We start from the raw sequence: 144,179 nt of genomic DNA, 5'->3' as shown, positions 1-144,179 counted from the left end.
AAAAACTTAAGGACATATCCAGAGAAGTTTAAGAAAGGAATTTGTTACACAAGAGGAAATAAGGCCAAGGAGACATTCTCTCTAAAGGGAAGAAGCAGAATGGCAAGGCAGCTCTGGGTTACGAAAAGCAGCTTCCACCTCCTCTCCAGGAGGTCAAGGTTATCTTTACATCAAGCTCTTAATCATGGCACCTGCTCTGCTCAGCATGCCTGTGTGTGAATGCCTGGGGTATGTGAACCCCTGGGGAACACAGCATGACTTTCCAAGGGGTACTTGGAATTCCATTTTAAGGGACCCACCTACCATTCTAGATCCTCCACTTCGAAAAGAACTCTTTCCTAATTTAATTTGATGGTGAACGCTCCCGTGGTCCAGGTGTCTTTTTGAGACAGAGTCTTACTCTGTCACCCAGGCTGAAGTGCAGTGGTGCAATCTCCACCTCCCAGGTTCAAGTAATTCCCATGCCTCAGATTCCTGAGTAGCTGGGATTACAGACACACACTACCATGCCCAGCTAACTTTTGTATTTTTAGTAGAGATGGAGTTTCATCATATTCAAGGCCAGGGTGATCTTGAACTCCTAGCCCCAGGTGATCTGCCTGTCTCGGCCTCCCAAAGTGCTGGGATTACAGGCGTGAGCTACTGCGCCTGACCCAGGTATCTCCTTTTTAACAGCCCTTTCCCCTCTAGACAAAGATTCAAGATGACTGAGAGGTTACCTTTCTTTCTGTCAGATGATAAAGAAGCACCTCGGAGGCCCCAAACAAAGGGACAATTGGAAATATTGGGTGGCATTGAGAAAGCCAGTGAGTCTCGTGATGAGATAACAAATCCTTTCAGAAATCAAATGGTTTTCAATCTTTTTGCTTGTTTTGGAGACAAGGTCTTGCTCTGTCACCCAGGCTGGAGTGCAGTGGCACAATCATGGCTCACTGCAGCCTCAACCTCCAGGGCTCAAGCGATCCTCCCCGTTCAGCCGCCTGAGTAGCTGGGACTACAGGTGCATGCCACCATGCCCAGCTCAAAAAAAAAAAAAAAAAAAAAAAAGACAGACATAACCAAGTTGCTGGCTAATGTATCAAGTATAATTTTTTATCATTCAAGGAATTTTAAAAATCGAGTCACATTGCTGTAACAAAACTCCGTCCATCCCCACTACTTGTTTATATTAATATAAATGTTCCTTAGCACTTACATGTATAAATATCTTTCTCCCAATGAACATTATTTATCCACAGTTGTATTTTAAAAGCTCTATCTACCTCATTAAGAGACGTATTTCTAGTAAAATTACTTTGGAAATGAAATAATTCTCAAAATTTTTATTATGTTTATGTTGCTTTGCTCAGAGGAAATTAAAATTCACTATATACATTTAGATACACAATTTTAATGCATAGAATATGAAAGGGTGTTTTAAAACACTTTCAGCTATAAAAACATTATATTGTGATAAAAGTCTGCAGGTGAAGTAGAATGACAATGAGTTCAAATGGAAAAGGAATGATATAAATTTCTGTCATATTAGAGAAGCTGGTTTCTATGTATTAAAATGAATCTACCGGGCACAGTGGCTCACACCTGTAATCCCAGCACTTTGGGAGGCTGAGGTGGGGGGATCACGAGGTCAGGAGTTTGAGACCAGCCTGGCCAACATAGTGAAACCCGGTCTCTACTAAAAATACAAAAATTAGCCAGGCATGGTGGCAGGCACCTGTAATCCCAGCTACTTGGGAGGCTGAGGCAGGAGAATCAGTTGAACCTAGGAGGCAGAGGTTTCAGTGAGCCAAGATCACGCCATTGCACTCTAGCCCAGGTGACAGTATGAGACTCCATCTCTAAAAAAATTTTAAAAATAATAAAATGGATCATCATCAGTATCAAACTGTGATAGGGGCCAGGCATGGTGGCTTATGCCTATAATCCCAGCATTTTGGGAGGCTGAGGCAGGAGGATCACTTGAGGCCAGGAGTTGGAGCCCATCCTGGGCAACATAGCAAGACCTTGTCTCTTAAAAAAAAGAAAAAAATGGTGATGGTATGCAGGTCTCAAGGGATTTATGTAAAAGCGTGATATAATGGCTTTATTCTGAAATGTCAATACTGTTTTGTTTTGTTTTAGCCTTTTAGCAGCCTAAAGCCAGGGTTTTTAGTTTCTGTCTCTAGTGATAAGCAGAAAAGAGGGATGAGGAAGGGGCTTTACTGGCCCAACCAGAAACAGAAACTAAGAACCCATGACTGTATTCTCTCTTGGACACTTAAAGGGTAGGTGAACAATAAGATTGGAAGAGCACAGGCCTGAGCCAAGGAGCTCAACACACTAACACAGGGAAGTGGGCTTAAAAGGGTGAGTGTTATGGGAGTTACCCTGCCCCAGGGAGAGTGTAGACACCTGGCCTCACATTAAATCCTCTCCCCGACTTCCCTCATCAGATGACATTCGGTGAAGCAGATGGCTTTTCTTAAAGGGCCATTTCATGCCCTCTCTTGTGCACCTCTTTCCTTCTTTGCAGTGGGTCACCAAGCCTATAGAAGCACTTTCAAAGTCACTGATTCTCAAACTCAGAGACCCACCAGAGTTGGACCCATTGGAAGGTCTGCTTAACAATGCAATTTCCAGGCCTTCCTTAAACCCATGGAATCAGATTCTCTGAAGTCTTTGAAAGAAACTGTCTCAAACATAAGCTGGAGTAGAGCACTGTGGTTGGTGTAAATAGCTGTTGCTTCCTGGAAGAACTTTGCATTCTCAACAAAACAACTGAGCAAATTTTTACGAGACTTTAATGGTTTTAAGATCCCTTTCTAGGAGCCTCATCCAGCTACGTGTGGCCTTGGGAGGAGCCTAATGACCTTTCACCAATTCTAGAAGGGCTCTGATAATCTTTAACCAGACATTCTTTTTTTCTCCCTGGTCTCTAGTCTAGCAGTGATTATCTAAACTAGAACTGTCCAATAGCAACATAATGCAAACCACAGATGCAAGTGATACCCTGGTTCCTCCTGCCTCCTGAACAAATATTCCTGAGAAACCCAACTGCCAAACTGTCCTTGCTTCACTGTGACACTCAATCCAGAGCTGCTCCTGCTTCTCCTTGTTCCTTCCCCAAATCATTCAGCATAAGCTCCACACCCTATAAAAATCTTTCCCCACTCCCTTATAAGGAGATGCCCAGGGATGGTCACAGTATGTGTCTTTCCTTATCACCCTAACTTTTTAAACTGTGGGTATGTTGGCCAGGTGCAGTGGCTTATGCCTGTAGTCCCAGCACTTTGGGAGGCCGAGGCGGGCAGATCACCAGGGGTCAGGAGTTCAAGACTACCCTGGCCAACGTGGTGAAACCATATCCCTACCAAAAATACAAAAATTAGCCAGGCGTGGTGGTGCACACCTGTAGTCCCAGCTACTTGGGAGGCTGAGACAGAAGAATTGCTTGAACCCAGGAAGTAGAGGCTGCAGTGAGACCGAGATCACACCACTGTACTTCAGCCTGGGTGACAGAAAGAGACTCCATCTCAACAAATAAATAAATAAATAAATAAATAAATAAATAAATAAACTATGGGTATGCACCAGTGGGGTTTAATGGGTCTTATCACAACACTGTGAAGTAGAATGATGTTATCCCCATAGTAACGATGAAGACTCTGAGTCAAGTAATGTGTTTAGATCACAACTATACATGGTAGAACCTGGTTATAAAGCCAGGCTACCTAAAAATAGCAGCCATGGCCCAGTCCACCATGCACAGCTGACCACCAACTTGGATGTAAATGTGACATGGACTAGTTAGAAGAGTGATCCAAAAATTGAAGTGTGCACAAGAATCACCTGGAGCAGCTGTTAAAAGGCAGATTTCCAGGAACCCACCCCACTCCCCACCAGCAGTTAAAGCAACTTTTCAGACACACTGATTACAAATACATGTCAAAGTTTTGTTTCAAACTTGCTACAAGGCAGGAGGCTTTCTAAAAGAAGAAGAAATGAACTCAAAGATTTCTCTCTTGGCAGAGACTTTTTTTTGAGAGAGAGAGTCTCACTCTGTCACCCAGGCTGGGGTACAGTGGTGCAATCATGGCTCACTGCAGCCTCGACCTCCTGGGTTCAAGTGGTCCTCCTACCTCAGCCTCCCAAGTCGCTGGGACTATAGGCCTATACCACTACACCCAGCTAATTTTTTATTTTTTGTGGAGATGAGTTCTTGCCATGTTGCCCAGGCTGGTCTCAAACTCGCGGGTTCAAGTAATTCTCCTACCTTGATCTCTCAAACTGCTGGGATTACAGGTATGAGCCACCTTGCCTGGTTTGGGCAGAGACATTTTAAAAAGAAAAAATAAGAATGTTTAAATATTTGCTGGCCAATATGGAACCACAAGCCAGATGTGGCTCTTGAGCACCTGAAGTGTGGCTAGTCTGAATTGAGATATGCTAGAAGTGTAAAATGGGATGTTCCATGTTCATTGAAAAAAATTTCTAGTAGCAACACTTCTCATCGTCCATGATTTTAGAGAACAAGGTTTCTCAGCACTAGGTCATTGATGTTAAATAACAAAAACAGCCAGGCACGGTGGCCCACACCTGTAATCCCAGTGCTTTGGGAGGGTGAGATGGGTAGATTGCTTGAGCCCAGGAGACTGAGACTAGCCTGGGCAATATGATGAAACCCCATCCCTACAAAAAATACAAAAATTAGCCAGGCATGGTGGCATGCACCTGTAGTCTCAGCTACTTGGGAGGCTGAGGTGGGAGGCTCACCTGAGCCTGGGAGATTGAGGCAGCAGTGAGCCACGATTGTGCCACTGCAGTCCAGCCTGGCAACAGGTGAGACCCTGTCTCAAAACGAACAAATAAAAAAAGCATCATAGAGGATCCTGTCCTAAGACTCCCAGCAAACTTCCCAGAGCTAAAGATTCTCTTTTTGGCCGGGCGCAGTGGCTCATGCCTGTAATCCCAGCACTTTGGGAGGCCGAGGCGGGCGGATCAAGAGGTCAGGAGATCGACCTGGCTAACGCGGTGAAACCTAGTCTCTACTAAAAATACAAAAAAATTAGCTGGACGTGGTGGCAGGCACCTGTAGTCCCAGCTACTCGGGAGGCTGAGGCAGGAGAATGGCGTGAACCCGGGAGGCAGAGCTTGCAGATGAGCCAAGATTGCACCACTGCACTCCAGCCTGGGCAACAGAGCGAGACTCCGTCTCAAAAAAAAAAAAAAAAAAAAAAAGATTATCTTTTTGTCACAATCATTGCTTTCTTTATGTAAGAATTCTTTTTTGACTCAGTCAGGGCTTTGATCCTGGACTTTGTTTTGTTTTCTATTGTGAAAGGAAAATATCTTGGGCCCCTGAGACCTGTCTTAGATTTTCTGGGTTCACATGTTGGTAACCACGTAGGGATTCTGAGTGGAGATGCCCCGACCTTTGACAAATCTCCTATCGGTGCTTGGTACCAGCATGAGCTAACTTTATGCCTCAAATCAATAGGACAATTTGCTGAGGTCTGAGAGCACCCCCTCCAGAGAATCTCCGATCTCTCAAAATGTGGTCGCGATCATAAGTTTATTTTGCTGTACAACTCCTCTCTTTTTTTTTTTTTTTTTGGAGTTTTATCAGCTTCCAACACAAGGAAAGCAAGTTTTTCCTGCTTCCTTGATGATGGAAGGCAGGTAACTCCTTTATGGAGTTTGAGCTCACTTCTAACAGGGAAGATGAGTTGTTGGTTTTTTTTCCCTGCTTCTAGGATGGTAGAGAGCAGTCTTCAGCCTGAGACCCATTCCTAGGTAAGTAACCGAATTGGGGTTTGTCTTGGCTAAAGTTAAGATTGACAACCAGCTGGTCTTAATTTCTCCTCATCATTAGAGCACTCAGTGATCATATTGTTGAGGTTTTTTGTTGTTGTTTGTTCCCATCTAAAGTTGTTGTCCTAATTCTAGCTCAGAGATGCATTCTAAAGGGTCTTCTTTATTGCGTTTTCTCCTAAATTTAATCTTAATTCGGTTTGTCTGTGTGCATTTGCATGAGGAACTGAACTGTTGTTTTCATATGTTAATAAGAGAGTGAGTTTTCTCAGCTCCAAAGAGAAAGGGCATTTTGCTCCTTCCAGCTGAAAGGCACTCCTGGGTGACTGGGGGCCTTGTGGGAGTGTCTAGGGGGTTGACCCCCTGCTACGTGCAGCAGCCCTGCGGGGAGATCCCCAGCAAAAATTAATTTTAAAAATGGCTTGTTAGCCGGGTGCAGTGGCTCACGCCTGTAATCCCAACACTCTGGGAGGCCGAGGAGAGTGGGATCATGAGGTCAGGAGATCGAGACCATCCTGGCTAACACGGTGAAACCCCGTCACGACTAAAAATACAAAAAATTAGCTGGGTGTGGTGGCACGCACCTGTAGTACCAGCTACTCGGGAGGCTGAGGCAGGAGAATCACTTGAACCCGGGAAGTGGAGGTTGCAGTGAGCCAAGATCGCGCCACTGCACTCCAGCCTGGGCAACAGAGTGAGACTCCGTCTCAAAAAAAAAAGCCTTGTCCAGGAAACACATATCAGGGCTGATTACACAGCACTCTGAGCCCTCTCTGAGGTCATAGACCTCTCGAGAGAGAAACTGAGACACGTAAAAGGATGGAAACAACTCAGTGGTGACAGACTCTGGAGTCCTGCCGACAAGCAGCACGTGTCAATCTACCACACAAAAACCCTAGACCACAGCTCAGGTGCTCCTTTTAAGAAATAAAAAGAAGCATGAAACAATCCAAAAATGAGGAGAAAATAAGGAGAATGACCCCCTTTTCAGCACTCCGTAGATTTTATGGCACCTCTACTTGCCAAAGTTTATGTAAAATGAAAATAATAAGATCTTTGTGCACATTTACATTAAGGAAAAAGAGCCCTAAGGTTGACCTGCAAACTATAGAGTTCCTAAGTCCTCTTTTTCTCTGTCCTTTTCTGCCTGCTCTAAATCTGCTGTTATTTTTCTATTAAGACAAAACCACTGTTTAGATCCAACAAGTTCTTTTTGCAAGCCAGTAAATTTGTATTATTTATCTCATGGCTAAAAGCTCTGAAATAAAAGCTGCAGGGTGTGTGTGTGTGTGTGTGTGTGTGTGTGTGTGTGTGTGTATTTAAAAGGCCTTTATAATTTCTATAATCCAAATTTTTCTCTCTTCACCTTATAATGTAAATTTTACTATTTGACTTCCCTTAATATGCAAATTTAAGGCTATTTAGCTGACAACTGCCCAGGGTTGTAAAAAAGTTTACCATGAATCTGAAAGTCGAAGATAGAGAACCCTCTCCCTGCCCTGCCCCCCCCCGCCCCCCCAGCCACCGCTCTGTCGCCCAGGCTGGAGTGCAGTGGCACAATCACAGCTCACTGCAACCTCTGCCTCCCAGATTTAAGAAATTCTCTGCCTCAGCCTCCCGAATAGCTGGGATTACAGGCACGTGCCACCACGCCTGCTAATTTTTTTTTTTTATTTTTAGTAGAGATGTGGTGTCACCATGTTGGCCAGGCTGGTCTTGAACTCCTGACCTTGTGATCCACCTGCCTCAGCCTCCCAAAGTGCTGGGACTACAGGTGTGAGCCACCACGCCCAGCCAAAAGCATTTTTATGAATCTGTAAAATGTGCTTCCATTGGCATGCCGAATATGTCTGTGTATTTATGTGTTATATACACAATGTTTTACTACTAAAATAATACGTAAAAGAGCTCTAATTAATTGCCTTAAAAAAATTAAAGTGCTACTAAAAGAGAAAAGACTAGTCAAATGCTTTTTTAAGTTTATGTAACTTAAGTAAAATCTTTAATGAATAAGCTAGCTTTAAAGTATTGGTAAAGTAATATTAGAAATGTCTTAAGAATTGCCAGCATACAGCCTGGGTGTGGTGGCTCACACCTGTAATCTCAGCACTTTGGGAGGCCCAGGCGTGCAGATCACCTGAGGTCAGAATTTCGAGACCAGCCTGGCCAGCATGGTGAAACTCTATCTCTACTAAAAATACAAAAATTAGCTGGGCATGGTGGCAGGTGCCTGTAATTCCAGCTACTCAGGAGGCTGAGATAGGAGAATCACTTGAACCCAGGAGGCAGAGGTTGCAGTGAGCTGAGATTGCACCACTGCACTACAGCCTGGGCAACAAGAACAAAAATCTGTCTCAAAAAGAAGAATTGCCAGCATACGTCTTTGTTTGCATTTATTAATCAAGCAATTTCATACTTATCCCTGCCAAACAATAGAAGGTGTCAAAACTTGGCACAGGGGTTATAGCAAAACTATAAACTGAGCCCAAAACAGAATGGTCTTTGCTTGTGTAATTTTTAATAAATAAGACATTTATATTGCTTTAATGAAAATATCTGCATCTTAAATTTAGTAAGATTACCATAACTTCTGATCTTGCAGCTCTAGGCAATCTAGTCCACAGGCAATGAGGAGGTTTGTTTTGGGAAAGGACTGTTACCATCTTTGTTTCAAAGCTAAACTATAAACTAAGTTCCTCTTAAAGTTAGTTCAGCCTATACCCAGGAATGAACAAGGACAGCTTGGAGGTTAAGAGCAAGATGGAGTCAGTTAGGTCAAATCTTTTTTCACTGTCTCAGTTATAACTTTGCAATGGTGGTTTCATAACTTTAAATCATATCACAGTTTTCATAAATAATCTAAGTAAACAATTAAAATTATTAGGTAAATGTAATGGGATGAATACTTATAGACAAACTGGTCATAATTTATGATACAAAGTTAAGTAACAGAGATTTCATTATTTGGGTATTTTCCAATGAATATATATTGTAGGAAAACATTCTTGCTAAAAAAAAAAAAAAAAAGTGTATCCTTTTTTAAAAAAGGTGAAGTTTTTTCTAATTCAAAGCTAACTTAAAGGTTATGTACGAAACGAGGTAAAAGGAACCGGAAAATAAAGAGATGTAAAGAAAGTTATAAAAATAAAGAGGTATTGGCTGGGCCTGGTGGCTCACACCTGTAATCCCAGCACTTTGGGAAGCTGAGGCAGGCAGATCATGAGGTCAGGAGATCGAGACCATCCTGGCTAACACGATGAAACCCCGTCTCTACTAAAAATACAAAAAATTAGCCGGCCTGGTGGCAGGCACCTGTAGTCCCAGCTACTCGGGGGCTGAGGCAGGAGAATGGCATGAACCCGGGAGGCAGAGTTTGCAGTGAGCCAAGATCACACCACCGCCCTCCAGCCTGGGTGACAGAGCAAGACTCCTTCTCAAAAAATAAATAAATAAAAAATAATAAAAATAAAGAGGTACTTTTTGTGGTAAGAAAGCTTAAAGAGAAATAATTTTACAATAAAGAGGTATTTTTTGTGGTAAGAAAGCTTAAAGCAAAATAATTTTATATGAGAAAGAATCTTGTATAGTAAATTTAATCCTAAAATAAAATGGTTGTTTAAGAAGGAGGGATGTTCAGGACAAACCAGAAAGTCCAAGCATGTCACAAATGGTCGGTGTAAGTCACAATAAGAGGATTTATATTAAAAAGCAAAAACTTTAATATGATCAAGTTGTCATCTTATTATTAAGTTTTGGTTCACTTAGGAAAAAAACCGAGATAAAAAAATTTTTCTTGGCTGGGTGCATGGTTCACACCTATAATCCCAGCACTTTGGAAGGCCAAGGTGGGTGGATCATTTGAGGTCAGGAGTTTTTGACCAGCCTGGCCAACCTGGGAAAACCCCGTCTCTACTAAAAATATAAAAATTAGCGGGGCGTGATGGTGTGCGCCTGTAATCACAGCTACTCGGGAGGCTGAGGCAGGAGAATTGCTTGAACCCAGGAGGCAGAGGTTGCAGTGAGCCAAGATCATGCCACTGCACTCTGGCCTGGGCAATAGAGTGAGATTCCATCTCAAAAACAAACAAACAAACATATTTTCTCAATTAAGGTTATTACATCCATGTGTCTTCCTGTATGTGCTTTTAAAGTCTTTGTGACATTGAGTTACAGGGCTTTGATTCCTGGGTCTAAAAAAGACACCAAGTCCTGCTAAATCTTAAACACTGACAGCAATTAAAGCCTCATCTTTAGGCCCCATAGATGTCAATCAAAGTAAACTGCATTCCTGAGACATACGGCAAGAAATTGAAGTTATTCAACTCCTCAAGGCCCAGGGACTATTGTGGAAGAGGTAGGCACCTAAGATTATAAGTGCCAATTTTGAATGATAAAATAAGTTCAGTTTCTCTATAAATTAATCATTAATGTTAAATGCACACTGATGCAAGACCAGCATATGGGCCTATGTCAGATTAACAAGGTTTTCTTGAAGCATTATCCAACTCTTTAATAAAGGTTATAAAAGGTTTATGGAAGTTATATCTTATGGTCAAGATTAAAATTTTATAGATTGTTTATAAAAGTTTGGTTTCATGCTGGGTTTTTTTGGTTTTGTTTTTTTTGTTTTTTGTTTTTTGTTTTTGACAGAGTCTCGCTCTGTCACTAGGCTGGAGTGCAGTGGCGTGATCTCAGCTCACTGCAACCTCCACCTCCTGAGTTCAAGTGATTCTCCTGCCTCAGCCTCCCGAGCAGCTGGGACTACAGGCATGCACCACCACACCCAGCTAATTTTTGTATTTTTTTTAGTAGTAGAGACCGAGTTTCACCATGTTGGCCAGGATGGTCTCTATCTCTCGACCTTGTGATCCTCCCACCTCGGCCTCCCAAAGTGCTGGGATTACAGGTGTGAGCCACCGTGCCCAGCCCATGCTGTTTTTATTAGGGCTTATTGTTTGGAAAATTTAGTTGTCTGTCTCAAAGAATAAAGGTTTTCTCCTTTTTTTTTTTTAATCCTTGAGTTATCACTTTGGTTAAATGAATGACTTGTTTTACAATGACCTGTGATCCTATTTTGTGATATCAAGTGTTTAAAACCTTTGATATTTGACAAACTTTCCAAAATTGGATTATAAATTATATCTTTTTTTCTGACCTAATTAGTCCTTTAAGATATTTAGGTTCCCTAAAGTCCAAAAAAAACCATAATTTGGCTTATTTGATACAAAAATTATACAGGAAGCATTGTCAAATATGAAATGGTGTTGGGTTTTCTTTGGGCTATATTTGTATAAATACGTTATTGGTATGTGTTCCAAAATTAGGGAAAACTATAATTATGATATAATTTAGTGTACATTATCAGTAATAATCATAATTGTTATGTTAAAATTATAGTGTGCCACAGAAGTAACAAATTTTTTCATCAATTGTGTCTTTGACTACGGTTGCCCTAAGACTTTGTCCATGGACAACTGTTGTCTGTTTTGGTTCTCTTTAGAAGGTGGTCTTATAATCAGCTATAAAACTATAATAGGTGCTCTTGAATGGAGGTTTCTGATAACTTTGGAGATTGTGACATTAGAATAGAGGAAAAACTTTCAGGACTCATGGAGAGCTAAAACATTCATGAGTATCAAGCAGAACAGGAATTAACTGCCTGGACTGAACTAATCTTATTGACTTTTTGCTTAAAATGTTTGCCGATCCTTTGTTTTGTTTTTCAGAGCCTTAAAACTTTTCTTTTGAGCTATTGACAGCTTTTAACAGTTCAGTATAATTCTATGAACAAAATTTGGAGCATATTTGTTTCTCTCTACATAATTTCTCCAGAATTTGGAAACTATTTGTGAGTATTTTTAACTTATGGTAATATGGTTATTTGCATAAATGTAATAACAATCTGTTCTCATTTGTAACAGGACACAACTGGAGAAACTAGTTATTATACCAAGGCTTTGACTGGAATGGTGTGCTTTCCTTTAAGGAATCAAACTTGACTTACACAGTCAATAAAGCCTTTGGGAAAGTGGCCTCATATTTTGTGTACACAGTCCATGTACAGGGTTTCTGACCTGTGGTAAACAAAGTATGTCACTTTCTGACAGGCACAGAAACCCCAGGTTTATCTTGGAATGTCAAGAGGAGTGGAAATTCACTCAACTCATAGGTATTTGATGACACATATCCATGGCTGGGCTTGGCTTTAAAAAGTCTTACCTGAGATTCCTCTTATGGAACAAGTTCCACCAAAGCCAATTTAAAAGTCTGTGTAAAAAATAATTATTCTCGCTGCACTGTACACAAATAATTAGGCCAAGTGTAATAAAGCAAACCAGTTCTACCATGATTTATCTTTAGTAAAAATGGGAAACTGGAGAGAGAAAAATTGTGTTTCAAAACTGTAGTACACCTGTTGTTAGATTCTAGTCTTGCCTAATGTTTTTTCAATTTTTATTATTTTCTACAGTTTGAACCAAATTCTAATTTTTCTTGGCTAAGTCTTCAAAATAATATTTTCAGGTTTTTTCTTTCTTTTTTTTTTTCCATTTTGCCTAATTTGGAGTCACTGAAAACTCAGCTGTGCTTTCTTAAAGCCCTGTGAACTGAAGCTAAACAACTTAAACCTCAGAAGAAAATAACAGCAACCTATTTACATACATAAGCCACTTTCATACCTGCCTACTAATGTATGAACTTCAGAGTAATGTGGCCTATTTCAATTTTCCCAGGATTGTTCTTTTGTTTGTTATTGTTTTTCTCCCTTCCTCCCCGCATTTTCTCTTTATAGGACATGAGGCTTCACAACCTGCTAAAAATGAGATTTTTGAGGCCTACCCGTCTAGGAATAAACTGTCCTTGCCATGAGAGATCAGATGAAACCTGAGACCAGAGACTCATTTTCTTCTAAAATGCTTTCTCCAAAAGATTTTTAAAAAGAAAAGGGGGGAAATGTGAAAGGAAAATATCTTGGCCCCCTCAAGCTGGGAACCACTCAGGGCAAACCTGTCGCCCATTCTATTCAAAGTCATCCCTCTGCTCACAGAGATAGACGCATATTCTGATTGCCTCCTTTGGAAAGACTGATCAGAAACTCTAAAGAATCTCCCATAGATCTGTGACCTGGAAACCTGGGGGTGCGAGGGATGGGGTGGGGCGGGGGTTGCTTTGAGTTGTCCCCGCCTTTCTGGACGGAACTAATGTACTACTTACATATATTGATTGATGTCTCATGTCTCCGTAAAATGTATAAAAACATGCCTGTGCCCTGACCACCTTGGACACATGTCATCAGGACTTCCTGAGGCTGTGTCACGGGCACGTCCTCAACCTTGGCAAAATAAATTTTCTAAATTAACTGAGACTCGTGCAGATTTTCTAGGTTCACTCCATGTACAAGCTGCTTAAAGTCTCCTTGGGGAATGGAACCTTGTTTTATGAGGACCCAAGCACTCATTTCAACCCCACTGCACTAGATTAGGGCCATTTGCCTAAAGTGCCACTCTCTTGTGTGTGCCCATGCACAAAGGACTCCCTAGGTTCTGTTGGGTGTTTTGTTTTGCCTGTGCAATGCCCACACCTGTAACCCCATCTCCACCCTCTTTGACACCTGAGGAAACAAAGCCATTTCCAGTGCCCTCTCTCAAACCTGTCTGACAAAGACGGGTTTTTCATCAGACAGGTTCTTCCTCAGACAAGTTCTTCCAGCTCAGGACCTTAGGTAGAGCACCCAGTTGCACTTCTTGCTTTCATATGCAATGACACTGAGATTCATAAAATAAACCTTTATTTATTTTGAATGTTTAAGTTGCTTTCATTTTTCTATATGCACCGCATAGGAAAAAAAAGTAGACTATCCAGATAAACAAGAAGAATCCAAGCTATCACAGAAGCCCAGCCCACATAACATCACTGCTAACTTTTTGGCGTCCATCCAAGCCTTCTTCCTATGCTAATATTTTATCAGAATCAAAATTAGGATCATCCAGTTGACGGCGTTATAACTTTTTTTTTAATTTAGCAAGAATAGCCAGGTGCGGTGGCTCACACCTGTAATCCCAGCACTTTGGGAGGCCAAGGTGGGCAGATCACGAGGTCAGGAGATCGAGACCATCCTGGCTAATGTGGTGAAACCCCTTCTCTCCTAAAAATTAAAAAAAAAAATCAGCTGGGTGTGGTGGCACACACCTGTAGTCCTAGCTACTCGGGAGGGCGAGACAGGAGAATCGCTTGAACCTGGGAGGCGGAGGTTGCCGTGAGCCAAGATCACACCACTGCACTCCAGCTTGGGCAACAGAGCGAGACTTGGTCTCAAAAAAAAAATTTATTAAGAATATCCAGCAGACACCTTAGTCAAATATATTTTGACACCATGACTTTCAGTGGCACCTAGCATTTATGAATTCAGTTTGCAGTGTTACTGAAGCCCCAGTCGCTTTCTGTCACAGTGCTGTTTTCTTCAACACCAGAAACATAATGCTGAGTGGGTGAATGGTGGGTGGCAGAGTGTTTTGAAGCAGGTGACAAACAGCTGTGCATCTCTCTGCCAGGACAAGAGACTGCCTCACCCTGTCCCTCTAAACAGGACACATTTTCTTTTTTAAAAAATAAGCCGCCAGAGGCTCACACCTATAATCCCAGCACTCTGGGAGGCCAAGGCGGGCGGATCATGAAGTCAGGAGATCGAGACCATCCTGGCTAACACGGTGAAACCCCATATCTACTAAAAATACAACAAATTAGCCAGGCATTGTGGCAGGCTCCTGTAGTCCCAGCTACTCAGGAGGCTGAGGCAGGAGAATGGTGTGAACCCAGGAGGCGGAGCTTGCAGTGAGCCAAGATAGCGCCACTGCACTCCAGCCTGGGTGACAGAGCGAGACTCCATATCAAAAATAAATCAATCAATCAAAAATAAATACAATTCTAAAAATTTAAAAAATAAGCCACCAGAACAAGCCACAGATACTAAGTGCTCAGCAGTAGTCCATCAGACACATTTACCTTGTGGTAATCTGCTGTTCCAAATGTCTAAAAGTGCATTTTAACATGACTGAAATCACACTACAATAACTATTAATATTTTATAAACTGTCTTTTTCCATAAACCAAGAAGATCTTTCCCTGGCAGTAAACATAACTTCAAAGGCTCATTTTTTAAAAATGGCACAAAATTAATAGAATATTGATAACTGTTGAAGCAGAGCAATGGGTACATGAAGGCTCATTGAACTATTCTCTGTTGTGCCTGTTTGAAATTTCCCATAATAATTTCTTTTTTTTTTTTTTTGAGACAGAGTCGCACTCTGTCGCCCAGGCTGGAGTGCAGTGGCGTGATCTCAGCTCACTGCAAGCTCCACCTCCTGGGTTCACACCATTCTCCTGCCTCAGCCTCCCGAGTAGCTGGGACTACAGGTGCCGGCCACCACAGCTGGCTAACTTTTTGTATTTTTTAGTAGAGACGGGGTTTCACCTTGTTAGCCAGGATGGTCTTGATCTCCTGACCTCGTGATCCGCCCGACTTGGCCTCCCAAAGTGCTGGGATTAGAGGTGTGAGCCACCGCGCCCACCATAATTTTTTAATAGGATATAGTTTGCTTTTACATTGCATCTTTTGTTTTCTGAGACCACACCCCAGGGTCAGGGAGATTAAGGAATCCTCAAATTTAGTAGTTGAGTGGCAGTATTCTCCCCCAAGCTGTCACTTGGAGGAGAAAACCAATCACAAGGTATGGAGCTGGCGTTTCTCACTCTAGAAAAACTATTGTACAATCAGCAGGGCAGGGCGAAGAGAGGATGCAGAGGTGGAGCTAGTTATTCTGCGTAGCTGCCCAGGTCTCTTCCTGGCAGGAACCACAGTTGCTCACTTTCTTCTGCCTCCTGAGCCAGCCCAGGGTTCAAATGCCATGACCTGTCATTAGCACCTGGGCCCTCTGGAAGGAGCTACCCTCTGCACACACTGGAGGCAGACCATGGGTGACCCAAGGATGCTTGGGAATGGGGATCAGGTGGAAAAGACGTTCCCAGGGAACACTTTTCACCTCCTGCTACCTAAGGCACTCTTTGCCTCCAGTGACTCTGTGGTTGCAAAGCTAACCCAGACATGCTGAGTGAGGGAGGGGTGTTTGCAAAGAAGACTGGGCTGAGGGGTGGGTCTGGATGTGAATTAAGCAAACATGCACCCTGTTCTAGGCACAGGGGTCTTTCTGGCTGTGATTCTGCTGAACTGATTTGATATAGGACAGGCTGACAAAGGTGAAGGAAAAGAGGATTGATAATTTACATAGAGAACTAAACCTCTGGCGATATAGGTTTTTTTTCTCTCTCTCTCTCTCTTCCCTGCCACCCCCCTCCCCTGCCCATCACTTGCTTGCTTGCACAGTATTCAAAAATCAAAATGACAAACTTATTATATTGGATTTAAAACCAGAGTTAATACCTGCTAACTGTTAAAAATTGGGAGCTCCTTTCACCTAAGACACTGTATTTTGGGCTTGTTTAAAAGCATCTGGAGATCTGCCTTCCAACCTGCTGGCTGTAGGGGCCGACCAGGACATCACCCCTGCTTCCTCCCTGTCCACCCCTTCATCCCTCAGGCCTGGCCCTGGGAATCTGAGCTCAGGGCCATTGGTTATAGACCCACAGAATGTCAGTGGATCATTTAGCTCAAAGATTTCCAAACTGGGGGTTTCAACCCATTGGTGGCTCTTGAAATCACTTTAGTGGGTTTCAACCCGTACTTTATTTTTAATGACTTGCCTTGTCTCAGATGAGACTTTGGACTGTGGACTTTGAGTTAATGCTGAAATGAGTTAGGACTTTGGGGGACTATTGGGAAGGCATGATTGGTTTTGAAATGTGAGGACATGAGATTTGGCAGGGGCCAGGGGTGGAATGATATGGTTTGGCTCTGTGTCCCCACCCAAATCTCATGTTGAATTGTACTCCCATAATTCCCAAGTGTTATGGGAGGAATGTGGTGGGAGATAATTGAATCATGGGGGCAGTTCCCCCATACTGTTCTCATGGTAATGAATAAGTCTCACGAGGTCTGATGGTTGTATCAGGAGTTTCCGCTTTTACATCTTCCTCACTCTCTCTTTGCCTGCTGCCATCCATGTAAGATGAGACTTGCTCCTCCTTGCCTTCCACCATGATTGTGAGGCTTCCCCAGCCATGTGGAACTGTAAGTCAATTAAACCTCTTTCTTTTGTAAATTGCCTAGTCTCTGGTATGTCTTTATCAGCAGTGTGGAAACAGACTAATACAGAATGAAACAAATAATAAAATGGCCAGAAAAGGCCAGGCACAATGGCTTATACCCGTAATTCCAGCACTTTGGGAGGCCAAGGTGGGCAGATCACTTGAGGCCAGTAGTTTGAGACCAGTCTGGGCAACATGAGATCCCTTGTCTCTATAAAAAATAGAAAAAAATTAACCAGGCATGGTGGTGGCACTTGTAGTCCCACCTACTCAGGAGGCTGAGGTGGAAGGATCACTTGAGACCAGGAGGTCGAAACTGCAGTGAGGTATAATTGTTCAACTGCATTCCAGCCTGGGCAACAGAGCAAGACTCTGTCTCAAAAGAAAAAAAAAGGCCAGAAAATAAATAGGCAGTGAAGTTTTTCTTGTATTAAACTTTGTGTAAACAACCATCCAAGGCTGGGCGCAGTAATCCTAGCACTTTGGGAAGCCAAGGCTGGCAGATCGCCTGAGGTCAGGAGTTTGAGACCAGCCTGGCCAACATGGTGAAACTCTGTCTCTACTAAAAATACAAAATTAGCCAGGCATGGTGGCACATGTCTGTAATCCCAGCTACTTGGGAGGCTGAGGCGGGAGAATTGCTTGAATCTAGGAAGTGGAGGTTGCAGTGAGCCAAGATCATGCCATTGCACTCCAGCCTGGGCGACAAGAGCAAAACTCCATCTAAAGAGAAAAAACAATCATCCAAGCAAAATTCAAAATAAAACATAAAATAAATATTACAATACGGAAATAAATAATGAGTTAAATATTTGTTAATTACATTAATTTTTTTGTTTTGTTTTGTTTTTTTACAAAAGAAGAGAAAACAGCCAGGCCTGGTGGTTCACGCCTGTAATCCCAGCACTTTGAGAGGCTGAGGCAGGAGAACTGCTTGAGCCCAGGAGTTCGAGACCAGCCTTGGCAACATGGTGAGACCCCCATTTCTACAAAAAATACAAAAATTAGCTGGGCATGATGGCATGCGCCTGTAGTCTCAGCTACTCAGGTGGCTGAGACACGAGAATTGCTTGAACCCAGAGGGTGGAGATTGCGGTGAGCCAAGAGCACGCCACTACACTCCAGCCTAAGAGACAGAGCAAGACTCCGTCTCAAATAAATAAATAAATAAGAGATAACTAATAAAAACGAGCCAGTCTGAAGCTTACCTATATTTTATTAAAATTCAACGGTAATGGCAGCAATTGCTTAGAACTTAGCCTGACAATGGAGTTCTTCCAGGGAGAAGTCCTTTATCACTGCCATTGTTCAGAATTGCCAGCACATGGTGTTGCTAAAAGGCAGGGTGACTTTTAGTCAGTTTTGTTATTGTTTGTAAATCCCCTGCAGACAGTGCACCCTCTGATTGTCTACTGACCCACAAGTCATGCAGCTATCAAGGCCTATGGGGATCAGTCCAGGACTTGCAACTTCAAGGCTACTGCCTGCTTTGTCCTAGGTCAGCCATGGGGTTTGACCTAAGTAGACCCCTCTCAGGTCAAAACCTCATGACTAGAAAGAGGCTGGAGTTGACTTTACCCAGGCATCTGCATCTTCTGCTTGTCCACCTTCACACAGAGGTCATTGCTTCCCTTCCTCTCTGGCAGACTCCACACCTTTTCCTTCTTGTATGTTTCTGCTGCGAGGAAGGCTGGTCTGACTCACACCCCAAACCGCTGCCCCTTCCCCTGTGCCCTTGCCCTCTCTCTGCCTCTTTCCCTTTCTGCAGCTCCAGGAGGAACTTCCTACCATCCTTGGATCCCTTTCTTCTCACATGTTCGTAAAACCAGAATAATGAGGTTCATGAGGAGGATGTAAAGGACTACCATGCCCGGCACATAATAGGAACTCAGCAAATGATTGGTTACCACCCAGGGGATAGCCACTGAGTGCCTACTGTATACCAAGCACTTCTTGGTCCTTCATGCTCCCCTGGCCACCTGCTTTGGCCGTCCTCATCCCAGGGTAGAGTGGAGTCAGTTGAGATGCACTGCCCCTTATGGAGGTTTTTCTAGGCAACTAAGGGAGAAAGGGGTTTCCAGGACAGCACTGACAGCCAGCCACTGCCTCTTCTCAGGGGACTGTCAGACCAGCTCCTCAAAGGAATCCACCGGTGTAGTAGAAGAGACTAATAAACAGGCACTCATGTTTCCAGTTTTATGACCTAATGTCAATAAAATCCATAAGCATCTGTTGAGACAATTAATACAGGCAGATTTATTGAGCATCTACTATGTGCAAGTCACACTCTAGAGACCACTTTTTCAGACTGGCCCCTTCAGTTCCTTTCCTAAGAGAAACCTGTTGCCCTCCCCTCTTATCTACCCAGTGCCCACAGGGCATCATGGGCAGATCCAGACTACAGTGAGGTGCTCTGCCTCTCAGACCTGTACGCAGGAAGAGGTCAGAGGCCACCTCTCTCTAACCTTCAGGGAGTGTCACCCCCTGTAAATACCCAGCACACGGTTCTCAACTGGACCTGTATGTATGGATCTCCTAAGAGCTGCATGCCTCCATCCAGCTTTCAACTATGAACATTTCCCAACACCCTGAAGAGCTGAAAGAACAGTACAATAAACACGCTCCACTTAGATTCAGCAATTGTTACCAATTTGGCCCGTTAGCTTTAATGACTGTGTATGTATGTGTGTGTGCACGTGTGTGTTTGGCTAAACAGTTTAACAGTCAGTCACATTATCATGACACTTCACCCCTCAACACTTTAGCATGTGTCTCCCAAATATAAAGACACTCTCCTACATAACCACAACACCATCATCACACGCAAGAAAATTAACAATGATTCTTTAACATCCCATCATATCATATGCATATTCAAATTTCCCCTATTGTCATATTCAAATTTCCCCAAAAAATGCCTTCAAGAATTGCTTTTCCCCCTAATGCAGGAGCCAATTGAGTTGCACACACTACATTTGTTTGTTTGTGTCTCTTTAGGTGCTACCTGTTAGCTGCTTCCTTGGAGAACGAATAGGATGCAAGGGCTTCCAGTCCTGCCCCCATCACGCCCCTTCCCTCTCCACACACCCCAGTACGCTTTCTTATTTGTTTTGGCTGCCGTTAATTTCTAAAATATTAAACAGGGCTGGGCACTGTGGCTTATGCCTATAATCCCAGCACTTTGGGTGCCTGAGGCAGGTGGATCACTTAAGGTCAGGAGTTCAGGACCAGCCTGGGCAACATGGTGAAACCCTGTCTCTACTAAAAATACAAAAATTAGTGGGGCATGGTGGTGCATGCCTGTAATCTCAGCTACTCAGAAGGCTGAGGCACGAGAATCACTTGAGGTGGAGGTTGCAGTGAGCCAAGATCACACCACTGCACTCCAGCCTGGGCAACAAAGTGAGACTCCATCTCAAAAAATGAAATAAAATAAGCCAGGCATGGTGGTTCATGCCTGTAATCTGAGCACTTTAGGAGGTTGAGGTGTGCGATCACCTAAAGTCAGGAGTTCAAGACCAGCCTGGCCAACATGGTTAAACCCCCTCTCTACTAAAAATACAAAAATTAGCCGGGCATGGTGGCAGTCTCCTGTAATCTCAGCTACTCAGGAGGCTGAGGTAGGAGAATCACTTGAACCCAGGAGACGGAGGCTGCAGTGAGCCAAGATCGCACCATTGCACTCCAGCCTGGGAGACAGAGCGAGACTCTGTCTCAAAAAATAAATAAAAATTAAAATAAATAAATAAATGTAAATAAAATAAAATATTAAATGTATTGATATTTAAATGAATGCCAAAATCTCTTTCCAAAAGTAAATAATAAAATCTGGAGATATTCTAAGATTTTGCATTTTTTCTCTAGGTGATCTAGTTCTCAATTAACTTCTGCTACTAAACATCAGTGTGATCTTGGCAAGTCCTTGGTGACATTCAGTAAATACTGGATGGATGGATGGATGGATGGATGGATAGATGGATGGATAGATGGATGGATGGATGGATGGATGGATGGATGGATGGATAGATGGATAGATGGATGATGCATGGACCAAAGCAATTGTCTGTTTCATCACTCTGGATTGATTATCTCTGTAAAAACAAGCAAGTCAGGCTGGACACGGTGGCTCACACCTGTAATCCCAGCACTTTGGGAGGCCAAGGCAGCCAGATCATGAGGTCAGGGGTTCAAGACCAGCCTGGCCAACATGGTGAAACCCTGTTTCTACTAAAAATACAAAAAATTAGCTGGGCGTGGTGGTGGGCGCCAGTAATCCCAGGTACTCAGGAGGCTGAGGCAGAAGAATCGCTTGAAACCAGGAGGCGGAGGTTACAGTGTGCCAAGATCGCACCATGGCACTCCAGCCTGGGCAACAGAGGGAGACTCTGTCTTAAAAAAAAAAAAAAGCAAGTCAGAGGATCCAGTTCAGATCTCACATTCTGCTGTTATAAGGTTCTGGTCTTGGTACACACACACACACACACACACACACACACACACACACACACACACACACGGTATTGGCTATGGACCTCTCATCTTTCATTGAAAATCCCCCATTCCTTCTTTTTCTTACTGGAATCTTGTGTTCTTGTCCGAGTAGTTGGGTAGACTGAACTCCGAACTGTGTGCTTACTGCACCACCTGGTGAAAGAGTTGCAGTATCTTCAGTTTTTATCTCCTCCAGTGAGTGGACGAGGCCACAGATGTCAGAAAGCTCTCCCCGTATTCTGAAACAAGTGCCGTCCTTCACTACCAAATCCCTTTTCAGTGCCTGACCATTTTATGAACCCAAACCTGTTTCTAACCTTCACCAGCATTTTGATTTTAATTTGAAAGAGGACCATGTGCCTGAGCATCAAACCATTCAAATGGAGCAAATAAGAACAGAGCTTGGCGTGAAAACGAAAGAAAGACATGAAAAATCCATTTGGCACATGCTTATGATAGGAGCATAGGGCAAGCAACAACTGACAAACTTCAGGGAGAAATAAGTAAGTCAACAACTGTAGTTTGAAATATTACCAGACTCCTCTATGGTCAAGCAGAGGTGTTAAAAATAGGGGCAATATACTTAATAAGATTGAGCTATTAGCTCTATATAGCACTTTATACCTGGGGATAAAGAATATGCATTCTTTTTGACATATTCTACATTTAAAACAATTTGGTAAGCTATAATGGAAGCCTTTACAAATTCCAAAGGATCCTTATTATTCAGACTATATTATTTGATAATAATGCAATATAATTAGAAATTTATAACAAAAGTCAAATTTTTTAAAATTTCAGGACAGACAGGCCAATGTCTATAAATTTTGGAGGAGGAGAGAAATAATGAATAATTTCAATTTTTTTAAGAAAAAGTTGGGTGATGTAGGGGCAGAAAGGGGATGATTTCTTTTCTCCCCATTATAAAGAATCACAGAAGGCCGGGTGCAGTGGCTCACGCCTGTAATCCCAGCACTTTGGGAGGCTGAGGTGGGTGGATCACCTGAGGATGGGAGTTGGAGACCAGCCTGACCAACATGGAGAAACCCCATCTCTACTAAAAATACAAAATTAGCCGGGCGTGGTGGCACATGCCTGTAATCCCAGCTACTTGGGAGGCTGAGACAGGAGAATCACTTGAACCAGGGAGGCGGAGGTTGCAGTAAGCCGAGATCGTGCCATTGCACTCCAGCCTGGGCAAAGGAGTGAAACTCAGTCTCAAAAAAAAAAAAAAAAAAAGAATCACAGGAGACACTCCTATAATGAAAGACAGATTAACAACAGAAAACACATGCATGGGAGTCTACAAAATATGAAAACTCGAGGATACGGCCAAAGGACTGACACTTAAATACCCTCTTCATTAGGGAGAGGGAAGTGAGGAGTGTAAGAATAAATGATTTTCAGGGGAAATGAATGGACCTGGAAAACAGAAATTAACTTGCAGATATTCTGGTTGGGTATTGGATGTGCACAAGAGGCAGACATCATCTTGTGAAAAAAGCTGGGCGTAGTGGCTGAAGCCTGTAATCCCAGCACTTTGGGAGGTTGAGGCGGGAGGATTGTGTGAGTCCAGGAGTTCGAGAATAGCCTGGGCAACATGGGGAGACACCGTCTTCAAAAAATATCAAAAAATTAGGTACGGTGGCACACTCTTATAAATCCCAGCTATTCAGGAAGCTGAGGCAGGAGGCTCACTTGAGCCTGGGAGGTTCAGGCTGCATGAGCCATGTTTGGCCACTTTACTCTAGCCTGGGTGACAGAGCGAGACCTTGTCTCAAAAAATAAATTAAATAAATAAATGTCTTGGGAAAAAGTTCATCCAGGTGTGGTTACATTCTTCAGTCTTACTTTTCTGAGATAATGAGATTTCAGGGAGAGGACGGAAGGCAATTGTGGTCCTATTTGGGGGTCTGGTTTCTAGGTAGATAAGAGAACTTCATTAAAAAATTTTTTTTTAATTTTATCAACTCCCAAGCACCTGGAAACTTCAGAAAATAGCCTCATTCTGTGCTTTGAGAGAAACAAAGAATTCAGAAACAGGAGTTGGGGGAAGGTCAAAGAGATCATGAGCCTGCTTCTTTAGTCCAGCATGTCAAAGAACCATTGGGATATCAGTTTCTGAGTCCCAACATTGACTTTCAAAAGAACAGAAATACAATCTTACGGATTTCGTCCAATGGAAAAATAGAAATTGTAGAAAATTGATAACATTTTTAATCCAAAAGAAGATAGGAAACAGTAAAAAGAAGAAAATAAAGAGCTCATACAAAATAAGATGGTAGATCCAAACGTATTCATAACTATAAGAAAGATAAACATATTTGTCAGAGGCGTTCAAACCAGAATGACTCCATCTTGAATAGGGGCTGGTAAAATAAGGCTGAGACCTGCTGGGCTGCATCCCCAGATGGCATTCTAAGTCACAGGATGAGACAGGAGGTCACAAGATATAGGTCACAAAGACCACACTGATAAGACAGGATGCAGTAAAGAAGCCAGCTAAACCAGCTACTCAGGAGGCTGAGGCAGGAGAATTGCTTGAACCCGGGAGGCAGAGGTTGCAGTGAGCTGAGATCGGGGCATTGCACTCCAGCCTGGGCAACAAGAGCGAAACTCCATCTCAAAAAAAAAAAAAAAAAAAAAAGAAGCCGGCTAAAACCCACCAAAACCAAGACGATGATGAAGGTGACCTCTGGTCAACCTCATTGCTCATTATACATTAATTATAACGCATTGCCATGTTAAAAGACACTCCCACTAACGCCATGACCATTTACAAATGCCGTGGCAATGTCCAGAAGTCACCCTATATGGTCTAAAAGGAAGAGGAACCCTCAGTTCCAGGAATTCCCACCCCTTTCCTGGAAATCTAATGAATAATCCACCCTTTGTTTGGCATATAATCAAGAAATAACTATAAATATACTCAGTCGAGCAGCCCATGCCACTGCTCTGTCTATACGTTCTTCATAAACTTGCTTTCACTTTACTCTGTGGACTGGCCCTGAATTCTTTCTTGCGGGAGATCCAAGAATCCTCTCTTGGGGTCTGGATTGGGAGCCAATAACATATTTAACTCAGATATTAAAGGACAGAACGTATCAGATCAGATCGCAGTTCTACACTGTCTCAAAAAATAATAATTTTTATTTATAAGGTAGGATATTCTATGGACCTCTGTTTCATGGATCTCTGCCTGTTGCACCATCTCCACCCCTGGTAATTATGACACCTAGCACATGCTTTAAAACCTGCTCGGTTGCCCACCTACAAGATGCTTCAAACCAAGAGAATGGCTCTCAAAGCCCTTCACCATAGAAGCCACAGTCTCCAGGTCTGGATCATTTGACAGCACCTTTCCCCCACACCCTCCCTTCCAACCACACCTGGCTCCCAAACTCCCCAACCTCACGGCCCCACTCACAACTGGGCATCGCCCACCTGTCAGCTCTGCCTAGAAGGCCTCTCCCCCTGGCCCCTCTCTTCTGCCTGGCAACCAAACTACTATTGGTTCAAGACCCAGCTCCAACAGCACTTGCTCTGTAAAGCACTAGCCAACTGCTGTGCACCCGCTTCCCCGCTGCGTGGTCTCCCTGCATCATTCCTGCAGCCCTTCTTTCCTCTCTCCTGCCCTTCCTCCATCCTTCCTTCCTAATTCAATGAAATACAGGGCCTCTGGGCCGGCCCTGCTAGGCACTGAGGAGTCAAGGTTGAAGGGGGACATAGATCGGTGATGACACTATTAGTGCCAGTCGTGAGAACCTCAAGGACAGAGCAGCTCCGTGTGCCCAGCCCTCAGCACCAGCCTGGCACCTTACAGGTGCTCGGGGGACAACTGTTGAGCGAAAAGATTCTGTGGAAGGTATCCTAACCTCTGGTTCCTGTGAATGTGATCTTATGGGGAAATAGGATGTGATCAGGTTAAGATGAATCCTACTGGATTGGGTGGGCTCTAATCCTATAACCCGTGTTTTTATAGGAGGGAGATGTGGGCCTGGACATACAGGAAGACAGAGACTGGAGTGAGGCATCTGTAAGCAAACCCACAACAAGAATTGCGGGCAGCCGCCAAAAGCTAGAAAGAGGCCTGGAAAGACTCTCTCTAGAGCCTGCGGAGGGGGCACGGCCCTGCCCACGCCTTGATTTCAGACTTCTGACCTCCAGAACTGTGAGAGAAGACATCTCTGCTGCCTTAAGCCACCGTTAGTGGTAATTTGTTACGGCAGCTCTAGGAAACAGAATACAGAGTCCAAGCAGGAGTCAGTTTCTCATAGACTCCTAGGTCGCATCCCCTACCCACTGGAGGCCCTGGCTGTCACACCCCCGACTCCCCGCTGACCCCCGCTTTGCATAACCTGGAAGCTAACTCACCCCACGCCGAAGCGTCCCCTCCAGCCGCAGAGGGCCGCCTCCTCATTCGACACTAGATGGCGCCAGCGGGCTGAGCCGGCCCGGCTTCATGGGCTCCTGGTGGGTGGGGTGAGTCGCCCGCGGGCCGAGACCCCAAATCCAAGGTGAAGCTCAGACGTCCAACTTCCAACTTCTTCGAGTTCTTCCCAGGGAAAGTGGCTTTTCTTCCGGTCAGAGGGAGGAAATCGGACCTCTGCCCTGGCCCTGCCCGCCCGGCGCGCCCTTGCGGCCTCAGGTCTGAGCTGCCCGTGGTACTTCCTTCGGCCTCCGCTGCAGACCCCGGGCGCTGCTGAGCCTGCGTGGGGGCGCGCACGCGGACCGCGAGGGTGGCGAGCACCCCGGCCTGCGCAGGCAGAAGGATGTGCCCTCGTGCTGTGGGCTGAGCCGAAGCTGGGGCTTTCCGGGCGTGGGGACAGCTGCGTGCCAAAGGGCATGGCAGCGGGGAAGGAAGACGGAGTGGATCCACTCCTCTTCGTGGACCCTGTATTTTCTTCTTTTTTTTTATTTTAAAATTTTGCATCATTAGTTTTGTTTTGGTTTGTGTTTTGTTTGCTTGTTTTGAGACAGGGTGTCACTCTGGCGCCTAGGCTGGAGTGCAGTGGCGCGGACACTGCTCTCTGCAGCCTCGATCTCCTGGGCTCAGGTGATTCTCCCACCGCAGCCTCCATACTCCATCCCAGGAATGAAAAACTAGGCCTGCAACAGACCTGGCAGAGCCGTGGGCATGGTGCCCCCAAGATCTGGCCATGGAGAAAAATGAGAGGGGTTTAAATTACTGCCTCTCACAGGTGGGCTATACTCTGGTCCTTCAAGTTCCCTTACATCTTCCTGTGGGAGACACACCACTTCCATTTCACCCCAGAAGCAATTTCCTGAAACAGGCTTTGGTCCTCCCCTCTGAACAAGTGCGATGGACCCTGCTCCGCATCCTGGTCACAGTCCACAGACCCATGCGCCTCAGCCCTTTGCACAGGTTCCCTGCATACTCTTTTCCAAATCAAAGCAATTTGTTCATTTCTCTGTCCTTCCCGCCTTTCTTCTCCTTGCTATGCATAGACATAAGTAGCCTTTTTGACTCCTTTGTCTGTTTCTCATTCCTTTCCATACAGTCAGCCACAAAGCTCAAGACCCCTTCACCTGAATGATTTTCCCAAATACATGAGCAATTCTGTCAATTCTTCCTAGCTAAGTCAAGCCCACCTTCTGCTCTCATCATCTGAGGGCTAATGAACATCTTTTACCAGATGCCTACAGTGGTCTTTCCGGTTGGTGTCCACTCCAATCCATTGTCCATTGTTCTTTCCCGATATGTTACACTGAGAGCACACCATTCTTCTCTTCAGTATCCTTCAATGGCTCCCATTTGCCTACGGAATCACATCCGTATCCTTAGTATGGCATTCAAAGTCCTGCCCCACTGGGTGCTTTCTTCCCTTTCTCACTAGTTCCCTCACCAGCCCCCTCCATGCTGGCTGCCTGCCCATTCTCTGGATGTGTTCCTTTTTTTTTTTTTTTTTTTTTTTTTTTTTGAGACAGTGTCTCACTCTGTCACCCAGGCTGGAATGCAGTGGCGCCATCTCAGCTCACTGTAACCTCTGCCTCCCGGGTTCAAGTGATTCTTCTGCCTCAGCCTCCCGAGTAGCTGAAACTACAGGCATGAGCCACCATGCTGGGCTCATTTTTGTATTTTCAGTAGAGATGGGGTTTCATCATGTTGGCTAGGCTGGTCTCAAACTTCTGACCTCAAGTGATCCACCCACCTCAGCCTCCCAAAGTGCTGGGATTACAGGCATGAGCCACCGCACCTGGCCTGGATGTGTTCTTGTTGTGGGAAGAAGCCCTGGTCCAGCTCCCACTTCTGAGACTTAATATGAGTTTGCTAGGGCTGCCTTTACACCTTTACAATCTTCCATAGACTAGGCAGCCTGAACAGTCCATAGACTATTGTTTAAACAACAGAAATTTATGTTCTTACATTCTGGAGGCTGGAAGTCCAATATCAGGATGTCAGCAAGTTTGGTTAATCCCCAGGCCTGTGAGGGCAAAATCTGTTCCAAAACTCTCCTTGGCTTATACAAGGCTGTCTTCTCCCTGTGTCTTCACATCTTCTTCCATTTCCTCTTCTTGTAGGGACACCAGTTATATTGCATTAGGGCCATCATAGTGACCTTATTTTAACTTAATAACTTCTTTAAACACCCTATCTCCAAATATGATCACATTCTGAGGGACTGAGAGTTAGGATTTCAACACTCCAACATATGAACGGGGGGAAGGGGGCACAATTCCGTCCATAATACTGAAAGTCCCAACAAATAATTTTATTTTTCCGGGTTAAGTAAATGAAAATAGCAGGCAATGAGAATTGTTTATTGTTCTTAAGCAAGGCCCTGCAGGGAGCTATGTGACCTGTCCCAGAAGGCAGATTACTAATTTGTAACAAGAGATCAGATAAATTTTTTAAATTTCTTGTTAATTTATTCCTTCTATTCCTTCTGTGTCTAGGTAGCATGCCGTTTTGTTTTGTTTTGTTTTGACACAGGATCTCTCTCACCCAGACTGAAGTGCAGTGGCGTAAACACAGATCACTGCAGCCTCAACCTCCTGGGCTCAAGCAACTCTTCCACCTCAGCCTCCCAAGTAGCTGGGACCACAGGTGTGCACCACCATGCCCAGCTAATTTTTTAAATTTTTGGTAGAGATGAGGGTCTCACCATGTTGCCCAGGCTGGTCTTGAATTCCTGGGTTCAAGAGATCCTCCTGCCTCAGCCTCCCATGGTGTTGGGATTACAGGCATGAGCCACTGTACCCAGCGCGTTTCACTTTTTAATATATAATTTTAGTTTAATTAATTTATTATACAGGTAATATATACACTTGCTTCAAAATTCTGAAGCACAAAAGGGCATAGAAGATTCTTCCTCCCATGTCACTCTCCCAAGCACCAGAACCTCTCTCCAGAGTCACCCAGAGTTCTCAATGTCTGGGGCATATTTACAGAGATCCTCTGTGCATATAAAAGCAAGAACATTGACACTGTTTATCTCTTTTTGTACACAAATGATTGCATTTCTATACTTGGCCTATTCTATACTTGGCCTGTTTCTTCCATTCCTCCATACTTGGCCTTTTTCATACAATGTATTCTGTAAATTGGTGCCAGGCTGTATTATTATTATTTCTTTTTCTGTATGCATTTTATGTTTGGATATATCATATGTATTTAACCAGCCCATGTTGGTGATTATTTAGGTTATTTTCAAATCTTTGCTTTATTAAACCATTGCATTGAGTAACTTATACACATATGAGCAAAGATATCTCTAGGAAAAATTCCTGTAAGTAGAATGCTATGGTTTGAATGTATGTGTCCCTCCAAAATTTATATGTTGGAACTTAAACCCCAAGGGGACGGTATTAAAAGGTAAGGCCTTTGGAAGGTGATTAGGTCATGAGGGTTCCACCCTGGAGAATGGGATTCATGCCCTTATGAAAGTGCTGGAGGGCACTAGCCAGGCCTCTTTGGGCCCTTCCATCTCTTCTCCCATGTGAGGATGTAGGAATCATCCCTTTTGCCCTTCCACCATGATAGGATGCAGCCAGAAAGTGCCATCTTGGAAGCAGAGAGCAGCCCTCACCAGACACCAAATCTGCAGGTTCCCTGCCGTTTGACTTCCCAGCCTCCAGCCTTCCCAGCTCACTGCAACCTCCACCTCTCAGGTTCAAGTGATAACTTTCTATTGTTTATAAATTACTTAGTCTAAGGTATTGGGTTATAGCAACAGGAACAAACTAAGTTATACAATTTCCAGGGTGAAAGAATTTCATATCATTTCAAAGAGTGCATTATCTACATAATGTTGTTTAGAAACAATCATAAATTTACAGATAATTTCCTGAAGCATTTGAGAGTACTTTTCCCAATCCCCTCCCAATACTTTAATGTGTGTTTCCCACTGGTAAGGATAGTCTACATAACCACAACTGTCAAATCAAGAAGTTAACACTGAGACATTACTACCATTGAATCCTCAGACCCTATTTGAGTTTTGCCCCACTAACATCTTTCATGGCAAAAGGACCCAGTTCAGAATCATATGTTAATTTCTTTTTATTCATGTCTTTTAGTCTTCTTCAGTCTGCAACAGTTCCTCAGATTTTCCCTTGATTTTCATGACCTTGACATTTTCAAGATTACAGGCCAGTTATTTTGTGAAATATCACTCACTTTGGGTCTGTCTCATTTTCTTTTCCATTAGTATAGGCTGCATTCTGTAGGAATATCATGGAAGTGATGCTGTGTTCACTTGGTGCCTCCTGTCAGGTGGTACACGATTTTGATTTGTCCCGCTGATGAAAGCAATGTCTGCTGGGCATCTCCAGTGTAAAATTTATCTCTATAGATTCATGGTTTTCTGTTTTATTCAATGGATTATAATCCATTATAATCATTATTTATTCTGATGCTCAAAATGTCCCTGATGTGGCCAGTAGAAGCCCCTTCTGTGGGAGTCTTTCGGGCATGTCCCTATCATTCTTTGAGCACTTTCTCACTTCCTGATACAATATGTTCCAGGCTCATCTCGCAGTCTTCCTGCCTCAGCTCTGGAATCAGCCATTTCTCCAAGGAGCCTGGGTCCTTTTCACGGACAATATTAATTAATTAATTAATTAATTTACTTATTTATTTTTTGAGATGGAGCCTCTGTCGCCCAGGTTGGAGTGCAGTGGCACTGTCTCAGCTCACTGCAACCTCCATCTCCTAGGTTCAAGTGATTATCTTGCCTCAGCCTCCCAGGTAGCTGGGATTACAGGCAAGTGCCACCACTCTCAAGTAATTTTTTTTTTTTTTTTTTTTTTTTTGTATTTTTAGTAGAGATGAGGTTTTACCATGTTGGCCAGGCTGGTCTCAAACTCCTGACCTCAAGTCATCCACCCGCCTCGGCCTCCCAAAGTGTTGGGGTTATAGGCGTGAGCCACCGCACCTGGCTGAAAATACTATTTTAAAGCAAAGATCTGAATGACAGGTGTACTCACTGCTGTTGGGGTGTCACTGCTAGCAAGTCCTCTGGGAAGAACTGGGGAATTTCTCTGTGTGTGTGCATGAGTGTGACTGTGTGTATACCAGCAAACCCACAATACTTCTATATTTATTTCTATATCAATAATGTATATAGAAAACCATAAGTTCACATCAATATCTCCAATTCCAATCCGGCATTGTAGGGTTCATTCTGTTTGTTTTGGTTGGGGTCGTTCCCTCTTTCTGAATATGTAACTCTCTTGTCTGCCCTCACTTACTGTCTTTAGGACTGAATGAGTTCAGTAAGGGAGGAAGATAAGGAACTACATTGTAATTTTTTTTTTTTTTTTGAGACGAGTCTCTCTCTGTTGCCCAGGCTGGAGTGCAGTAGCACAATCTCGACTCAGTGCAACCTCTGCCTCCCAAGTTCAAGCGATTCTCCTGCCTCAGCCTCCCGAGTAGATGGGATTACAGGCATGCGCCACTACACCTGGCTAATTTTTTTTATTTTTAGTAGAGACAGGGTTTCACCATGTTGGCCAGGCTGGTCTCAAACTCCTGACCTCAGGTGACCTGCCCTTCTTGGCCTCCCAAAGTGCTGGGATTACAGGCGTGAGCTACTGCGCCTGGCCCTACGTTGTAATTTTCATGGTTGTTGCCAAATTGCCCTCCATAGACAATGTACCAATTTACACTCCTACTAGATATCTTTAAGCCTTTTCTTTTCCAAACCTGAGGTGAAAAAATATTATTTCTGATGTTTTAATATGTATTACTCTTATTATAAAATAGCTCGATTTTTTTGAATGTTTCTAATAAAAAATAGAAAAAGTTAACAAGCAGAGAATGTTGTAAATGGATGTAACTTCTGTCTCTCATTTTCTGCCCTATGGAAAACAATAAAAAGGGTCAAAACACGTCTGCATTGGAATAGTTGCCTGGCTGTTGCTGGCAGGAACTTGGTTATGAGTTGTGGGTGTCCTTCGGTTGTCTACCTGGAAGAACAAGTGCATTGGTGCTGTCTTGGAGACTTGAACAGCTCACGTGATTTCTCAAAACACCTCCTGCAGTCAGCCGGCAGGAGCTGGCTCATGGTAACCAAAGGTCAGCTATGCTCAGTGCTCTGTTATTGTGGGGCATAGACTCCAGGACAGGAAGACTTTGGACACTTTGTTTGGGTGTCCTGGAATTTCCTTCTTGTGATTAAAATAATTAAAATGTAGTAGTCTAACTCAGAGAAGAAAGGCATCCCTAATTTGAGCAGATCTTAAGACACTTATATGTTAGGTTAAAATTGCCCATATCTGAACTTTTTTTTTTAACCTGCAAAAATGACAGTTTCATGTGGTTCATGTTTTAGATGTTGGTACATTTGGCAGGGCGCAGTGGCTCATACCTGTAATCCCAGCACTTTGGGAGGCTGAGGTAGGCAGATCGCTTAGGCTCAAGAGTTCAAGACCAGCCTGGGCAACGTGGTGAAATCCCATCTCTACCAAAAAAAACACAGAAAATTAGCTGGGCGTGGTGGGTGCCTGTGGTCCCAGCTACACGGGAGGCCGAAGCACGGGAATTCCTTGAACCTGAGAGACAGAGGTTGCAGTAAGCCGAGATCGCGCCACTGCACTCCAGCCTGGCAACACAGCAAGACTCTGTCTTAAAAAAAAAAAGATGTTTGTACATTTGCTTCTATGGGTCTCTACAGCCTGAAAAGTCCTCTTCTTCCCAACCCACAGCCCCTCATTTACTTACTTCTCTACGAATAATATCGAAACACAACAATTTAGACCCAATGCGAGTGGCACCTTGTTCATACCCTAAAGAAATTAGCTCCTTTCTCATCACTCCCAAGCACTTTTCTGGTGTATCATTATAGGTTTGTTTTTTGCTTCTTTGTTTGTTTGTTTCAATTTTAAGTTGTGCCTTAAGTTTTAGATAGCTGTTTAATCTCTTTCTCCCCTATTGGTCTACAAACTCTTTGGGGGCAAAGACTGACTCTTGTTCATCACTGTGTTCCTAGAACCTAACCCTAGGCTTTGTGTAAAGTCCTCAAAATGAATGAATAAATAAATAAAAGTTTGTTGAATGAATTAGCAAACGAGTCAATGAATGAGGATTGCAGCAGGAATGCGGAACGGCCATCCCAGAGAGAGGCTACAGCACCAAAAGTCCCTAAAAGTCTCTGGAGCCCAGCTGCTCAAGGCCCTCAAGAGGCCAACCCCAGAAGCCAGGGCAGCCCCCACGCTGGGTGCATTTGTGTTGAGCCATAGTCTTGTCGCATACCCCAGTCCCTTCAGATGCTGAGCCCTGCTGACACGCTTCATCTGCAATAGGCTGCCTTTGCTGCAGGCAGGGCTACTTACTCCCCCAGAAAACTCTGCTATGGGGAAGTCCATGCTTGCCAAAACCTCTGCAGGAAGAACCATAGAATCATCTACTCCCCCAGGTTCAGAACAGTGTACACTGTCCCAGACAGCCTGCTCGGGACATTCCTAGCTTGTGAAATTTCCTTTTCTAGGGGCGCTGGAGCGTCACAGGAAATGCCGAGCAGCTGTTCGCCTCTTGGGTGTGGGATTGGATGGTCCCCAAGCCCACTAATGCTCCTTCATCACCAGGCAACTTGGAGGATGAACCTAGGCTCAATTTGGGAATGTGTCATGTCTCACCCCAGGTTCACAGCAGATGAAATTCCCTTTTCAGTAACAGAAAGAGAAAAGCCTGGCAAGTGCCCCCAGCTCTAATCCCAAGGAGAAGCGGGAAAACCTGAGAATACAGAACATTCTCCTCACCTTTCAGAAGCAAGGCCAGGGAGGAGACGGGCTGCCTGGGTCTCCTGGCTTTGCCTGATCTTTCCAGGGACCCAGAACCCATCCTGACTGCTGAGACTGCTGAGCATCAGGGACTGCATTTTTCTAAATGGCTTGGTGTCCTGGTTTTGGACATTGCTGAGAGGGATTCTTGGGCAGGATAGTAGGTGTGAAGGGGTCAGGTGATCAAGAACCCAGGGAGAAAAGCTGGGGAGTAGAAGAGGTGAGCGAATGAGCAGTGTGAGGTGAAGAGGCCAGGAGTGGCACACCTGAATTCAAACCCCAGCTCAGCTGAGGATGCACGACCTATGTGGTCTTGGACTGTACTTGAATCTCTCTGAGCCTTACTGTCCTCATCTGTAAAAAGGGTAATGACATCTGCCTTGCAAGACTGGCTGAGTTGATTGATTAAAATAACATCTCTCTCTCTCTCTCTCTTTTGTTTTGGAGACAGGGTCTCGCTCTGTTGCCCAGGCTGGACTGCAGTGAAGCAATCATAGCTCACTGCAGCCTCAACCTCCTGGGCTCAAGCAGTCCTCCCACCTCAGCCTCCTGAGTACCCGGGACTACAGGTGCAAACCACCTCACCCGGCTAATTTTTAAAATTTTTTGTAGAGATAGGATCTTGCTCTGTTGCCCAGGCTGTTCTCAAACTCCTGGCCTCAAGTGATCCCTCCCACCTCGACCTCCCAAAGTGCTGGGATTGCAGGCATGAGCCATTTCTCCCGGCCTAAAACAGTATCTTTAAAGCACCTCACCCAGTCCTGGGAACCTATTAGGTGCTCAGCAAACATCAAGGAAGGTTGGGGAAAGGGAAGCTGTGTGATAGATGTCCTATGGAGCCAACACTCCCCTACTTGCTCCCCACCAGACCGAAGTCCCTATTGGGGCACAACTGCATTTGCTGCTGTCACCTCTCATCTTGAAGATAGACCGTGAGACCCGCTCCATATGCAGCTTGGCTTCTGGGATCACTTGAGTGAGCAAGGTTGGGACAGCGCCATTTCCCCCACCCTGGGCCGCTGCTGGGAAGGCAGGCCAGCCAGCTTCTACCATGGACTGGGCCACTCAGAATCTCCCTGTGATCCCTTCTTCTCATTCCAAGGCCTGTGGAGAAAAGGAGTCTCCTTTCAGCTGGGCCTTGCCACTACCAGAGTGGGGGATTCAGCAGCAGTGCCTCTGGCCAGCCAGAGTCTCACTACCCTTGCCTCTGAGCTCCCTCCTCTCCTGCCACTTCCAATGCAGGGGAAAGAGGCCGCCTATCACCCAGTGAGGTGGAAGCAGGTGATCAAGAAGGCAGCTCTCTTCCTTCCCCGGTCTCCTCTCCATAGTCTAGGCTGCAGATGGGCCACAGCCTCAGGTTGAGATCAAGACAGGAAGGAAAATAAAGTGCTGCCCCAGGTCTTGAACTCTGGGAAGTATTCCCTATTCATACTGGGGCTCTTTTCCTTGCCCTGATCTGAAGGAACTAGGAAAGGAGTGAAGAGCTTCTCAGAACTTCCCCCAGACACCTAGGCTGCCTCAGGAGGTGATATGGTTTGACTCTGTGTCCCCATCCAAATCTCACCTTGAATTGTAATAATCCCCACATGTCAAGGGCGGGACCAGGTGGAGGTAATTGAATCATGGGGACAGTTTCCCCCATGCTGTTCTCATGATAGTGAGTTCTCACAAGATGTGATGGTTTTTGTTGTTTGTTTGTTTTGAGACTGAATCTCGCTCTATTGCCCAGGCTGGAGTGCAATGGCGCGATCTCAGCTCACTGCAACCTCCGCCTTCCGGGTTCAAGCGATCCTCATGCCTCAGCTTCCCGAGTAGCTGGGATTACAGGCATGAGCCACCAGGCCCGGCTAATTTTTGTATTTTTAGTAGAGACGGGGTTTCACCATGTTGGCCAGGCTTGTCTCGAACTCCTGACCTCAGGCAATCCACCCATCTCGGCCTCCCAAAGTGCTGGGATTACAGGCGTGAGCCACTGCGCCTGGCCGATGTGATGGTTTTATAAGGGTCTTCCCCCTTCGCCTGGCTCTCATTCTCTCTCCTGCCACCCTGGGAAGAGGTGCCTTCCCTCATGATTTTAAGTTTCCTGAGGCTTCCCCAGCCACACAGAACCATGAGTTAATTAAACCTCTTTTCTTCATAAATTACCCAGTCTCATGTTATTTCTTCATAGCAGCATGAGAATGGACTAATACAGGAGTTTGTCCTCAGGTGTCGCTCTTCCTTCCAACCTCTCCAGGAGCAGCATTCAGGGCCAAGGGAGCCACAGTGACTCTGGCATACTCTGGCGCAATGAGTCATAGGTGTTCCGGATGCAGAGGGAAGTTGTGTTGGAGAACAGGATGGGGCCGGGCTCCAAAGCCAAGCAGAAGAGAGTGGACTTGCTGAAGATGGCGGGACAGGGACACACACTGGACCCGGACTAGGGGCTTAGAATTTCAGCCTAGCTCTGCCACCAACTAGCCATGTGGTCTTGATCAAATCAGAGTACAGCCATGCACATCAGTGCCGTCGTCTGTAAAACTGGGCATTTGAAACAAATGACTACTGAGGGTTTGTGGTTTATTTTCTTTCCTGCTCTAAACAATAAAGCAAGACTCATGAAGAGTTTCTGAGAAAGAAAATGATGTCATTCAAGCCAGATCTTGGTAGAATTAACCTGGAAGTGGGGTGCTGGGTGCTGAATCAGCTGCGCATTGTGGCTTAAGCCATTGGGGTTTTCTGTTCTTGCAACATAAAGAAGCCTGCATGCTGCGGGCAGTGTTCTTTGAGGCAGATATTAAGACACTGGGCCGTGAGACAATCATGTTTGAGTCCCAATTTCCATCATTTCAGAGCTGTGTGACTTTATAATAAAGCTTCGCTACACTATTTTGAGACTGTTTCTTCACCTGCAAAGTCAGGGTTAATCATAATGCCCACTCCCTAGTGCAGCTGCCAGATCTGGAGTTACTGCAGGCCAAGAGCCTAGAAGGGCGCCTGGTACACATGGAAGCACTCAGTAGATGCTGGCTCACATCAACATGAATCCTGGCATGCTGCCAGCTATCTTTTGCTTTTGGCTTCTCTGAATGCATTCCCACTTCTCCCTGTGTTCCTGCCCTCCTCACTGCTCCTGCCCACTGAATTGCTGGCAATGCCTACTGTTGCCATAGTTTCCCCAGATAAATAGAATGCTTCCCTTATTTTAACTTGGGCCTCACTGCCCTCTTCCTGAAACCCTTGGTGTTTTGGGAGCCATCACCACAGTTCCTTCTCTCTTCCTGTCTGCTCCAAGACATTTGCCCTTTCCAGGAATACAATCCAAAGCCTTGCTTCCGTGAGCTCATTTCAAATGTCCTCCTTGCCACACTGAAGCTGTGGTGGCTTTCTGCCCAGTTTGAACCTCCCTTTGCTGTTGTCCCTCCCTTGTTCTCCAAGCACCTGCACCTCACCATACTGAAGATTTGGTGGTCTTCTGTGTGTTCCAGTTTTTTTTTTTTGAGACAAGAGTCTCGCTCTGTTGCCCAGGTTGGAGTGCAGTGGTGCGATCTTGACTCACTGCAAGCTCCACATCCTGGGTTCACGCCATTCTCCTGCCTCAGCCTCCTGAGTAGCTGGGACTACAGGCACCCGCTACCACGTCTTTTTTTTTTTGTTTTTTGTTTTTGTACTTTTAGTAGAGACAGGGTTTCACTGTGTTAGCCAGGATGGTCTCCATCTCCTGAATTCGTGGTCCGCCCGTCTCGGCCTCCCAAAGTGCTAGGATTACAGGCGTGAGCCACCGCGCCTGGCCAAGACTTCTTTTTTATATTTATTTATTTTTTGAGACAGTCTCGCTCTGTCGCCCAGGCTGGAGTACAATGGTGCAATCTCAGCTGGCTGCAACCTCCATCTTCTGGGTTCAAACGATTCTCCGGCCTCAGCCTCCCAAGTAGATGGGATTACACGCATGCACCACCGCGCCCAGCTAATCTTTGTATTTTTAGTAGAGATGGACTTTTGCAATGTTGGCCAGGCTGGTCTCAAACTCCTAGCCTCAAGTGATCCAATTGCCTTGGCCTCCCAAAGTGCTCTCCATCCTGGCTCCTCCATCTCTTGCCAGGCACCCCTCCCTACAGAGCCAGTGCCTCATCCTTCCATGACCTCCTGCCCACAGATGCTCTTTCAATCGAAGGTTTCTGCAAAAACTTTCAGGAAGGATCACATCTCCCACAATCGCCTTCATAAGAACTTTTTTTTAATTATTTAGAAATGCAGTTATATACATAGAACAATTAAAATTAAATTAAACTTTGTACAAATATTAAAATACTATCTTCACACCCACTGCAATGTACAGGATACCAAAAAATATATATATAAAATAAAATAAAGCAAACCCAAACTGATTGAGTGACATCCTGCACAGAGTCAATTATGAATGTGTTGTTTTAAACCATTATATGAGTACCATTCTGCAAAGGATTCCATAGTGGTGCGATAACCTGAAGAAGCCAGGGCAGGGTGCGGGGACTGCCACACAGCCCACGTACATCTCTCCTTGCTTGGCAATTGGATGCTTTGCCCCTGCATCCCCTTCTACTAGCTCTGCTGCTTGGCAGAGGGGCTCAACCTTGAGGTTTTCATTCACAATTCTACTAGGGTTTCAACTGGAAATTAAGAGCCATTTCCCAGCAAAGCTGGGCCTGCCACCTTTTCCTCTCTAGGGAACCAGCAACTACACCATTCAGACCAAACATACGCCAAGCAAAATATTCTCCAAGTCCCACCTTGGGGCACCAGTAATGACTGTCCCTATTCCGAGAGCTGACAGACCCAGCAGGCCAAAGAGAAGTTCCCAGCCTCACTCGCTGTCTTTGGCATTAAGCTGTGAAGCCTGCATGCTGCTTCCCTGCTAGGCCTTTTTTTCTTCTTTGGGGGTGAGGAGTAAGGATGCAGAAATGATTGCAGCATATTTCATTCTCTATGCAAGGATGTTCCTTGGAAATGGAGGCGACATTGTTATGTGGGAAGCACATGGTTTGAGGGTTCAGCTGGGACTGGGAGGGAAAGGGCTAAGGACTATCTATTCCCATGCCACCACCCATGAAGCAGGAAGAGTATACCTTTGTCTGAATTGCCATCTGGCTTCTCCACTCAACTTTAAAGCTGGCGGGAGGAGGGGGAGGGCAAGATGAATGGGAAAGAAAATATTAGCTTAAGATCTGTTTGCAAATGGAGTGCTTGTATTTATAGAATGTACATTGAAATGCCTTATAAAACCAAACAAACTCATAAAGTGGCCAGGATTCAGTCCATTTCACAGTTCATACCCAGTGAAACGGGAACACAGCACATAAAATACAGAAATGGCAAAAGATAGAGCCTACCTGCTAAACTAAGGCATGGAAGGGACGGATATTTTAAGTGATTTTCACCATATTCTGGCCCTTGAAAGTCATTAGAATGTGACTGCAAGTCACCAGGATATTAAACCTGCACTGAGTCAGCTCGTGTGCCAAAAAAAAAAACCCAACAACAAACAAACAAAAAAACCCAAAAACTCTTTTAAACGTCCTTTGGTGCTGGCCATTCTCCTGCATCAGCCTCCTGCTGGAATGCCCTAGAGGTGAGCCCAGGAAAGCAGGGCTGTGGCCGGTTTCTTCCACCTGTTTCCACCTGCTCCAGGCTCCTCAGGCAGCCTGTCTTTTAACAGCCTGCCACCTGCTGCTACCCTTGTCTCTCAGCCAGGCCCCACCTCAAGGCAGCTGTGGAGTCCCTAATCTCTCAGTAAGGGACAAAGCCCAGAAGCCCTAAGAAATAGCAGCACATGGCTGGTGGTTAAGAAATTGCTTTGGAAGAAAGAGAAATAACTAGAGGAAGAAGCTGTCACAGACTTCAACAGTGAGGGGAGAATGAGCTCCTGCACTCACAGGCCCAGGAGCCTCTGGGAAGTGGGCCTCATCAAACCCAGTGACAAGAAGGAGGGGAGGAGACAAGAGGGGAGCCAAGGCTCCCATTGTTCTAATTTCTTCCTTTCCTACCAGGTGGGCAAGCCTGGGCTTGTGCTCCTCAGTATTGTTAGTGGAGGGCATGGTGGAAAGAGGCTTCAGGAGAAGGAAGGCTTTTCATTTCACCAGGGATCAAGCTGGTCATCTATGCAGCTGAATAAACCCCAGACAAAAAGTGCAATCTCTTAGGGGGACAAAACCCCAGAGTAACAAGATAGAAAAAGGTAAGATCTTCCATTTTAAAAACCATTCTAGAATAGAATTCGGGTTTTGAAACAGTGAAAAATAAAAGCTGAAGGCTCAGCAGTGAGACTTCGGATTACCACCCCTCCCCCTTTTGTCCCTGCTTTCTGTTTTGGAGGAAGACAAGGGCACTGCTGTGGGTGAGGTAAGGCGACTGGGGCCAATGGGGACACCCCTCCAGGTGGGCCCATGCTAGTCTCATCTGCCTTCTAGTTCTAGCACCTTCTCCAACCAGCTCCCTACCTAACTATGCTTTCCTGGACTCAGCACAGCAGATGAGGGCTCCTGGGGGAGGGGAAGTGTGGGAGTGGCCAATAGGCACAGCAGGCACTGCCCTTACCCTGAGAGGAAGGAAGACTACAAGTGGCAGCAAGAGGCCAGGGAATGACCGAGTGGTAAAGTGCGTGTGTAAGCGCAGAGGCAGGAGGCAAGAGGGTAACAGGCTGGGAGAAGACCACTCCCCTCATCTTCTAGGCCACCCACGCCTGGAGCCAACCCTGTTAAGTAAGGTACTGAAAATATACTGGGATTTTTATTTTTACCACCCCCAAGCAGAGAGGCTCAGGGGAGGAGCAGACATGCAGCACAGGGTCCGCTTCGAAGTTTCCCAGCCACAGTGCTTCAGAAAATTTCAGAAAAAAGCAAAACAAACATTCCTTACTGCTGCGTCTATCTTCTGAAGATGACAGCAGTTGGCAGAGTTCGTCCACCCCAGCCTAGTTAGCATTCAACACATGGCTATGGGAGAGCGCCCCTCATCAGCCGGCTCCTCCCCCGGGGCCCTGTACTCCAGGCTGCTCCACACCCCTCTGCCCACCTCAGGCCATTAAGGTCAGGGTGCACATGGACTGTTTCTCAGCCCTTCCCCCAGGGGGCCAGGGAAGACAAGGAATCGCTTGTCAGCTGTGACATGCGAGGGGTGGCAGGGAAGGGCAGAAGTAGGAAAAGCAGCAGCACAGCAAGCAGCAGGCCACTTCCTGGGCACAGTTACTAAGGCACGTGACCATGGTGAGGAGGATCCTCAGGACCGGGCTGGAGCTGCCTGCAGCCACCCGGGGACTCGGTCTGTACCTCTCGGCCTCCCCTCCGTCACCACAAACCCAGAAAGGGGCAACCTGCCCAGACTGCCAGTGACCAGATGGGCACTCCATGGCATCTCAGCAACTCTCCTTCCTGCCCCAGGCCCCTGTGGGCAGCAAGAAAGCCAGAGCTATCTGGGATAAAACCCAGGAGGCAGCATGCAACTTCCCCTTATACTCTAGGGAAACAAAAAAAAGACAAGGCCAGGAAGGCCGATGCTGGAAGTAGGAAGTGAGAACTTGCATATTAGGAAGACAATCATTATCAGCCATTTTCCTTCCCTCCCTTGGGATCTTCTGGATGCTTCTTGGAAACTCTCAACAGGGCCAGGAGCTTGCGCCTTTGGGCCAGATGGCTGGGTCCTGGGCCAGCGTGGGCATGATTTTCCAAATCTTCCATCCTTGGCCAAGGAAATGTGCCACCAGCGTCAACCCAGGGCAAGCCCAGGGACTACACTCTCACCCCAATTAGAGCCACTTCTGCCACTCCTGACTCAAGAGGTCTCACACCTGGATCTGCTCCTGCAAAGGGCAGTAGGGGCAGCCCTCAAAGGAAACAGGACAGACCCAGCCGCGGCCCCCTGTGTGGCAGGGGGCAGCAGTGCAGCCATTAAGGCTTGTGGACAGCAACAAGCCTGCATGACAGGGAAACTGGACAGGGTGGGGGAAAGGCACAAGTAAACACAGCAGCACTCAGGCCCACAGGAGCTGGTGGGGGCTGCCGCCAAAGAGCTGGCTGGAGGGGACCCAGAGGCTTAGCAAAAGGGAGGGTTCGATCCAGCACATTCAAATATGTCTCTGACAGATGGGAAGGCGGGGCCAGGCAAAGAGCCAGCTCCTCCAGCTGTCCAACAGGCAGATGGCAAGAATCTTCCTTGAGTTTCCAGCAAGGTGGGCCTATAGGGCCCTCAGAGATACACAGATACACAGGTGGCAGCTCAGGTATCCAGGTAAGGTGGCTGGAGAGTACAGGGTGCTCAATCCCACAGGGAGAGGGAGGAAGGGCTGAGAGAACCTCGCAGAGAGGAAAGGCTGGCCGCTGCCCTCATGCTTCTTTCAACAGTGGAATATCTGCAGGAAGACAAGAAGAAAAGCACAGTGGTTACCTCATGTGGATCTCCAGAGCAGTCTCGACCCCACTGCAAATTAGGGGCTATCCCACATAGCCCCTAATTTAAAGAAAGTAAATGTCCCACTCATACACTTCTAGGTAGGCAAAAACTCCCTACCCCCTTTTTATGACTTTCTAGCTTATCTTTCCCACTGCCTATGTGAAAAAAAAACTGAAGGTTCAGCCTGGTATTCAAACCATCCTCCTCTCTGCCTTAGCTCTGCTGGTCTAGTCACTTCCCTTTCTCTCCTAATTCCACCCTATGAGGCTACAAAGCCCTGTTAAGTCCCACTGCCTCCTAAAGCCATCTGCCCATCATGTGACTATGGATAAATCACTTCCCTTCTTTTGGTTTCAGCTTCTTCATATGCTGTGGGCCTCAAGCTCCCAACTTCCTAGAGTATTATCAGTCCCAAACAGCTCAGGCATGGCCTGCAAGGAACTCACTGACTTGTGTGACTTGTTTTCTGAACCCCTCATTTTGACATAGACACTACAATTCCTGGTTCTATTATTTCTTGAGTATAGGCCCCACCATCTTCCCAAATGGCTGATACTCCATGCAGGAAGACAGCACATTTCATATTTCTCTGTATCACCCCTGAAACCTAATCCAGCATTAGGCACAAGATGGCCTCTCAAAATGCTTGTTAAATACAAAAAACAAAGCTAGGTAGCACGGAAGAGGAGGAAGAGGAGGGCCCCACCTTGGCTCCTTGGAAGGATAAGCGCTATGATATACACTTAGACACATCTCACAATATGTGTGGCTGGCTGATTGTGGGGTTACTGGCTTCCAGATTCAAACCTGGGTCAACTATTTTAATGGCCAACCAAGAAAAACGAAGGCAAGATGTTGATAACCAGGAAGCTCCATAAACATGATCTGCTTTCAATAATTTCCAACTTCTTTGCTTTCAGATATTCTAAACCTTAGACATTTACTATGCCCAGGATACCCAGGAAGCATAAAGTTTCCTCTAAGGCTCTTTTAGGGAGGCTTTCTGAGTGTACAAGTCTTCACTATAGAAAGGGGCATCTAGGGTTAGTCTCATCCTGAACCACATTGGGATTTACCTTAAAGACAGCTTTCAAAGTGACAGACTCAAGCCCAAGGTAAACTGGGCTCTGGCAAACGCAGAAATATCAGGAAGCAGTAATTTCATTCTATGATTGTTTGCCTCAAGAGCCACCTGGAAGGCAGCACCTGGCTTCAAATCCCAGCTCAGCCATTTACCAGTGGGCCAAGTGACTTACCTTCTTTGAGCCTTAGTTTCCTCAGCTGTAAAATGGGGATGTCAATAAATACCTGTGTCTTAGGATCACTGTGATGTTTAACTGAGATAGTGCAAGAAAACAAACTAGCATAGTACCCGGAACACTCCTGTTTAGAAAGCAGCAGCTGTCTGCTCTGGACAGGCTCTCATTTTTCTGTAAAATAACCTATGCCTCCTTGTCATTCCTGACCTTTCAGGAATATAACATTTATAACGAGAGGACAGACCCCACCCCCAACTCCAACAAGCTGTCTATCTTTTGATTTAGCAAGGCTCTGTGACCATGAATGGCCTCAGAGACTCCAAACGATCAGAATTCACAGGCATCAGTGAAAAGTCTCACTACAGAGAGCCCAAAGCCCTACTCAGTACTCTGAGGGTGAAATTCTATTTTGTAGGCAAATACCCCAGGTACTATCTTTTTTTGCTAAAAATATACCAGTTATTTAGAGAGGCTCACAGTCCTTCCTCACTCCCAACAAGGACCCTAAGCAGCTAGTAATTCATGTTCAGCTCGGACCACTCACCATCTGTGTACTCCTCTGACGTGAGCGATAAAAGGCTTTGTATGTCACTGTTCTCTGAATCTGCGGTTTCTTTGTGTGCCAGTTGGCGGTTCCCTGAGCCGGCCACCCAGGAAGAGGTGGTTGCCTGATGCACCATCACAGTCTCTGAGCCCCGAGAGCCCCAGGCTTCACATAGTCCAGACTGGCCTGGGGCCTCATCTTCTCCACCTGCAGAGGAGCAGGCCCCTTGGTCCGGCGGCTGTTGCTCCCTTGGCACACTCCTCCCACTGGGCCCAGACCCTTCTGACAGCACAATCTGTACTCTGGGGTCAGCGGGTGGCACACAGTGACCAGAACTGCCATATACAGCCTCCTCATATGATGGTAGTGCAACCTGGACTCCATCCACCATGATGGAGACCTGGTCCCCAGATACCCCCTGGTCACGCCTGGAGTGGAGGAGGAAAAGACAAAGGATGAATTAGAATAAACATACAGGTAAACAAGCATGATAATAATAATAGCAACAGCCACCATTTTTGAGCACTTACTATGTGCCAGGCAAAGCACTAGGAATTTTAAACACCTTATCATGCTGGATTCTCACCTGAGCCCTTTCAGGTAGGGATTCACCAAGAATGCAAATGAGGCTCGGAGAAGTTAATTAACTCGCCCGCAATCACACAGCTGGTAAAAGATGGAGCTAGGATTTGAATCCGGTTCCATCAGCCTCCAAAAACTGTGTTCTTAACCTCTGGGTACACAGGCACCTGGCCCTTTTACCCTGTGGAAAAACTAGGAGCCTAGAGACCCAGAAATAAAGGCACTCATTCAGCACAGCTAAAATAAGGAAGTGAGAGAATGATGGTGGCATATATCTGTGAATATACTAAAAACCACTTCACTGTACACATTGAATAGGTACATTGTATGGTATGTGGAATATATCTCAATAAAGCTGTTAAAAAGCAGGGAAGTGCGGGATACCGGACTAGAAATCACAATAATTTTGTTCTGACTCAGCCATACTGCTTTTTAAAAAAATTTGTAAACTTTTAAAAAAATTAGAACACAAATACAGAAAACAGAACACAAAAAAAATCTATGTACAGCTAGCTGATTTACTCCAAAAGTAACACTGGTATAAAACTCCTATATAGGTCAAGAAAAAGAACACTGCCCAGACCCTAGACCCTTTGCACCTGTCCCAAAATCACTCCCATTGCCTCACCACAAAAAGTAACCACTATCCAGACTTTCATGAAAATCATTTCTTTGCTTTTTAACAGTTCTACTACCTAAACATGAATCCTTCAACACTGTGGTTTAGTTTTGCATATATATTTTTTTAAATAAAAAAAAATTGTTTTTCTTTTGAGAAAGGGTCTTACTCTGTTGCCCAGGCTGGAGTGCAGTGGCATGATCACAACCTACTGCAGCCTCAACATCCTGGGCTCAGGTGATCCTCCCACCTCAGCCTCCCAAGTAGCTGGGACTAAGGCATGCACCACCACGCCTGGCCAATTTTTTGTAGAGACAGAGTTTCTCCATGTTGCCCAGGCTGGTCTTGAACTCCTGGGCTCAGGCAACCCTCTCACCTCCTCCTCCCAAAGGATTACAGGTGTGAGCCACCGCGCCCAGACAGTTTTGCATATTTTTAATCTTTACTTGAATGGGGTAACAAAGTAAATTTGTGAGAGTATATATCTGTTTCTGGCTTCTTTTACTCAACATCATATGTGTGAGGCTTATTCATGCGGATACCTTTTTTGGGGATCACTCTTGTTATACACATAAACATGCCTTTTTTTTCCCTGAACCACCTAAAAGTAAGGTGAAGACGTTATTTAACATATACTTCCTAAGAGTATCCTTTCTGATACAACTACATTATCAGATCCCAGAAATTTAACATTGGTGTAATACAATAACACAAATTTTCCTAACTATCCAAAAATATATCCACTTCAGCTGCAGTCTTGTTTTCATCCAGGACCCAATTAAGTATCATGTATTGCATTTAATTGTCTTGTCTCTTTCATCTCATTTATAATCTGTTAAACAGTCCACTACAGTTTTTCTTTCATGACATTGGCTTTTTTTTTTTTTTTTTTAAGAGTCCAGGCCAGCTGTCTCAAAGAATATCCCACAATCTGGACTTGTCTAATTGTTTCCTCAGCATTGGATTCAGGCCAATCCTAGGTGATGCTGTGTCCTTTCAGCTCATCAATTCAAGAGATATAGATGGTCTGCTGCTGGACCATATTATTGTTGCTAGATTGTTGTTAGTAGTTCTCAATTTCCTCAACCTGCTCTTGGCAGTAAAATCTGTGCTACATATACTCTGAGAGGAGAGAAGTGGCAGAGGTTTTTGGAAGGAAGGGAAAGTTTGATGGGAGCACTTCAGGAGGCTGAGGTGGGCGGATTGCTTAAGACCAGGATTCAAGACCAGCCTGGCAATGTGGCGAAACCCGTATCTATAAAAAATACAAAAAAATTAGCTGGGTATGGTGGCACATGCCTGTGGTCGCAGCTACTGGGGAGGCTGAGGTGGGAGGATCATCTGAGCCCAGGGAAGTCAAGGCTGCAGTAGGCTGTGATCACGCTACTGCACTCCAGCCTGGGCAACATGAGTGAGACCCTGTCTCAGAAAAAGAAAAAAAAGAAAGCAGTGTGTAAACTGGCATGTGCTTGACTTTTGTTACTCAAAATAGTGTTTGGCTTAAAAAGTAACATATGTACACAGCACAAAATTTAAATGGGGTCTACAATGAAAACCAAATCTCCCCTCTACTCAAATCAAGCAAAACTAGCCAGTTACTTTTAACAAACTTACAAGTTAACTATGGGGGGAAAAACTCCCTAATTTAGATGAGATGCAGAACTGATCAGTTTGACTTTAGGTGGAAATAGCTGATCATTTCAAGTAAATAATCCCCTTCAAATCTTCTTCATCCTATTAATTAATAGCCTTTAAAAATAACTGCTAGCCTCTTCCCAAAAACAAAATAAAAGAAAGAAAATCACACATAGTACACAGAGATTAAATCTAGCCTGGTCCTTGTTTGTAAATCCAAATTTGGAACATTTTACTGAATGCAGTTTACTTTGGCCCTTTATGTTTGTGAGTTATAACAGTGACTGGTGAAGGAATGTGAAAATATATAAAAAATGTTACTCCTCAAGAGGGAATGAGGAACTGCCAGGAAGGGCCAAGCAACTGCAGAAGCCACAGTGGCCTGGAAGAAAAGTCCATCATCGGGAATCCACTCAGGGCCAGCACCACCAGCCCTGCCCTTCATGCTCCTCGCCCCTAGACAACTTGTGGCTAAAGCAGTAGACTGGAAAAGGAAACTGATAAAGGCAGGCAAGAAAATCCACTTCCTTTGTTTCTCCTCAGTGTGGTGCAGTGGTTCTAAATCCTAGCTGCACAGAAAAACTGAGCTTTTTATAAAAAGCAAATGCCAGGGTTCCATTCCAAACCAAATAAATCAGAATGGGAATGGAGGCCCAAGTGTTGATATTTGTTTTTAAACTCCCCCAGGTGCCTCTATATTGCAGCCGGAACTGGGAACCAGGAGTACAGGATAGTGGCTCACAAACTTAAGTGTTCATCAAAATCACCTGGACAGGCTGTTAAACAGTATCACTGGGCCTCACCTCTAGAGCTTCTCATTTGGTTGATCCTAACAAGTTCCATGATCCTGACGCTGCTGGAACCACGCTTTGAGAACCACTGGTGTAGGGGAGATGACATGGCTTTGGAATTGAACAGATTTCCGTTTTTTTTTTTTTTTAATGGGACAGAGTCTTACTCTGTCTCCCAGGCTGGAGTGCAGTGGTGCGATCTAGGTTCACTGCAACCTCTGCCTCATGGGTTCAAGCGATTCTCCTGCCTCAGCCTCCAGAGTAGCTGGGACTACAGGTGCACGCCACCACACCCGGCTAATTGTTTTGTATTTTTAGTAGAGACAGGGTTTCACCATGTTGGTCAAGCTGGTCTCAAACTCCTGACCTCAGGTGATCCGCCCACCTCAGCCTCCCTAATGCTGAGATTACAGGCGCAAGCCACCACGCCCAGCCTCAGTTCTGAGCTCTGCTGTCATCTAGAGGTATAACCCTGAGTGAATAACCTCTCTGAGCCTCAATTTCCTCATCTGCAATGTTCCTATGAGGATTAAGATAATGTATGCAAAGCAATAAGCACAATGGTAGGCACATCTAGGAGTTTAACACATGGCAGGGCCCTCCCCACTCCCTGGACACACATAGACCCACAGAGATTGGCAGGCCACCAGCAACCCTCCACCAAAGACTGGCCCCCACAGTAATGCTTGCACCTGCCTGTCTCATGTCAGCTCTGCCACTGGGCTCACCTGCTATGATGGAAAGACTTCAGCTTTGGCTGCAGCAGCACAAACAGCACCACGAGGAGGAGAATGAGCGCCACGGAGCTGGCAGTAGAAGCCACTATGGACAGCGTGGGGACCCCAAGTGATGTGTGGGTGTCTTTATCTATAAAAACAAGCCATCATCAGAAGGGTTTTGTACCCAAATACACAAAACAGCTGATGGGCCCCACAGCTGATCTTGTCAAATGCCTCCCGAATGGTGCAATACAGACATCCTACGGTCAGGGTCATTTCGGGAATAACAGCTTAGAATGACCTATGTATACCCAGTTCTTTTGGAAAAGGACCATTTCCCTATCCTGTTTCCTGAATAAAAAATTCCCTTCACTTCCAATCTTTGAGGTCCATCTGACACATAAACTCACTTAACCCTAGAGATTTTACCTTTGTAAACCACTTTGATCCCATCCTCAAAAGCAAGTTTGTAAACATCGACCATTTAACTGGGCATGTCATTCCACCATCTTAAGTTCTACCTATGTTTTTCCCAAGTGGCAGGATTAATTTACAGAAACTGGACTGTAATAAAACCTTGTCTTAAGATCCACAGCTTTAATTGTAACTCTCAGGTTGGTTCCCACCCATTTCTGGGGTGTCATGGGTTAAACATGCTCTGGTCTTGAAGCCTGAGTGGGAAGCACAAAGATGGTTATATGACACACTTTCCTGTAAGCAGCTGGATTCTCCTGTCATGCAAGACAGGAGGAAGCAGGAAGGGTGGGAGGTCTTTTGTCCAGCTGGTCTGTAGCTCCATTCAAGGAAAAATGAAATGGAAGAGACACTAGAGAAGGTATTAGCATTGTGCTCACTGTAAGAGCAGAACATGGTCAAGGGTCACCAACACTTGGCCAGGCAAACAAGAGATCTTGAACATCAAAGGTGCTTTACAGAGCAGGGCAGATGGCTCAATGAAATGCAATAGGACATGCACCAGCAACCTCAAGTATCTTCCACAAAGACATGAAGACCCAAGGAAGGGAGGCTGCAGAGCATCAACCGGGGCTGGGCTGCACCACAGCAAAGAGTGCTCTGGAGGAAGCATGCATTGCATCCTGTGAGTTAACAGAAAGCAGAACCCCAGCAGCATCCCTTTTTCATCTGCCAGACTGACCCTCGTTGAGATGGCAGCTAATCTCCATGGCTGGTTTCCACTCGCCATTCTTACACGTCAGGTATTTGTAATCGCCCTTCAACATGTAGCCTTCAGCACACAGGTATTCGATGACACTGCCCGCTGTCAGAGGGTCTCTGCAGGGCCGGGGGTGGCAGATGTAGCCACCATTCTCTGGCTCCGGTGGTAGGGGGCACACTGCAAAGACAGGGAGAGAGCAGGGGTACAGTGGTAAGGTATCCAGTAGGAGTCTGCTGTCAGTGACGCAGCTCTGAAGACCTCTACAAGAAACACAGGAGGAGCAAAGAACCCTTTCCTTGGAGGAGTTGTTAACCAAACCCTGGAAACTCAGGTTGCCACTGACAGAGGGGAAGTACACTGGCAACAGGGGAAGTGTGGCTGCTTGCAACATTTCCCCCTCCCTCCCCACCACGCCTTAAGAGAATTCCATCCATAAATGAATGGCAGACTCTAAAGTCTTGAACCTATAGAGATTTAGACATAATCGTTTTAATAAAGCCTGTATTATGTAATAAAGCCTGTAACACACACAATAAATCACAGTGAAAGGAGGTAAAATGTTGGCCTTGTTTCCACTATCAATGTCAGAAAAGACTCCACAGTATAATAAAAACGTGCACTCTTGGGCTGAGAGGGGATTTCTGATAGATTCCCTGGGAGGCTTCCCAAATCCCCTGTGCATCTTCCATTCTCTGACTATAGTAGTCAATGGCACCACCTGTCTATCCCATAATAAATTCCACATTTTCCACTGATATACAGGACTGCCTAGTTTCAAAAGCACCTTCACCTCCTGCCTTATTTGTCCTGACAACTCTGTGAGACAGCTATCATTACTCTCCTTTGAAGATGAAGACACTGAAGGCCACAAAAGTTAAGTGACTTTTAGCCAAGCTTACAGCAAGGTAAATGGCAGGCTTGGGGTCACAGTCAAATCTTCTGATTCTAAACCTCTGCTCTTTCCACCAGCAGACATTGCTTCTATCCCATGAGCTGCATGGCCTTTAAGGGGTATGGGTGTCAAGGTTACCTCCCCTTTGCCCTCTTGAAACTGGTCAGTTAGGGAGATGGCAGGCAGTGCCTAGGTATGGTGGGAACCCTGATAAGTTGCAGTAATGGTAAGTCAGAGGATCTGGAAGGTCTGAGTGGACCTGAGGAGGAAAAGGACAACCTCTGATTCCACTCTGGACTGACACTGCAAAACTGAAGCCCCCAGGTGGTGGACTGCTGGGTATTACCAGCCTAAATAGTAAAAGTGGGGGCACTACAGAATCACTGTTTGGAATGTTGGGCTGAGGCAGAATGGCCAGGCAACCATGAATGCAATAAAGACCAAAAGTTTTCCAAAGGAAATTCAATTTCGCTGACAAATAACCTGCCCCCATCCTGAATATCACAAGGACATCTGTATGAGAATAAGAATGGTTGTTTTCTTTTTCTCATTTCCTCTAACAGGCCTGGAGTGACTGAGAGTCACACCGTAGTGCCTGACTGTCCAAGATAAGGCAGTTTCTCATCCACGAGATGGGCAGACCACACCACCCTGCAACTGTGCCCTCACAGCCTCTCTCACCCATGCCACTTCTTTCCAATCTACAAATGGCTGTTAAGCAAGCTGACTGCCAGCCAGGTTGGGGAGTGGACACCAAATGAAAAAGAGATGATGGCTCCCTACCCTCAACTTGCTTATCACTTGAGATGAGGAGAAAAGACACTTTTTCTTTTCTTTTTTTAGGTGATGCCACTAAAAAAAAAGATGCCATTTTTAAAAAGCTATTAACAAAACAAAGCTGGGTAGGTGCCACAGGGATCCAGAGAAGTCTGGCAGCTTCTCTGAAACTAGGAGATGAGCTCCAGTAAGCTCCGCCCAGTCCCCTCTAAGGACCCAACTTGTCCCTATTCTCCTCCACCACCAGAGTCTTGAACAGGAGGAAGAAAAACGCAAACACTCCTTCTGGTGCTCTTTAACTTTGGCCAAGTAGTTCAGAGCGCTGGCCAGCTAGATTTCCAAAGAAACCTCCGCAAACTGCTTTAGCCTTTACACTTTCCCTCTTTTGTTCAGGGCAGCAGGCCTGCCACAGATTTCCCTGACTTACTCCCTGGCTCTCCTTGGACTGTGTCTAATTGGTTGATTTCCGTGGCATAATTAATGCTGAGCACCCCAGGGCAGCTCCTGAAAGCAGGCAGGACCCACTCACAAGTCCAATGTGCTGGGAAGGGCAGTCTCAGGGGAAGAGCTGCTGATTCTAAAGCCACTCCTGCTTTGCTGGGTATCTCTTTCCATAAAACCCACATCTCCACAGAATCTTTGAGTGGGATCCTGCAGGTCACCTAGCACTCATAATAAATCAAAAAAAAAAAAAAAGTGAGGACTGCAAAGAAGTGACTTGCAATTCAGTTCAATTTCAATTCAACTAATACTTACTGATTCTGATTAGGGGGTCACTGTGCTATGCTCTGAAAAAGAATAAAAATATAAGCACCTCAGGTCCTTCTTGCCAAATAGGGATATGACCATTAAGTGCACACATATATTTAAAAAATCATTCTCTTTATGGCTTCTGGTTTAAGGACACTTTCTCTACTCTGAGGTTATAAACATACTCTCCAGTATTTTCTTGTAATGCTTTAGGGATTAGGTTTTTGTTATTTAAAATACTTTTACAAAACAAAACAAAACAAAACAAAAAAAATAGACTCATGGGAAATATACAAGGTATTAAATTCAGAAAGGGTGCACAGTGTCCCCAGTCACTCGGTTCCTCTTTCTGAAGTCACTGCACCAGTTTCTACCATATTCTTCCAAAGATACTCTAAATACAAATTTATTCTAACACATATCAAATAATGTGATTTGTGCCACAAGAGAGGAAGTTCAAAGCAGGAATAGGGGAGCCTAGGAAAGGATCTCCGAGGAAGTAGCACTTCAGATGGGGCTTCACTTCCTCAGGAAGGGAGGTGATAGTTTGAAGTAAATGCACTGAAGTGGGAAAATGTAGGTTAAGTTCAGAGAACAGCAAGCAGCCCAGTTTGGCTGGGTTGAATAATTTTTTAAAAGTCCAAAAAAATAACATGAAGAGTGATGAAACCATCTTGTAGAGGACCTTCCTTGCAACAGGAGATACTTATAATTATAGTCAAAGAAAAGGGGGAGCCGCTGAAGATTCTTGAGAAGGGTAGCGTTATAAGAAAAGCAAATTTATAATTTGATATAAAATGGACTAGAGGTAGGAGAGACCCCTTAGATTATGTCAACATTATAGCAATCCTAGTATTGATACAGGAGCTAGAAAGAAATTATTTAGGCAGATAGTGAGGGCAAAAGAGTCCTCAACAAGGTTTCCCTTTTAAGGAAAAGCAGCCTCAAAATCATTTCTTTTCTAACAAAGAGCAGCCTGAAAAATCGAGCTGCATAGATAAGCAAGCTGGAAGCTTGCACAGGTGAATGCCAGCAGCTGTGCCAATAGAAAAGGGCTACCTGGAAGCCAGGTGTGTTCAGTGTGGAGGCTCCATGTTCCCTTTTCTTTGTCACCATGTGTACAGTAAGGACCAGGCAACACGGTGCCCACCAGGTAGAGAACCCATCTGCATAATAAAAGATTAGGGTGGGATGGCCAGCTATTTCACAACTATGCAAATGGCACACCTGGTCCAACCAATCTTTCGGCCCCTATGTAAATGGTCTCCTCAAGCTCATCTATAAAACCTTCTTCATTTAACTGCAGAAGTGCAACCCATTTTCTCTGGGACCCCTCTCTGTGCAGAGAGCTCTTCTCTTTCGCCTATTAAACTTCCACTCTTAACCTCACTCTGGTGTGTGTGCATCCTAATTTTCCATGGCTGTGGGACAATGAACCTCAGGTATTACCCCAGACAACAACACCACTTCAGTATGGCAAAATAAACTCAGTACAAAAATTATTTTATGCCCATCTATGAAGGTCATAGAAAAGAAATAAGCTGAAGTATGTCATAAGATGCTCCAGGTTCAAAGAAGAAATAAGGACGCCTAAGAAGAAAGGGTCCAAAAAAAAAAGGGCAAGTCATTTTAAGACACTAAGAACATGTGAAAAGGCTGGGTACAGTGGCTCACGCCTACAATCCCAGCGCTTTGGGAGGTCAAGGTGGGCACTTGAGGTCAGGAGTTCGAGACCAGCCTAGTCAACATGGTGAATCCCCATCTCTACTACAAATACAAAAATTAGCCAGGTGTGGTGATGCACACCTCTAGACCCAGCTACTCAGGAGGCTGAGGCACAAGAATTTCTTGAACCCATGAGGCAGAGGTTGCAGTGAGCTGAGATTGCACCACTGCACTCCAGCCTGGGCGACAAAGTGAGACTCTGTTTAAAAAAAAAAAAAAAAGAAAAGAAAAAGAACACATGAAAAAATATGATCCTCTTGACCAAGAGCAGAGTCCTGGCCAACGGCAGGTGTTGAAGAGGACCCTCTCAGTGATGCCTCGGAAGAACACTAAAAAAAGGCAAAACCCACATGGCAAAGAAATTGCTCAGTGGCTTCCAGAAGCCACAGTCTAGGCAAGAAACTGTCTTGATCTGTGCACCAGGATCATTCTCTGACAATTCCAGGTTCGCAGAAGGAAGCTCCGTACTTAACTCTGGGAAGACAATGAACTCACCTGATTTGGCAGTGCCACATAATTTTAAAAAGAAAAGGAGAAAGCCAGACAATTTTACAGGGGGAAAAAAAAATCAATGAATTATCTTTAGCTTCCTCTCTGCTTTCCATTCTGTCCCACAGCCACTTAGGCTTTCAGTGAGCACAGGGAGTGCACACAGTAGGCATTCAGTCAAAGTCCACCCTGGTAACAATGCAGATGAGACGCAAAATGATCTAGTTGATACTTCCACCACCTCCATCGCCTCAGCCTGACACCCTCAGCAGAAACTAACTGCTGAGCACCCTCACCAGCCTTTCTAAAAGTTCCCTGGTTTTGTTGGTTTTACAGACCAACCTTTCAGAAGGAGGCAAATTAAAACAAAACAAACTTTTACAACATTCCAAAACAAGCAAAGCAAAATAAGCTCCAGGAAAGGCCCCAGGGGTCAAAGCATTCAATTTAACAAACAGAACAAATGGGGTCAAAGCATTCAATTTAACAAACAGAACAAATACTTGAGCTCCTTCAAAACAAGGTGTGGAAAGCAGGGAATATAAAGATCAATGTGACATGCATGCAGCCTCAAAGGGATTAGGGTTGAGTAGAAGGTTACATTTAAATTATCTATAGTGCATTTTTTGTTTGTTTGTTTGTGATGAGTCTCGCCCTGTCCCCTGTGGCCCAGGCTGGAGTGCAGTGGCAATCTCGGCTCACTGCAACGTCTGCCTCATGGGTTCAAGCGATTCTCCTGCCTCAGCCTCCTGAGTAGCTGGGACTATAGGTGTGCGCCACCACACCCGGCTAACTTTTGTATTTTTAGTAGAGACAGGGTTTCACCATGTTGACCAGGCTGGTCTCGAACTCCTGACCTCAAGTGATCTGCCCGCCTCGGCCTCCCAAAGTGTTGGGATTACAGGCGTGAGCCAGCGCATCCAGCCCCTTTACTTTCCTAATCAACTTGCTTTCACTTTACTCTATGGGCTTCCCTAAATTATTTCTTGTGTGAGATCCAAGAATCCTCTCCTGGGGTCTGGATCTGGACCTCTTTCCGGTAACAGAACCATGCCCCCACCACAAGCCTACAACCTAGAGAAGACAGACATGGTCACAGCCAACTCTACCTTAAACAATGAAGTAAGTGTTAAATGTGACACAAGCTGCTCAAATATGAGCTTTTCTAATAGCCTGGGGTGTCCTTCTGGCTAGGTGATCATTCATGGACACCCAGGGAGGGTAAGAGCCTGAGGCAAAGAAGAAAAAGAGTAGAAACTAAGGAGAGGAGGAAGGAATGGATGGAAATCACAAACCTAGCACAAAGCTGTCCAACAGAAATATAACATGGCCACAGATGTAATTTAAAATGTTCTAGTAGCCAATTAGGAAGATAAATGGAAACAGGTGAAATTAATCTTAATATTTTATTTAACCCAACATATGAAAAAATACGTTGACTGATTACATCTCAACATGCAGTCAACATAAAAATTCACTAATGAGATACTTTATATTCTTTTTCTCACAGTAGTCTGTACACTTATATAAGAGGCATCTGAATGACAGCGACTCCATCTTGAATAGGGGCTGGGTAAAATGAGGCTGAGACCTACTGGGCTGCATTCCCAGGAGGTTAGGCATGGCATTCTAAATCATAGGATGAGATAGGAGGTCACAAGATACACGTCACAAAAGACCACACCAATAAAACAGGTTGGGCAGAGAAGTTGACCAAAACCCACCAAAACCAAGATGGTGACGAAAGTGACCTCTGGTGTCCTCACTGCTCATTATATGCTAATTATAATGCAGTAGCATGCTAAAAGACACTTCCCCACCATAGCCATGACAGTTCACAAATGCCATGGCTACACAGGAAGTCACCCTATATGGTCTGAAAACGGGAGGAACCCTCAGTTCCAGGAATTCCCACCCCTTTCCTGGAAATCTAATGAATAATCCACCCCTTATTTAGCATATAATCAAGAAATAACTATAAATACACTCAGTCAAGTAGCCCATGCCACACTGCTCTGTCTATACTGTCTATACAGTAGCCGTTCTTTTATTCCTTTACTCTCTTCATAAACTTGCTTTCACTTTACTCTGTGGACTCGCCCTGAATTCTTGCTTGTGGGAGATCCAAGGACCCTCTCTTGGGGTCTGAATCTGGACCCCTTTCCGGTTACACTTATAGCACATCTCAACTCAGACTAAACACATTTCAAGTTCTCGGTCACCACATGCAGCTACCTAGTAGTGGCTATTGTAGTGGACAGCAGAGCCTCAGTGAAGGAGTCCTTGGCCAGCAGTCAGGACGGGTCTGGGGATCTGAAAACAGTGGAAAAGGTTCAGAACCACACCACAGGGCATGAAATGTGAGGCTGAAGATGTGGAAAGAAGGAGGCATTTAGCACTAAGGGTCTCTTAAAGTTATTTAGAAAAGCACTATTTATGTGCTTGCTCTCAAAACCCTTTCTTATATATAAAGGTTATATTTCTACTTCTAGCCTTCAATGGTTTGTAGAAGCAAAGAGATCCAGAGAAAAAGCAAGGTCAATACAGAGAACAAAGGTGTTTAAATGTATAGTTTTGTTTGTTTTGGACATAAGGAAAACAGTAATTATTGCAAACAGTTTATTACCTGTGCCAAGTACTCTTCTGAGTTCTCTCTACATGAAGCAGGTACTATATTTTCTCCACTTTACAGATAAGGACAATAAGGCTTAACTGAATTGAGTGATCTGCCTCAAGCCACACATGTGTAATTGGCAGGGCTGGATTCACCAGGAACTCTGGCTTCTAAGCTGCAAGCCTGACCACTCAGTTAAGCCGGGCCTGCTGAGGGGGGCAGAGCATCAGGAAACCTGCCAGGTTCTGTTTTGTGGCTCATTTCCCCATTTGATGTGCTCAGCCTATGGCTTAGGAGACATCCAGCTACTCTGTACAGCATATAAAAGAAAGAGTCATACTCAGTATGAACAGCCTTTTTCAAAGGGGAGGTGATTCCCCTAAAGAAAGCCTCCCAGGCAAGTTGGAATTAGAGCATTCCAGACAAATACAAAGAAGAAAAAACAAGTGATGACATCTGATATGGTCAAAAAGTTTCTTCTGAAGCCTCCTAATAACAATAGCTTGTGTTCACTGACTATAGGCCAGGCACTATCTGAGTACTTTACATGTGTAACTCATTTAAGTTTCACAAAAAAACCCTCTAGAAACATAACACTGCATTACACAGATGAGCCAGGGGTTGAGATACTTGCTCAATTTCACCCAGCAGGTGGGTGGCACAGTTAGGATTTGAACCCCAGAAGGCTGTATTCCCATTCCACAGCACTGGGCAGTATTAGAGGGTCTCGGAGTCAGGCTTCTCTCACACCCATAATCTGTCAAGGGAGCCACAGACGGCAGAGTCCAGTGACAAGGACAAACTGGGTACTGCCCGTAGACTCTGGGCCTCAGTTTCAATTAATGAAGGCAATGAACCAGATCACCTCTGAAATCTCTTCTGACATTTGCAAATTTGTCTAAAGTTGGCAGGCCTCACTACCTCTCCAAGGTTCCTTCGCAAAAGTCCTGCAACCATTGTGGTTTTGGATACAGCACAAGGTGTGAGGGGCTAGAGATCATCCTGTCCATGCAGAAACTCCTGCATCGGGACAGATTCCTGCTGTGGACTTGTGGTGAGAGCTGGAAAACAGGCAGGAGTCCCACTACTTAAGAGATACCTGGGGCTGCTCTGGTCCATGGCTCTGCCCAGCCTTCTGGCTTCCCCATCCCGCCAAATAGTCAAGTCTAAAACCGGCTGCAGTGAGAGGGAAGTGAGATGGTTTCTCATGCCATTTGCAACCTTCCTCTCCTATGAGACAAATCTTCCTAGCAGTCAGACAGGAAGCCTATTGTCCAGCCAGGATCCCTTTTCTCATGAGAACTTCCCACTCACTGGGGGAGAGCCAGCTTGCAGTAGCTCAAGCCTTTTTCAGGGTGTGGCACCAGAGCTGGGGTGGGAGAACATAGGGAGAAACCACCCATGGCTCAGGCTACCTCCTGTGGCTCTTCTTGGGCCCCCACCACTGCCTTCCTAAGAGAGGCTCAACCTAAGCCCTCCTTGGAAGATTAGCAACTGACAGGTGGGACAGGCCTCGAACCTGTCCATCTTGTTTTAGGCCTGGGCCCCTCACTTCCTCCCCATCATAGGAGAGGGAAAATGCCGGCCAGAGGCCTCAGAGCCAACAAGCACTTTCTTTTACTGGATCCTGCCTCAAACATAAAAACTCCTGTCACCTGGAGTTTGCATGTTTGAGGCACAGGGTTCAATAAAAGAAAGTGCTTTTAGTGGCACCTAAGCCTCTAAAGTCCTTAGTCATTCAGTAAAAAGTACTGTTTCTCTCCCAGCCTAGAAACCCTGAACTGAAAGCACATGCAGTCAGCTGGAACCCCACCCATCTCCAAGGTTCCAAGGCCACCCTACCAGGCATGGCCAGAGAGAAACAATGAGCAGCACAGGGTGGAGCTTACCAGCTTGGGCTGAGACTTCACTGCCTGGGGTTGCACACTGCTCCAACAGTTACCCACTGGGTAGTCCTGGGGAGATCTTCCTATTCCTCAGTTTCCTCATTTGTAACATGGGGATTCAAAAGGTTAATCACAACTATGCAGGTAAAGTACCTGGTAATGGGTCTGTCACACACTAAGTGTTCAATAACAGCAGCTTTAATATTCCTCCTCTGGGTTCCCATTACATTGTCTTCACTCTTATTTGTAACCTATCACCATGTTGTAGTCTCTGCAGGTTTTCTCACAGGTTGGTCCTTCCTCCATTTCCCCAATAACCACCAACCCACACATCTAAGCCATAGGGCAGAGACTTGTTCTGCTCATTTTTGTATCCCTAGTACCTGACAAATAATCCAGCAGATAGTAGATGCTTAGTAGAAAACCAACGTGACTTGCAAAATTTTGTCCTTATTTCAAGATACTGCCTTGTTTTCAACTGCAATGAGCCACAATGATTTTTGATTTGAGATGAGTCAATAACAGACAACGGCAAAGAGAATCCCTCTCCAGGGTACAATCTGTATTCTCCAAATTGGTACCTAACTGTGAAAATACACTGTCTACCTAACAGGACCAGAGCCACATGGAGTAAGAGCATGGTCTTGGGGGTCAGACAGATGAATCTGGGTTTGACCCAGGGGCCTGCTCTGCAGCCTTGTCAACTGTCATAACTCCTCTGAGCCTTAGTCCTTAGGAGCCAATATCCAGCTCCATAGGTTTTTTTTAGAAGACTAACAAAACTGCATACTTGAAAGGGTCTTGTATCATGCCTGGCACATTATCAGGCACTGATAAATTTTCATGTAGCAAACTAAACCCTTAACTCTGATTTTTGGAATGGGCAAAGGCTTTGGTAAAAAGAAAAAGGATTATTTCAGAAATTTCTGGATATTTGGAGAGGCGGCAGGCAGAAAACAGAGCAGGATAAGCATTTTGGGGGATGTTGCTTGCTCTCTCCTTGTTCCAGCTCAGTAATAAGCCGGCTCCTTTTTCACTTCCCGTTCTCAACAATACAGCCCAGGCTGCTCTTGGCTGACAAATGGACTCCATATGGCCTGTTACCCTTTCACCTCCTCTTGTTCTTGCAGCTCAAGGACCCAGGGAAACAGGCTGCCAGCTGGGGCTGGGAACCCCTCCCCCTCCCACTCTTACCACTGCTACAAGGAGGGGCAGGCCAGAGGACCATTCTCCTTTATCCTGCTGCTCCAGGTACAGGGCTAGGCCACTCAGTGCCCAAAGCCACTACCACTGCTATAGGTCAGTACAGTGACCTATAGAGCAGAGCCCACAGCTGTCTCCTACCTCCACCTCCAGATGGTGGGATGACAGTGGAGCTAGGGAGCCAGGCTATTCCACGTGTATTAGCAAGTGTTACTGTTTCCCTTGACAGTAGCAGTTAAAGGCTTAAGAAAAAGCAGAGAATGCTTATTTTTCCCTCATCAGCCATTGTCACTTCTTGTTCTCATCTCCTTCACCATATTACCTACCTGAGCCAAAATATGTGTTTGCTCTCCCCTCTCAGAATTCCTCATCTCCCAGAGGAGGTGACTGGTCCTCTCAGGAAAGGCCCAGATGGCTGTTTACCGCAGCTCAGAAGGAAAGCTGATGAGCAGGTGATAACTGACTTAGGAGTCCGGCTTAGAGTTTAAAACAGGGTTGGACTCTTGGGTACAAAGGCCAAAATTGTGGTTTCATTTCCAATTCTACCAGCTAATGGTAATTCCTAATGCCAAGTACAGTCCCAGGCATACACAGCAGGGCCTCAAGAAACACACAGTCAAATTTAAAACAAATGTAATGATCTCTGTTGCCAAAAGGATACAAGTAAGGAAGAGAATTAACATTTATCACTAGGCACTGCACTGGTACTTTAAAAGTGTTATCCTATTAAATTCTTCCACCCTAGGAAGAAGGTGGTATAAAACTTGATTTGTTCAGAAAAAACTGAGGCTCTGAAAAATTTAGTAATGGACTGAGGTCACCTGGATTCTAAGTACTAGAGTCTGCATTCAAATTCTGGCTGGTCCTTCTACAAGGAAGCTTCTTGATTTTTTCTGATGCCACCAGAAAAAATTTACCCCAAGACCTACAAAGTATAACATAGGGGTGGGATACATATGGACAAAAGCTGCTATAATTCCTGTTTGGAGAGGAATATGGCCTGGTGAGTTTAGTTGTGCCCAGAGGACTCAGTTCATATCTCAAGTGGGGCCACATTTTTCCAGAGAAGTGGAGGGAAAAGGCAGGACAGTTTCCTTCACTAATTTCTGTGTACTACACACAATGGAGCTATTTAAGGATCACAGAAAGCAAAGCTGCAAGTGGGAGAAGATACGCAGGCATTTTCAGCTGAGAACACATGACTTTTTTTTTTTTTTTTTGAGACAGAGTCTCACTCTGTCACCCAAGCTGGAGTGCAGTGGCATGATCTCAGCTCACTGCAACCTCCGCCTCTCGGGTTCAAGCAATTCTCCTGCCTCAGCCTCCTGAGTAGCTGGGACTACAGGCGTGTGCCACCACACCAGGCTAATTTTTGTATTTTCAGTAGAGACAGAGTTTCGCCATGTTGGCTAGGCTGGTCTTGAACACCTGACCTCAGGTAATCCACCCGCCTCAGCCTCCCAAAGTACTGGGATTACAGGCGTGAGCCACCATGCCTGGCTGAGAACACAAGACTTCTAAGACGGATATGTGAAAGGAAGGTTGTCACTAAATGCAGAATGGGGATGTGACCTGGAATTAGAGGGCTACCTTTCTGCCATTGCCCAGAACACACAGGGCCACTGGGTTATCACTGCCAAAGCCTGAAATAAACAGCCTCTGCCACATACTCCCAAACAGGGGGTCAGACAGTGTGCTGATTCTCTTAGGCACTCAACAGGCCACTGCTACTCACAAAGGCCTAGACAACCGCAAAGAAAGAAAGGAAACACCAGTAAACTCTAGTTATGGATGGTAACAGAAATCCACTGAGGCAATGGCCCCAAATCAGCAAAACACCATAGGTCTTTGAGAAACACTCACCAGCAGTTGAGGGGTGGAGGTCTGAATGGGTTTTTTGTCGTTATTATTTTGAGATGGAGTTTTGCTCTGTTGCCCAGGCTGGTGTGCAGTGGCGCGATCTTGTCTTGGCTCACTGCAACCTCCGCCTTCTCCCAGGTTCAAGCAATTCTCATGCCTCAGCCTCTTGAGTAGCTGGGATTACAGGTGCACACCAAGTCCGGCTAATTTTTTGTATTTTTAGTAAGGACAGGGTTTCGCCATGTTGCCCGGGCTGGTCTTGAATTCCTGACCTCAGGTGATCTACCTGCTTCGACCTCCCAAAGTGCTAGGTAGGATTACAGATGTGAGCCACTGCACCCAGCTCTGAATGGTCTTTTCTGAAGAAAGAGATGTGACTGGGTCTAAGGCATACCATGAAGTGAGCCCTGTACATTCTGGGGGGGGGGGGGGGGTCCCACCATGAGACACGGACTACAAATACAAAAGAGACAATAAAAGGTGTGTGGTTTTTTGGTGCGGGGGGAGGAGGCTGGACAAAGCCACAAGTCTCATCTCTATTGCCTCTGAACCAACAAGCCTAAGGAACTCTGTACTCGCTGTGCACAGGCAGGTGGAGCGGAAGTTACCAAGTCCATTGACCTGGATATTCTTCCTCCTTCATCTTGTGCGGGATGAGATTCTCTGTTGTGAACAATCTTAAATCACAAAATTTTAAACCACCTTCTCTCAAATGACCACCACGGGAAAAGCAGTTTGCCATGCCTTCTTGGTTTCCTTTGCACTTCCCCAGAGAGGAACTTTCACCAACTGATTCTGGACAGTGAGGAGTCAAATCCCCCTAGGAGTTCTCTTCTTCATTACTTTGAACTTTTGCATCTTGCTCAGCATACAGTGCTCCTGGAAGATCCCTCTGCTCCTCTTACAAGCTTTCTCTGTGAATCCTTCCCACATGCTTTTCTCTGAGGAAGCCACATTTAAGCCTCTTCAAGGATCTTTAAAAACAACAGGAATGCATTCAAGCCTGCTGCAAAGTCCAAAGAAGGATGGATGCCTGGCCCTGAAGGTCTAGGACTGGCCTTTGATGTTAGCCTGTGTACATATTGGTCTGGCTCTAGTAAAACAAAGCAACCTCAAAATAGTGAAACTTGGGCCTAAACTAGCTAACAGTCAGGAGTAGAGTCTCAACCGTGCTTATTTATCAGGGTGAGGACCATGCCCCTGTCATCTGTCATGGCCTCTCTGGCTCTTTGGACCCTAGACTCTCGCAAACCACTTTTGACTGACCAGTCTGAGATGCCCGGTCAGAAGACAATGCCTCGGACAGCCTCACACACACTGCATGTTGGTAGGTAACTATGTCTAAATGCCACATTGATGTACAGAAAATACCTTTAATCTCTTGTCCTCCAGACAGCAGGTTTAATAACTAATAACTTTCATTCAAAAGAGAGTAAAAAAACACAGGCATGGTGGCTTAGGCCTGTAATCCCAGCACTTTGGGAGACCAAGACAGGCGGATCACTTGAGGCCAGGAGATCGAGATCAGCCTGGCCAACATGGTAAAACCTTGTCTCCACCAAAAATACAAAAATTAACCAGGCGACGTGGCACATGCCTGTAATTCCAGCTACTCGGGAGGCTTGTCATGAGAATTGCTTGAAGCCAGGAGGCGGAGGCTTCAGTAAGTGGAGATCACGCCACTGCACTCCAGCCTGGTGAGAGCCAGACTCCATCTCAAAAAATTAAACAAACTTAAAAAAGCATTTACAAGTGTTGATTCTTATTCTCTCCAGGTTTCACTTTCCTAACAAATTCCTTCATTAATTTAACAAATTTCTATTAAGCACTAACTATGTGTTAGGCTGGTGCTAGAAATTCAAGAGCAAATAATACACATGGTGTGCCCTTGAGGAGACTTCAGTCTCTTTGGGAATACAGACAAGGAGCCCCAACAAGATTAAAATAATAGTAATATCTACTGCTTCTCTTCCAGAATCCATGTAAGGATTATATGTACCCATTCATTCTTGTTTTTTTTCCTCTTCCCTCAGCTTAATTCTGCCATTCATTTTTTCAACAAGTTTTCACTAAGTACCAAAAGCACTGTGGCAGGTGAAGGTAGGCAGGTGGAAAGATAAAAAGATATTGGTCCTACACTCTAGGAGCTTTCTAATAAATGACTATAATAGATATATGTTAGAAATCAATATGGGCTACAGAAAGTTCTGAAGAAGGATTAATCCAATGGGGAAGAGACCAAAGAAGATTGTAGAAACGGTATTAGAGCTCCAACTTCACGGGAAGTAGGATCATGAGCACGGGATAAAGGATTATGACGGGGATAAAGGAGAGTGGGAAGAACATGGTGGGGGAGATAAAGGCACAAACAAAGGCAGAGAATCAAGAAGAGGTGGTATGTGTACGGAGAAGTTAGCAAATGTTTCCAGGTTTAGCAGGAGATAACTGAAGATTTAGAAAATCAGGCTGGTGCCAGAAGAGGGTAGGCCCTGAATGCAAGGCTAAAGAATGTGGAATCTTGGGTTCCTCTTCCATGAGATGAGATTTTAAGGACACTTCTAGGCCTATAATACAAAGCCATGTTATTCATAATAAAATGAAAGCCTGCTAAATAGTACCAATCCCACTGAAGAAGCTGCCCATATAAGTCTGCCTACATCCCCTGGAAACTATTTTCCAGTGGGCTGGATGTGCTGACAGGGTGGAGTGGGGAAAGGCGAAGAAAACGGAAAATCCATTGCGAGTTTTCCAGTGCAGACTCATCATGCTTCTCGAGTTTGCCTAGGTGAGAGGGGACAGGAAAGAACTAAAGGGGCTGGAGCACACAGAAAAGGAATACAAAGATATCTTGTGGTCAGTTTCTTTTCCAGGGTTCTCTCACATGGCAGCAGACGGCCTATCCCTGGAGGACCGGATCCAGAAAGCAGCTGCTCCCAGGTCCTGGTTCTAACAGCTGGGGTCACAGGTCCTCTATGCACAAGCTGAATGCCAGAAATCAATGGGTCCCATTGTGCCTGCCTGCATGCATGCATGCATGAGCTCTCACGTCCAGGCTCATGTTCTATAACTGCCTAGAACAGAGGGCTGGGAAAAATAACACTACACACTTTGAAGGACTACATCTGCAAACTAATGGAAAGATAAGAGTATTATACAATCCAATTTTATTTAAATTACTTTGACTTTGCTAGGTAACTACTAAGATGCTAATTATTTGGGAGATAGAGGGTCAAGAGGGAGGTGGAAGAGGAACAGAAGTAGGGCAGATCATAACCAGAAGCTAATCAGTAAATACATCTAGTCCTCCTCTTTCTGCCCAATGCAGAGAGGAGTCTGGCTCTACCACAACAATCAAAAAGCAGGCTAGATGTTTCATGTATTAGAAAAGGGCATACAAATTCATAAAACAATGTGTGTGTACACAGAAGAGTATAACTGTATAATTACATAATTAGGCACATTATAAAGTATTTATACTGCTGAGACTAAAAGCCCCTACTCAAAGGCATTCCACCAAAGTTGAAAAGGGAAAAAAAAGAAAAAAAACAAAAAGAAAAAAAAGCATCTAACTGCAATCTTCCACAAAGCCAGACATCCCCAGCTGGTGCCACAGCTGAATTCTCTTAATTAACATGTTGTAACAGCAAGTACGAAAGACACTGTATGCTTATCAACTCCATGTCGTGGCCAGCCAGGCATGGGAGAAGCCCGCAATACTGCTATAACTGGAGAGATGTTTCTCTTTTCTATTATAATAGTACCCCAGTGTGGAATGCTGGTGAGTTTTTCTTAAAAACTTTGTCGTTTAAAGCACATACATAACAACTCTACCTACCTACAGTTACGGATTGAAACTAGAGAGTGTGAGAAAGTTCACAGTCTAAGAGCTGGTTTATTTTTTGGTGGTTTTCTCTTAACTCCCCAAACCTGGGGTTTTATGTTATAGAAGGCTAGCAATGTTTGAGCAGGCCAGTCTTTTAAATAAAAGCCCACCGGACAGCTTAAAATCATAGGCTAGGCCAGGTGCAGTGGCTCACGCCTGTAATCCCAGCACTTTGGGAGGCCAAGGCAGGCAGATCACCTGAGGTCAGGAGTTCGAGAACAGCCTGGCCAACACGGCGAAACCCGGTCTCTACAAGAAATACAAAAATTAGGCCGGGTGCAGTGGCTCACACCTGTAATCCCAGCACTTTGGGAGACCAAGGCAGGCAGATTACCTGAAATCAGGAGTTCGAGACCAGCCTGACCAATATGGTAAAACCCCGTCTCTACTAAAAATACAAAAATTAGCCAGGCGTGGTGGCAGGTGCCTGTAATCCCAGCTACTCGGGAGGCTGAGGCAGAAGAATCACCTGAACCCAGGAGGTGGAGGTTGCAGTAAGCCAAGTTTGCACCACTGCACTCCGGCCTGGGCAACAAAGCAAGACTCTGACTCAAAATAAAATAAAACAAAATCATAGGCTAAATGTATCTAAATAGAATAAAGATGGCAGAAATTAGCATATAAATGAGTACAACATGTGGGGAAAAGCATTAATTAATACATGAAGAGACTAGGTCAATGATATGGTTTGACTCTGTGTCCCCACCCAAATCACATCTTGCAGCTCCCATAATTCCCACATGTTGTGGGAGGAACCTGGTGGGAGATGACTGAATCATGGGCGCAGGTCTTTCCCATGCTGTTCTCATGATAGTGAATGGGTCTCACAAGATTTGACGGTTTTAAAAAATGGGAATTTCTCTGCATAAGCTCTCTTTTTGCCTGCTGTCATCCATGTAAGATGTAACTTGCTTTTCCTTGCCTTCCACCATGATCGGGAGGCTTTCTCAGCCACCTGGAAATGTAAGTCCAATTAAATCTCTTTCTTTTGTAAATTGCCCAATCTCGGGTATGTCTTTATCAGCAGCGTGAAAACAGACTAATACAGTCAACATATAATGTATACTCATGGCTCTGGAAGGGCCTTTTACACTTACAAAAAGGGCTTTGTTTTTGCACGACTCTTACACCAGAACCTGTTGCAGGTAGTTCCCCTACTTCCCTAGCAAGGACCCTCATAGTCAAACAATAGGTTTACATATAATAAGAAAGTCAACTCAGAAAGCCAAAAAAGATCATAAAATAATTATAGCCTGCCTTTTAGAGACAATCTTGGACAACATAACCTGGGCATTTTAGACATTATTCTTTGGCTATGTGTGTTTTTTCCTCTTCACAACTGAGCAGGGCTGTTGACTTAAGTCAATGAGTATTCAACTGACACTAAAGATTTCTTACTTCTGGCACATTCATTGAATTTAAAAATCTTTCAATTCTATCAACTTTAGAAGACCTACCCTTACAACTACCATTAGTCATTTCATTTTTCCATTTTCAACTCATCCTTACAAAATCAAGGTCCGATAATGCAAGTTACCGCTCTAGCACACGCGGCTGCACAGAGGGAGCTGGCGAGGCTGCTCAGAGTGTGCTGCTGACTGGCAGGCAGCCACACCTCACGACTGCTCAAGAGGTTCTTTCTCAGCTGCTGCACAAAAGTCCAAATTCATTACACAAAGGCAATCTGGGTGTCAGTTTACAATTTACCAGAGTACAGGTTGTTCCCATGACAAATGTTTAAAAGCAGACTGCTTGGAGTTGCTTCAGAATCCCCACTACTTCTACCCTCTCACCCCCCACCACGGGTTCAGCAAATTTAGATTTCTTGCCCCTTCACTCTCCTGGCCCTAAAGGCCCGGAATCACTTTGGTGAACCCAGAGAAAATATATTCTTAGGTAGGTCCACATACAAATGAGGAAAGTATCCAGGCTCCAAAATCTCTGGCACTCAGCAACACACACACACCTGCATTTTACTAAGAGAGCAGGACTGCATCCAGGGCCCCAAGGTTTGCACTGAATCAAGGGAAGTCAAGCTAGTCAGCACCTGCACAAGCCTGTTACTCAGAATGACAGCTCATCCTGGGTTTCCCCCAAACTCTATGCCTTGTTGATGGAAAAGACTTGTCAAATGTGCAATCAGAGCCCTGAAGAGTCTTTGCAGATGCTTCCAGCCAGACCTTGCAGTGGAATATTATTAGTAGCACAATGGTTCCTTCCTCAACGGGGAGCAAAGTGGCCTATGGGAAACAATCAATGTGCCTCACGGCTCTATGCATGTGGGTAATGTCCTTTAGGGCTAGTCCATTTGTACTTGCAGCCCTTCACTTGAAAAACCAAATGAAATCACCCATCACAAAAGGACAAGCTGCAAGGCAACAGATTCTGAACTCTGGGCTTGCTGCTTTCTCCCTCAACCCTTCCTGAGTCCTCTCAACTGTCCCATCTTAGAAGGACAGAGAAAAATGTGAAAATTTCCCACTGTGACTTCTGCAAACGTGGGCAGAGCCACTGAAAGTCAGGCCTGTTTAAGGGCCACCCTGCTACTCAGCCATAACAAAGTGATAACTCAGAATGGTATGAGCAGTTTATCTACCAGCAGTTTGAAACAGAGGATCAGGGACCTAGAGGCTTTCAAGAAAGTGGGAAAGAAAGTGCTGGTCTTTAAGGAGAGTAACTTGAGGTGAAAGTTGAAGACTCAAGGCTTCCAAGCTAGGTGTTTCTCCTTAGCTCCTCTTCTGCCATAATGGTCCCACATCTCTTGGCAGGGGAAGTCAAGGCTAACAGTGGAGCCTCGGCCTGACCTGCCCCCTGGCCTGGCAACATGCTGAGCTGACCCCCAAAGAGGAACTGCTCATTCACGGGGCTACAGACACGATGTTTCCACTGGCCACACCAAGGTCTGTGCCAGGGCACTTGGGGCAAGTCAGCTTGGAGTGGCAGGCCCAGCCCAAGGACAGCAGCTGAAATTGAAACTGTCATTCATTTTCTGACTATTAAGAAAACTGGGCAGTATCTCCCTTGGCAATAATTTACTCTCCCTACTTCTACTGGAAATTAATAGATCTTGGGATAAGCATAACATGTTTATGCTTGCTTGTCCCCACTGATAGAATCTCTCTCAAAATATTTTCCCAATTTCCATTTTTCACAAGGAGTGACTGCTAGATACATATTCTACTAAGAACACTTTTTGACTGATCCTCCTTTATTTTACCTATCAAATTTCTTATTTAAAATCTTTAAGGGGGTCCAAGGCACAAAGGAAGGTAGTAACACCCAATATCAGCAAAGGTTTCAGGAAACCGCACTTTCACTGCTGATTAGGCATGAAATGACTGGTGTCACCTGGACCTGGACAGTATCTCCTGGCCAATCTCATTCTCCAATGACCAGCAGAGGCTTCAAACCTGCTACACATTATGCTTGACCCCACTGGGCCCGCTAGGAGACATCACTTCCACCTGCAGCAGGGCCTGATCAAAGCTTTACTCAGGGTGGTGCCTGAGAGCTGATCCTACTCAGCCAGCAACAACCTGATGGCTCCAACTGCTGTGCCCTGCAAGGGGGACTGCAGAAGGCCACTGGGCCACAGGCACCACTATGGGACCAACACTCACCCAAGACAAAAGAAGGAGACTTCTACCAGGCCATTTTCCCCTCCCAGTATCTTACAGCATGATCGCCTTCCAAAAACCATGGACAGAGCTGGGGCTCCTTCCTGCAGCCCACCTGGAGGCATACTATCATTTACCCTCATATGCAAATCTTCCCCCCAAAACACATTTTTCCTCATGATGATTTCAGAATCTTCCAAAGGCTGCCACTTTCTACAAGTCTAAATGCTTCTGCTGGCTATGCATGTCTCCACACTTTGGCTTGTTCCATTTCTCCAAAATCAAGTCCAACTAGGCAGCCCCCACTGGCCTCACTCACCCATGATCATGGCCTCAGCTCAGCCTTCTGGCCCCTCTCAGCGATTTCTCCTTTTCCTCTCCCTCAACATCCTCTAGTTTTTCCTCCATCAACTCAGACCCAACTCATAATGCAAGGCCCAATCTTAGTGCTCTCTTTTACAGGAATATCCTTCCTCTCTAAACAAAAGCATCTGTGTCTCCACAATCTAGTAGTTAAATACCATTTTGTTCGCCATTTCTAAATGTGACATGGTCCTCCTCATGAGCTCCTCAAAGGGACAGAGTGCCCACCTTTACCATCCTGGGCATATTTAAGGCACTAGACAAATACCTGATGGTGTCTGTGTCTGGAAGGGCTGTTACCTCTCACAACATATATAAACTAAATGCTTAAAAAGATCCCAGCTCTTGCTTCCCAGGGAGCCTCTCCTCCTACACCCCATTCCAGACCCCAGTCCTGGCAAACTCTGAGACTTCTGCCTGTAGACAGCCTGCATTTCAGCTCACATCAAAGCATGAAACAAAGGACTTCACAACACCCCCAGCCCCCTTCAGGCTCCAGAGCTCTTCAAGGGCACCCTGTTTAAACAGGAGGTACAGTATATTTTTGGGAAATGATGAAGCAACTTCCCATAAGAGGAAAGTAAAAATTCCCCAAGTGAAAAAAAAAAAAAAAAGGCTTCTTGGAAAACAGAACAGCTTCCCTGCCAGGACAGAGAGAAAGGATTTGACATCCAGGCTTTTCATCCTTGGCAAAGCCTGTTCTAGGAGAGACAGGGCTGCAGGGGAAAAAAGGGAGGCAACTTCTTATGACCAGATGTGGAACTCAGCACAGTTTTCAGAGTTGCAGGCTCAACCAAACACTTCATCTGATATTGCCCAAGGTGCCACTGGGACTCCACCCTCCTACTTTCTCTTTCTCTTAGATGCCTTAAACAACAAATGTGATTATAAAAAATTAGGGGGAAAATGTAATCTTATTATAGATAAACCAGAGCCCTTGCTATTTAAAACAATTGCACAGTGACTCCTTCAGTGAATGGCAAAATCTTTTTGCAATAACTATACTCTTTTTTTTTTAATTGGGGAAAGTTTTAAATTTGTATTTCATACATTTGGTTTGATTACAAGGATTGTTTTTCTCATATGTGCCAGAGGGCCTGGGTTCCAGGGGAGGAGACATGGGCAAAGCAGGGCAGAATGAGAAAATTGGTACCATTCTGCTTGATATGCAAGGCTTACCTAATTATTTCTCGTATTCTACCACTTCTTCTTTCTTTTTTTGAGACAAGCTTTCACTCTGTCACCCAGGCTTGACTGCAGTGGCATAATCATAGCTCACCAATGCCTCAAACTCCTGGGCTCAAAAGATCCTCCCGCCTCAGCCTCCCGAGTAGCTGGGATTCCAGGCATGTATTACTATGCATGGCTACATTTTAGAAATTTTTTTTTGTAGAGATGGGGCCTCGCTGTATTGCCCAGGCTGGTCTTGAATTCCTGGCCTCAAGTGATCTTCCCACTTTGGCCTCCCAAAGCGCTAGGATTAAAGCATGAACCACCCCACCACGCCCATATTTCATTTCTCAAACTACTACTAATCAAACGTTACAGCAACATTAGCAGTACTCTTCAAGTAACAAGACAAGCATTACCTACAAAAGAAACTTCTCTCTGATGCATGTCTATATGAAAACATATTTTTCAACATTTAACACAGTATTTAACACAGTAACCCAGCATTTGTGAGTGCTCAGACCCCACTTCTTTAGCCGTAAGCCCTTTCATGAACTTGAGAATTCATACCCACCTAGCCTGTTTGCAACAGACTAAAAGGCAGCATGCAACAGATCCAATCCTACCTTTGCCATGAACACTGCAATGTGAGCCAAGGAAATAATTTTTCCCCCATTTTACTATCTTACTTTTCCCACCTTTATAGCGACCATTCTCAAGAACTAATGAAAAGGCTATAAACAAGTTGCCAAAGAAAGTCAACTCTTTCAGATGTTAACAATGACATGAAGATTCCTGCAAAGTCTCCCACTTCAGATCCCCCTACGGGGCCCCGTCTCCTTCTCTGGCGCACCTCAACCCTCCTATTGCAGGCCACTTACGTCAGCAGTCTTCCAAGCAGGAGCCCCCTTTTCTCCACATCCATGTGGATTTCTGCTATAAAACTCTTTCAGAAAATAAAAGTTAATCTGCTTAATTTGCATGTCTAACAGATGTCCAGGGTTTACAAAGTTTTATTTTTTTAGGCTGCTAAAGGGGAGGCAGGAGGCTAGGTGTGGCTAAATGGGAAAAACAGAGCACCATCCAGAATTCTTTCCCTGAGCAGGACCTTTCTGCAGACAGCATTAATGCATACACGTATTTCATGTACCATTTTTAAAATATGACGGATGTCAATGTACTACTTTTTCAAAATGCGCAATAAGTGAATTGGTGGTAGCGAAGGGTGAGGGACTAGTTGTTGCCATCAGACTGTTCAGTGCATTCCTTACCTGCAGGCAAGGCATGCTAGAAGACAATTTATAAGGATATCAACAACAGCTCTTAACCACAAAAAAGGTATCTTCTTTTTTTGCAGCTACCGAAGAAGTAGGCTGCAAAACAACCAGGGCCAACTCTGTAAACAAAATTTATGGGTGGGAAACTTTTGGGGAAGGGATGGAGATGTATCAGCCTTCCCCTAACAAAGCTACAAGTGCAACAAAGACCAAGATAACTTTGCTGAGTCTTCGTTTTGACTGGAAAGGCTATCAGTGGGAAGACTAAAGGAATCATCCTCATAGAATTCATACTTGTTGAGTTTTGTAGGGTCTGAGAGACAACAAAGATCTCCCCCAGCAGACAAAGGGGGAACAACATTTGAGTTGGAGGGAACAGCATAAGCAAGGCTTTGGGGGCACATACCAGAGTATACTAGGAAAATAAATAAAAATGAGATGCCTGGTCAGATTCCAGGACAGAGGATAGGATACAGAAGCAGCTGGCAAGAAAGCTGAAAGCACAGATGAGGGTTATATTGCTAAGAAGAATGGACCTTACCATAAGTCTTATGGGACCCTGAGTTTGTTTTCCTTTAAGAGGAGAAGTAGCATCATGCCAAGCATGAGATTCTGAGAGTTACTCTGGCAGGGTGGAAGACAGATTTGTGGGAAGAAGGGTGAGAAAGACACTGGAGACACGGAAACCAGTAAGAGCCTGGTGAGAGATGATGGGGCCTTGGATGTCAGCAATGTAATTTTTTTCCTTAGAGGAGGCCATTGTTTATATCCTTGACTGCAGTTAACGAGTCAGCTGCCTACACACCTTCCCACCCCAGCACAAACACAACCAGGAGTAAGGGCACTGGTGCCTCGACAGAAACTCAAGTATCCAGTGGAAACTGGGGCATGGGGGTTAGGGGGTGCAGAGAGGGATTTTGCTTCCAGAATCCCTGTCACTGGTGGGTTCTGGGCCTCTGAACAGCCAACTGCAAAACCAGTGAACCCAAGGATCCAAAATGAGAGTGTACACCATTCTTAAGGAGAGACTGCTGAACTCTGCAAAATGCTACGAGGCTCTCTTGAACAAAAGGGATCTGAAGAAGGTGGCTAAATCCCTATTCCCACATACTGCCCTCCCAAAAAATTATACTCAGATAGGTAAGATGTTCCATTCAGGCCATATAAGTGTTTCTGAGAAGGCATAAAATTAAAAACTATTCCTAGTGGTTGAAGGGCCTGGGAATTGGCAGACACCACCCATAAAAATACTTTCCAAAACTTCTACGAGAAAATATAAAAGCCCATCTTTATGAAATTTGGATAGGAAATAATTCCTTAAACAAGAAACCTACCAGAAAGGAAAAAAAAATCTTAAAAATTGACATAGTAAAATAATAGTGGTTCTCAAACTCTTTGCTTTCACCAGGGGTGTCCAATCTTTCGGCTTCCCTGGGCCACATTGAAAGAAGGATTGTTTGGGGCCACACATAAAATACACTAACACTAACAATAGCTGATGAGCTTTAAAAAAAATAAATAAAGCAAAATAAACTCATAATATTTTAAGAAAGTTTATGAATTTGTGTTGGGACGCATGCAGCCCATGGGTTGAACAAGCTTGCTTTACACTATTAAAAATTATTGAACAAGCTTGCTTTATACTATTAAAAATTATTGATGCCCAAAAAAAATTATTGAACAAGCTTGCTTTACACTATTAAAAATTATTGAGGATGCCCAAAGAATTTGTGTGTTACACCTGTCAATATTACCATATTTGAAAATAGAACTAAAAATTTTACATATTTATAATTCATTTTAAAATAACAATAGACCCACAGATGTTAACATCGATGACCACAACACATGCCATATAGCTTCTGTAAACTCAACTATTCACTCATGAAACAATGAGTGCAAAAAAGGCAAACAGGATCTTAGTATGTAATATAGCATCTTAATATGAAAATAATTTCAACACTGTCAATCCCCTAAAAGGATCTCAAAGGTCCTTGAAAACCACTGCCATAAGTTCAAAAAATCTACAAATTGGGAGAGGATAATCAAGGAAATACAAAATTAAAGCCTTAAGGAGATTCCATTTCATGTCCATCAAACTGGCAAAAATTAATACCTAACAATACCAGCTGTTGTAAAGCATAAGGAGATATAAGAATTTTCTTATACATCAGTAGTAGTGTAAACTGGTACAATTACTGTGAAGAACAATATGCAGAAAGTTGAAGTTGTGCATTTCCAACAATCCAGCAACTCTCCTGCCAGGTGTAGATACCAGAGAAATTCTGCACACATGCTTAGGACACATGTACAAGGATGTTCCTTGCAGCATCGTTTTTTTTAACAACTTTTTTTTTTGTTGTTAACTCTTTTTCTTTTTCTGAGATAGGGTCTTGCTCTGCTGCCCAGGCTGGAGTGCAGTGGCGCATTCATGGCTCACTGCAACCTTGGCCTCCGGGACTCAAGTGACCCTCTCACCTCACCCTCCCGAAGAGCTGGGATTAAAGGTATGTGCCACCACACCTGGCTAATTTTTGTATTTTTTGTAGAGACAGGGTTTCACCATGTTGGCCAGGCTGGTCTCAAACTCCTGGGCTCAAGCGATCTGCCCGCCTCAGCCTCTCAAAGTGCTGAGATTACAGGTGTGAGCCATCATGCCCAGCCGCAGCATTGTTTTTAACAGTGAAAAACTGGAGTCGCCCATAGATCCATCAGTGAGAGAATGGTTATAAATATTTTATTATTAATACAATTATACTGTTACATATCATCACTGCAAATAATTGCAACATATAATTTACAACTATAATTTGTAATCAATAATTATAAATATATATTTATATAATTATACATAATTATAAATTATAATGTTACAATATGTAATATACACTTATATTAACACAATGGAATGCTATACTGCAGGTAAAAGAAATGTACTAACATAGCCAAATGTCAAAAGCAATGTTGAGTGAAAAAAGTATGCTACGGAAGGTTACATACTTTTTTTTTTCCCCAAGAGAGTCCCTGGATCTGTTCCATCCAAACACTGTTGAAGCAGGAACACCAAATGCGCTGCACATTTTTAAACACATAAAACAATATTCTGTATTGCTTAGGAATACATGTTTAAGTATCCAAAAACAGAAATGGTTGGAATGATGCATATCAACTTAGGATACTGGTCATCTCTGGAGGAAAAGGTCTGAAGCAAGTATGGCAAAATATTAAATCTGGGAGGCAAGTATCCATGTGTGATTACACTCGTCTCCATTTTTTAAGTTTACAGTGGAACACATTACATGTTAATAAGTGTTAATTCTTTTCACCTATAGTATTTTTACAATGCCTCCAACCTAAGGCATATCACTTCTTAACAGGGTATTTGGTAACTTGGTGATTGTTTTCTAATCTTTATAACCACCCTAGGTACGACATGGTCACAAAATATAGAAATAAATCATTAGATTCATCAAGACTGCTAAATCCTCTGGCAGACCTGTTTCTACTCACCCCGATTGACCATGCAGCTGTCTCCAACGCCACCACCCACCCCACCCACTCCCCTCTGCAAAACAGTCATCTGAAAGCTAAGCTACCAAACAGGATCTGTAAAAACACTTTTCTATTTTTTTTTTTTTTTTGAGACGGAGTCTTGCTCTGTTGCCCAGGCTGGAGCGCAGTGGCGCGATCTCAGCTCACTGCAAGCTCCGCCTCCCAGGTTCATGCCATTCTCCTGCCTCAGCCTCCCAAGTAGCTGGGACTACAGGCACCCACCACCACGCCCAGCTAATTTTTTTTGTATTTTTAGTAGAGACGGGGTTTCACCGTGTTAGCCAGGATGGTCTCGCTCTCCTGACCTCGTGATCCACTTGCCTCGGCCTCCCAAAGTGCTGGGATTACAGGCGTAAGCCACTGCACCCGGCGTAACAGAGTAACATGAGTAACTCTGAGCAAGGCCAGAACTTTGTTTCAAAGGTACTCAGACTCAGTGGGTTTCCCCACCTGCCTTCAAATCAAGCTGGCAGACAGACTGACCCAGGTGCTGTCAGAGTCAACTTAACTTACACAACTTATTATCCACTGTCCCCATTCCTCCTTGGTTTCATCCTAAACACTCTTAGTCCTCTTCTCATCAAGTAGGACCTCTATGATATCAAAACCCAAGTCCTCAGTTCCTAATGCTTTCTGCAACACTAAGGGCACGAGAACACCTTTGGGTTATGGTGTTTCTCAAAGCCTGGGCTACCTCACCACCTTCACCATAACAATGGGAGCAGCTGATTGACCAAACAGTTTCTGCCTCTGGAAAGGAACAAATGAAATCTATACCTTTGGGTTCTTCTCTTCAGGCAGGAGAATTGAGAGGCTGGGGAACTGTTTTACATTATTAGCAAACTTTTAAAGAATGCAGATTGCTGGGCTGTACAGAGATCTACTGAATGGTTCTTTGTGGGCAAAATATGTGGGAATCTCATTTTAAAAAGCACAGTAAAGGCCGTGGGCGGTGGCTCCTGCCTATAATCCCAGCACTCTGGGAGGCCAAGGCATGAGGACTGCTTGAGCCTAAGAGTTCAAGACCCACCTGGGCAACATAGTAAGATGTCATCTCTAAAAAAACAATTAAAAAAAAAATTAAAACATTAGCCAGGCATGGTGGCATGCACCTGTAGTCCTAGCTACTCAGAAGGCTGTGGTGGGAAGACTGCTTTAGCCCAGGAGGTGGAGGCTGCAATGAGCCGTGATTATCCACCACACTCCAAACTGGGAAACAGAGCAAGACCCTGTCTCAAAAAGAAAAAAGGAAAAAAAAGAAAAAAAGAAGAAGCACAGTAAAGTTGGAGGAGCATCACCCCAGAGGATACTGGTTTTCTAAGTCTGAAGAAGGAAACAAACCTCACCACCTTCTTTGTATCCCCGAGTCTGAGGTAGTCATATAGGAACCAAAACTCCTCCCCACCGCTCCCTTGATTTGAGTATTGCCTTTCCACCATGCCCAATTCAAGTCTTGGCTCTTCTGGGGAAGCCTCCCTAGACAGACATCAGGGTTAATTCTCTTCTTTATAATAGCATTCAGTACCTGAATCACTCAAGGGCAACTAAGATGAACTCTGTCTTATCTTTTCCCCCCAATTAGATTGTGAGACCCTGACTTCCTAGCACAAGACCCAATGCATACATAATGGGTTCTTAACACTTAAGTGATTGAAGTCATACTAAAGACAATGGCATGGGAAGTCAGCGTTAAAAACAAAACCAAACCATCAAACAAAACAACACAGTACAAAAAGCAGAGCCAGGAATGGTGACTCCCACCTGTAATCCCAGCCACTCAGGTGGGAGAATGGCTTCAGGCCAGGAGTTCTAGACCAGCCTGGACAACACAGTGAAACCCCATCTCTAAAAATAATAACAATAATAAACAAAAAGCATTTGATTTGTAATGGGAAGACCTAGGTTGAATTCTGGCTTTGTCCTTTACTGGCTGTGATGGTTTACCATGAGGACAACAATATGACATGATATACAAGCAAGCGTTTGTACATCTTGTCAACTGCCAATAGCGATTAGCTGTTACAGCTATTGCTACCTGTCATGTCTCTGACATCAAGTGGTGGTTCATATTATTTATTCCTCTTCAGGCCCAAGAAAAAAGAAAAGCACAGAAACTGGAGTTGCAACTATAAAAACAGATAGAGAAAGAAAGCCCCAGAGACTATAGTTCCCAAGGTTTGAGTTTAGCCACCATCCTGCTGGAATCTCACCTACCTAGGCCTCTGGATGTCCACCAGGGCCAGGAGGAGGTGCTGGCAACACACTCAGTTACTAGGACAGTGCCTGGCACACACCCCAGGCAGTCTGTAAATGTTGAGTGATGAAAATGAGTAATGAAAAGCTTGCATATATATTGCCTGGGATAAAAAGAGAATTCTCACGGGGACCCTCTTCCACCTGCACACCAAGAACTAAGCAGTTTTATAGGAGCAAGGTGAGCAAAACTGAGGCCCCCAGGTAGGTGTGAACTTAAGCACAGCAACAGTCTCAGCTTCTGGAAATAGTGTCAAAGCCAGTCATTAAAACCATCTTCAAACCATTCTTCCAGTAATGAAAAAGCTGAGTGCAGTTTCCAGCTGTCTCAGATTAAAGCAGAGTGGTGGGGGAAATGAGAAACAGAGTCAGGGTTTCCAATTACTGCTAACAGGAGGGTGTTCAGAAGGGAGGAAATTAATGAAATCATCAAAAGCCTGCTGATTTTATTTCAAATGAATCAAATCAACTTTAATCTGTCCCTGTTTCAACAGAGACTTCAGGCTAGTCAGTGCCTGAGCTACCTGAAAGTTGCCCAGGCTGGATCAGAGGGGCTAAGTAACAATTAACCAAGGCCAAAAAATTTGTTTTGCCCCTTCAGATAGAGGCTGAAAAGACAGGGCCAGACAATGGTTCTGAGGCAGGCTGTACTAACTCTTAATTCTCTCCAAGCCAGGAGTCTTCTGGCTTGCCAATACAAACACCATCAGGCTCTGGTGGGAAATAAAGGCTGAAAACGGGGTCAAATTCAATCTGAAGAACAGTAAATTCCCCTAGGACAGTGAAAACATTCACAGCTACCCTAGACAAAGTAGGCAGAAGAGAGAAGGAGGGAGGAAGAGTAGGGAGCTCTGGAGGAACCCCTCACACAGACGGCTTGCATAGGGTCTTTTATGATTGTCTTGTGTATACTTTTAACCCCCAAAGCACTCGATGTACATGCTAGCTCTGCCAGAGTGCTGAGGAGTAAAAATGAGTACAAAGGAAGCAGGGGAGGAAGGATGGAAGCAAGGAGGGCAAAGGAAGACAACTGTACCAAGTTAAGAAGAAGCAAGAAAAGAAAAGAAGAGGTAGCTGGATACAACCCCTTATTCCATCCATCCAGTAAGCATACACACAGGCCTACCATGAGCCACACACTGTGCCAGGCAGTGGGGAATGTCGAATAACAATCCTGAGCACCCTGGAAACCAGAGCTGATCAAACAGCCTGTGAAGCTGGTAGTGGGGTAAGATAGGCAGGCATGACAGTGATGCAGAGTCATTCTCTCTGTAGGCAGGTGTTATGGCAGCAGCACAATTGCAGGTGCCAATGACTCCAAAAAGAAAAGTTATTCTCTCCAATTCCCAAACTTGTCTCTAGTTTCACTTTTGGCGAGCCAGTCTCTGGATACGATTCTGATCAACAGAAGTTCTCATACACGGAAAAATAAAAAACAAGTAACAAGCCAGCAGAAGTTCCTGACCCTGAGGAGGAAGCTGTCAGGGTAAATCATTAAAGAACCCAGAATATCAGAGCACAAAAGGCACCAGAGAGCTAGTCCACACTCACATTACCCTAGAGTAATATGAGGTGCCTTCAGCTGCTGTCCATTGGAGGCAGTGCTAGGGCCGATGCCCAGGACCCCGGCTCAGGGTACCGTTCTTCATACCCCAGAGCCCATACTGAGGAAAGGTATCCGAAAATGCAGACTTTTAGAACTCACTGCTGCCTCAGGGAGCAGAATAGGAAATGAAAATGACCCAGCCCCACGGCTCACCAGGTCTGGCTCCTTGCTGTAGGGTAGCGTGCAAGGACCAGACCAGCGTGGAGAAGAGATACATCTGCCAGCATCCTCCCTTAACCTCTTCTCAGTTTTATTAGGTTGGCCCACCTGCAGTAGCCTATTTCTGAGAAGGGCCACTTGTCTCCCTAGTGGGTTCAAGAATTCTCCACCCCCTCTGTCCTCATCTCAGCAAAATTTGCTCTAAGAAGAGTCAGACAGGTTTTTTTCAGCCCAAGTACAAATTGGTGGTTCTCAAAGTTTGGTCTTCAGACCAGCAGCACCTGCTGCTGCATGTCTACCAAGTTCTTCTTTAGAGAACTTGGTAGACATGCACATTTTTAAACCACATCCCAGACCTACTGAACCAGAAACTCTGGGGATGGGACCCAGCAATCTGTGTTTAACAAGCCCTCTAGAGGAATCTGATGCTAGCTCAAATTTGAAACTCACTAGTGCAAATAACCTCCAAGGTCCAGCCTGTTGGTTCTCTCATGAGTATGTGCCTCTTCACTGGCACACCTGAATGACCTCTAGAGTTTCAAACCTGGGAGCCCACACATCTGCCACTGGAGGAAGGAGGAACTTCCCAACTCAGTATATCCTTCTCCTGCTTCCAGGGTTCAAGACTCTGTGCAAGAGAGTACAAAAGGTGAGGATGGAACTGCCCTTTAAGCCTTGACCAGAGGCAGGGAAGCACAAGCTTGGAAAAAGGTCCTGATGACTCTGAATGGCCTCACCCAGTACTGTGAAGAAAACAGGACCTTTTCATGCCAGCTCTAGGCTGGTGAGACCAGCCTTCAGAAGGGACACAGGTGGACCAATGCACCTAGGCCTTTCCTTGACTGCAGAGTTGGCCTAAGGCCGATCTGCTCAGATCCCACCCTGCCAAACTGGACTGCAATACTTGGTCTGCAGCAAAACTGGCCTGAGCAGGACACTCAGGGGGGTGCTGTGTGAAGTTTCAACATGAGACCTGCAGAATACACCAAGCACCTGCTGTGGGTCCCCCTGACACTTCCTGGTACACATCAGAGGGGACGGTGTGTTCCCACTACCATGTGCCAGCCAGTTAGCACTGTGATGCAGAACCTGGCATCTCAAGTACTTCTGCCACAGCCTAATAGAACAGAATGAAGAAATCTGCCAGCCCCCTCTCTGCTTCCCTGTTCTTTGCCCCAAAGCTGCTCTTCTTAGCCTTCTGCTTCTCCAGCTCCTATCAAGTTTCATTTCCAGCAGGAACTCTGGCTTCTCAGAGGAAAATGACTGACTGACTTCTAGGTCACTCAAAATCCTGACTATGACAGCCTTGTCTGACATGACCAATTATTCACGAAAAAAAAAATTTTAATGATCCCTCCTTTCTCTTCTCACCTTCTTTATTCCCAGGAATGAGGCATTATCACATTTAGAAGTCCAAGCTTTAGATTTAGATTCCATAGGTTTGGGCTTCAAGCTCAAGATGTGGGGGTTTGTTGGAAACTTGTGTTTGATCTTGCATACAAAGAGGGGCTATTAAATGCCAGCCTCCAACCAGGGATGGATGCTGGATTAACCAGTTAGTGTTAACGAAGTGCTCTGAGCAACTCAGAAAAGAGATGCTGACTGAAAAAATAGTATTATAATAATCCTTTCCATTGGAATACACTTTTATTGTTTACCCAGGACTTTTACATATATTATCTCACTTAATCCTATTATTCACAATCTTAACTATTCCTGCAAGGCCAGGGTCTGCGTTACTGGTGACAGATTTTCTGAATGCCAGAGAGAGGAGTCAGTTGAACAGCAAAGCCTCTAAACTGCCTAACAACAAGGTATTGAGAACAATAGCACCAAGAAAGGGTTCCTTTGCTGAAAGCCACTCTAAGAAACCTGAGACACATCTCTGCTGGAAGTCACAATAGTTCTCTGCACTCTTGAACACATCAAATCACAGACAGTCCTCACCCCAACTTCTCCAATTACCCCAGCCTGATCCAAGATGACAAATCCTGGAATACATCTGAAGGGCCCAGATGCCAGCTGCTCCCCAAGCAATTAAGAACCTCTGACACCCTCCAGCCTCCCCCATGGAATTTGTGACGCCAGCTAAGACCCACATGGGACCCCACACGGTGCATCAGACTTGCTGAAATAAGGAGTCTTTGTCAGACATGCCTCCTGACTGTCTCAGTTGGCTGAGCTGAGGCCAGGTGATGAGGGTCAAGAAGCATGCACTCCTGTGGCCTGTCCTGAGTGACCTCTTCCCTTGGACCAGAAGAGCAGCCTCACCTAGCCCATCACTTCCTGTCCCATGGGCAAATAGGTGCCATGGGCAAATAGGTCCCATGGGCAAATAGGTGCCCACTGCTATTCTTCTCATCCCCAATCCTCTCCCACAAATTGTACCTAAAATTAACATCCTCCTTTCAACCCTCTTTCCTTTCCTGTTTAGACTCATTCAACTTCTTGATTCATTAACTAGAGTTTGTTTTTTCTTTAACTCTTTGATCCTTAGGATACTCCAAGAGAGCTTGTTTCTCTTCTTCCTCCTCCTCTTCCACAATTCTGACAATTCAGCCAGGACAGGCACCTGCCTCCACTAGCAGCATCTCAGTCCTCTCTGGGTGCTTCCTCAAACTGTGCTTTTGGTGTGCTCAACCTAAATCCCTGAATTCTTAGGCTAAGGTTAGACTTCATTTTTCTTTTTTGAAACTACAGCTACTGAACATACTCCACCAGAGTGAAAGAGAACACTTCTTCATTCACAGGGCAAGAAACAAACCAGTTTAGCAAATACAGTATATTGGACATCCAAAGTTTCAACAGTGACATGGGAAGTTCCAAGGAAAGGAAGTGCTGAGATGAGCAGAGCAGACACCATACTCTCTTCCTCTCCTCCCTCCAGACTCCCCGCAACAGTGGGCTGTACCTGCCACTGGCAAGTGCCATATTTTAACAACGATGATGATGATAACAGCAACATTTCATCTTCACCACAACCCTATATGGTATGTATGTTATCATCCCAATTTTACAGATATGAAGAACTGAGGGACGTAGAGTTCGAGAAACTTGCTTGCTTAAAATTACACACTACTGGCAGAACTAGGATTCAAACCAGCGTGTCTGGCCCAAGACACTGCCTTCTTCACCTGACTATGTCACCTTGTCTCCCCATACCCGTTAACTCACTTGCCTTTAGATCTCAGTGTAGACTTCTCTCCCTCAGAAAAGCCTTCCATGACCAACTCAAACTGAGTCAAGAGACCCCCTAATGAGTATTCCTGTGTAGTGCAGTACTTTCCTGATTATAGCATGTATCACATGGAATTGTTCTATTTTCGGCAGCTGGCACAGTCTTGGCATTCAGCAGTTCAACAAGTACCTGTGGAATAAATCAGAGTGCTAAACTATAACTCTGCACTCCTCCAGTGCAGAGCACAGTTCCTGGCTGCTGCCGCCCTCCTCTCACAGGCTTACTACATATGATTAGCTTCTGTCAAGATCCAGCCTAGTACCTCATCCCCAGAAAGCCCTCTGTGGCATTACACAGCTCCTGCCCACCTTATGTCAACACATACTTGCTAAAGGAGTTAACACTCATGAAAATACAAAACCCAATCTGCCCCACAGCAACCCTACAAACCCAGGGTCATTAGGGTTTGGAGCAAGTCTATAGCGTTCATGTACCATGATGTAAAGAACAAAAGGTTCAAGTTCCCCAAAGCTGCAATTACCAGAGGTCATAAAAAGCTGGCCAATCCTTTCAAATCAAAGTCAGTCAAGATTCTAAGAGTTGGAATCCTGCTCCTAGGAAAACCTGTCCGACATCCTCCCAAGAGAAAGAACTAAGACTAGGAGCTCTTGTTAATTCCATTCAATAAATACACACAAAGCCCACTCTCCTTCCTTCAGACCCTATTAATTCTAGTGGTAAGAGAGATGGGTGATGTTCCACAAAAGAAGCTGAGTTGGACCTTGAAGGATAAAGAGAAGTATGGGAGGAAAAGGCAGGAGGTAGAATTCTAGCCACAGGAAGAACAGGGTGAGAATAAGCTTGAAGATGTTTAGGGGAGAAGGAGTTGTCCCTTAGCTTTGATCTTTAGAAACAGACGTAGAGGTAGAGGAAGCTGTGGCTGCAAAGGCAGTAGGTAAGAAAGTGAAGCCAAACCCCATCCAAGTGGCACTTCTCATGCCCCTCTCTAATGTCAGGATATGTTTACGGCCAGCATGATTTTCATATACATTCCTTCTTCACTTCCCACTGGTAATGAAAGCGTACCTTTCCTCCCTCCTTAAACTAGGCAATTCTTACTCTGCTATAAAGAAATACTTGAGGCCAGGAGCACTGGCTCAGGCCTGTAATCCCAGCACTTTGGGAGGCCGAGGCAGGTGGATCACGAGGTCAAGAGATCGAGACCATCCTGGCCAACATGGTGAAATTCTGTCTCTATTAAAAATACAAAAATTAGCCAGGCACGGTGGCACATGCCTGTAATCCCAGCTACTTGGGAGGTTGTGGCAGGAGAATCGTTTGAACCTGGGAGGTGGAGGTTGCAGTGAGCCGAGATCGCGCCACTGCACTCCAGCCTGGCGACAAAGCGAGACTCTGTCTCAAAAAAAAAAAAAAAAGAAAAGAAAAAAGAAAAGAAAAGAAAAAAAAAATACTTGAGACTGGGTTATTTATTAAAAAAGAGATTTTTTTTTTTTTAACTGGCTCACGGTTCTGCAAGCTGTACAGGAAGCATAGTGGCATGTGCTTCTGGGGAGGCCTCAAGAAGCTTTCAATCATGGTGGAAGGCAAAGGGGGAACAGGCACATCACATGGTGAGAATGAGAACGAAAGGGAGAAAGTGGGGTGGGGGAGGGGGTGCTACATATTTTTAAACCACCAGATCTCATGTGAACTCAGAGAGCTCATCATCAAGGGGATCGCCCAAGCCATTCATGACGAATCTGCTCCCATGATCCAAACACCTCCCACCAAGCCCCACCTCCAACACTGGCAATTACAATTTAACATGAGATTTGGCAGGGGTATACTTTCTTTCTTTTCCTTTTCCTTTTTTTTTTTTTTTTTTTGAGATGAATTCTTGCTCTTATTGCCCAGGCTGGAGTGCAGTGGTGCAATATTGGCTCACTGCAACCTCCACTTCCCAGGTTCAAGCGATTCTCCTGCCTCAGCCTCCCAAGTAGCTGGGATTACAGGTGTGCATCACCATGCCTGGCTGATTTTTGTGTTTTTAGTGGAGACGGGGTTTCACCATGTTGGCCGGGCTGGTCTCAAACTCCTGACCTCAAATGATATACCCGCCTCAGCCTCCCAAAGTGCTGGGATTACAGGCATGAGCCACTGCGCCTGGCTGGGGATATACTTTCAAACTATATAACTCTTCATCACCTAACAGGATCCACACTGGGTTCAAAATCCTCACCCAAGCTAAAGGTAGCATACTCTGCAATGCACTCTTCTAGGCAGGTTGCCTGGGCCCTCTCTTTTCTCCACAGAAGAGCCCCACCACCTGCATCCCTGAGGTATGAAGACACTTTCATGTGCTTCTCCACTTCCTCCCCAGAAGGCTGGGGACAGAATACTATGAGGAACCATCACTCAGTGGGGAGCCCCCACATACTGCTACTGCTCACTGGGCCCTGGACTTGCTCCTGCTTTCCTCACACAGAGGACAAGCCATGATTCTGGATCATCCTATGGGGTAAACCCACCTATGGAGTACCTTTCCCACAATGTGTGTGTTGGATCTACTGGGATGATCACTGGCCTGGTTGTAGCAAATGAACAACATACAAAGGATTTTGTCTCTGTGTTCAATGAGCTTATATGCAAACAAACGTGGAATCAAGAACAAAGAACAAGAATCAAAAACAAAGAGCAAAACCAAAGAAATAAAACCGAAAGCAGTGTGTATAGATACCAAAGCTCAGAGAGGTGTGTGAGAGGTATAAAGCAGACAGCCACACAGCCTACTGAAGGTCTCCAGCTAACTTCATGGGCCGCTCATCAGAAACTGTGAGCAACCACCGGGCACAGTGGCTCACACCTGTAGTCCCAGCACTTTGGGAGGCCGAGGCGGGCGGATCACAAGGTCAGGAGATCGAGACCATCCTGGCTAACACAGTGAAACCCTGTCTCTACTAAAAATACAAAAAAAAAACAAAATTAGCCGGGTGTGGTGGCGGGTGCCTGTAGTCCCAGCTACTCAGGAGGCTGAGACAGGAGAATGGCATGAACCCAGGAGGCGGAGCTTGCAGTGAGCCGAGATTGCACCACTGCACTCCAGCCTGGGTGACAGAGCGAGATTCCGTCTCAAAAAAAAAAAAAAAAAAAGAAAGAAACTGTGAGCAACCACGCATAATTATCAAGGAGCCTTAGTGGGGCTGCACTGGCTCAAGACTCCACTGTGTCATTTGCAATCCAGCCTCTGGATCATAATGAGATCAACTGGGAAGAAGAGAAATCCAAGACTTTTCTCCCATCTGCCAGCAAACCTCTCTGTGCCTAGACCAGTGCTCAGGAAACACTGACAGGCTGATCCTCACACCCACTCAGTCATAGTCTGGTGTGCAACAATCCCAATGACATTCTCTGGTGCCTCTTACCATAGCCAGGGTCAACAAGGCCGAACCATCAGAACCCAAGCCAGTGACAATAAACACAAAGGTCCCGCCCTCTCCCAAGGAGACATGTGTCTACTACATGGGAAGAATTGATCAAGCCCTTTGTAGTACACAGAGTGTCACTTGTTACTCAGAATAACAAAGGATGAAGCAGAATTATTTTATAGCCCTGTTTTTACTTGGTTATAACTTCCTGAAACACATTTTGTGCCCCCTCCCCACTGAAATACCAAAAATACTTTTGTGATTTAAAAAGAATGAAAAAAAAAAACTTGGCCAAGAAATCTTGAAGACAATCTGTTTACCTTCCCTGCACTACTTCCCAGAATTTTGGATGACTAAACAATTCTCCTTTAAAAGATTTGGTTACTGGCAAAGCTAATAAGTCAATGAAGTTAAACAAGAAAAAAATCTCCATCACCAGGGATGCCAATAAATCTAGGTAGAAAGGGGCTTCTAAAAGAAGAAATACCAATATAGCTAAGAAAAGCAAGAGGAGGCAAAAGGACTACCAAATGGGAAAAAGATATTTATTATTTTTTAATTCTAATGTTATATTCTCCCAGTTGTGTTTTGGAATCATGTAAAATGCAACCTTCCAATCACATCACTGTGCTGATGAAATAAAAAATGTCTTTAAAAGAACAGATCCTTGGCATTCTCATATTTAATATGTAAGGTTTCAAAACTGACTCCAAATGTTCCTAACAAATAGCATCCCTGAGGAACATCAGCTCCGAAATACCAACAGGGCAGCCTCCCTGAAGAGAACAAACAGTTCACAGTGAGATCACTTAGCTGATCTCACTCCAGCACCAACATCTCAGAAGGGCATTTACCACTCTTTGCTACTCGTCTTCATGTATGGGAAACCAACATGTGTTATTTGAGAATTTAGGGACTCAGAAAACCTCACGAATATCAAAGATCTAACTCTACTCAATATGCACTGAATTGATTCAAACAGAATCCAAGAGATATGGAAGAAACAGGGAACACGTTCCAACCTGAGTCTGTCTGAACCAAGCAGCTGTGGCATCATAAAACCAGAAGTGTGGAATGATATCAATTGGTGCTAGGATCTGATCTTCCAATATGGGAATATTTATTTGTGTACCCAGCAATGTTCCAAATGCCTTACATATACTATCTTATTTGATCCTCACTACAATCTTATAAAGCAGACATTATCATCCCCATTCTGGTGACATACAGACAGTGAAGTCACAAAAATTATCCAAGGCAACACAAGTAGCAAGGAATACAGGCAGTATTCAACCCAGACAATCTGACTCCAGAGTACATGCTTTTCATCAGACTATGCAGTCATTCCAAAAAACAAGGCGAAGAGTTGAAGCATAATGGTAGCTAGATATAATACTGAGTTATACTCATGATCTCAGTGGCTCCATGAGAGCTGCAGGTGGTATTTACTATTTTGAGGTGTACACGAATTGAATCCCACTCCACCTCATAAGAGACAGCTATGTGAAGAAATCCTAGGGACAATCCTGTTCTTAAAAAGTTATAGTCAGTCAGGTGCAGTGGCTAATGCTTGTAATCCCAGCACTTTGGGAGGCCAAGGCGGGTGGATCGTTTGAGCCCAGGAGTTCAAGACCAGCCTGGGCAAACCCAGCAAAACCCATCTCTACAAAAAATATTTTTAAAAAACTAGCCAGGTGTGGTGATGCATGCCTATAGTCCCAGCTACTCAGGAGGCTAAGGCGGTGAGGCGGGAGGATCACTTGAACCCAGGAGGCAGAGGTTGCGGTGAGCTGTGACAGAGCCACTGCACTCCAGCCTGGGCAACTGAGTGAAACCCTGTCTCAGAAAAAAAAAAGTTACACCCTCATCTTTCAGTGAATTCGGATTTTCATGTGTTAAATTAGCTTAAGATGAAGTTGATGAACAGGGCTGGAAAGAAGTCAGCAGCCAGGGAACTCCTCATTCACACTGCACCATGATAACGTTGTCTCTAAATGTTTCTGTCCCTCTGGGCCCCAAAGCTAAATCTGAGGCAGACCAAGGTCTCTCCTGATCTGATCCCAGTCCAGGCAGCCAGGCACACCAGCACAGGCCACCTGGAAGGGCTCCTCACACCCGCTGCAGGCTCCCACTCCCAAGTGATGCACTGCACTCTTCCAGTGGGTAAGAAGTGGTGAGAGGTGTTCATCTGGAAACCTACCTAGAATCATTGAAGACTGAGTGCTAACCCTAATTGTTTTATTAGCACCCTGTGCCTCTCTTTTGCAGAAAGTCGGGTAGGTAAGAAGAATAACCTCTCAGCTGGCAAGTTAGCAGGGTAGTGGGGCACCATTGCTCAGCAGATGGAATCTGTGTTTAATGAGGGCTTTAACCCAATAGAGACCCAGTTACGTGGACTCTGGGTTTCTTTTATCAGAAAGTTACAGTGCAAGGGTGGTACCATGTGTTGTCAATGTTCTAAACATGGCACAACAATTAGTGTGCAGAAGGTAATTTCTCAATGCCTTTTCATGACACTAGGGTTCATCAAGAACTATAATGACCCATCCAGCCTCCTACCATAATCCCTAAGTTTTTTTTTATAGTCACAGGTAATTACACCATGGAGAGATTACATCACTTTCATCAACAGGGTTTGCAGCTGACAGGAAGGTGCTTTGCGGATGTTTTGGGAACTATATCCTCATTTAGCAAACAATTTGCTATGTCCCTATTGTTCCTTTCCAAGAATAGAACCACCTTGGCAAACCTTGTGCCTAAACTGGAACCAAACAACCAAGAGCCGCTGTGGATGAGAACAGAAATCACAGAGGGCCAGGTGCAGTGGCTCATGCCTGTAATCCCAGCACTTTGGGAGGCCGAGGCGGGAGGATCATGAGGTCAGGAGATCGAGACCATCCTGGCTAACACTGTGAAACCCCATCTCCACCAAAAAATAGAAAAAAATTAGCTGAGCGTGGTGGCAGGCGCCTGTGGTACCAGCTACTCGGGAGACTGAGGCAGGAGAATGGTGTGAACCTGGAAGGCGGAGCTTGCAGTGAGCCGAGATCGCGCCACTGTACTCCAGCCTGGGCAACACAGTGAGACTTCATCTCAAATAAAAAAAAAAGAAACAACCATAGAGGGAAACATGGTAACCCAGAGATGACTCCTGTATCCTTTTTATCCATCAGGAGAAAACATGATCTCTTTCTTCCTCCATCAGAATCTTCTGGAGGCTGATCTGAGCACTTCAATCAGGAAATACAAAAAACAGGTCTCAGTGAAGCCTGTCACTCAGCACAGGTAGTGTGGCTCCCAGAAAAGACCATGGGCAAGAGTCAGACATACTGAGCGCAAATCCCAGCCAGCCTCACCACTTAAAATCATCAGTCTCCGAACAAGTTATTGAACCTCTCTGGTTCAGTTTCTCCTTTATAAAATGGTTGCACAACTGCCTAGCTGGGGTGTTCTGAGAGCTTTATATGGAATGATAACAGAGCCTGACACGTAAGTGATGCTCTATACACATTAGTTTACCATTTGTTTTCTCCTCTCAACTCAGTGTACATTATCTCTGACTTGAGGGTCCTTCCGAGATGAGGTGAGCCAGGGCCACCTGCCAACATCTCTCTGCTACAGGCTAAAGCCAAGTCATCTCCCAGAGAACCTAGTTCTCAACACTTTCCATTTTCAATGAAAGCTAACTGCCTGGCTTTCTGTCATGTAGAAATGCAGATGGCTGTTTTCCCTGCTATTCTAAAATTGTTTTAGGTGATTGTGTGATGTTTAACATGGCCTAACATGTCATGGCAACATTTTAAGGGTAAAAAAATCAGAAACAAGTAAAATACTGAGTTTGTTTAGTAAATAAGCTCAGGAAAGAAAGAGAATGCAAACAAAAACTTTTTAGGAGTCAGCAAGCCAGCTGGTTTAAGATCAAACTATGCAAACATGGGCTTTCTGGAAAGCAATGGGGATTCCTGAAGTAAATTAATCCCTCCTTACTGGTCAAATTTGATAACTGCTCCAAAAATCTCTTATCCCCAACTCAAACAGTACTTTGCACCTTAAGTTTTGTGTTTCAATGACAGCAAAGAATATCATCTGCATAAAAAGTCTACTGCACCTCGTGACTCAACAGTAGGTCACATACCAATTCTGTTGTTGTTATTTGGGAATTACATCACACACTTCATTTTATATGCCAAGTGCCTTCCAATCATTTTTATTAGTCTACACAACACCAACTTAACATTCTTAAGGATTATTGTTTCTGTTTTGCAAAAGACACAAAGAGGTCATGTGATTTGCCTCAGGTCATACAGCAAGTTTCTTAAGACTACAGGTTAAATGAAAGACTTGGAGACCTGAGAAAGGCTGCTACAGAGAAGAGATCTTAATTCCACCTAGTCCAAGAAAGGCAAATTGGGTAGCACGTGCATAGATTTTATTTTTAATTCTGGTCTATCCACTGCATGGTGTGACTAGGTGTGAAGAATAAGATACACTTCCTTTTGCCACTCTTAAAAAGGAAACTTATCAATAATTCTCCCCATTTAAAGGCATGACCAAAGGAAAGCTGGACCCAATGCCTCTCTAACACCTTTTCTGCTATAACTGCAAATCTCGAGCTGTAGATGAGAGAAACCAGTATGGAAACTGAACTTTAAACATGATGTCATTTTACTCCAGAACTCTCAAGTACCTCCTTCATACATGATTCTTCCTACCTTAGATTGTGATCAAAACTGTGATATTTGATGATGAGATGATATAGATTATGATGACTGTGGTGTCTACGACCAGAGACGATGCAGACAAATTGTCTCCAGAGGATGCCCACTTACCTATGTCTAGTAGGATTCCCAGAGTCATGAATGTGCATGTACACACGCATATAGCCAGGGTCTACTACAGCCCACTGGATAGCAAGGCTGTGTATTTTACAAGCACCCATTTAAAAATGTCTCTGAAGTGGGTGTTCAGGAGCAGCTATAAGAACAGGTAAGAAATGCAAGAAGGAGGCCAGGCACAGTGGTTCACACCTATAATCCCAGCACTTTGGAAGGCAGAGGGGAGAGGATCACTTCAGCCCAGGAGTTCGAGATCAGCCTGGGCAACATAAAAAAATTTTTTTTAATTAGTTGGGCATGGTGGTGCATGCCTATGGTCCCAGCTACTCAGGAGGCTGAGGTGGGAGGACTGCTTGAGCCTGGGAGGTCAAGGCTGCAGTGAGCTATGGTTGTACCACTGCACTCCAGCCTGGCAACAGAGTAAGACCTCATCTCTAAAATAAATAAAAAGAAAAAAAAAACACAAGAAGAGAAAAAGAGGCTTTTCCTGAATTAAACTGCCTTTCATCAGCTTCAGAGTATCTGAGATCCTGGTTTCTGGACAAGCCTGGTTGGCATGCTGCTTATGGCAGGCACGGCCATACAGGTGTGCTTTGGGTTTCAGGCCTAGAAAGGGCACCTCCTCCCCTAGAAGACACTCCAAAGAAAGGGAAAAACATTGGTAGCAACTTAGTACACAGGATCTAAGCAAAGGTGAACTCCTTTCCCCTGCCAGTACACATGTTTTATGGGGAGTAGAAAAGACTTGGAGGTTGGGGTGGCAGGGAAGGAGCATTCTTTCAGGTTGTGGAGGGGAAAGAAAACAACAGAGCCAACTTTCCCATCCTGGTCTGAGCCCACACTATAAACAGACACATTTTTCCACAGTGGAAAATAATAATCCCTTTATCCAGCCAGTATGGAACCTGATAATGGATTTTGGACCTTGAGTGGGAAGCTGGGAAGGTGTGGGTAGTTGGAAAATGAGGTGGGGAATAGGAAGGATGAAGCCAACAAAAGGGAGGGTAGGGGTAAGTAGGATAGCTTAATGACACTAAAGAGGCTTCAGACACTTAAGGCAGACATTATGCCACTAACACCACACGCCTGGGCAGTTTCCTTAGAGGAGCCTTGGAAGAGGCAAGTCACAGTTATATGCCAGGCAGCAGGCTAGGTCCTGGCCCTATCATTAGCTGTGAGATTCTGGGCAGCAAGTGCACAGTTCTCTGAAGCCCAAGCTGGTTTTGACTAGTCCTTCCTTCCTTCCTGCTCTGACAGTCATTCCATTCACGTGCATACTTATTGAGCACCATTTGTTCTGGGCTGGGGGAGAACCTCTTTTACAAAGACCCAAATATTTTAAAGCCTCAACATTTTAGGCTTTTCAGGCCACATGGTCTTTGTCATAACGACTCAATTCTGCCACTGCAGCACAAAAGCAGCCATAGACAATATATACATGAATGAGCACTGCTGTGTTCCAATAAAACTTTATAGACATTGAAATTTAAGTTTCATATACATTTTTACATGTCATGAAATATCTTTCTGATTTTTCCAACCATTTAAAAATATAAACAGTTAACTGGAAGGTTCTACAAAAGCAGATGGCAGGTAGGATTTGGCCTGTGGGCCAGTTTGCCAACTTCTGCTCTAAAGACACAGTGGTGAATAAGAGAGTCACCACACTCTGTGGTTCTGCAACTAGCACTTCTAGAGGCCTCCTCTGGTTTTGGGGTGACCCTACGAAAGGAGGCTCTGCTTCATTTTGTTGCACATTGGTGCAGCCTGGTCTTCCTTTGAAACCTCATATAACCATGATGGCCACATTGTGGGGTCCCAATCATCATGGCCCCCTGGGTTGTGCCAGGGGCTCTTCATGACTAGGGAGAAAAGGCTTGGGTTAAGTGTCAGAATGGGGTGGAAGGAAAGGCACATCTATATGTTGGTAGTGGAGAAGGCTACAATGAACAAAAAAATCTGTAATTGTTTCTTCCAACAATTCAGAAAAGAAAAAAAAAAAAGATTAGCTGAGACCGTGCCATTATCTGTTTATGTTGGTAAGTGGGTGGTGGGAGCTGACAGAGAATGAAAGAAGTAGCACTAAACTTTGGAGGCTCTACAGCCACAATATACCACTCCCCTACTGTCCCCACCAAAGTCCCCTTCCAGGATCTAGTTCTGAGATCCCTCTCCAGGAAGCACTGGCCAAGGAAACTGCCATGTATGTGTTTCTAATAAAGTCCAGTAGGAACACCAGTACTGGTGAGTTCAATGATGATTCTGGAGTGTAGACACAGAGGTAGGTTGTGGCACACCACCCAGAGGCCTACTGTACACATCCAAACATGTCCTTTAAGGACATTTTGTCTAGAAGATCACACAAAGATTGCCTAGAAGGGTCTCTGGAGCACTGTTGAAGGCAACAAGGGCTGTACAAACTCAAAAAGGTTCAATGGGCCGAGCACGTGGCTCACGTCTGTAAGCCCAACATTTTGGGAGGCCAAGGTGGGTGGATCACCTGAGGTCAGGAATTCAAGACCAGCCTGGCCAACATGGTGAAACCCCGTCTCAACTAAATAATAAAAAAATTAGCTAGGTGTGGTGGCATGAGCCTGTAGTCCCAGCTACTCGGGAGGCTGAGCCAGGAGAATTGCTGGAACCCGGGAGGCAGAGGTTGCAGTGAGCCACGATCGTGCCACTGCACTCCAGCCTGGACAACAGGGTGAGAATCTCTGAAAACAAACAAATAAACAAACAAACAAACAAAAAGGCTCAATGGTGCATGTCTAACCCCTGCTAGGGCCCGTCCAGCTCACCATCTTCAACCACAAAGTCCTTAGAATCATGAAAGCATTTACTGAGGGGCAAAGAAGTGACTTTAAATGTTATTCCAGGTAAACCTATTCATCTGACAGAGGGAAAAACTGAGCCCTAAAATGGTTAAGTCGCTTGCCCAAGATCACAACATTTGTAGTGTCAGTGACCGGGTCTTATTTTCACTAAATTACAATACTTCAACTGTCTACTCATTCTGAGAAAAAGCACAGAAAGACGAACAAACAAAAGACAGCTAACAATCATTACATACTTATTTTATTACCTCAATCTTCATAACCACCCAATGAGGTAGGTACTATTATTATCCCATTCTGCAGCTGAGGGAACAGAGGCTTGCAGCAGTAAAATAACTTGTGCAGAGTCACAGGGCAAGCAAGTAGCGAGAATGGGCACTGAACACAGGCAGTCTGATTCCAAAGTCTGTCCCCTTAACCTGCATATTGTGCTCTGAACCTTACACCTCTGTCCTCCTGATGATGACTATGGCTGGGGGAGAGGGGTGAAAAGGTTACCACCAACAGGCTCCCACACGCCCCTCCTCCAGGTGACTCATTAGACCCCAGAAGGACTGGCTCCCTGCTATATTTACCACAACACAAAAGCCCTCCACCCTCTGCTCTCCCTGACTGCCTGCCAGGAGGAGAGTCCCCTGTCCTAGTCTTTGAGAGAAACAATGGTATTAAATATTTTCCCACCCACACACAGAAGGCAGGTCAGGACTTACCAGAAGCAAGTCCGTCTCCAAGCAGGGTGCAAAGGATCACCAGCGGAAGGAACACTCCATGTCCCAAGGAGGCCACGGCAAACACTGAGGTGCTCTTTGGTGCTATCCTGCCATGGCACATCTTTTATCCGTCCAAGTTTTTTTAAAAAGAAAAAATTTAAAATCCAGAAGAATCCTAAAGTCGGCCGGGAGCTGATTCACCTGTCACAAACAAACAAGGACATAAAGTGAAAACTTCAGCCATAAGTTAGTTAAAAGCAGCCACTTTGGTAAGGAAGCCATAATCACACACAAAGTTGAGAGAATTCTAGCAACTATTCGAATTCCTGCTGCCAGGAGAGGCAAGCACAGAAGTGGTTTTTCAACTCCTCCCTGGGGAAACAAGGCCTGCAGCGTGCAGAAGCCAGGAGGTGAGCTCTGTCTCACCTGGATGGCAGTCAGGCACAGCAGGGCTTTCAGAAACTGCCCAGCTCTGCCCCACCGCCTGCCTGGAGGCTCCAGCAGAGAGGCGGCTATTGACACAGAGCTGCTACACCCAAGTCAGGCTTTGCCTTTGCCACTTGGACTCAGAACAAGTTCAACTAACCAAAAGGAAAAAAAGAGAGAGAGAACACGTGTCGTAAAGAGAGAATACACCGCCTAGAGAAGGAATGCAGCAGTGGGAGCTGAGGGCCCCAGCCTGCTTGCTAAACTGCCAAAGGCTGATGAGCCGGAGGATCTGACTCGACAGCCATGAATCTCATTAATCAAGGCTCACCCAACACACCTGTGACCACATTCTGTTGGCTGTCCCTGAAAAAGATGAGGCAGGGGGAGGCATGGAGAATGGGCTGCAATTGCTAACTAGCCCTACCACCCACCCACTCTAGTTCAGACAAAGACTTCAGAAAAATAGGAACCAGTAGAGAGAGAGAGAGAGAGAGAGAGAGAGAGAGAGAGAGACAGTGAGAGAGAGTGTGTGTATCAGAGGTCAAGACTTTAAAGATTCTTTTCTATAAGCCTTTAGGGAGGCAACTGGGTTGATGATACATTACAATACATTATGGTGTGGGCCTATTATATTTCAGTTAACTTATTTAATTTCATTTGCCAGTTATTTTAGTTTATAACAGGTATTCTATATAATATTACACTTCTTTTAAGTTACACACACACACCCCCTTCTCCATTAATAAGGCTTTATATGCATAGATTAGGGAGTCTGCCATCTATAACCCTAATAAAGGATGCCCCTGGGACTCTGCCAGGGATATTACCCAGATCTGATTTTGCTTTTTTTTGAGACAGAGTCTTGCTCAGTTGCCCAGGCTAGAGTGCAATGGCACAATCTTGGCTCACTGCAACCTCCACCTACCGGGTTGAAGTGATTCTCCTGCCTCAGTCTCCCAAGCAGCTGGGATTACAGGTGCCTGCCACCACACCCAGCTAATTTTTGTATTTTTAGTAGAGATGGGGTTTCACCATGTTGGCCAGGCTGGTCTCAAACTCCTGACCTCAGTGATCCACCATCTCAGCCTCCCAAAGTGCTGGGATTACAGGCGTGAACCACTGCACCTGGTACCAAATCTGATTTTAATCTGTGTCTGAAGCATGACTCAGGCCTACTTTCCCCTCCTAAAGAGGGTAACTGAAAACAGCAATGTAAGTTGTCTCTGTCCAAAACAAGACTCTCTGTGAGAATTGTCAAAGGTTCATGAACAGAGCTGGCCACTGGTCCTCACCCATTTGCCTCTAATAATTGTGACTATAGCAGTCTTCTGTCCCCAGGTTTCACCCAGACTCCAGTTTGAGCCTTTAAAACTGTAGAACAGGGATGGTTCATGTAGAGGTCTGGGATGGAGTCTGTGAGTGACCGCCAAACAGTACACAAAACTGTGTGTCGAACGTGTGCCCATTTATGTGGCTAAGAACAGTAAAGTCAGAATGCCTGGATTCATATCTGTTTCCTTACTATGACCTTGTGGTCAAGTCATACAACCTCTCTTAGCCTTAGTTTCCTCATCTGTAAAACGGGGATAGTAACCATACAAACTTCGTAGAGTTGATGTAAGGATTAGGATAGACAAAGTGCCTGGAAAATGCTTGGCGCTTTGTAAGTCCTCAGTAAACACTGGCTGCTGTTGCTGTTGTAATCATTAATAAGACCTGCACAGCAGGGGCCTTAGAGTTCCTCAAGTTCCACCATCTCATTTGACAGATCCCAAATCAAGGTCCAAAGTGGTTAAGGGATATACTCAGAGGCCCCAGCTGGTCAGTGACAGAACTGGCAATGGGCCCTTTGGTATTGCTGTTTTAGGTGCAGTCACACCAGGTAACCCTACCAGGCAGTTGTCATCCCCTCAAGGCAATAACCAGTGGATCATCAAGAATGACACTTGCATGTGCCACATCACAGCACGTGTATAAAAAATATTTAAGCAGTGAATAAATGAGGCCACATAAGGTAATGCTTAGGTGTTTCGTGCATAAGTGGTGGTAGTCAGGAAAGACTACATAGAGGAGGTGATGCTGAGTCCTAAAGGATGTGAGAGGGAGGGAGGGAGGGAAGAATGGAGGGAGACGGAGGGAGGGAAGAATGGAGGAAGACGGAGGGAGGGAAGAATGGAGGAAGAAGAAGAGGAAGAGGAAGGGAAAGGAAAGGAGGAAGGAAGGAAAAGAAAAAAAACGAAGCACCAAATACAAGTGGATCAGAGTACTATGGGAGCACATTACTCCTGGCAGAGGCTGGAGGCAGGGGCTAAGCAGAGGGGTTTAAACTTTACCCTTACAAGGATTCTAAACAGGAAAATTATAAGACTAAACTCATTTAGGAAGATCATACTGGCAGGGATTTTAGAGGATTTTGGTGGGGGATGAGGAGGCAGGCAATGGAAGAGCGGTGGGGCCGGCCAAATGGTAAAGAATCTTAAATTTAGTTTTTTGGCGTTTTTTGGTTTGTTTTTTAAAAGACAGGGTCTCACTCTGTCATCCAGGCTGGAATGCAGTGGTGTGAGCACAGCTCACCTGAACCCCTGGGCTCAAGCAATCCTTCTGCTTCAGCATCCCAAGTAGCTGGGACTATATGAGCACGCCACCACACCTAACTTTTTTTTTTTTTTTTTAAAGAGGAGGGTGTCTCACTATGTTGCCCAGGCTGGTCTCAAACTTCTGGCCTCAAGTGATCCTCCTAACTCAGCCTCCCAAAGGGCTGAAATTAGAGGGATGAGCCACTCTGTCTGGCTAGCATTTTATAATCAATATAGAATCCTTCAGAGAGCAACTTGTTAATAACTATTCCAAAAAAATGCACATATACTCTGACTTATCAGTTCTAGAATGTGCCCTAAGAAATCACATGTGCAATGACATATATGAAAGATATTCATGTATTGTTTGTAAAGGCAAAAGACTGAAGTAACCTAAAAGTTCATGAAAGGGGAGTACTTAAATAAGTTATAGTACACCCAATATAATGGAATACCGTACAGTGGTTTAAAAAGAACAGGGCAATTCAACCTGTGCTAATATGGAATGACTTCTAAAATTAGTACGTGAAAAAAATAACGTGTATATGCATGTATTTTTGAAAGACACACACACACCCCCCCCCCCCCATAAGCACTGAAAAACTCACCTGGAATAAAGCGTAAGAAATTGGTAACTGCCGGGCACAGTGGCTCATGCCTATAATCCCAGCACTTTGGGAGGCCAAGGCGGGTGGATCACGAGGTGAGGAGTTCAAGGCCAGCCTGGCCAAAATGGTGAAACCCCGTCTCTACTAGATATACAAAAATTAGCCAGGTGTGGTGGCGGGCACCTGTAATCCCAGCTACTCAGGAGGCTGAGGAGGAGAATCGCTTGAACCCAGGAGGCGGAGGTTGTGGTGAGCCGATATTGTGCCACTGCACTCCAGCCTGAGTGACAGAGTGAGACTCTGTTTCACACACACACAAAAAAAAATAGAAATTGGTAACTGATGATCGCCTTCGGGGAGGGGAACTGAGTGGTTAACGGGGAAGGAGAAAAAAAATTTTTAACTGCATATATTCCCTTTTACTATATTGACTGTTGTACTTTGTACATGTATTATCTATTCAAACGAAATATAAAGTTAATGTAGCAAGGCCTTCCTATAGACCACCTGTCTCCTCTCTCAACAAACTGCCATTAAAACAAATCTCAAAAACCTAATTGCTCCCTCTCCCAGGAATAGAGTCATTTTAGGGGCTCAGCACAAGGGTCATCTAGAGGAATTCTTTCCTGACACTTCACACCAAACCCACCTCCAACGTAGAAATGACCCCTTCTTACCCTGCTATGACTGTACCTTTAACAGGTTATCATATCTATTTGTTTATCTGTCTCACCACACCAGGCTGAGACTTCCTTGAAGGCAGGGACAGTGAATTACTCAACTCGGAATCTTCAACAGCCAGCACAAGGCCTGGCATCTGACAGGCAGGTGGCAAAGGTTTGCCAAAATCATGAATACTGTGGGGAGGAGCTGGTATGGAAATGGAGCAGACAAGATGTACATGTATGAGTTCCTGATCGGTTTTAGGTTTTTTGTTTGTTTGTTTTTGGTTTTATTTTGCAGGAACAGCTGGCTCCTCCCTTACTGCTTAAGCAGCTACCTGAGTCGAGGAACCAATTCCACCCTGAAGCCTAAGACGGGACAGGTGCAGAACAGACGGGGTGATGGAAATGAGGGCTTTGCAAAGAAAAGATAAATAGAAGGTAGTCAGTGGGGTGTTTACATGTAAGGCTAGGCCAAAGGTTATTGCTTCAGAAATAAAACAGAGGAAAGCTAACCCCTAAATCTCCAAAGTATTACCCAGAATGGGAGAACCCAGCTACTGTGGAGAAAGGGCTACATTATAAATCTAATCATTTTAAGAAATGATCTGCCTTGAATATAGAATTTAAAAAAACAAGACTTGTTCTTGGATTGTGGCTTTAGTACACCAAGCAAAAAAAAAAAAAAACAGAAGTTTCACTAGGTATTCATTATCCCTAGAGAAATACTGAGGCTAAAACTTTGTTTAAACAAAAAGAATCCATTTCACTTCAGTATTCCTTTGGCATGTTAGTGACTACTTCTCCTAATTAAAAAAATTATCACTGAAGAGGAACCTAGAACTAAGCATCAAGTTCAAAACTAGCACTCGGCCATCCTCACAAGGAATATCACATCTGAACTTAGAGGTGAGACAGAGGAGAGGGCCTCAATGACTCAGTCCCACCTCTGCCACCAGCCAGGGAACTGGTCATGAAGGCGCTCTGCCTTCTGTTTCCACATCTGAAAAAGGCTCTAAGGCCACAGAATTCTTCACCGCTTCTACCCTTCTCTTGCTGTAATCCATCTATTACCCCAGTAGCCGGCTTTCCTCTTCAAAACACAGGTAAGGAGAGTCACCCTTCTGATTTTATTTCTTGGGAACTAATGCTGCTGCCCCAACAGGTGGTGGTAGCAGGAGGCCTCAGCTCGAATGTCAGCCCCAAAAGGGCAGCCTCTCCCACCTCTGTAAACCTAGAACATCAACAGCTGGGTGACTGCCCTGCTGAATGTGATGTCGTGGACACTCACTTCCTGTCCGTAAGTTCCTCCAATGAGGAAGAACACTGCCCTCAAGCCACAGCTCTGACCTTGAGGAAGTCACTTACTTCATCTCTGCCCATTTCCTCATTTGTAAAATGGGGCTGTTACTTGCTTTGACTATCTCCGTAGACTCTGTTGAGGCTCAAAAGGAACAAAATATGAGGAAATGCTTTGTAAACTAGAAACACCTGGGGCTTATGTTTACTGTCTTAGCCAGACGCCAAGATAGCAGAGGGCTGAGAAATAATGACACGCATGGTGGGCTTCTGGTGTTAGAGGCCTGCAACACAAGCCCAAAGTTCACATGGTTTACTTGCTTGTTGTTGCCACAGATGCTTCCAGGTTAACCCAAGAGCCTGCTAATAAGATTACAGGTGCCCGGAGTCACCTTCAAAAATGGCTCTGGCCTTGGGAGGCAACAGCAGCAGCAGCTGGGGCCAGCCAGGAAACAGCCAGAGTCCCCTGTTCCCTAGGCAGCCAGGGCCCAGATCTCCTCGGTCCATGTGCCTGGCTACCCTGGGGCCGACCCCTGCTGAGAATGCCATAGTCCTGCTGAAGGTGCAAGGTCATCTCACACTATCAAACACTTCTCCTGAAAGCAAGAGGGGTCTGATTCAGTCAAGCGTGGTTCCCAGGTGCTGCGTGGGTAAAGTCAGACTCCGTTTACATGTAATTTTTATTTTTATTTATTTATTTATTTATTTATTTATTTATTTATTTTTTCGAGACAGAGTCTCGCTCTATTGCCCAGGCTGGAGTGCAGTGGGAGTGGCGCAATCTTGGGTCACGGCAGCCTTCGCCTCCTGGGTTCAAGTGATTCTCATGCCTCAGCCTCCTGAGTAGCTGGGACTATAGGCGCACACCACCATGACTGGCTAATTTTTGTATTTTTAGTAGAGACAGGGTTTTGCCATGTCGATCAAGCTGGTCTCTAACTCCTGACCTCAAGTGATCTGCCTGTCTCGGCCTCTACATGTAATTTTTAGAACAAATTTTTTCCTAAACCATGGCTCCTCTGTCCATTAGTTAAGAGAGGGAACTGGGATGATAAAACCAACATAAATCCTTTTCTTGCCTCAGACTAATCTAGACAGAGGATAATGGTAGTAGTGGTGAGAGTCCAGAACAACAAAGTTTATTCCTTTAATTAACTATGTTCACCAACCTTGATCCTGCCACATGATGAGAAAGGACAAAGAACAGTTCCAGAAACATGAACAGAATTTAACCAGCTAATTACATTTCAGGTTGTAATGATAAGAAGTCCTAACACTTTGAAGTCCAAAGTTCCCCAGAGGGGTGTGATAAGAAGAGAAATGACTAATACAGCCAAAGCTGCCCAGGCCCTTCCTTAACCTCTCTTTCTTCCCTGCAACATCTCCCCTCTGTACTCCTACTCACCCTGAAATGGCCAGGCTACAGCATCAAAAGATATCTAAACACTTATTGGACCTTAATGCCTCCTACCCCCCAAAATTCAGTTATTTATAGATGTCTTCTATCTTCTCCCACTGTGGATCAATGGATTCTTCCAGTCCTACTAACTTCTATATCTTCCCCTTTCCTTTTTGCCACTATCACTTGAGTGCTTTGACAGCCACACATTCTACTGGACTCTGACATCTTTTCAGGCCAGAATATTAACCTATCCATTTCCTTTAATCTCCAGCTCCTACTTGAAAAGGCAAACATCAAACTCCTGTTAAAATCACATGGCCTCCAAATACAAACATTACCCTCAGCTTTCCTCTTAAGCCACCTAAGCCATTATACAGTGTCAGAGGTTTTTTTGAATTGCTTTGATATTCCCTGCACCCTTGTCTTCCACCCCCAGAAATGCTCACATCATCTGGGCATCACGCTTTCCCCAACTTCAGACAACAGGAAAGCCAGCAGACACACTACCACCCCACCTAAGTCTTCTCTTTAACAAGTCTCTAACACCTCTCTTCTAGCACCTAACAGCAGGATGACTGCAGCAGGGACCTGATCACAGGACAGGAGGGACAGCCTAGGTCCTAGCCACTGAAAAGTGGTTTGGCCTCAGGCAAGTCAGTGAGTCTTCCTGTCTCAGGGGTGAACCTGGATGATCCCCAAAGGACCTTTCAGCTGTAAGAAAACTGGAATGTCTTCTAGGGAATAGGAGGGGCCCAAAAGTATTTCCTCTAAAAAGTAAGTCAACACAGGCTCTGACTGGAAGGAAGCAACATTAACTCTATCCTCATTGTTCTGACTGAGCAGCACATTCCCCTACATCTTCCCAAGACAGATCCCTAGCATCCATCTTCCTCTGCACTGCAGCAAACCCAGGACAGTCCACTTTCCCTTTAGGGTTTAATCAATCCATCAGCACATTTGTGTGGACTATCTGTACACAGTGTTCCTAAAATGCTTTCCAAAAATAACACGTCAACAACAACAACAACAACAACAAAAGCCAGCCTCTGCACACTGCAGAGATACAGGGGCCCAGGGAGAAAGGGAGAAAAGATACAAGAGAGAAAGGCAAGAGAGAACAAATAAGACCAGACAGAAAAAATAGGGGGGAGGAGGCAAAGTGCCTGTGAGCAGGAACAAAGCCTGTCACAAGTTCCTGACCTGAAGGTAGGAAACCCCTTCTCCAATCCCAGCTTCAACATGACTGAGGGGCCAACCTTGGACAAGCACTTTGCTTCCATGCCTGTTTTCTCATTAGTAAAACAAAACAGTTGAACTACATATCTCTCAGGGAGGCCAGTATCATGGAAAAATTATGGCACATACTATCAATTGGGTGGTCTAGGGCAATTGGGTGGTCTAGGTACAGTCGCCGTCTGTAAACTGGATAGATGATACCCACCTCATTGGGTTGCTGTGCAGTGAAATTAAGACAAACGTGAGACACGTAGGACGATGTATGAAACAGTGGGTGCTCAAATTCATGCTGGCTAAGCCCTTTCCTGTTCTAACAGGCTGTGACTGACCCCCAATAGACTCCCAGAGGGCACTGTTTCAGCTGGTTTGGAAACACTGCCTGAGACTAGGCTCAAAACACAATGTTAGTTTAGACAAGAGAACAGCCAACAGGTTAAACAAGTGAGCCTCCTACATTCTTTCCCATCAAATTCTAAAAATTTTTTAAAGCACTTAGCACTACCTCCCCTCCAAATTAAACAGCTATTGTTTATGACTATCTTAAAATAATATTAGTTTCTGGGAGACTAAGGGAATATACACATACACACACTCATTACCTCATTAAATAGGTGGAATTAGCCCTATTTTACAGATAAATGGAATCCAAGAGGCCTGGAAGTCTTTCCTCCTCCTGCTTCCCTAATAGGGCTCCCTGCTCTTTTGTTTTCCAAATAAAAGGTCAAGCTTAGTTCCCATCTTAGTTTGGGGAGAATTTCTCAGTTCAGCCCAAAGGCATGGAAGGCTCTTCCAAACCCTCAGCATCCCTGCCTGGGCCAGGAATAGGACAGTCAATCATATCCCTCCCCAAAGGCCACTCACAGTTATTTAACTTTTGTATGCTGCATTTCCGCAGGTAATAAACTCCTGCAGAGACCACCAATTCCCTGCCCCCAAAGTGCTCAACAATACTTCTCGAGTGAATGAGAAAAAAAGATAAACTCACGAGATATAATTTGTATAGAAAAATACAAAATGGCAAAATAGCAGCATGTATAAAACAAGAGGGAAAAGATTATATAAATCCTGAAATTTTGGCCAGGTAGCAAAACAGATGCTTGGCAGAAGCGACTGTAATTGGTTCCTTGACCCTAGAAATATATCTCATGTGTCATCACATCTCTCTGCTTGGTTCCCATCAGGGCTGAGTGGAACAGGCTTCAATACCCAGTTGGCAAATAAAGTCCGGGAAGCCGATTTGCTAAAGCTGACTTCTTAGGGCTCTGTGTCTCCAATGACTATACTGCAATTCAGCTAATATTTACTGGCTGTCTTCTGTGCAAGGCTTGGGTGATCACAGAGATGAATTGGGGCACAGTTCTTACTCTCAAGGAATTCACAACTTACGTGAGAGGAATTATGTTTATCTATATAACACTGTCAAATTGTTACTAGGGCCCCAAAGAAGGTTTTTTAAAAAGTGCTATGAGAACACAGAGGAAACCGGAACATAGACTTCTGATGGGAGTAGGGAGAAGTGAAAGAGAAAGCTTTGAGTTGGACCTTGAACCCATGCACAAATTTAGAGCTCCCAGGACAGTGTTTTGCATGCACAGTGCTACTTACAAAGAAAGATAAAGAAATGGAAGAACAACTCACCAAAAGGATGGCAGAGAAAGGAGGGAAAAAAACTTAATTTTGTCTGCCTACAATCACTGAATGCTGCTGTCTGGTAACAAAAAATGTCTGTCTATATACCTTCACTCAAACAATGTTTAGGAGCTAAATTTTGGTATTCCGAGTACTTACAGCTATGCAGGAAACACCTCCTCCAGGTCAAAAATAGCAAACCCTAGAGAGCTGGCTGATGCAGTTATGTTTACTTTTTACCATCTCTGTGGATCGTTTTCCAAAGGCCCGGGAGTGGGATGGTATAAACAGGTCTGTGTCACTTCCTGGTTCTCAGGCCTTCTGCTACATTCCCAGTCAGTCTGGGAAAGCTGCCTATTTAAAAATAAACTTTAAAAACTCACCCAAAACCCCAACTCTAAACCATCCTTCCCTCTATTTCATTCCATTTCACTGAAATTAAAAGGATAGTGAGAAATAAGACAAAAATGACCAGAGAAAGTGAGTTCTCAGGTCAAAACAAAAAATAGGTGCTCAACTGAGCTCAAGGTCAAGAGACTTGGATTCTACTTGTGTCTCTCCTTTAACTGGAAAACTTGACCTTGAACAAGGAGGCTGCTTCATCTCTCTGCGTGATAGCTACTTCAGCATTCTCTTTACCTCAATGTAGTTATCCAAGCTTTCTGGACCTCTATTTCCTTTCTATAAAATGGTACTAATAATTCCTATCTCACAGGGATATTTTAAGTATTATATGGGGAAATATATATAAAGTACATAGCATAGTACCTGTGACTTAGTAAGGCATCAAAAATAGTAGTTACTATTATATTCATCACCATCTATCATTATCATTGTCATCATCATCTGAAAATGCAGGGCTGGACCAGACGATCTCTACTTGAAGAGGTTCTCTGGTTCCAAATCCTGATATCCCGATTATTTTTTTTTCCTGAGATGCTCTGTCACCCAGGCTGGGTTACAGTGGCGCAATCTCGGCTCACGGCAACCTCTGCCACTCGGATTCAAGTGATTCTCATGCCTCAGCCACCCGATTAGCTAGAATTACAGGTGTGCACCACCAAGCCCGACTAATTTTTGTATTTTCAGTAGAGACAGGGTTTCACCATGTTGGCCAGACTGGTCTCAAACTTCTGGCCTCATGTGATCTGCCTGCCTCGGCCTCCCGAAGTGCTGGGATTACAGGCATGAGCCACTGTACCCAGCCCAAATCCTGATTCTTTAAGTCACTTTCTCCTTTTTTCCTTTTTTTTTTTTTTCCAGGGGGTTGGACAGCAAGAAAAAGGAGATAAACTTGGCAAAACGGTTAAATACGCATCCTCAGCCTTTATGTTAGAAATACTAGCATACAATTAGGAAATCCATTAGTGAGTGAAATGGGGCATATTACTTCCCCCAGCAGAAAAGCTTTGCCTATTTCTTGCATTAAATCCGTAGCATTGTGGCAAGTTCACCAATAACACACTATCTGTACTCCCATGAGCACCATGGACAACCCCACCCCCACTCCACCAGCCCCCACAATTTGACTTCACCCACCTCACCTCTAACTGTATAAACAAACTTCTCAGCAGTTCCTTAGAGAGCCCTAAAAAGATAGCAGAGTGACCAATCCACCCCTTTCTAATAATGACTAATCCTTCCAACAAAGTATTTATCTTTCAAAATAGTCTTCCTGATATAATTTCAATGTGGCCAAAAATCAAATGACCTTCCCAAAAGTTAGTGTAACCGGGAGCATTCAGCTTCACCAACGCCAAGGTACTTAACTGTAATTAAATTTGGATGAAATAAACATTTTCATCCATCCATCCATTCACTCATTCAGTGCCTGTGATGTGCCAAATGCTATAGAAGATATCAAAAACTAATAGGATGAGGTGAGTGAGAACAATAAAGGATGATGCCTGGGGCCGGGCACAGTGGCTCATGCCTGTAATCCCAGCACTTTGGGAAGCCAAGGCGGGCGGATCACGAGGTCAGGAGTTCGAGACCATCCTGGCTAACATGGTGAAACCCCGTCTCTACTAAAAATACAAAAAATTAGCCGGGCATGGTGGCGGATGCCTGTAGTCCCAGCTACTAGGAAGGCTGAGGCAGGAGAATGGTGTGAACCTGGGAGGCGGAGCTTGCAGTGAGCCAAGACTGTACCGCTGCACTCCAGCCTGGGCAACAGAGCGAGACCCTGTCTCAAAAAAAAAAAAAATGGGAAAAAAAAAAAAGTCTAAGTTTTTGGCCTAAGTAACTGTATAAACGGTAGAAGCTACCACAGGAGAAAAAGAATACAGGTGAATAAGCAGGTTTTGTCAGGGAACATAATGAATTTTGTTCAGATTATTCTTTAATATGTTGAGCTGGGGATACCTGAGGGATAACTGGTAGAAAGGTCCAGCAGGCAAATTAGAAATGAATGTGAAACCCTATAAGAGCACTCTGAGCTTGGGATGTAGCCCTGGAGTGATCAACCTGTAAGTGATGGTTGAAACCATACAAAATAGATGAGCTCACCTAGGAAAGAGGGCAGGTTGAGAAGAAAGTTAAGGACAGAATCCCAGGGAGAATGCTAACTTATAATGGGCATACTGAGGAAGGAAAGCCTATGAGGATACTCCAAAAGGTACATGGAAACCAGGGGCATGTGCAACACAGATGTCAAGAGAGGGACAGAGAGACTCAAGGAAAACATGAGAAGTGGCAGATACAGCAAAGGCCCAGAAAGACGAAGACTGAAAAAGGCCCACTGGATCTGGCCACTAGGAAATCACTGGTGACCTAATCAACAACAGTTTTATCAGAGTGGTGAAGGCAGATTATATCAAATTTAACATGAATTAAAAGTGGGAGGCCAGGCGCAGTGACTCACGCTTGTAATCCCAGCACTTTGGGAGGCCAAGGCGGGCGGATCACCTAAGGTCAGGAGCTCCAGACCAACCTGGCCAACACGGTGAAACCCCATCTCTACTAAAAATACAAAAATTAGCCAGGCGTGGTGGTGCGCACCTGTAGTCCCAGCTACTTGGAAGACTGAGGCAGGAGAATCGCTTGAAGCAGGGAGGCAGAGGTTGCAGTGAGCTGAGATCGTGCCATTGCACTCCAGCCTGGGTGACAGAGCGAGAAGCTGTCTCAAAAAAAAAAAAAAAAAGAAAAAAAAAGCGAGAAAGTGGATGGAATAAGGGCAAAACTATTTGGGGAAGGAGGTGAAAAAGAAGGGTGAAGAAAGACTGGATGATAACTAGAGGGGGTTTGTGTCCTATGAGGTATACCTTCTCAATTAACCCAGTGATTTGAGTTAAGGCTTCCTAAATGGTCCAGATAGCTCAAAGACACCCTCCACCTCTTCCACGGAAAGTCTCTCTGAACTAACACTTCCACACTCTGTGTTTAGCAAAAGCTAGGTAGAAGTTGGGGATACAGCTTAAAGAGTTTCCTGCTTCCTTAGTGTTCAACAACAACAAAGTCTCTCTACCCCATCATCCCCTCCCCTGAAATTGCTACCTCTTCTATAGGATTCATGAATGGAAAAAAATAGCCTAGTGGCAGGGCCAAAGAGGTGACCTTCCCTAATACATCTGAGGCCTTAAGGTTCTCCATACATATGGTCCCAGTTTCTGCCATTTCCCTCCTTTCTACTCAGAAACTAACCTGAGTATTTTCCCCTGAGTTTCAGGTTTAGGATTCCAGGGACATATCTTCACCTCCAGCTAATGAAGCTTAACAGCACCAATGAGGTGTACACTCAAGCCAAACAAGATCCTGTCTTCTGGCTCCAAATATTCTCCATCTTGTGTAACTTCCAGGAAGCCTCCTAATTTATAACCAAACCATGATTCCTCCTGTCCTCTTCATCATAAATTACCCAAACTTCCTGTAAGCTGTCAAGGTTGGACTGTGAGGTACAAGCAAAAATGAGAAGTAGGAACTTGCCCACTGTTCCTTCCCTTTGATTAGCCCCCTGCCCCTGCCGCCACCTATACCCTTACCTCACCTTCTAATTGTACAAAGTCCCTCTGCTAAGGTCTATATGTTCTAGTTCTAGCCCCAGTCATATTTCCAGTTCCCTGCATGTGGGGCCCTAAATCAGGAATCAAGAAGGAGTTTGCTTAAACTAATTCACATAAAGGAGAGTCCTTCAAACGTCCAAATAGAGATTCCAAAAGTAATCACAAATTAGGCAAAGTTCAGGCAAAGGCACCAAATGAATAACTTTATAAAATCCAGGCAAATCAGATGAGGACACGTCCTGAGAAAACAATTAATTATTATTATTTTTTTTTGAGACGGAGTCTCACTCTGTCGCAAGGCTGGAGTGCAGTGGCATAAGCTTGGCTCACTGCAACTTCCTGCTTCAAGCGATTCTCCTGCCTCAGCCTCCCGAGTAGCTGGACTATAGGCACACGCCCCCAAGCCCAGCTAATTTTTGTATTTCTAGAAGAGACAGGGTTTCACCATGTTGGCCAGGATGGTCTCGATCTCTTGACCTCATGATCCGCCCGCCTCAGCCTACCAAAGTGCTGCGATTACAGGTGTGAGCCACCGTGCCCAGCCATAATTAATTAATTAATTCAGGCAACATTCTGGAACATGTTAAAAGGGATTATGATAAACACAGAGAAGATAAAGAAGAAACATCATAAATTAATGAGAGAATTTGATATTTCCCTCCAGACAGGAATTATGAACTGATTCCTAACATGCTTCTTTCTTAAGGCACTCAGTGACTATTCAACACATACATTGGGCACCTACATGTATGAGATTCCTTGAGAGGTAAAGGAAGCATACGCCCTTAAGAGTTTACAGTCTACTGTATATTGTGTATATACATAAGACACAAACACAAATAATTACAACATGAGGTACAAAGCAAAAAGTCAGGGAGATATACAGCCAACGTGTCAAAGATAAAACAGGAAGATAAGCTGGAGTCCAGAAGAGGGAAGTGACAGAGAAAATTACAGGGTCAATCAATGTAGTCTAGTGAATAGTACATATTCTCTGGAGTCACACAAAAGGGAATTCAAATCCTGACTCTACCTCTAGCTTCTCACAGGGCCTAGGTATGCTGCTTTACTGTTGTGAGCCTCTGTTTGTCACATATAAAATTGAGGTAACAGACCTATACTTCATGGAATTACAGAGTCAATGAGCCACACATTTTTGAAATTGAATATAGTATCTGGCACAGAATAAGGCCAGGTAAAATGGAGGTGCTCACCCACACACAGAGACTTAATGCTCTCTTCCCTCCCTGCACAGGGCTGTCTGGGCCTGACTCATGAATAGGCAGACAGCCAAGCACCTGCTATTTGCTCACCAATTCTGACTAGTTAGTTCAATTGTTTGCCCAGGTTTAATGGGACCATGATCAGGAGGTACAGGAAGAAGACTCAAAGTGTATTTGTGTCACATGCATGTCAGGATGCACAGAATCTTCTGCTAGAAGGTGCAGCATTAGAATATGGGTAAAGTTACAGATTATAGCACGTTCAGCAAGATACTGGCTATGCTATTCTTTTGGACATAGCAGGTGCCAGATAAATATCTGGCAAACTGACATGATGTGAATCTGGCTGAACTACCATAAGATTTGTCTAAATGATCCATGTTTCAATAAGTGAACACAGAAGGAAAAAACATCCAAGGTTAATACCTGATTTGAGGGACAGCTGAGGAATATCTACCTCTAGTCATGATGGAATAATGGGGACTCAACTTATTCTCCTTCCCTAAACAACTGAAAAACCAGACAAAATAACGGTTTTCAGACATTGGACAACAGGCAGCACAGGGCAGTAATCCTTGAGAAATGGGGGAAAAAACGCAGTGAGCCCTACTACTGCCCCACTTAACTCCCTTGAGAGTTTCCAGACCATAGGGTAGGGCAGAGAAACCTGAAAGAGTTCAGCAATCTTACTCAGTTGAAAAAACAGAGTTGGAAAATTGGAGAGGTCCAGGTGGCTAGAATTTGCAGGGCAAATTAATTGAAAAGGAGAGAGCTGCAAAGAGCAAAACCACCAAACATCTGCAGATGGACCCCTTTGAGTTTTGGGCTGAGTAGTGATCTGTGCACGCCTCTGAGGAAACTAGCAAGGGTGGGAAAATAATGATCAGAAAGAAGTGGGTGGCACAAACCCTAGAACTCATTCAGAGCCAGAAATAGTTCATGCTCTGATATGGTTTGGCTGTGTCCCCACCCAAATCTCAACTTGAATTGTATCGCCCAGAATTCCCTCGTGTTGTGGGAGGGACCCAGGGAGAGGTAATTGAATCACGGGTGCTGGTCTTTCCCATGCTGTTCTCATGATAGTGAATAAGTCTCACAAGATCTGATGGGTTTATCAGGGGTTTCCACTTTTGCTTCTTCCTCATTTTCTCTTGCCGCCACCATGTAAGAAGTGCCTTTCGCCTCCTGCCATGATTCTGAGGTCTCCCCAGCCATGTGGAACTGTAAGTCCAATCAAACCTCTTTTTCTTCCCAGTCTTGAGTATGTCTTTATCAGCAGTGTGAAAACAGACTAATACATGCTCCCACCAGCCAAGGCAGAAAAGTCTTCTAATACACAGGGCACTGGATGGAATCTTCAGAAGGGTTTTGCCTCCAAGTGGGACCAGCTTAGTTACGTTAGCTATTCTGGACTCACCCTAACAAAGCTTAAAAGTAAGCCATGAAAGGATCAAACCAATTCCAAGTAACTGAACTGCTCCTGAGAACAAAGCCCAAAAGTATTTTAAAAAATACAAAAAGTTCCAGCACCCAGCAAGGTAAAACTATGATTGGCTTTCAATAAAAAATTAACAGGCATGCAAAATAAAGCCCAGAAGATATGAGCCAAAACTAGGAGAATAATCAAACAACAGAAACAGATCAAGAAATGACAGATGACAGAACTAGTAGACAAGGATGTTAAATCTCTATTACAAATATACTCCATGTGTTCAAGAAGAACAAGGCACGAGCATGATGAAGAGAGAAAAGTCATAAAGAAGATTTGAAGTGGCTAGGCACAGTGGCTTCTGCCTGTAACCTCAGCACTTTGGGAGGCCAAGGCAGGAGGATCTCTTGATTCCAGGAGTTCGAGACCAGCCTGGGCAACATAGGGACACCCCTCCTCTCTACAAAAAAAAATTTTTTTTAAATTATCTGGGTGTAGTAGCATGCACTTGTAATCTCAGCTACTCAGGAGACTGAGGTGGGAGGACTGCTTGAGCCCAGGAGGTTGAGGCTGCAACGAGCTATGATCGCAGCACTGCACTCCAGCCTGGGTGGCAGAGTGAGACCCTGTCTCAAAAAAAGTAAAGATTCAAATATTCAAATTGAACTTCTACAGGGAAAAATACCAATACCTGAAATAAAAAGTACACAGGATAGGATTAACAGCAGATTAGACAATGCAGAAGAAAAAAATAGTAAATTTGCAAAAGAAATTATCCAAAATTATACACTGAGAAAAAAGACTGAAAAAAGAACCGAACATCAGTGAACTGTGGGATATATCAAGCAGCCTAATAGAACAGGAGTAATGGTTGGGGAAAGGTAGCAAGGCACAGAAACAATATTGAGAAAAGAATGCCCCAAATTTTCCAAATTATATGAAAATTATACACAAACAGATACAAGAAGCTCATCAAACCCTAAGAAGAAGAAACACAAAAAAGAAAACACAAGGTACATCATAATCGAAATGTTAAAAAAACAGTGATAAAGAAAATCCTAAAAGTAGCCATGGGGCAGGGAATTAGACACATGGCAGACAGAGGAGCAAAGAATTACAGCAGATTCAGTGTCAGGAATAATGCAAGCCAGGAGGCAATGGAGGCTCCATTCCATCACTAATGCTTTTTGTGCACTGGAATAATATTTAGGAAGGCCTAGTGTTGAGTACAAGGTGAGAACTCTGTGACCTTAAAAACATTTGCAAGTACAGTATCCTCTGAAACTGAAAAAGGATAAAAACCCTTTCTTAGGCTCACATCTAAAAAGGGCATTTACCCATGTTTTATATCTATGTCCTCAGAACATTACAGACTGTAGTTCCAGTCTTACGGCAATAATCACTTAACACACTGGAAAAGAGACAGGAAAAGCTATCAGAGGATTCATCCCATATCAGAATAAAATCAAGTTAGAAATAAAAAATAAGGAGTTAGTCTACCAATATCAGGCTTGAGCTGGTCTCTCTCAAGTGTAGATATTCGTTGGTTAATGTGTCTCATTGCCCTCTACAAATTCATATAAAATTTATTTTTCACACCAGGTGCAGTGGCTCATGCCTGTAATCCCAGTGCTTTGGGAGGCTGAGGCAGAAGGATCACTCAAGGCCAGGAGTTTGAAACCACCTGGGCAACAGAGTGAGACCCTGTCTCTACAAAAAATAAAAAGAAAATCAGCCAGGTGTGGTGGTGTGCACCTGTAGTCCTGGCTACTCGGGCGACTGAGACAGGAGAAATCACTTGAGCCAAGGAGTTCGAGGTTACAGTAAGCTATGATTGTGCTACTGCACTCCAACCTGGGCGACAGAGTGAGATCTTGTCTCCAAATATATATATTATATATTATATGCGTGTGTATATATATATATAAATTTTTTTCAGAATGGAAGAATTCTCTTAAGGAGTAAATGAATGATAGTTACTCAGTTCTTAGCTATGCAATCCAGCCCAAGACAGCAAAATCTCTTCCTCATTAAGCACCCTGGGCTTTGACCCCATTCTTCAGAGTCCAGCCTGGGTCTCTACACATCCTGGAGGAGGCATTAAGGTGGAAGCTTTCCCGGGAGTCTATAGTTAATAGTTTCGTGGTTCCTCCCTCCCCCCACTAAACTATAAACTAAACTGTAAATAAACTCCCAGGAAGGCTGGTACCCATGCTACCTTTATAATCTGAGACTAATGCACACTCCCCCACCCAAAAAAAAAAAAAACCCCAGTGTAGGTGCCCCAGAGGGACTCTCTTCCCCAAAATACTAGTTGCCTGAACCAGTGGTTTTCTAACTGGGACCAATTTTGTGCCACCTCCCCCATTTGGCAATGTCTAGAGGCATATTTGGTTGTTATAACTTGGGGGTAAGGTGCTACTGGTATCTAATGGATAGAGCAAGGCATGTCAACTAAACATCCCACAATGCACAGGACAACCCCATACAACAAAGAATCACTTGATCCAACATCAGTGATGCTGCAGATGAGAGCCCTGGCCTAAGTGAACAAAGGATGGGCTGCCAAGATGTCAGTTGATCCACCTTAGTTGTACATGTGGTGCAAAACTCCCCCAAACCACTGGAAAGCCTTTTTGTCCAACCAGCATGTCCCCAGACCAACTCTGTGATTCTCTCATCTCTAACTCAGGTTTACACTCCCTCAGAGAGGGGCTTGGGAATTAAGATATCTGGTTTTTCACCCCAGCTCTGCCCCTGGCTGTGATTCTGGACATGTAACAAAAACTTTTCTGGGCCCATTTCCCGCTCAGTAAAATAAACTGGAAAAGATTAAAAGTTCTTTCAGCTCTAAACTTCTATTTTAAATGCTAGGTTTGGCTTTATCTGTTTCTTTTTTTTTTTTGAGACGGAGTCTCGCTGTGTTGCCCAGGCTGGATCTGGGCTCACTGCAAGCTCCGCCTCCCCGGTTCACGCCATTCTTCTGCCTCAGCCTCCCAAGTAGCTGGGACTACAGGCGCCCGCCACAACACCTGGCTAATTTTTTGTATTTTTAGTAGAGGAGGGGTTTCACCATGTCAGCCAGGATCGAGACCTCAATCTCCTGACCTCCTGATCCACGCACCTCAGCCTCCCAAAGTCCTGGGATTACAGGGGTAAGCCACCGCCCGGCCTGGCCTTATCTATTTCTAATGATCCAAAGAGAAAGGGGCAAGGACCCAATCTTGTTGTGAGTAAGCACACACACCCTCTGAAGGGCTGTGGTTCTTATACCTTGGAAACCAAACTGGACCAAAGGAGCTCAGAGAAGCCACGAGCTTAGATAAGAGGGGCCCACCTAAAAGGCTCTGTAGACACTGGCTGAGAGGCCAGCCCAGGATGTTGGGTTTAAATTATGCAAGTCCTGACTAGCCCCTGTCTTGCCTTCCCTAGGTCAATCTTTTAAATCAACTATGAAAAGGTGGAATAGGAAGGACACAACCTTACTATTCAAAGTATGGTCCATTAACGGCAGCACTGGCAGAACCTGGGAGCTTGTTAGAAATGAACTTCAGCCTTCATCCCAGATCTACTGAATCAGAATCTGCGTTTTAGTAAGGTTCCCCAGGTGATTCATATGCATGTTAATTAAAGTTTGGGAAGTCCTGGTTAGGGTATGCTGCCCTTCTAGTCCCTGCTTTGTCACCTCTTCATTTGGTAAAGGTGGCTTTTAAGACTGTCCACAATCCTCATCCTTCAATCCCATCTCCTCACACAGTCTACACACACACACACACACACACACACACACACACACACACACTCCCCACCCCATTTAAGACTGTCCACAATCCTCATCCTTCAATCCCATCTCCTCACACAGTCTACACACACACACACACACACACACACACACACACACACACACACACACACACACACACACACACACACACACACACACTCCCCACCCCATCCCAGTTCAGAACGTTCAAACCCATACCAAGAGTGATGCGGGTAGGTTACTTCCTTTTTGCGTCTTTCTTAGGTCCTTACAAGGCCAGAAAGAGGCAAGGTTTGAAGCACAAGCTAAATTACAGTCCTTCCAAGTGAGTGATTCAGCCCATCCCTGCCATTCAAAGGCTCCCCAGGAGGAGGGACAGAAAACAGGGTGGTAAACACAAAGGTATAAACTCTGATGGAAAGAGATTCATCATTTGCATCTGAACAGAGAATAACAAGGGTCCAAAGTTTCATTTCTAACATTTTTTGTTTTTGTTTCTGTTTTTTGCTGCTGCTGTCTTATGTAACATAAAGATTATTGGAGGCATAGGCAAAAGGGCAAAGCACACACACAGAGTTAACAAAAACACAGCAAGAGTTCTCCCAGCAGAGTGGTGGGGGGCAGCAGCTGGAACAAAACCAAGACCTGGATGAAGCATAGCATAACTGAGCACTGGAAAAGAAGATAGGACATGGGGAGAAGGGCGGCTGGACTCTGTCATGCAGTCAGTGCACTGAAGTGACTATGCTGCTGCTCACCCCACACTCCCTCCCCTGCACAGGTCACTCACCCCTCTCACCCCACCCGCTGTCACAAGCAGCAGATGGCCCAGCCCTGGGCAGCTGGTCAGAGGACAGCAATCTGCACGTGCTTGCCTGCCCCTCCCCCAGGGCTGGAGATGAGGAGGACCGGAGCAAAGTCAATGCCCATCCCTGGTGGAAGCAATTCTTGCAAGAGTGCCCTGGGGGCGGGGATGGCAACATCACCCAATGCTTTGCCACAATGAGACACACTTCAAAAACAACTCAGCATTATTCAAGGCTCTCCAGCACCCACACACAGCTCAGAAAGAGAGAGCCTTAGGCAGGGTAAGGGTGGAGAGGGTCAGAGAACAGTTCCCAGAGTGCACTGCGGTATGCTGACCCTGGTTAGCGGGGGACATTCATTCCTTTAACATTTGCTGTGTATATACCACATCCCACGCGCTGCACCAGCAATGAGGGATACAGTGGTGATAGCAGACAGTCTCTGCCCTCAAGAAGCTCAGGTAAGGTCAGGAAGAACAAGGAAACAGACGGTAATATGGTGGGGTAAGTGCTGAGCACAGGGTGTAATGGCAGCACCAAGGAGAGGCACCCACACAAGTATGGGGCAAGCAGCAGTCTAAGCTGATACCTGGCTTTAGAAGGTATAAGCCAGACAGAACAGAAAGAGGTGGGTACAGGGAGTGGTGGGGCATTCCAAGGAGAAGAAACACATCAAAAAGCTGGGAGGCAAAAGAGACCTGGGAACTGCAGTCTGTGCTGTCCCAGCCTTTGCTAACTTTGGTCACCTAGACCAGGGGCAGACTCCCGGGTTTGTCATGGAATCCTAACACATTACTGCCTAAAGGAACTTTGGGATCATCTTATAAAGTCCAATCTACCCATTTTAGGAGAGGAAAACTGAGGCCTATCAAACGATCATGACTTCTTGAGAGAATGGCTGAACCAGAACCCTATTCTCCTAACTCTCACCAAAGTTTCCTCATATATCTCCCAATCAGAATCTGACCACTGACTGAGCCCTTCTGGACACAGAGCCAGCCCCAGAACTGTTCTCCACTAGGCTAGGTCTGTTCTGAGAACCCAAGGAATAGCTCTCGTCCAGGACTCTGCCAGCAGCAGAGTCCAGCAGCACTAGCCTCCAGGAGCTCCAACAGCACTAGCCTCCAGGAGCTCCAACGAGGCAGGAACAGCTCATGAGAAAAAAAGAGTGGCTACCTGCCTCTTCTGGAAAGGAGGCAGAAAGCACACATGGCAGTACCGGAGGTAGGCTCTGTGAGTGTATATTGGCAACAATGGGTTCCCCCTGGAAATGAAGAGTTGTTCTGAGAGCTGAAGGAAATTATCAGCCAACACAGAAACAGGAGGCGAGTCTGAGGTACTGCCAAACCAGGCAGGCTTAATTAAGGCTCTCCCACCCTCTTCCCCAGGAAGCCGGTCCCCACCCCTGGCTGGTCACACTACCTTAACTGTGAGAAGCACTCATTTCAGGGAAGCTGAAGGCCTTCCTCTGGGTCTCACCTTAGGAGGTAAGCCATCAACCAGGGGTCTGAGCCACTGGAATTTCAGGGCCTAGCTGCCCTTACTGTCACCTCCATCTATGCCTTCAACAGCAACAGTACTTGCTCTATTGTGGTTCTATAGCCTGCCGCCCACTCCAGGCAGCAAGAGTGTGTGCAGAGTGGAAGAAAGCACTCATTAGCTTTGAGTGTAACCCTCTACAGAATCTAAGTAGAAGGCACAGTTATTCAACTGCTAAGGCACAATTCCTCCTCTTCTCATAGTAAAACAAAGATGCATGTCAACACCCACTAGCTGACTAAAAACTGTGCAGAAAGAGACTAAGAGGCACTGGGGTTAAACCAACTTACTAAATTCATCTCAGTCCCTGGCAATCCTCAGTTCTATGACCCTGAAGCATAGGTGTGATAAAAACAGCCTAATAATCAGAAATCTTTCCTGTCCAAAATGCCCTCAGATGCTGTCCCTGACCACATGCTCAAGTGCAATCCCCAAAGGCTGGCCCTGGCCTTCAGGGCCAATGCCAACCCAGGGCCCTAGACATGGATATAAAGGGCAAGAAAGTGGCCTGCCAGAAAAAGATTTACTCTGGGGCTGAAAAGCCATGTTTGGTCTCGTACAACAAAGGAGTTATAATGGGAACCCTGTGTTCTAAACTCCTTCACATCTGCCACAAGGAACCTCTGGGTGGAGGTGAAAGTGTGTGTGTGTGTGTGTGTGTGTGGAGGTGAGTGTGTGTGTGTGTGTGTGTGTGTGTGTGGTGTGCCTTGGGTGGAGTTGGGGCAGATATCGAGATGACTTCCTTCTCTTCCACCCAAAAAACAACTCTTTAGAATATATCCTTCTGAAAGGCAAGTAAATACAGTTCTGATTTCCAAACCTCACTGTTTGAGAGAACTTGTTTTCTCTCTCTCCTTTTTAAAACAGATGAATGCTCCCCTAGGGGAAAAGCAGCTGTAAATATAGAAGAGGGTGGAAAAAGAATCCTGCTAGGAGTTCCAGAGGAACTATTGTACTATTGTAAAAGGCCTTCTCAAAAGAAGCAATACACCCTATTCCAAAAAGAAAACACAACTTCATCCAAAGTCCTTCTCTAAAATGTACCTTTGGGCAGATGATTTCTTTACACTCCACAGCTGCTTCCTCCTCTACCTGACACTAAGGCCTTCACATATTAAGTGAGTTAGCAATTTTCTTCCTGGGAGCCTTAGAAAGAACTAGTCCACAACTCAGTCCACTGCTACTGAGTGTCCTCCATCATCATCAACATTATCATCATCTTCATCGTCGTCATCATCATCATCAAAGGACTTAATTCATTACCAAACTACTGCTGACATTTAAATAAACTTAAGCCATTATCTTTTTAGGCAAACTGAGGCCACAGTATTTACTAGTTGAGAATAGAATGGGAAGAGGGTATAAATCTGAAAAGGGTGGCCTGGCTTCTACATTTATTACTTTTCAAAAGCAACAGCATTTTTCAAAGGCTCAGGATTCTGTGAAATCACCCTCTGGCTTGTTATATCCCTTCATCCCAACAGTAGTGGGGATGCTACCCCAAAATCCATTTACCAAAAATAAAAGATGTGAAGACATGTTTTGGATAAAGTTTGTGAGAAAAAAATTCAAGCTGCTTCTATTTTCATACAAGCTACAATCACATGAGTTTTGCCTTTGCAACCACGCTTCCTACCTAGAATTCCAGTAAATTTAGATGTGTCTCATAAATCTAAACTGTGTAACAGGGAATTTAGCTGGCTGAAACCATCCTAGCCCACAGATGTTAACAACCTATTTCACAGTCCTAGGTGGATCTAAGATATGAAAGGGAGATGGAGGGGAAAAGTTAGCATGATGCTTAAAGCCCTACCAAGTCAGAAGTGGAGGATACTCCTTTTAATTTCATGCAAGATTCTATTATTCAAAGAAAAAATGCAACATAAGCCTATAAACCACATTAGTGACATGACAAAGAAAATGTCTGTATTTGCAAAATACATTCAAATCTCCAAACTCCCCAGAAAAATCAATACAAATGCCAATAATACAAATAAATCAAATCCTCAATCTGACAGGTCTGCTTACCATTGCTCCTAAGAGTTCATTCCCTGAAGCTGTAAGCTTCCCTGTGGCCAGGCACCTTTCACACCCTCCTTCTGGGGTGATTCACCATGCAGAGAACCTGGATCAAACAGAGGCATCTGGCCTCACCATCATTCCCCAAGAACCCTAGTAAACTTCTAGGATAAGCACATTTTCCACATGAACCAGAGTTTCAAGAGAATCCCATGATAATACAAACTCTTGGGAGACAAGTCTGACCCTTCCTGACCTTTCCACTTTCTCTCAGGTCTTGGTTACCAGAGTCCTAAAACTGGATGGTCACCAGAGTCCTAAAACTGGATGGTCACCAGAGTCCTAAAACTGGATGGTCCCCAGCCTCCAGCTGCTGCTGTGCTCCAGGCCACCCAAAATCCTACTGGGAACTGCACTCCCAAAGTACTATCAGGTCACCTTTCACCTCCAATGGTTCACATTTGTTTATTCCACGTATCATCATTTCCTGACAATCTTCTACATACAGCTTTAAAATGCAAAGAAGACACAATCCCCAGCCTACCAAGAATTTCAGTGGAGTTGAGGAGGCTACAAACCCAGACAGCAAACAATCAAAACACACAATAAGGCAAGCATGTCTATTTCAGTATTCTATATGGGTGCAATAAAATGCTAACCAGTGAGATATGAATGATTAGAATATAAGGAAGAATAAGCTGCAGCTATTTGTGAGTTATGAACAAAATAATGAAAAAATAGGAAAAAAATAGATTAATCTGAACTAAGATAATCAAAGAGCGACTTAAAAAGGAAAGAAAGGAGATCTGACCTGAAAGCTTTGAGGGCTGAATATGTATGAGGGTGGAAAGAGGGAACATTCCTTCTGGGGCAGGAATGCTGAAGCAAGCATGCTAGATAGGCGGTGGCAGGGTAAGGTCAGGGAGAGAGGCCAAGGACCAGGGAAGAACAGAAAATAAACTCCATTCTGAAATCTGTCAGGGCAAGGGACAGTTCTTGCTGGTTTTCTTAGCATCTGTCACATAGCAGACTCTGGCTATTCCACAAAGTATTGAGTATTCAACTGAATATTTAAGGTAAGGCCAGTTTGCACAGCCATGAAAAACAGGCAGAGAAATTCTGCCTTGGATCAGTAAGTAGTGGGAAGTCAACAAATGTTCTTGAGCAGGAAACCTGACCTAATCCAGTTCAACAAGCATTTCCTAAAGGCCTCCTATATTTGAGGACCAAGAATACCCTGAAGGAACACCTCTACCATGGGAAGGTATAGGAACGCTACCTCATACACATAGGGCTTTTTTCTCTTACCTAGTCTCACCAGAGAGGAGAACCGTGTTCTAGCGGGGTGAACCTGGCAAGAGAGACTGAAACAGCCTGGAAGGCCAGCGGATGACAAGGTCTGGTTAGGGTGGTGGAGATAGGAACCTGTGAAAGAAAGAACTGGCAGGCGGGTCACTGACTAGATCGGAGAAGCTCAAAAGAGGGGAGTTTTGGATGAGAGCAGGAAGACTCAGGTTTTGATTTCCAGACAGTGTCATTATCTTTAGGCAATGCTTTGGCTCAGTGAACACCAAATGCTAGGGTCAGTCATCTCAGCCATTCTGCCTGTTTCTGGGAATGGGGGTTACACATTTCATCCTTCCCATCTGCCCAGTGTTTTTTTGTTTGTTTGTTTTTGTTTTTTTTTTTTATGCTAGTTGTGATTTCCTGTAATTCTCATTTGCAAGGGGGTAAGGGCGGATCAATGAGATGATACAGAAAGGAGGAGCTGACAATTCTTTTGTCCATCACATCATGACAAATACGTCTCAAAAGTCCTGCACTGAAGTTTTACTGGCAGCTCTTACTCTGGGAAGAAGAGAAAAGGGGAAGGAAGCATTACATTTTAAAAGCCACGAGGGAAGTGTTCTCCTTACACAATGAGTTTTCCCCTTCTAGGCAACCCTCCCCAGCTGCATTTACTGAGGGAGGAGGGATGAGACAGAGAAGTGTCAGCACTGAGAGCAACAGGAGGGCCAGCCTGGCTCCCAGAAATGCAGCCCCTGCCTCTGAAGCCTGACCCCTCCACCCGGCCACTCTGCCGTCCCTGACATCCTAGACCAGGGAGAGAAGCAGCAGGGCAATAGCAGGGTGAACAGTGGTGCTCTCTGGAAGGGTTGCCATTAACCTGTATTTCCTAATCTTTCTTCCAAAAACAAGTATAATTTGTCATTTCTTAAAACTTTTTAAAAAACAAGCTACTAGGGGAAACAAATTTGAGATGTGCACCTTTACAAAGGAAAAGTACAATTTAGCCCTCTTTCCTAACCATTAAACAAGCATAAGGGGAGGAAAAAGCCCAGAATGAAGAAGAAACTGTTGTTGGTTATAACACCTTGGTGGATTCTCTGCCATATTCTAAACAAGTACTTCCTCCCACCTGTGACAGATTCTGACCACCCTAGAACATTCATGCTGTACCTTTCCACACAGGGGCCTCAGAAAACTAAAAGGATGTGACCTGAGAATATCTGTTTTTGCAAGCATTTCCCAGCGCCCTGTGTTAGGCTTCCTAGGGATGGCAAACATTCTTTTACAAGCCCGTGACTTGGCTGTGTCAATGGGGACAGGGATGTTTTGTCATCCTGCAGGACTTCATTCTGTAAATGTTGTGGTCATAATCCTACTCCAGGAACACGAAACCTCAGGATAATCACAGAATCATTATTACTAACTGGCATTTGAGTGCTTATTCACTGCGCACAGATGTAAGCATTTTACATCTAATATCTTATTTAATCCTTGCAACAACCTTAAAAGGTAGGTACTGTTATCTCCGTTTTTAGGCAAAACAAAACAAAACAAAAAACAGAAGCAGAAGGGCTAAATAACCTATCCAAACTTACACAGATAGAAAGTGATGAGACCAAGATATCAAACTAAACAGTTTGACCCAAAAGCATGCAATCTTAGTAGAGTTGAAATGTATTCCATGTTATATAACATAATTCATTTTAAATGTTAAAATTATCCTAGATGTACTATGGACTAGGAGGCATCATCATAAAAAGAGATGGGAAGGTCTGAAGACTGTTCCCCTGCTGCTTGCAGCTATGCACTCCCTTGAGGTGGGGTGGGACTTGGACTTGGCTTGAGGAAGCAGCAGAAAGCCAGTTGAACATGCACATGTGAGGGGTGATTTTGAAAGTCTAAGGTGGCCCAGGTGATGCTAAAGCATACTTTGAGTGACACTGCCTTGGGGCATTCTAGGAGACTTCTGAAGCCGCTGCAAGCTTTGGGGACACAGGTCACTAGATGATGGTTAAGTCCCCTGAATTGCTAAGGAAACAGATAATCACTTTAAGTCACAGGCACCTTATGTTAAGAAAGCTGTTGACAGAATGGAGTGGAGTAAAACAAGAATTCAGAAACATGAACTCTCAGAGTCCTCTTTACAGATGTGCATTTAAGATTGCTTTTTCCATGATCAGCATGTACGCTTGACCCCAATTCTCCACAACAGAAACAACTTGGCTAGAAGTTGCCTCAAAAAATGAGCTAGATTTTTCTGGAAAATAACTGACAAAGATGGATACATTGCATATTTATGCTCAAATTAATATATTCTTAATAAAAAGAAAAGGGTTGAGAGGGGAAGAGGTTTTTTTCTTTTTTTTTTTCCCATGTGTGTTCTTCAAGAGTCCAAACATGAAGCATGCTGCCTGGGTCTTTTGCACTTGTTTGGAAATTGAATAAACATGATTCACTTTAAGGTTTTTCCTCTGTGTTTTAGTCAGAGTCAATACATGTCCATCTACATATGTGAGCTCACCAATGCTGTCCTTCTTCCTTGGCTTAAATTATCTGTTTCAACTGTATTACTCTCCAAGAAAGATGGCTCCAAGCTCAGAAAAGTTTTCAGTAATTTAATTAAGTTGTGCAGAAATGCTGATGCTTTCTGAGGCACCAGCCTGACCTTTCTCTGCTCCTTGCCTGTCTCTGACGGTAGGTCCTGGCTGCTGCCTTCACTTGGGGGAGAGAGACCACCTCTACTCCCTGACTTCCACAAGATCTTTACAGTGGCCAGTGTTTGGCCAAACGTTCAGACTGCCTGGCTCTGCTACTTACCTGCTGTGCCATCCTCGGCAAGTTTTTTTAATCCTCTTTTAAGTGGGTACACAAGCAATCTACTTCAAAGTTGCTATAAAGATTAAGTAAGCTAATATATAGTAAGCACTTAGGGCAGTGCCTGGCAAATAGAAGGCATTCAATGTATCTTAGCTTTTATTATCAGCCTGCCTAGTAATACTGAAGGAAGTTTTACATAAATCGAGAGCTTAATACCTTTAGAAGCAGTCTCAATTCATTACCACTACATTCAAACCTCTCAACAACCATGCAAATGAGACAAGACAATGTTTATGGACACTTCCTACGAGAAAGAATAGGAACTGGTTCAACTGCCAACCGTGGGAGCTGTTTGCCCATCCTCCCTCATTTAAGTCAGAGACCTGCCTCCATCATTTTCATATACCACCCCCAACACACACACATACTAGCAGGTGCTCAATAAATCCACAGTGAATTGCACTGACTTTAGGACTGGTTGTGCTGTAAAAACAGCAACCCCAGCCTCACGGCAAGAAGTTGGCAAACCAGAATCACCATTCCTGGGCATTCCTGGCCAACTTGAACAGAAACAAGAGGGCTGCCTTTCCCAGTCCCAGCTCCGACTCATTCCTGAGAGGAAAAGGAGCATCTGCAAGAGAGTGGCAGCCAGAGGTCACTCAGAGGGAAACAGCAGAAGTGCCCCTGAACAACCTCTGAGGTAGCAGGGAATTAGGATAATATAATGGGCATTATCCAGACCCTCCCATTGGGCCAAATGGTAATCCATGGAGGTGGTGTTTCAAAGGCAGATAATGTTGCCTTCGCTGACTAATATGGGAGCTGCCTTTCAGTAGAGTACAGGCCAGTCTATAAATACCAGGGATTAAAAGCTTCCTGTGGGGGCCCAACGGCCATCTACCTAAATACAGAGGTTATCTGGTCCTCCAGGCTCCTCTGGTCCATCCCTCGCCCCTCAGGGAAGAAGTGCCATCATCCAACATTACACCCCCTCCAAGGGACCCCCAACCTCTCTTCCACTTCAGCTTGTTTTTGCTAGCCAACCCCTCCTTTCCACACCCTCACCAGGACCATTCACTCCCAAGTGCCCCTCCACTGCAACTCCCATCTGGCCATACCCTCCTTTCTCCAGGCATTTGTTCTCTGCCTCCCTCACCACCTCATCCCCCACCCAACTTTCTAATCCACATATTCTTTACCTGCCATAAAATAACCATAGGCAGAACCGAGCTCAGTGGCTCATGCTTGTAATCCCAACACTTTGGGAGGCCAAGGCTGGCAGATCACTTGAGCCCAGGAGTTCAAGACCAGCCTGGGTAACACGGCAAAACCCCATCTCTTCAAAAAATACAAAAATTAGCTGAGTGTGGTGGTGCGTGCCTGTAGTCCCAGCTACTGGGGTTGGGGGCTGAGGTGGGCAGGCGGAGGCTGCAGTGAGCCCACATAGCCCCACTGCACTCCAGCCTGGACAACAGAGTGATACCCTGTCTCAACAACAACAAAAAAAACCACCACAGGCTTTAGATTCACTCCAACCTTGGTTCTAGTTCTAATACAGTAATTAACAGTACTTAAATGTTTCAGAGCTTGGTTTCCTGATTTATCCAGTGAAGATTAGCCTACCAAGTTAAAGCACTGAGCACACTGCCTGGCACAGGGCACACATTCAATACTTTCTGCCTTTTCCCAGTCCCCAGGGGATTTTTCTTCTTTCTTTTCTGGGATACTCTGATATAGACACTCCTTCTAGGTATGATACCTGCTAAATACAGATGTCTTAACCCAAAGGAATAACTGAAATGTCGCACACTTTCATCACCAGCAGTATCTCTGTAGCAAACACACAGCCCCATTAGCAACACAGACCCATCGGCAACCTTCAAATTCTATGAGAGAGAAGGCTGGTCACTTTGTACTTTGCCACCACAAATAACCCATGTGGTGAGAGAAGTGATCAGAGGGGATGGGAAAACAGAGTTCAGAGTCACTTTGGGGCCGAGCGCAGTGGCTCATGCCTGTAATTCCAGCACTTTGGGAGGCAGAGGTGGGTGGATCACCTGAGGTCAGGAGTTCCAGACCAGCCTGGCCAACGTGGTGAAACCCCGTCTCTACTAAAAATCCAAAAATTAGCTGGGCGTGGTGGCAGGTGCCTGTAATCCCAGCTACGTAGGAGCTGAGGCAGAAGAATCGCTTGAACCCAGGAGACAAAGGTTGCAGTGAGTCAAGATCGCGCCATTGCCCTCCAGACTAGGTGACAGAGCGAGACTCCATCTCAAAAAAAAAAAAAAGTCACTTTGGGTAAGAGCAACGGATAAATAAAATCTCTGTAAAGTAAGAGTAGCACTTCCATATGAGACTAAGACCCCCCAAAAAAGAGTCCCATAATCACACATTTACATGTAAAAAGATTAAAATTAATTCTGACAGCAAGAACATCTGCCACTTTTACTAGAAATACCATCTGGGCCGGGCACAGTGGCTCACGCCTGTAATCCCAGCACTTTGGGAGGCCGAGGCAGGCGGATCATGAGGTCAGGAGATCGAGACCATCCTGGCTAACACAGTAAAACCCCATCTCTTCTAAAAATACAAAAAATTAGCCAGGCGTGGTGGCGGGCGCCTGTAATCTCAGCTACTCAGGAGGCTGAGGCAGGAGAATGGCGTGGAGCTTATGGTGAGCCAAGATCCTGCCACTGCACTCCAGCTTGGGGAACAGAGTGAGACTCTGTCTCAAAAAGAAAAAATAAATAAATAAATACCATCTGTTTAATTTCTGATAAGGCCCAGGCACAACTTTACATAGACCAAGGACTGCCTACAGTATGTCCCTAAAAGGTAGCAGCATCCTAAGGACAGCTCCATGGCAGTGTGCCATGCCTCTCCCTGGTGTCCTGAAGCTGCTCCTGCAAATTCATGATTAGCCCTGAAATAAACCCAGAGCTTCATCCTTTTCTAAATACCTCCTCCAAAACTTTTAGTCATCACTCTTGAAATCAGAATTAATTTAAGCAAGACTATCTTCAAAAACCAGATAAATACTAGAGCAACATAATAAAAGTCCTGAACAACTTGTGTTTTAGAGGGACTTCTACCATCGTGGTGGGAGGGTTTCTTTTCCAATGAACATTCTTATTTTGCAATTAGTTAAGAGGGTCCCTTCCATGAGGTCTTTAACATCCTCTAGGATCCACCTGTTGCCAAGCCAGTGGGAGTCAGAGCAGAGTCCTCTAAAGAAGTGTGACAGGCCAGTTGCAGTGGCTCATGCCTGTAACCCCAGCACTTTAGGAGGCCAAAGCAGGAGGATCACTTGAGGCCAGGGCTTCAAGACCAACCTGGGGAACATAGCAAGACAAAAAAAAAATGTTTTTTTTTTTTTAATTAGCTGGGTATAGTGGTGCGTGCCTGTAATCTGAGCTGCTTAGGAGGCTGAGCTGAGAAGATAAGCACTTAAGTCCAGGAGTTCGAAGCTATAGTGAGCTATGATCAAGCCACTGCACTCCAATCTGGGCAACAGAACGAGACCCTATCTCAAAAAAAAAAGAAAAAAAAGTCTGGTGACTTAGTTGGTATTAAGCATGAAAAAAATGGGTGCTTCATAGGTAGGCCCCCTCATGCTTTTCAGATCCTGATGGGGAATTATTAAATGTAAGCCCAATACCCATAGCAAGGAGATATTCAAAGAATATCTACAATGAAAAATGAAAAGTGAACTATGGGGGTTTGCCAGCCACCATTAAATGCAAATTTGGAAAAGGGAATATTTGAAGCAATGCAAACACAAAAACAATCAAGTCCTGCAAGAATATGGCACATGCCATCTTCCAGTCCACTGTACAAACTGAGATTGGTAAAATCTGACACTGCATTGTCTGTATTTTTCACTAATTGGTAAGTATTTCATGACCCCTATGCAGCAGGAAGAGAGCAGGGCACATGTGGGAAGGTCTGATAAGCAGAAAACAGAAAGGGCAAAGATAAGAAGTGTACTGTAAAAACCCAAGGTAGGAAGGTGGGAAGCCGGGGGCTTAATCAGCTCTGGCCCCAGGACTGAGTTTGAGGAGGAGAATCTCGCACTCTCTGGAAACCGTACTGGGCAGAAATCACTCAGGGCTTTCTTTCCCCCTCTCAAAATGCAAATACACAGAAGAGAAGCCCACAGAGAAGCTCAAAACCTATTTCCCACCAAGACTGGCTTCAACTCAACCATTCAGTCCCACAGACAGGTAGATTGTTCTGGGAGCAGGTGGAACACCATGGGGAGCACTAAAGTGGTATAGGGAGAGAGGCCTTCCTTAGAGAAGCAAAGCTGTCCTCACACAGGCCGTCCAGGTTGAAAGCGGGAGAGGATGAGCAGACGCGGGTGGTGTGGCTGTCAGTGTGGACTCCAGCAGCAGGGACGGTTTCACAGAGAAGGCCAGACCTGAATTTTCTAGATGTGACAAGAGTTCAGAGAACTGAGCCCACGAGGGGAGTGGTAAAGAGTGTGCCACGTACAAGACCAGGAGGCGGAGAGAGGAAACAAGCCTCTCCCTTTGATCACTCTGGATGTGGTCCATCTGCCCTGGAAGGTGGAAAAAGGATGTGGTCCTAAGCTGGCTTCTCTCACTCACTCAGCCCCACATTGACCCTTGCTAACCCCCTCTGTCCAGACCGGCCATGTTCTGCTGAGTTTCACATCCGCAGTCCTGGCCAGTGCTTCCTGTCTGCACATCCGCGAGGCCTCCGTGGTTTGCTGCCACCCACTCTGACAGGGCTGCACTGAAACATGAAGGAGACCATGTAGGCGTCAGCCCCGTTTCTGCTGTTAACCCAACATCTAGCCTTAGGACAAGTCACCCACTACCCTGTGCCTCATTTTCTGTAACTTTAAAGTAGGTAAAACTGCCTCCTCTCTTCAAGCATAGTTGTGAGGATAAAAGCTGATAACAGTTAATATTTACTGGGTACTTACTATGTGCCAGATACTGAGTTAACTGCTTAACCATCTAGAATCATTTAATCCTCAAAACCCCCCATGGAATAGACACTACTCTTAACTCCCAATTTCAGTTAAAGAAGCTGGAGCTTAACAAAGTTAAGAGACTTACCTAAAGCCACACAGCCAGACAGAACATCTAACACTACAAAAGGGTCAGCCACTAATTAATACTTCCTCAAACTACCATTTGAGTATCTTTTAGTTGTCAGACACATACCCATTTTTTTAAATATCCCGTTTTATTTGATTTTCATAAAATTCTTCAAGGGAGTACTTTTAAATGTATAAACTATTCAAGTTATACATGCCAATAGTAAAAAATTCAAATGAAACAAAAAGCAAGTTTAAGAAGTTAAAGTTCCCTTTATCCTTTACCATTCACATCCAGAATTCCCCACACCAGGCAATAATCAATATTTTGGTAGCCACCCTTCTATAGATGGGTAGTGTTAACATCATTTCTATCCTACAAATGATAAAATTAAGTATCGGCCAGGCACAGTGGCTCACGCCTGTAATTCCAGCACTTTGGGTGGCCAAGGCAGGTGGATCACCTGAGGTCGGGAGTTCGAGACCAGCCTGACCAATATGGAGAAACTCCGTCTCTACTAAAAATACAAAAAAATTAGCCGGGTATGGTGCCGCATGCCTGTAACCCCAGCTACCTGGGAAGCTGAGGTAGGAGAATCGCTTGAACCCGGGAGGCAGAGGTTGCGGTGAGCTGAGATCAGGCCATGGCACTCCAGCCTAGGCAACAAGAGCGAAACTCCGTCTCAAAAAAAAAAAAAAAAAACAACTAAGTATCAAAGAGGTTAAATTTGCTCAAGGTCATACGGCTGATACATGGCAGAACTGAGACTGAAGCAGGGTCACTCTGATTCTATGGATACTTTCTGAGAAATGTGTCATTAGGCAATGTTGTTGTGTGGACATCACAGAGTGTACTTACATAAACCTAAATGGCATAGCCTACTATACACCTCAGCTACATGGCATAGCCTAGGCTACAAACCTGCACAGCAGATATGTTACTGAATACTGCAGGCAACTCTAACATGATGGTAATTGTGTATCTAAACATACTTAAACATAGAAAAAATACAATATGGTATAAAAGATAAAACATGGTACATCTGTATAGGGCACTTACCATGAATGGGGCTTGCAGGACTGCAAATTGCCCTGGGTAGGTAAGTGAATGAAGAGTGAGTGTGAAGGCCTAGGCCATTACTGTACATTACTGTAGACTTTATAAACACTGTACACTTAGGCTACACATTTTAAAAAATTTTTTCTTCTATAAATTAACCTTAGCTTACTGTGACTTTTTTACTTTATAAACTTTTTAATTATTTTAAACTTTTTGACTCATTTGTAGTAACACTTAGGTTAAGACATATAGCTGTGACAAAATATTTTCTTTCTTTATATCCTTATCTATAAGCTATTTCTATTTTAAAAAATCTTTTTTTGTTGTTAAAAAACTAAGACACAAACACACACATTAGCCTAGGCCTACACAGGATAAGGATCATCTATATCACTATCTTCCATCTCAGCATCTTATTTCACTAGTAGGTCTTCAAAGGCAGGAACAGAACTGTTATCTCCTGTAACAATGCCTCCTGGAAAACCTGCTGAAAGATCTGCCTGAGGCTGTTTTACAGTTAACTGTTTTTTTTGGGGAGTTTTTTCCTAAGTAGAAGGAGTACAGTCTATATTGACGACAAAAAACATAGTATAGTAAATACATAAACCAGAAACACTGTTATTATCATCAAGTATTATGTACTATACATAATTGTACGTGCTAGACTCTAATACAACTGGCCATGCTGTAGATTTATTTACACCAGCATGACCACAAATAGGTGAGTAATGCATTGTGCTATGACCTTACCATGGCTACAATGTCACTAGGTGATAGAAATTTTTCAGTTCCATTATAATCTTATGGAACCACCATCATATATGCAGCAAAATGTTATTACATTGCACATGACTGTATGCACATGTTCGTATTTTTGTTCCATTAGTACACAAATACATGCTGACCTTAGGGTACCTGTAACGAGATGGGGATGGAGGAACCAAAAAGGGGCTATTGCTATCATGTTGCTGTTTGCTGTTCCTTGGCAAGTTAATCAAGTCTGCAATCCTAGGAGGTTTCCCATCTCTCAACATGTGCTATCATACCAGTGTCTGATTTAGCATTTGAACCCCAGCTGACTTAACATCACTACTACATACAAGTACAGTTGCTGCCAAATGCATACTGGTTGCCAAAGGTCTTATCTTTCCCATTTGTAAAATGGGAGTACAATCTTCCTGACAGTATGCGATATCTTACATGAAAGCAGTTTGGCCGGGCGCTGTGGCTCACGCCTGCAATCCCAACACTTTGGGAGGCCAAGGTGGGCAGATCACTTGTGGTCAGGAGTTCGAGACCAGCCTGACCAACATGGTGAAACTTCATCTCTACTAAAAATACAAAAATTAGCCAGGCGTGGTGGTGGGCGCCTGTAATCCCAGCTACTCGGGAGGCTGAGGCAGTAGAATCGCTTGAACCTGGGAGGCAGAGGTTGCGGTGAGCCGAGATCGCACCACTGCACTCCAGCCTGTGCAACAGAGTGAGACTCCATCTCAAAAAAAGAAAAAGCAGTTTGTAAAATGAAGAAATCTTTACTGCTATCAATATGGATGTCCAGTCTGCACAGTAAACACAGAGAAACGTAAACCATCCTCAAGGTGGTTGAAATCTATGAGGAGAAGAGACTAACCAAAACACTGGGCCAGGGGTGGTAGCTCATGCCTGTAATCCCAGCACTTTGGGAGGCTGAGGCAGGCGGATCACTTGAGTCCAGGAGTTCAAGACCAGCCTGGGCAACATGGCAAAACCCCGTCTCTGCAAAAAAATCCAAAAAAATTAGCCGGGCATGGTGACGCATGCCTGTAGTCCCAGCTATTCAGGAGGCTGAGGTGGGAGGATCGCATAAGCCCGTGAGGTCAAGGCTGCAGCGAGCTGCAATGGTACCACTACACTCTAGCTTGGGCGACAGAACAAGACCCTGTTTCAAAAAACAAACAAACAAAAAAGGCAAAAAAACACTGGAGAACAATTCAAAATGTATAATTGTTAAACTTTTGTGCTGCAAAGAATTCCTTTGGGGAGATAATTAGTATATGCGAAAGAGCATCTGATAAATACTTGATCAGTTAATGAGTTCAGATGTGTTGCCTGAAAAACACCTCACCTGCTGCCTTAACATTAGCCTCCTAATACCTTCACTATTCACAGAAAGCTATACCAACACCAAAACCCTGAAGTCTGTTCATTCTACCATTGCTCACGTATAACCCAAGAGAAAAGCATGTCAGCATTTGTACAGAGCACCCTTCTTTCAACGATGTGCTTTAAAAAAAGCATGGACAGACCTTCAAAGGAGATGACCCACACAATTATGTAATTTCAGAAGCAGTAGAACTGCCCCCCAGAAAGAGTTCAATTGTGGAGAACAAAGAGAAAAGTGTTAACTACTTCCTTGCCTGCAACCTGACACACTGGATACTAAATATATTTCTCTCCAAACTACAGAGGCAAAGGTGTAAGTTGACTTTCAGGAATGAATGATGCCTCCCAAGGCTTTTAAAAGAACAGAATTCTAGAAACAAAGACCTGCTACCTAAAAATTAGCAGGGATGACTTTCTGGTCTTCAGCCCCGTAACAAGGGGGCCCTATAGTTTGTTTTTGATTGGCCTTGCTAAAACATTCTGGACAACCTCCAATACCCTCTCTCTCCTTCACCTCCCACTGCCATGGTTCCTGAGCTGTCTTCTTTTCCTGCCACCAGACAGGGTGAACTTGGTGAATGTTAACAGCTTTTTAACACTCTGTTTATATTTGTTTTTCACTCAAACCAGGCCTCCCTCCAAATGACTCCATTTTTAGAATTTCATCAATAATACCACTCTTTCATTCCTTGTCATCAAGGCTCATAAGCTCAAAGTCACCCTGCTCTCCTATACTTGTTATTTTAATCCCCTACACCTGGTCAATCATTTATTAATCATCCAATTAATCCAGGAGGGGGTACAAGGAAGTGGATCAGACAGTCACCGACCTCAGGGAACTTCCAATGTCAGCCTGGAACCAAGGCCTACACAGAGATGGCCACCCAAAGAGGTAAAATATAGGGGGAGGGCGTATGTTTACTGGGAACTAGGTCCTTTACTGCCCCTAGCAGGTTGTAAAGCCACAGATATATCAGGAAAAAGATTTCACAAATCAACATTTCTATCTAAAATTGAGGCTTGAGGGAGATGGAAGAAGAAAAAAGATTCCCTAAGGAATTCATGCCACCGATCCTCTTATTCCCCTTCTCCCAGTTTCTCATAGTTGAACCCACATCTCCTTTTTTCTTTTAATTAAAAATAGGATATGTCAGGATCTGAAAACATTCCCAGATTAAAAACTAGTTGATTAAACAAACCAAGAAACAGGAATCCTCAAAGCACACCAAACTCTTAGACCTAGCTCACTGCAGAGAAAGACAATTCATTTATTTAATGGGGAGACTAGGGGGAACTCTCTAACGATACTTTTCAAGTTCTTCCCTTCCAGGATGACTGGTTTGGAGCACAGAAGTAACTGACAAATCCCAAACAGTCAAGCTGAAAGTCCACTGTACACAAAAAATTCCTCCAACACTACTCTCAAATTAAAAACCTCGTGAGTATTCCCGCAGTATGCTAACTCCATGCCAGCAAGTACTATGTCCATTTTGTTCTTTGTTCACAACTGTATACCTAGTGCCTAGAACAGGCATCCACTAATTATTTGCCAGACAACTAGACTTACTTCCCTTTGGTTTCTGCAGCAACCACCTACCAGCCTCCCACCAGCCTGACATCATAGCCTAACCAGATTATCAGCTCACAAATTATTATGACTTGAGGGTACATGTAAAGGAAAGATGGATCGATGAATTCTTATGAAACTCAGAGCCTGTTTTTCTTGCTATTCTGCTGTGTAACAAGCACAATTCCCACAGGACAGAAACAGGGAGGTAGACTGTCTTCCCATGGCAGAGTTTCTACCTGGAGGCAGATGGAGGATTGATAAAGGGGTGGACCAGATAACATATCATTGGTTGATTTTCTAGCAATGCCTCAAGCATGCCAACTGAAACAGCAGTGCCCACTAAACACAAGACTCTGTTCACCAGCTTTCTGGGATGGGGAAAGCCAGTATATATGACCTGCTTCCTTCGTGCCTGGTTAGAGACATATAGTTATAGGTGTGTGTTCACACTGCATTTAGGTGGGTAGCTGATTCCACATACAATAAGCCCAAGGAAGTCGAGACACAGCTCTGAAGGGTTTGGTCGGTTAATGGGGTGTGGGGCTGGGATCAGTTCTCCCAGACAGAGAACACATCCCATTGGCCTGGGGTCAGGTGGGTTTTTTTTTTGTTTGCTTGTTTGTTTTGAGACAGGGTCTCAACTGTGTCACCCAGGCTGGAGTACAGTGGCACCATCATAGCTCATTGCAGTCTTGACTTTCCAAGCTCAAGCGATCCCCCCAACTTCAGCCTCCCAAGTAGCTGGGACTACAGGTGTGTGTCACCATGCCCAGCTAATTTTTATTTTATTTATTTTTTTCTGTAGAGATGTGGACTCTCACTATGCTGCACAGGCTAGTCTTGAACTGGTCTTGAGCAATTGTCCCACCTCAGCCTCCCAAAGTGCTGGGATTACAGGTGTGAGCCACTGTACCAGGCCAGGTGGCGTTTTTGAATGGCAAAGATACACAGCACAGAGATTTAAAAGTTAAGCAGGCACAGCCTAAACACAACTACACCGATTTTTTAAAGTGAAAGCAAGTTTATTAAGAAAGTAAAGGAATAAAGAATGGCTACTCCATAGGCAGAGCAGCCCTGAGGGCTCTGCACCCATTTTAAGAACAGTTTTCTTTCAGAAGTATTGGACTTAATGATTCATTGCCTTTGTAATTTCAGTATTAGACTCAAAACTACAATCACAGAAGTAACTTGAATTTGTTCCCAAAAATAAGAACCACGACACCCTGCTGGACTCCCAACCCCCATTCCTGGACCAGGCCCAGAGGAGGGGGAGAAACAAAGAGGTGATCACACCGGGAGAGAAAAGCACTAGACTAGGAATCAGGGGACCTGGCTTCTCCTCTAGCCCTTTCACCTCTCAGGCAAGTCAGCTCTGAGCATCCATTTCCCACTTGCATTTCTTTAAAATGAGGAGGTAGAATAATAAGAACCCCAAAGGCCCATTTTTCCAACTCTAACATTTCATGAACCTAGAGCCTCTCTTCATATACTTTGTTGTGCTGGGAGTTTTGGTAGCATCTAGATAGCAACAGTGAAGCATCTGGATCTTCAACTAAGAGTCTCGTCTCACTTCACTCAACCTTTGGAAACTCTTAGGATTTGAGAATCAAATTTGCATTAACAGGTAAGGCCTGCTTCAAATCACAAAATTTTTGGCAATGAATTTTGGCAGAAGTTATGGCTGCATTCACACACATTTACACACACACACAGGAGGGAACTTTCTAGAAGAACTGATCCTTGGCCTTGGCTCCAGATACAGGCACCCAGAGAAGAGAATTCCAGTTCCTAGTTTTTGTCTGTCTTGCTGGACAAAGGGCATATGCCCTATCCCTCCTGTTTCTCTGCAGTGTAACCATCTTGATCTTCCATTAAATCATTAGGTAGCCTGCATATGCACACTTTCAAGAGCTTTTAGTAGGGATCTAGCATCAGGGAAAGCAAGACTAGCTGTTGAAAGCAAGAGTAGCTGTTGGTCACAAGTGCTAGCACAGGCTGGGTGTCCTTTATCAGAAATGCTTGGGATCACTAATGTTTTAGATTTTGGAGTATTTGTATATACATAATCAGGTATCTCAGGGATGGGACCCCAGTCTAAACACAAAATCCATTTATGTTTCATTTACACCTAATACACATAGCCTGAAGGTAGTTTTGACTGTGACCTAAAACATGAGGTCAGGTGTGGAATTCTCCATCATGTGGGTGCTCAAAAAATTTAAGATTTTGGAGCACTTCATATTTCAGGTTAGGGAAACTCAATCTGTGGTTCCAATTAGAACAAGGGCAAAAGGAAACATTCTGTTGCATTATTTCATTAATATGGTTGGCATGATGTAAAACCACACAGGGACACATCCTGTAGAGGAAATGATACTCCAAGCAGCACCATCTGCTCCTTTTTGTGTCTGGCATGATCTGTTTTTAACCTTGGGTTACACCTGAGGTCCACCTGGAAAAGCCCTGTGGGGGCTGCTCTAAAGAGCACTCCTTCTCAGATCTACATTTTCAGGGCACTCACAGACCCTCTCCCTCCTCCCTACCTTGCTGGCTGGCTCTCTGTTCAATAAGCATTCCACTCCCCAACCTAGCAGAAGCCTTTGAGCAGGTGAACAGAACCCTGGCATGGAATTTTTCACAAGAAAAGGAAAAGCTTCTGAGAACTATAAATCACATTTGATAAGGAAGGCTTTGGGGGTTCATGGTAAAGTTCTCTCTATAAAACACAAAGATGAGATTTAGGGCCGAGGCTTCGCATTGAAAATCCTCTTTATTTGTTTAAAGCAGCAGTACATGTGCATTGAATTTAGGCACTATCGCGTCTATCAACTCTCACCAATGGTTAAAGTTCTGCACCAAATATTTGGAAACAATGCTACCGGAGAGTTCAAACTTAAAAACAGAATTCTCTCTTTTTGTTTTTGGGTTTTGGATTTTTTTTTTGGTGGCACCTTTTCTTGATTCAGGGCAATATCCACAACACCACAGTAGGACCAAGAGTTTACTAAAACACTGTTCTTCCTCAAACAAACTGCATAACCTAGGAGAATGTTAATCTCAAAGTAGAGATATGGATGGATGCAGCTTTAAAGATATCTCCTTGAGAAATGAAAACATATACTCACAGAAAAACTTATACACACATGTTCTTAGCAATACTGCAATATTATTCATAACCAAAAAACAGAAACAATCCAACTGTCCATCAGCTGACGAATGGATAAAATGTGGTATATCAATACAACAGAATAGCATTCAGCAATAAAACGGAATGAAGTAGTGATACATGCTAAAACATGAATAAGCCTCAAAAACATTATGCTAAGTGAAAGAAGCCAGTTATTAAAGACCACATATCATATGATTCCATCTATATGAAATGTCCAAATAGGCAAACCTATATATAGAGAAAGATGAGTGGTTGCCTAGGGCTAGGTGGGATTGTACAGAAATAGGGAGTGACTTTTTGGGGTGATGAAAATGTTCCAAAATTAGATTATGGTGATAGATGTACAACTCTGTAAATATACTAAAAACCACTGAATTGTACTTTATATGGGTGAATTTTATGACCTGTTAAAAAAAAAAGCTAAGTGAAAAAAATACAAAGCTGAATGTACAGGTACTACCATCTGAAGATGGAAAAAACAGAATACACATTATGTTAGGGTGGTAGAATCATGCTGATTTTTTTTCCCCTTTTATTTTCCAAGCTATCTGTAATCTTGTGCCTCCCCACCAAAAAACATGTCTCAGTCTTCCTTCAAACAGTTTGCATAGACTGCTATAATTTAAAATGCAAATTAAGCAAAATCACCTTGTACCCTTTTTGCAGTTAACTTTTACAAGCCTCCGTCCACTTAGTTTGCTGAGCTCAACTGAGAACAATCTAAAGGAAGAATTGGATAAACAGGCTCTTATGCCATTCCCAGAAGCCAGTTTCATTTTACTGTCTTTGTCAGAAGCTGAAGCCTAGTCTAGTCAAAGAAAATTTCAGCAAAGACAGTTTACATAAAGGGCAATTCCACACTCTAATCTTAAATTTCTGTGGGTGAAGGCAAGTCACTGCTGGCAGTAGGTTGGACTTGAAAGATGAGACAGTCCCTCTCCTCTACAAAGGGTGGCAAGAAAGGGGAGGCTGAGAAAGATCTCTATTTGTGTCCCCTCTCTAAGGTTTTGTATCCAATCTCCAACTGCAGAATCCTGAATCATTTTTCACCAGACTAGATCCTCTTCTGAGTAATAAAGAATTGTCAGTCACCACCTCTGCCGTCTGCAAACCCACGGAGAATCTATTACTGTCATCAGGAATCCCAGGCTAACTTCCCTCAAATCAAGAAAGGAGGCTTTGCCAAAAAATAAAATAAAATAAAACACTTGTGTATGTGTGTAGGAGGGGGGAGTACATTTAAGGGCACACTGCTATCAGGTAATTTTAAGGATCTACTAACACTGGCGACAGTAACAGGGAACTACATCTGTTTCTGTTTGAGAAAAATGCTTCAGTAATATCCTGTTTCAGGAGTACTGTGTGAATTCTTGGCACGCAGCCTTCAGATGTTTCAAGGGTGGCTATTTTCCTTTTTTGAAATACAAGAGCCAGGGAGGGAGACTACATCACAGGCAACACCACAGTCTGTGAAACTAGTTTCAGTTCTCACTGCTGCACTTCCTGCTGTCGCTGTATCCAGTACCTTCACAGACGCTTAACTGTCCCAAGCCTTGACAGTAGTACAGTTGGCCTTTCACGGCTGAAGTGACCCAGCTCAGTGCCACTGCAAGGTCCACCAGCGGAGCGACTTCCACACTCAAGTAAGAACCAGAGGATAAGAGAGCAAATGGAGGCACCCTGCTGGTTTCCAGGCCAAAAAAAACTAAAAAGGGAAGAAAAAGGACACCATTGCAGACACATCAGCACAAGAACACAGGTGCCTAACAGGCTCTGCTGCGAAAACCTAAGCTTTGTAAGAGGTACTTCTTTCCCCAGAACTTGTACTTTTTAAGATGAAAGGTTCTTACACAGAAACACAAACTTTCATCCAAGGGACACACAATGGCTGTTGCCTTGAATCCAAGCCAGGGGTGGAGTGAACAGATCTTGATGCGCAAGGACAGTCCACCCAAAGGTTCCTGAGTACTATGGAGCTCATGAGAAACCTGGGGAAAGAGTCTCTATTTCCCCTAGTTTTGCATTTGTCCCAAAGCTTACATTAAACCAAATGTCCTAATCCTCAACATTCAAGTCTGCAACAAAGCAATGTTTGCTCTCAAAGTTGAAAAGAAGACAAGACATGGGGCTTCTTCCTCTATTGGCTCCTTCTGATCTTTCTCCCACTGCTTGAGCGAACACCCTCTAACAAGACTTCCATAGTGTCCAGACAGAAAGAAGAGGGAAAATAAATCCTGCTTGTCAGTTTCAACTAGGAGATAGCATGTCAATTCAGGAGCTTAATAACTCACTTCATGTATGGCAATTACACAACCTGGGCCCAGTGGATCTGCTGACATTCGGGCCTGCAAGTGTGAATTGTCTCTTAGTAAATGGGGAACTAGATGGGAAAGACAACCATGTGTGCCCTCTGGCCTTCCCTCTCTGCTGGCAAGTGGTTCTGCTTCATTCTCCACAGTTCACTTGTTTGGTACTGAAATGAGGAAGAGTATGTACCTCACTATATTTTTTTAAAGGTGCTGTATTTCTCTCAGCCTACAAATGATACCAGTAGTAACTTGGTTGTCAGAAGAGCTAAGGATATGAAAAAAGGGCAGAAGAAAATATTTGAAGCAAAAGCCAAGTTTTTATGTGGGAAACGGACAAGTGTGGAGGGAGTGAAACAATGCTTCGTAGCAATAAACTTGAAAGAAGTTCTAACTTTAAAGAAACCAGGTGAATTATTACCTTTTGGAAGGGGTGCGTGCGTGTATGTAGAGGGAAGGCTGCTGCAGGAATTGCTGCCCCACCAAAAGAGCAAAGGAGGATATCCCCTACTGAGACATGCACCATTACATAAGAACACAAGTTCAGGCCGGGTACGGTGGCTCACGCCTGTAATCCCAACACTTTGGGAGGTCAAGATGGGCAGATCACCTGAGGTCAGGCGTTCGAGACCAGCCTAGCCAACATGGTAAAACCAAGTCTCTACTAAAAATACAAAAATTAGCCAGGCGTGATGACACACACCTGTAGTCCCAGCTGCTCAGGAGGCTGAGGCAGAGAATCGTTTGAACCCGGGAGGCGAAGGTTGCAGTGAGCTGAGATCGTGCCACTGCACTCCAGCCTGGGTGACAGAGCGAGACTCCATCTCAAAAAAATAAAAAAAAAAGAACACAAGTTCAATCACCACACCTCAGAGACTGGCCAGGAAAACAGACAAAGTGCTGAGGTCTCTTTATCTGCCAGCCTGTATCTGTAACACCTCATTCTACCCTTCTTCCTCTTCTATCTCACCAACTTCTGGGCTTTCAGAAGGCAGGCTTCAGCGAAAGAAGTCAAACTCACCCATTTCACAGTGGGTTTGCTCTCAGGGTTTAAACACTGAGCACCCTGGCACCTGTCTCTATCTAGGTGGAAGTGAGGATTTGTTTCACATGCCATTTCTACTACAGTATCCAAAAAATTACTCTGTAGACAGGAAGTCCTATCTATCAGGACTCATACCAATACTGTCCTCTGTTTAACTCGCTGGGCACAAGTTCCTTCAGCAGCAAATGGCCAACAATGAAAGCTAACAACATAAACCAAAACAAATTGACTTAAAGGCTGTGAGTTCATGAGAGCTGGATTCTGACTTATTCAATGCAGTACCTGCAATACCTAACACAGTGCCTGGCATACATTCGGTATCACATAACTACCTGGGAGTACTGAATGAAAGAATGAACAAATGAATCTTATGCAAACATACCGTAAGTGTGTACCCAGGAGAAAAAGTTTCGAATGCTCATGATCTGAGAAACAGCCTGAAGCAGCAGTGCTTTGAGAAGGTTTTAGAAAGACTGCAGGTTCAATTTTACCAAAAGGTAAACAAACCAGAAACCAGCAGTATAATCTAGTAGTTTAGACTGTGGGCTCCACCACCATAGGCTCCACCTATGTGACATGGGCGAGTTATTTAACTTGTTTGGTTTGGGTCTCAACTAGAAGAATGGGGATAATAATATCTACATCAAAAGTCTGTTATTAAATGAGTTCAAAAAAGTAAAGCCCTTAGCACAAAGGTTGGTACTCAGTAAGTCCTCAAGAACATTTCCATAATATTACTGCTTAAATACCTTCTTTCCTGAGATACAGACATACCTCCCCCAACTCCCGGAAAATTTTAATTTCTGGTTGAATATGCTTCTAGCTAAAAACACAAAGCCCAGAGAACTCAGAAGTCAGTGCCAAGCACATGTCTCTACTAGCCTCCACTAGACGGTGACAATTTGGGTGTGGAATTCCCAAAACAGAAAAGGTGTGCGTGGTAACTCCTATGTATGTTTTTACACCAGAGGAACGAAAACAGCAAGAAATGAATTAACTACTGTGAAGGGTGGAAAGACATACTTCCCATCTCTGTAGATCAAAAAAGGGAGTAAATCCCTAGGCCTAATTGAACTGAGTAATCTTACTGCACCTCTGGAAGAGCACACAGGAGCCCAGTTAGCGAGAGCAACAAAGCCCAGCATGTCGCCTGCCACCGAAAGAAAATTCTGTGGGAACAACAGCTTTAGGCCTCCTTGCCCAGACGCCAACTTCCCTTTAACCAGCCCAAGATTTTATTTTGACGCCTCTTTGCTCCTGGGTCTTGCTGTACCCACAACCACCTCCCCCTCCTGCTCCTATATTCGTCCAGGGTAACTTTTCTCCACTTCAGCAGCTCCCCAGCCACGACTCCCATGAGGGAGAGTCAGATCCACACTCATAGCTGGGGTCTCAAAACCAAGCGTAAAAAAGGAAAGTCTGTATGTACGTGCCTACTTTTTGAAAGAAAAGAGCTGGTTTCGGGGAGTTTAGCCTGGTTAATAAGAGAAGTTTTTGAGATTAAAGAGCAGCCGAGGCGCGGGGGCTCCCGAATGCTGCGGTGCGCACAGGCGGGCTCTGAGATTTCCTCAGGAAATCCACCTTTTCTAAGCCAGCCCTGCCCCAGCGCAAGCCCCGCAGCTTTGCTGGCCTGAGGGCAGTAATGACAGTGGCACAGAGGGCCTCTGCCTACCTCCTCTGCACCCATCGGCACGGCGTCTGGCTCTTCCGGCGCTGCCCGGCCAGCGACGCGGGACGGCGCGCCCCGGACCGCGGGTCACCAAGTTCCCGGCAGCAAACCAGCCGCCGGTCCCCCCGGCCGCGCAGCCCCCACTGCTGGCCTGCTGGCCGGCTGGCCGCGCCACGCCAGCGCGGGGCTCCCAGCGGCGCGGCTCGCGGCCGGGTGACAGCGGGCCGGCGCAGAGAAGCGCGGGGAGCCGCCGAAGCCGGCCCGGGCTCCGGCCAGCGTCACTCCTGGACGGTGCGCGCTGGTCCCGCGCCCCTGACAGCTGGCCGGGCGCGTCGGTGGCACAATGCCGGCCCCGCCGCCCCCCGGCCGCAGTGACAACTCACCCGGGAGCCGGCGGAGACCTCCGGGATGGGGGCGCTCACCGCTTCCACGCCGCCGCTTGCGCGCGCCCGCAGTCTTCTCGGGTCTAGGCGAGGCCCCGCGTGCCCTTGTCTAGCTCGCTCTAGCCGGCGCTGTGGGCAGAGGAAGCGGGCGGGAGGGAGGGAGGCGGTGGGGCGGTCGCCGGCTTCGGAGAATAGAACGCGGCGGTAGCGGCGGCGGCGGCTGCAGCGCCCGCGTCACTGACCCAGCTGTACCGCGCGGGCGGGGGAGGCCCCGCGGAGGGGAGGGGGCGGGGAAGGGGCGGGAAAGGGGCAGGGCCAGGCGCGTACGCAACAGCGCCGGCGTCGCGCCGGCGTCGCGCCGCCGCGACCGCCCCGCCGGGAAGCCCTGCGCGCACGCGCCGCCGGCCGGGCCATGTACCCAAGGGAGAAGCAACGCGGTTGGGGAGGTGGGGGGTCCTTAAAGAGACAGTCCCTCTGCGCTGAAGTGGATGGGGCGGTGGCACCGACTCAGCTGGACTATGCGGCGTTTGCAGTGCGCTCTCCAGTTCGTTTACTATTATTATTATTTGCATTATTGAATTACTATTATTTGCAAAGAATTATACTGCCCTCAGGTTTACAAGGCTTTTGGCGCATGTTGCCTTGTTAGCTCTTGAATTGCTCGTCTGACCTAGCTCTGAAGCAGGTTATTATCTCCCTGTTAAGCAGTACTCCAAACTGTGGTTCCTAGCCTGCCAACATTAAAGCTGCCCGGGGGGTGGGTGGGGGTGAAAATGCAGATTTGGGGCCCCGAATGACCTCCAGCCATTGTGATTCAGTGGGGTCGGACCTGGGAATCTGTATTTTCACTAGCATTCCGAAGTGAGTGATCCTTCAGCATACTAAAAGCACACAAGGGATCTCAAGGTTGAGAAAAACCGCAGTTCAGAGCCGGGACTGGCAGAGCCCGGGCTAGAAGCCTGCCACATTCCTAACTGTATTTCCCCTCTTGAGCCTTGCCTTCTGGGGCTATTTTCTAGCACATACTGAGTGAGCAGTTTGTGCACTGTATGGCTACATCGTTTATTGGTGATCTCTCATGCAGTGTGTCCTCGGTTTCTGTGTTTACAGGGCCCGTGGCGCCTTGATGGGGAGGGCTCTGGCTTTCTATCTTTGTGCCCCAGGGCCTTGCACCTTGTGGGTCTCAGAGGTCCTCAATAAATGTTAAGGAACTCCTCTTGTAAATCAGTGGTAGAGTCCACATCTGGACCTACAGACTTGTGTCTTTGCTGCAGCTTGGGTCAGGCAGGCCTCTTCTCCCAGATGCTCTTGGACAAAAGGATACACCTTCTCAGGGCCTCTCACCAGGCCTAGTTCTAGTAGGCTTTCAGGAAAAGCGCTGTGAATTAATAGGGCATGTCTTTGTGAAGTAGCTTGAACCAAATAAACAGGATGCTCCTCCCCATGCACACAGACCCATTCCCAAAAGAACCCTTCCCTTCTGGGCCCCACAGCAACCTGTGGCTTGTTGCTATAATGCCTTTTTCATAAGCCTATCCTTGTTCTGCCTTCTTTCTTCCTTGCCTTCTTGGGTCCAGACTCATTAGAGAAGATGGGCACCCCTCCCTTCCTGCTCATTTGGGGCCACACTGCCCAGACCACTAGAAGATTGAAAAGCGCACTTCAGAACTACCTGGGTCTGCAGCAGAACACAACCAAATCAGTGTGGGCAGCAGGAACACACCAGGCAGACCCAAGGCTCAGGGAGGGGACAAGGGGGAAGGAAGCAAGGGAAAGGGATGGAGGAAGAATTGGAGAAGACGAATGAGAGAAGGAGAAAAAGAAAGAAAGGAAAGGGAAGAAAGCAGGCATGGATGGTTCAGGTCAGATCAACTGCCGAGGTAACTGAGCCCCTGGCTGTGCACTGAAGTCAGTTTGGCCATTAAGAGGCTCAGTAACTTCATGCAAGAACTGCCACCTTATAAAATCCCTTGTGAGACCCTATGCAGATCTGTCCATCACTACCCAAAAATCCTTAGTCGGGCGCGGTGGCTCATGCCTGTAATCCCAGCACTTTGGGAGGCTGAGGCAGGCGGATCACGAAGTCAGGACTTTGAGACCAGCCTGGACAACATGGTGAAACCCCTTCTCTACTAAAAATACAAAAATTAGCCAGGTATGGTGGCACATGCCTGTAATCCTAGCTATTCGGGAGCCTGAGGCAGGAGAATCACTTGAACTCAGGAAGCAGAGGTTGCAGTGAGCCGAGATCGTGCCATTGCACTCCAGCCTGGGTGACAGAGTGAGACTGTCTCAAAAAAAAAAAAAAAAAATCCTCTCCCAGACCTTCAGGGTCCACAGAATGAACTCAAACTCATCAGCAAGGACTGTAGTATCCTGTGCTCTCCACAGTCGGGCCCAAATGCTCTCCATCCCTCCACACACCCCACTCCAGCCTCCCCATACCACCTGCTGGTCTCTAACAAGCCATTCCTGTCACATCTCAGTCACAAACCAGGTGCCCATGCTGTTTCCTCAATCTTGAAGGCC

The 144,179-nt window shown here is 44.9% G+C and overlaps 1 protein-coding gene across 3 annotated transcripts; it reads right to left on the bottom strand.

Annotated features, from left to right (window-relative positions):
- Nucleotides 1–37,922: 37,922 nt before the first annotated feature.
- On the bottom strand, nucleotides 37,923–141,927 carry SUSD6 (sushi domain containing 6). Of its 3 annotated transcripts, none has more exons than XM_054448280.2 (6): nucleotides 141,651–141,927; nucleotides 94,511–94,711; nucleotides 49,432–49,629; nucleotides 48,285–48,423; nucleotides 43,930–44,357; nucleotides 37,923–42,085 (listed from the first exon to the last, which is right to left on the bottom strand). In XM_054448280.2, exons 2-6 carry the CDS (start codon nucleotides 94,629–94,631, stop codon nucleotides 42,060–42,062), a joined length of 912 nt encoding a protein of 303 aa, XP_054304255.1. In that variant the 5' UTR covers nucleotides 94,632–94,711; nucleotides 141,651–141,927; the 3' UTR covers nucleotides 37,923–42,059. The 3 variants fall into 3 exon arrangements, with proteins under 3 accessions (XP_054304255.1, XP_054304254.1, XP_063507808.1); XM_054448279.2 differs by lacking the exon at nucleotides 141,651–141,927 and adding an exon at nucleotides 98,124–98,189; XM_063651738.1 differs by lacking the exon at nucleotides 141,651–141,927 and adding an exon at nucleotides 94,937–95,072.
- Nucleotides 141,928–144,179: the final 2,252 nt, after the last annotated feature.

This window comes from Pongo pygmaeus, chromosome 15 (assembly GCF_028885625.2).
Source record: "Pongo pygmaeus isolate AG05252 chromosome 15, NHGRI_mPonPyg2-v2.0_pri, whole genome shotgun sequence".
Lineage (NCBI taxonomy): Eukaryota > Metazoa > Chordata > Mammalia > Primates > Hominidae > Pongo > Pongo pygmaeus.
This window is presented reverse-complemented; position numbering and strand designations above follow the sequence as displayed.

Excerpts from the sequence above, each read along its gene's own strand:
- SUSD6 (XM_054448280.2), bottom strand. The coding sequence starts at position 94,631 with ATGTGCCATGGCAGGATAGCACCAAAGAGCACCTCAGTGTTTGCCGTG. Across the intron at positions 49,630-94,510 it reads TGGAGACGGACTTGCTTCTG|TGTGCCCCCTACCACCGGAG; the intron begins GTAAGTCCTGAC and ends CTGTCTTTGCAG. Across the intron at positions 44,358-48,284 it reads AAGTCTTTCCATCATAGCAG|GCGTGACCAGGGGGTATCTG; the intron begins GTGAGCCCAGTG and ends CCTCCACTCCAG.